The sequence below is a fragment of the Amphiprion ocellaris genome, chromosome 7, assembly GCF_022539595.1.
Source record: "Amphiprion ocellaris isolate individual 3 ecotype Okinawa chromosome 7, ASM2253959v1, whole genome shotgun sequence".
Taxonomy (NCBI): domain Eukaryota; kingdom Metazoa; phylum Chordata; class Actinopteri; family Pomacentridae; genus Amphiprion; species Amphiprion ocellaris.
The window spans coordinates 37,738,171-37,881,018 of record NC_072772.1 but is presented as its reverse complement, the minus strand read 5'-3'; the positions used below and the strand labels follow the sequence as shown (position 1 = coordinate 37,881,018).

General features: G+C 41.0%; 8 protein-coding genes and 3 non-coding genes across 21 annotated transcripts in view; 9 read left to right on the top strand and 2 right to left on the bottom strand.

Moving 5' to 3' along the window:
• Positions 1-28,583, top strand: part of nyap2a (neuronal tyrosine-phosphorylated phosphoinositide-3-kinase adaptor 2a) — a 28,782-nt gene extending 199 nt beyond the window's left edge. The window contains exons 1-7 of the mRNA XM_023270697.3: positions 1-261; positions 11,804-12,020; positions 14,828-15,141; positions 15,450-16,529; positions 21,827-21,943; positions 22,059-22,171; positions 25,543-28,583. The exon at positions 1-261 is cut by the window's left edge and continues 199 nt beyond it. Of these exons, the coding sequence (XP_023126465.1) occupies positions 11,818-12,020; positions 14,828-15,141; positions 15,450-16,529; positions 21,827-21,943; positions 22,059-22,171; positions 25,543-25,764 (2,049 nt within the window). The 5' untranslated portion in view covers positions 1-261; positions 11,804-11,817 and the 3' untranslated portion in view covers positions 25,765-28,583. The remainder of the gene's footprint in view (positions 262-11,803; positions 12,021-14,827; positions 15,142-15,449; positions 16,530-21,826; positions 21,944-22,058; positions 22,172-25,542) is intronic.
• A 1,333-nt stretch (positions 28,584-29,916) lies between these two features.
• On the top strand, positions 29,917-36,619 carry LOC111568842 (zinc finger protein 883-like). Of its 2 annotated transcripts, none has more exons than XM_023270682.3 (6): positions 29,917-30,299; positions 30,672-30,876; positions 31,968-32,242; positions 32,408-32,477; positions 33,059-33,821; positions 33,902-36,619. In XM_023270682.3, exons 1-6 carry the CDS (start codon positions 30,159-30,161, stop codon positions 34,689-34,691), a joined length of 2,244 nt encoding a protein of 747 aa, XP_023126450.1. In that variant the 5' UTR covers positions 29,917-30,158; the 3' UTR covers positions 34,692-36,619. The 2 variants fall into 2 exon arrangements, with proteins under 2 accessions (XP_023126450.1, XP_023126451.1); XM_023270683.3 differs by having other exon boundaries at positions 30,624-30,876.
• A 675-nt stretch (positions 36,620-37,294) lies between these two features.
• Positions 37,295-49,782, top strand: rnf168 (ring finger protein 168). Of its 4 annotated transcripts, none has more exons than XM_023270696.3 (8): positions 37,295-37,637; positions 42,703-42,802; positions 42,893-43,091; positions 44,761-44,831; positions 45,565-45,720; positions 46,707-46,789; positions 48,188-48,236; positions 48,306-49,782. In XM_023270696.3, exons 2-8 carry the CDS (start codon positions 42,707-42,709, stop codon positions 48,891-48,893), a joined length of 1,242 nt encoding a protein of 413 aa, XP_023126464.1. In that variant the 5' UTR covers positions 37,295-37,637; positions 42,703-42,706; the 3' UTR covers positions 48,894-49,782. The 4 variants fall into 4 exon arrangements, with proteins under 4 accessions (XP_023126464.1, XP_023126463.1, XP_023126462.1 ...); XM_023270695.3 differs by having other exon boundaries at positions 37,295-37,643; XM_023270694.3 differs by having other exon boundaries at positions 37,296-37,637; positions 42,706-42,802.
• Positions 49,783-59,471: 9,689 nt separating this feature from the next.
• On the top strand, positions 59,472-64,770 carry rps3 (ribosomal protein S3). The gene is made up of 7 exons (XM_023270681.3): positions 59,472-59,613; positions 61,143-61,273; positions 61,406-61,499; positions 62,396-62,490; positions 63,124-63,311; positions 63,401-63,603; positions 64,699-64,770. Exons 1-6 carry the CDS (start codon positions 59,584-59,586, stop codon positions 63,598-63,600), a joined length of 738 nt encoding a protein of 245 aa, XP_023126449.1. The 5' UTR covers positions 59,472-59,583; the 3' UTR covers positions 63,601-63,603; positions 64,699-64,770.
• On the top strand, positions 61,696-61,845 carry LOC111568851 (small nucleolar RNA SNORD15). Its single transcript, XR_002746151.1, has one exon. It is a non-coding gene; the product is annotated as a small nucleolar RNA SNORD15 (small nucleolar RNA).
• Positions 62,565-62,711, top strand: LOC111568850 (small nucleolar RNA SNORD15). The gene has a single exon (XR_002746150.1). It is a non-coding gene; the product is annotated as a small nucleolar RNA SNORD15 (small nucleolar RNA).
• Positions 64,288-64,433, top strand: LOC111568849 (small nucleolar RNA SNORD15). Its single transcript, XR_002746149.1, has one exon. It is a non-coding gene; the product is annotated as a small nucleolar RNA SNORD15 (small nucleolar RNA).
• A 1,627-nt stretch (positions 64,771-66,397) lies between the features above and the next one.
• On the top strand, positions 66,398-70,273 carry kctd14 (potassium channel tetramerization domain containing 14). The gene is made up of 4 exons (XM_023270692.3): positions 66,398-66,536; positions 67,548-67,772; positions 68,233-68,367; positions 69,165-70,273. The coding sequence occupies exons 1-4, from the start codon at positions 66,486-66,488 to the stop codon at positions 69,474-69,476; spliced, it is 723 nt and encodes a 240-aa protein (XP_023126460.1). The 5' UTR covers positions 66,398-66,485; the 3' UTR covers positions 69,477-70,273.
• Positions 70,274-79,495: 9,222 nt separating this feature from the next.
• ints4 (integrator complex subunit 4) lies at positions 79,496-99,417 on the top strand. Of its 4 annotated transcripts, none has more exons than XM_023270689.3 (24): positions 79,496-79,624; positions 80,687-80,881; positions 81,535-81,652; positions 82,028-82,134; positions 82,438-82,552; positions 82,747-82,829; positions 82,909-82,959; positions 83,600-83,688; positions 83,808-83,928; positions 84,151-84,222; positions 84,347-84,521; positions 85,570-85,775; positions 85,983-86,125; positions 88,342-88,457; positions 89,646-89,779; positions 90,036-90,202; positions 93,379-93,472; positions 94,810-94,890; positions 96,309-96,439; positions 97,009-97,068; positions 97,516-97,675; positions 97,764-97,907; positions 98,167-98,287; positions 99,098-99,417. In XM_023270689.3, exons 1-24 carry the CDS (start codon positions 79,571-79,573, stop codon positions 99,271-99,273), a joined length of 2,913 nt encoding a protein of 970 aa, XP_023126457.1. In that variant the 5' UTR covers positions 79,496-79,570; the 3' UTR covers positions 99,274-99,417. The 4 variants fall into 4 exon arrangements, with proteins under 4 accessions (XP_023126457.1, XP_054868153.1, XP_023126456.1 ...); XM_055012178.1 differs by having other exon boundaries at positions 85,528-85,775; XM_023270688.3 differs by having other exon boundaries at positions 82,744-82,829.
• Positions 99,414-125,958, bottom strand: aamdc (adipogenesis associated, Mth938 domain containing). Of its 3 annotated transcripts, XM_055012179.1 has the most exons (6): positions 124,769-125,294; positions 115,981-116,285; positions 111,339-111,410; positions 101,712-101,843; positions 101,350-101,445; positions 99,414-100,395 (listed from the first exon to the last, which is right to left on the bottom strand). In XM_055012179.1, exons 2-6 carry the CDS (start codon positions 115,981-115,983, stop codon positions 100,255-100,257), a joined length of 444 nt encoding a protein of 147 aa, XP_054868154.1. In that variant the 5' UTR covers positions 115,984-116,285; positions 124,769-125,294; the 3' UTR covers positions 99,414-100,254. The 3 variants fall into 3 exon arrangements, with proteins under 3 accessions (XP_054868154.1, XP_054868155.1, XP_023126458.1); XM_055012180.1 differs by lacking the exons at positions 115,981-116,285; positions 124,769-125,294 and adding an exon at positions 125,673-125,958; XM_023270690.3 differs by lacking the exons at positions 111,339-111,410; positions 115,981-116,285; positions 124,769-125,294 and adding an exon at positions 125,673-125,957.
• A 754-nt stretch (positions 125,959-126,712) lies between these two features.
• LOC111563038 (pannexin-1-like) lies at positions 126,713-142,564 on the bottom strand. 2 transcript variants are annotated; one of them, XM_023261923.3, is made up of 8 exons: positions 141,602-142,564; positions 137,530-137,718; positions 137,182-137,297; positions 131,861-132,036; positions 131,502-131,774; positions 131,114-131,336; positions 130,317-130,512; positions 126,713-127,621 (listed from the first exon to the last, which is right to left on the bottom strand). In XM_023261923.3, the coding sequence occupies exons 2-8, from the start codon at positions 137,708-137,710 to the stop codon at positions 127,545-127,547; spliced, it is 1,242 nt and encodes a 413-aa protein (XP_023117691.1). In that variant the 5' UTR covers positions 137,711-137,718; positions 141,602-142,564; the 3' UTR covers positions 126,713-127,544. The 2 variants fall into 2 exon arrangements, with proteins under 2 accessions (XP_023117691.1, XP_023117690.1); XM_023261922.3 differs by having other exon boundaries at positions 137,530-137,767; positions 141,602-142,559.
• Between the last annotated feature and the right edge of the window lie 284 nt (positions 142,565-142,848).

Sequence of the window (142,848 nt, the reverse complement as noted above, 5' to 3'; positions counted from 1 at the left end):
AAGGAGGCACTGGAGGGTGGATGTGGATTAACATCGCCAGAAACGAATATCTCAGAGATGTCGTTTCCTCTGAGCTGCAGAGATCTGTGAGGACGACCAGACGATTCATCGCTTCATCTCTGCAGAGGAAGGACTGAAATAGGGAGGCAAGGAAACACTGAAGGAGACACTGAAGAAAACACTGAAGGAGACACTGAAGGAAACACTGAAGGAGACACTGAAGGAGACATGGAGGGAGTTTGAGTCCTCACTGATCCTCAGGTAAGCCTCCTCTCATCCAGCTTCACACCGTTTCTTTCTGTTGGTCGTCGTGCTGTCACTGTGCTCGCTAACAGTGTCAATAAAGTTTGTTTAAATCAAATCCTGGTAGAATCCCTCAACATGGCTGCTGCCTGGGATCAGAGAACAAAGTTCTAGAGTCCAACAGAAGTTGTTTAGATCCATCCGGCTCTACTTTAAGGAGATGTCTGGTAGAAAGGTAAACACACCTGAAGTGTTTCCATCCAGGGAGGGGCTCCAGTGGCTCCTGTCCAACATGATCAAATATTTATTGATATTTTCCCACTTCCACTGAGTTACAGTCACAGAAACAACCTGATCTTTTCCTGTATATTTTAGATTCAGACAGAATGGTTTGATTCTCACTTTTAGATTTGGAGAGTTCGTTTTTATCTGAGCTGCAAAAAAATGTATCTGATACGGATTTATGAGAGGATTCCAGTTTTAGTCTCAGAAGAATCACAGAAACGCCATGTCACAGAGAAGAAAGGTGTCTTCATCTCCTTCTTTCCTTTACTTATTTAATCTCCTCATTTCCTCTCCTTGTTTCATCTCCTTGTTTTCTTCCCTTGTTTCCTCTCCTTGTTTCCTTTCCTTATTTAATCTCTTTATTTAATCTCCTTGTTCCTTCTCCTTATTTAATCTCCTTGTTTCCTTTCCTTATTTAATCTCCTTGTTTCCTCTCCTTATTTAATCTCCTTGTTTCCTCTCCTTATTTGATCTCCTTGTTCTTTTCCTTGTTTCCTCTCCTTGTTTCCTTTCCTTATTTAATCTCTTTATTTAATCTCCTTGTTTCCTTTCCTTATTTCATCTCCTTGTTTCCTTTCCTTATTTAATCTCCTCATTTAATCTCCTTGTTTCATCTCCTTGTTTCCTTTCCTTATTTAATCTCCTTGTTTAATCTCCTTGTTTTCTTATTTAATCTTGTTTTCTTTCCTTATTTAATCTCCTTGTTTCCTTTCTTTATTTAATCTACTTGTTTAATCTCCTTGTTTAATCTCCTTGTTTCCTTTTCTTAATCTCCATGTTTCCTTTCCTTATTTCATCTCCTTGTTTAATCTCTTTGTTTCATCATCTTGTTTCCTTATTTCATCTCCTTGTTTCTGTTCCTTATTTAATCCCCTTGTTTCCTTTCCTTATTTAATCTCCTTGTTCATCTCTTTGTTCCCTTTCCTTATTTAATCTCCTTGTTTAATCTCCTTGTTTCCTTTCCTTAATTCATCTCCTTGTTTAATCTCCTTGTTTCATCTCCTTGTTTCCTTTACTTGTTTAATCTCCTTGTTTCCTTTCCTTATTGAATCTTCTTGTTTAATCTCCTTGTTTAATCTCCTTGTTTCCTTTTCATATTTAATCTCCTTGTTTCCTTTCCTTATTTAATCTCCTTGTTTCATCATCTTGTTTCCTTTCCTTATTTCATCTCCTTGTTTCTGTTCCTTATTTAATCTCCTTGTTTCATCTCCTTGTTTCCTTTCCTTATTTAATCTGCTTGTTTCATCATCTTGTTTCCTTTCCTTATTTCATCTCCTTGTTTCTGTTCCTTATTTAATCTCCTTGTCTCATCTCCTTGTTTCCTTTCCTTATTTAATCTCCTTGTTTCCTTTACTTATTTAATCTCCTTGTTTAATCTCGTTGCTTCCTTTCCTTATTTAATGTCCTTATTTAATCTCCTTGTTTCCTTTCCTTATTTATTCTGCTTGTTTGCTTTGTGTCATACATGCTGCAGTGCTCAGGCTAGGGTTAGTTAGGGTTCGGGTTAGTTAGGTTTCAGGTTAGTTAGGGTTAGTTAGGGTTCAGGTTAGTTAGGGTTAGTTAGGGTTCAGGTTATATAGGTTTCAGGTTAGTTAAGGTTAGTTAGGGTTCAGGTTAGTTAGGGTTATCCAAAGTTGTTTAAATCAATCCAACTGGACTTTAAGAAAGTTCGTTGAAGACGTTTCACCTCTCATCCAAGAGGCTTCTTCAGTTCTGGTGGTGGTTGATGTTGCCTCAGCTTATAACCTCTGTGAGGTGTGGTCAGTGCTATTCACATTCTGACAACCATTGCCAAGGCCCATCTGGCTCCTCAACGATGGTCGTTTGGAGCCAGGGAGTGACAAAGGGGGGTCGTTGACATGCGAGTTTCACCGAGCCCTCGTATGCTAATGGTGGTCATTAGTATGAGCCACTTTACATGAGTCATTCTGCTGAGTAGTTCTTTTGGGGAGTTTCAAAAGGACCTGACTGTAAATCGGCGAAAGATGATGTCGCAGACCACCCCCCTTGTTCAGAGACTGTTTCTCCACTTTGACATGGATGGCTTCTTTCACACCTCTCTCAAACCATCTGTCCTCCCTGTCCAAAATCTGAACATTGGTGTCCTGAAATGAGTGTCCCTCTTCCTTGAGGTGAAGGAAGACCACCGAATCCTGTCCTGATGAACTGGCTCTTCTGTGTTGAGCCATACGCTTGTTAAGTGGCTATTTGGTTTCCCCTATGTAGAGATCTGAGCATTCCTCGCTGCATTTAACTGCATACACCAGGTTGCTCTTCTGACTGTGTGGTGTGGGGTCTTTTGGGTGGACCAGTCTTTGTCTGAGGGTGTTATTTGGCTTAAAAAAGACAGGGATCTGGTGTTTGTTGAAGATCCTCCTCAGTTTTTCAGACAGTCCAGACACATACGGGATCACTATGTTGTTTCGCCTGTTCTTTTCTTCAGTCCTCACTGGGTTGTTCTCCTTTCTGGATCTTGTGTGAGCCTTCACAAAGATCCAATCTGGATATCCACAAGTTTTCAGTGCCCCTTTCAGGTGTTTGTGTTCTTTTTCCTGGCCTTGGGTACTGGTGGGTAACTTGTCAGCCCTGTGTTTCAGGGTCCTGATGACCCCTAGCTTGTGCTCCAGTGGACGGTGAGAGTCAAAAAGCAGGTACTGGTCCGTGTGTGTTGGTTTCCTGTATACCCCAACACTCAGACTTCTGTCCTCTTCTATGTGGACCTCACAATCCAAAAAGGGCAAACTGTTGTCTTTTACATCCTCTCTGGTGAACTTGATGTTGCTGTCTACAGAGTTGATGTGTTCGGTGAAAGTTTGCACCTCATGTATTCTGATCTTGACCCATGTGTCGTCCACGTATCAGAACCAGTGGCTCGGTGTTGCTCCGTTAAACGAGGTCAGGGCCCTGTGTTCCACTTCTTCCATGTACAGATTGGCCACAATAGGAGATACTGGTCAGCCCATGGCACATCCATGTTTCTGCCTATAGAAGCTCCCTCTGTACTGGAAATAGGTGGTGTTCAAGCAGAAGTCCAAAAGTTGGCAAATCTGGTCTGGGTTGAGGTTTGTTCTGTCGCTGAGGGTGTTGCCTTCTAAAAGCAGCTGTCTCACTGTTTCCAGAGCCTCCATTGTAGGAACACATGTGAATAGGGAGGTGACATCATAGGATACCATGGTCTCATCTGTATCCGGTCTCAGTCCTCTCACCTTTTCCACAAAGTCCAAGGAGTTCTGCACATGGTGGGGATTCTTCCCCACCAGCGGGGCCAAGATGGTGGCTACATGTTTGGCGATGTTGTAGGTGACGGAGTTAATGCTGGTGACTATAGGTCTGAGGGGGGCTCCTTCTTTATGAATTTTGGGGAGGCCATATGTTCATTTATGTTCAGATTTTGGACAGGGAGAACAGATGGTTTGAGAGAGGTGTGAAAGAAGCCATCCATGTCAAAGTGGAGAAGCCATCTCTGAACGGGGGCGGGGGTGGTCTGCGACATCATCTTTCGCCAATTTACAATCAGGTCCTTTCAAAACTCCCCAAAAGAGCTACTCAGCAGAATGACTCATGTGAATTGGCTCATGCTAACGACCACCATTAGCATACGAGGGCTCGGTGAAACTTGCATTTCAACGACCTCCTTTGTCACTCCCTGGCTCCCAGCGACCATCGTTGAGGAGCCAGATGGGCCTTGCCAATGGTTGTCGGAATGTGAATAGCACTGACCACACCTCACAGAGGTTATAAGCTGAGGCAACATCAACCACCACCAGAACTGAAGAAGCCTCTTGGATGAGAGGTGAAATGTCTTCAAGGAATTTTCTTAAAGTCCAGTTGGATTGATTTAAACAACTTTGGATAACCATGACCTGGATGATTGAGAAAGTACACAGTTAGTTAGGGTTAGCTAGGGTTAGTTAGGGTTCAGGTTAGCTAGGGTTCAGGTTAGTTAGGGTTAGCTGGGGTTCAGGTTAGTTAGGGTTCAGGTTCGTTAGGGTTAGTTTGGATTAGAGTTGGTTAGGGTTAGGGTTAGTGAGAATTACATCAGGTTTGTAGGGTTAGGATTAGTTAGGGTTTCCTCAGGTTAAGTTAGGGTTAGATAAGGTAGGGTTGGTTAGCATTAGATCAGGTTCATTCAGGTTGGGGTTAGTTCAGGTTGAACTTTGTTCGGGTTAGTTAGGTTTACATTTTGTTTAGGTTAGGGATAGATTGAGTTAGCTTGGGTTAGTTTGTGCTAGGGTTGGATAGGGTTGGTTAGCATTAGATTGGGTTCGTTCGGGTTAGGGTTAGTTAGGGTTACTTAGGGCTAAGTTTCGTTTGGGTTAGAGTCAATTAGGATTACATAGGGTTCGTTCAGGTTAGGATTAGCGTCTATATCTCCAGTCCAACCACTGCTGCCCTCTGCACTGTCAAATCATCATTTGTGTAAAGACAGACTCCATATTGGATGTTTAACATGACACTTTTTAAATGTTTGGTTGTGGTAGACATGTTGGGAAACAACTACCTGTCAGCTGTTTTTCCAGCATGTGGAACTGTGGAGGTAAACTGAAGAGTTAAAAGCATTAAGTTTACATGAATTAAAACTATGAGTTAAAGTGATGCAGCTTAATAGGAGTTTTAATGATGGAGGCAAACAGGAGTTAAATGGATGGAGTGGTAACACACAGCTCAGTGGTAGGGGTTAGCTAACCATGAAGTTACATGGCATGTTCTCCACTATTCTGTTCATCATATGTTCAGTCTTCCTCTGTTCATTCTGACAAGATGTTAGAGAACGTGCTCCACAGTTCTGATAAGTTTGAAAGTGAATTTACAAGTCAACTTTTGGGCATCCAGATGGCTCAATAAATTGAGAGGATGACCCATGAACAGGGTTATAGTGGCGTAGAATCCAGCATCCTGTCTGCCTCTCTAGTAACCTGTTCAATAAAACCAACAAAGGGCCAACAATAACTTTAAAAAGAAATTCAGTTGTTGATGTAAACATCCCAAAATGAAACGTGTGCATCTCTACGGAGGATGGCTGACCTAACGATAACCCTAACAATAATCGTAACACTACTCTAAGGATAACCCTGCCCTAACCCTACTCCTAGATCCCAAAATGAAACACGTGAATCTCTACGGAGGATGGCTGACCTAACGATAACCCTAACAATAATCCTAACCCTACTCTAAGGATGACCCTACCCTAACCCTACTCCTAGATCCCAAAATGAAACATGTGAATCTCTATGGAGGATGGCTGACCTAACGATAACCTTAACGATAACCCTAACAATAATCCTAACCCTATCCTAAGGATAACCCTACCCTAACCCTACCCCTAGATCCCAAAATGAAACACGTGAATCTCTACGGGAGGTGGCAGACCTAACGATAACCTTAATGATAACCCTAACAATAATCCTACCCTACCCTAACGACCTAACGATAACCTCAATGATAACCCTAACCCTGGTCGACTCACCTTCTGAGTGCTACAACTTGGACAAGCTGGAACAGACTCAGTGTCAGAAACTAAAGGCTTCGGTAGCTGCAGAGAACATGAGGAACAGATGAAGATCAGACTGTAGATAATAAAGGACAGAACATGGGAGTAGTTTCTAACAGTCGGGTGTGAGGTGACAGGGAGGACATGATTCCTGACATCTGTTAGCAACATCAGCTTCAAAGATGCAGTTCTCTGTTCTTTAGAAGGAATGAAACACAAAAAGTCTGTCAAAATGAGTGATTACTTTAGTAACATTGACAAGTTTGTCCCATCTGTTGGTGCACTGAAGGTTGGTTTGGACCTGAGAGATGAGAGAAAACATTCCACTAAAGCACATAACAACACTCAGAAAAGGCAAAAGTGTTAGAAAAACCAGGTTGAAGTAATCATGGACCAAATGGTGCATTTCATTCTTTACTGCTCTTTGCTTCTTGTCAGTCTCTTTTCTCTGAGCTCCAAAAGCATCAAAGCAGGATCTCTGACTATTACTAGTGGGAGAAAATGGCTTAAAAGTGCTTTAATTTCTGAAATAGTTTCTCATAAAAAAGTGAGTGTTGTGTTCTTGCAAGAGATATATTGGAACTCAGCAGACGAGACAGATTGGGGTTTATAGTGGAAGGTTCCTACACCCTTAGTGCATGGTTCCTGTTCTCTTTAGAGGAACTTCGGATGATCTACTACTGGGTGGATTAAGGTTTGTAGTGGGAAGGTTCCTACACCCCTAATGCATGGTTCCTGTTCTCTGTAGAGGAACTTCAGATAATCTACTACTGGGTGGCTGAAGGTCAGCTGGTTGTCAGAAATTGAATATTTTGCTTTGCAAACATGTATGCAACAGGGAGTAGAAAGAGTTGGATTTTTCAGAAGCTGCAAAATGAACTGAACAAATATCATCAGAACCTTCTTATCCCTGGTGAGTAAATCTGCCCAAACAGATGAGGAGCCCTGCCCATTGAACAGCATCACCACACACCTGGATCTGCAAGACCAGAAGGGTCAAACACCCACAAACCAGACGCTGTACATGGGTGAGGGTCATTTATAACAGTGAGATTATCATCAGAATCCTGATCATCTGAAGTCCTAGCTGTGACCCTGTGAACAACAGCTTTCTGTTTGAGAAAGTAAATGACCTGCCTGAAGCTTCCAGGAGACTTAGTGATCACCAACCCAAGATAAGCAGCTGAGCAGTGGACTTCCATGCTCCTGGAGGGTCTCAGCCCAGAGAACAGTGACACCACATAGTGATATTCTCTCCACTGACTTTTAAATCAGTTCTAGACCATCAATGGTTCTGACCCACAGATTGCTGCTGAAGTGTCTCAAACCTATTCCCGTTTCCAGCTAATAGTTCTGTCTCTGCTTCCCAAGAAAAGAGACCTGACATGAAGAGTTGGAGATCAGAGGTCCTTCTATGTAAGATGACAACAAGGTGCTTCCTGTCAGGCATATGGGTTCTGTAAAGCGTCTTGAGACAATTTGACCTGTAATTGGCGCTATATAAATAAAATTGAATTGAATTGAATCATCCGACTGACTCAAAGACTTTCTGGAAATATTTATAAATATGGACCAGATGTGGGATGGAGAGACTGAGGACAGGTTCCCTCTGTCCATCACCCCCCTGTAGTAGAGTAACAAAGGTGTTGTGATCAGGCAGGTAAGGCACTGGAAGGACCAATCAGAGGCTAAGCTGCAGGACTGAGCTACTGGTTCTTCTTCTGCTCTTTACCCTAACGCTGTGAATGATATTACAGAAGTGGTTATGGGCTCCATAGCGAAGCTGGTAAATGATGTCGTTCCCATGGTAACGGTTCATATTTTTTCAAGCCAGAAGTCGTGGGTCGACAAATCTATCCTCACCGCTCTGAACACTCACACCACTGCTTAGAACTCGGGCCTTATCAGCGGCTGCATGGAGGAAGACAAGGCGGCGTCATACAGACTGAGGCGAGCATGAAGGACACTAGGTAGCGCTACAGGAACAAAGTGGAATCACAGTTTCAACAACGCGACCCCAGAAGCTGCAGACGATCACGGACTACTACTGTCATGGTGAGAGCAGATAGGCTGATGACCTGAAGCTAATGCTAGCACAGAGTCTAGCACTAATGCTGGCGCTATCATGCTAACCAATGTGGCTAACAGGTCATTAATGGCCAAAGTGAACACACAGTCACTGTTCCAGAGGGCGATGTGAGGAGAACACTGAAGAGAGTCAGCACCAGGAAGCCGGTCCAGATGGTATTCAGGAAGATGCTGAAGTCCTGACCTACCAGCTCCAGTGGTCACTCCTCTGTCCAACCTCTCCCTGATCACTGACTGGTCCCCACATGTCTGAAGAGAGCCGCTATTGGTTCCCTACCAACAAATGTCTCTCCAGCTTCAGTGATCACCGCCCAGCAGCTCTGAAGTCATCAAGTGTTCTGAGACTAATCAGGAAGCTGATCTGGTCTTTGCTCCCTGAGTCCCTGGATCCTTCAGTTTTCTTGCCGGCCAAACAGATCCACTGATGTTGATCTCTCAGGTTGTGGTCTCCACTCTCACCCACCTGGACAGGTAGAGGGGACAATGTGAGAATGCTGTTGGTTGATTTCAGTTCAGCTTTCAGGACAACTGCACCTCCAAACTCTACTCCAATCTGTCCAGTCTGGGTCTGAGCACCTCCCTGGGACTGGATACTGGATTTCCTGTCCACTAGAACCCGGGTGGTCCGATTGGGCGGACACATCTCCAGACCTGAACACCAGAGCCCCCAGAGGTGAGTCTTCAGCCCTCTGATCTTCTCCTTTCCATGACTGTGTGGCTACAAACAGCTCTAACATCACTGGAGATCTGCTGATGACAGTCGTGGTCTAATCAGAACCAATGATGATCAGACGAATGCAGAAGAGGTTGACGGTCCATCATGGTGGAGTCAGAAGAACAACCTGCTGCTGAACGTCAGCAAAACCAAGGAGCTGATGGAGGACTTTGGAAGAAACCAGCAGAGGAATTACACTGAGGATTAATGGGTCACTGTGGAGAGGATGAGCAGCTTCAGGACCTGGGAGTGAACATCTCTGAGAAACTGTCTGGTCCAAACACAGACCACCAGGCAGCACTTTCATTGCCTCAGAGTCTCTCTGAAGGTCCTGAGGACATTTTATAATGGAGTGGTGGAGACTCTGACTGGGAACAGCACTGACTGGACTAGTGATCCTGCAGAAGGTTCTGGGGTCAGCAGAGGGAACCATGGGTACAGCACTCCCCATCCTGGAGGACATCTACACCAGGAGGACCAGGATCGTGGAGGACCAACACAACCTAGCCATAGACTATCTGAGAAGCTATGTTCTGGCAGGAACCTGAGGAACATCAAGGAGAACACACACTCAGGAGGAGCTTCTTTTCTCAAGTAGTCAGACCTGAGCTCTGAGCTCAAAAGAAACACCTTCATCTGCATCACAGAACACTGGACTAAAGGAAATATGTAAATAATAACATGCAGTTTGTTCTTTAAAATGTCTCATTGTTTCTGCATTCAGAAACCATCACTGCATTTCACTGCAGACTGTCTGAGCATGTGGCAAATAAAAACTCTGGAATCTGGAATCTTTCCTTCAACTGGGCAAGTTTCACCCGAACAGTGGACAAAGTAGTCTAACCAGTCTGAAGGATCTAAACCCAAAGGAGTTGAGTTGGACTAAGTTCTGTGGTCCAGATGTTAGAACTTGCCCGTGGAGAGCTTATCTCTGTTTCATTAAAGGGACTTTTAAAACCAAACCTCTTCTTCCTCACCAATGATAGAATTACATCATGCTCCTCTGAGAGATGCTGCTGTTGCTAGGTTACCACCGGCTGACTCCCTGTTCCATTTTTAGAAGGATGCTGAGAGACGCAGAGGTGGGGGAAGGGATCGATAGAGACGAACCGAGAGATGAATTAAAAGCAATACTTGACTGAAAACTCAGCCATCAAACCGAGAAAACAAACCAGAAAGCTTTAATTTTCATCCTGACCATGGCGACTGCCTGAAAACATTCAGATTACTGTCAGTACTGAACAACAGACATGTTAGACTAAATACCACACATTACCCCGACACTCAACAGCTGTAGAGAATAAGAACTGCTTCGGCTCAGATTCTGCTCCATCTCTGCAGGGTGAGGTGAAATGCATGCTGGGATACCTGTCTGTCCTGATAAAACAGAGAAAGGTCCATCTTTATCAGCAGTGTTTGTAACGTTTCAGACAGCAGCATGTAGAGCTGCTTCCAGTATCTACAGTAGGATGTGTAGAGAATGAAATGAGTAAATGTTTTCATTTCTCTAAAATATAGTAAAAGGATGTTGATGTGAACAGAATGCTGACTCAGAGACACGACGACGACGATGATGATGATGATGATCTAGTTACCTGAACTATCATTGATGTGTTCACATGTTCTGTAACATGTTGTACAAACTATTATAAATAATATGAAGCGGTGTGGATACAGGACATTAGTGATTATGAGATATTACTGAGAACAGAGCAGGACCTACAGACACACACTTCCTCCATCATCATGAATCCATCCAGTGTTTTAGTTCGATTCTACACATCTGATCTGTTTACATGGTAAGTTCAGATGTCTCCAGATGTTTTGAATTGAGCAGGATATTATTCTATTCTTTAAGCATGATCCTCTATGTTGCATCTGTACTATCTGTGTGTATATATATATATATACACGCACACACACACACACACACACACACACACACACACACACACACACACACACACACACACATACAGACACACACACACACAGACACACACATGCTCCCCTCCAGAAGCATTGGAACAGTGAACAGTGAGGCCAGTTCCTTTATTTCTGCTATAGACTGAGTGTATTTGGGTTTGACATTAAAAGATGAACATGAGACCAGAGATCAACATTTCAGTTTTTATTTCCAGGTATTTATTTTAGGTGTCATTTGATCCTGCTGGGTTTCTGCTGGTCACTTGGTAAATCAACCCTGATGGTGGAATAAAGCTGCACAGTCTCAGTTGATCCCAACCCAAACACACTGAACTATCATTCAGTTCAACTGATCTGATCCTGATCTTAAAGTAGAGAAGCTGTCTGCTTCTAGAACCCAAACTGGGAGCTGATAACTGAAGGTTCTGCTTCTGGAACCTGTGGAACCAGCAGTAAAGCTGCAGTCTGAGAGGGACGGGTTCTGATCGGATCATCTGGAACAATCAGGTCTTTAAGACATGATGGAGCTGCTCATGAAGAGTTAGATGTTAGAAGAAGGATTTTAGATTCTATCCTGGATCTTACAGGGAGTCTTTATTTTCTAATTTCCTCTCTTTTCAGTTTTATTTTCATATTTTAGCACAAAGCCACAGTTTGTCCTCCTGAATTTATTGTATTATGTTATTATTAACTCCATAAACTCACTGAGCACAAACACCTCATGTACTAACAGGGCTTTTATTGTGAAATGCCACCATTATATTAGTTTGATCCTGAAAAACATGTCAGGAACCTTTAAGGGAACCATTCTGGTAGTAGATCGCAGTATTACTATTACTGTAGTACTATTCTATTCTATTATATTATATTCTACAGTATTCAACAGCGACCCTCAGCACCAGGAGTTTGTCCACACTTGTTTTAACCTCGCCTGATTTTAGGGCTTTATTTTGTTAATGGTTAAACATAAACTCTGAGAAGATTCTCAGACTGTAGCAGGTTCAGACTAACTCTGCGACCTTCTGTGATCTGGTCCACTCTGGTGCACCTCTCAGGTCTTTGGGGAGTCATGATGTCACAGGAGGAGGCGTCTTCCTTCAGGAGGTTTTTCCAGTATGTGGAGGACAGCGGCCTTCGAACATACGATGGTTTGGTGATCCAGAATGCTTCTGACATCGCCAGAGAGAGCGACCGCATTCGCAACCAGACCAACTGGACCTACCTGCAGGAAAAACACCAGAAGAAGAGACGGCAGGAGGAAGCCATCAAAAGGTAGGAAGCATTAAAGCCCTACAACATGCAATACATACCAATATTAAAGCCTTACAACATGTAATACATACCAACATTAAAGCCCTGCAACATGCAATATATACCAACATTAAAGCCTTACAACATGTAATATATACCAACATTAAAGCCCTACAACATGTAATATTTACCAACATTAAAGCCTTACAACATGTAATACATACCAACATTAAAGCCCTACAACATGTAATATATACCAACATTAAAGCCTTACAACATGTAATATATACCAACATTGAAGCCCTACAGCATGCTATATACCAACATTAAAGCCTTACATGTTATACATACCAACATTAAAGCCCGACAACATGTAATATATACCAACATTAAAGCCTTACAACATGTAATACATACCAACATTAAAGCCTTACAACATTTAATATATACCAACATTAAAGCCTTACAACATGCAATACATACCAACATTAAAGCCCTACAGCATGCAATATATACCAACATTAAAGCCTTACAACATGTAATATATACCAACATTAAAGCCTTACAACATGCAATACATACCAACATTAAAGCCCTACAGCATGCAATACATACCAACATTAAAGCCCTACAGCATGCAATATATACCAACATTAAAGCCTTACAACATGCAATACATACCAACATTAAAGCCCTACAACATGTAATATATACCAACATTAAAGCCTTACATGTTATACATACCAACATTAAAGCCTTACAACATGTAATATATACCAACATTAAAACCTTACAGCATGTAATACATACCAACATTAAAGCCCTACAACATGCAATACATACCAACATTAAAGCCCGACAACATGTAATATATACCAACATTAAAGCCCTACAGCATGCTATATACCAACATTAAAGCCTTACATGTTATACATACCAACATTAAAGCCCTACAACATGTAATATATACCAACATTAAAGCCTTACAACATGTAATACATACCAACATTAAAGCCTTACAACATTTAATATATACCAACATTAAAGCCTTACAACATGCAATACATACCAACATTAAAGCCCTACAGCATCCAATATATACCAACATTAAAGCCTTACAACATGTAATATATACCAACATTAAAGCCTTACAACATGCAATACATACCAACATTAAAGCCCTACAGCATGCAATACATACCAACATTAAAGCCCTACAGCATGCAATATATACCAACATTAAAGCCTTACAACATGCAATACATACCAACATTAAAGCCCTACAACATGTAATATATACCAACATTAAAGCCTTACATGTTATACATACCAACATTAAAGCCTTACAACATGTAATATATACCAACATTAAAACCTTACAGCATGTAATACATACCAACATTAAAGCCCTACAACATGCAATACATACCAACATTAAAGCCCGACAACATGTAATATATACCAACATTAAAGCCTTACAACATGTAATACATACCAACATTAAAGCCTTACAACATGTAATATATACCAACATTAAAGCCTTACAACATGCAATAAATGCCAACATTAAAGCCCTACAACATGTAATATATACCAACAGTAAAGCCCTACAACATGCAATACATACCAACATTAAAGCCCTACAACATGCAATACATACCAACATTAAAGCCCTACAACATGTAATATATACCAACATTAAAGCCTTACAACATGCAATAAATGCCAACATTAAAGCCCTACAACATGCAATATTTACCAACATTAAAGCCCTACAACATGTAACATATACCAACAGTAAAGCCCTACAACATGCAATAAATGCCAACATTAAAGCCCTACAACATGCAATATTTACCTACATTAAAGCCCTACAACATGTAATATATACCAACAGTAAAGCCCTACAACATGCAATATATACCAACATTAAAGCACTACAACATGCAATAAATACCAACATTAAAGCCTTACAACATGCAATATTTACCAACATTAAAGCCCTACAACATGTAATATATACCAACAGTAAAGCCCTACATGTCATAAATACCAACATTAAAACCCTACAACATGCAATATTTACCAACAGTAAAGCCCTAAAGCATGCAATATATACCAACATTAAAGCCTTACAACATGTAATATATACCAACATTAAAGCCTTACAACATGTAATACATACCAACATTAAAGCCTTACAATATGCAATATATACCGACATTAAAGCCCTACAACATGCTATAATTACCAACAGTAAAGCCCCACAAAATGCCATAACTACCAACAGTAAAGCCCTACAACATGCAATATATACCACCATTAAAGAATTACAGGTCCCGTAAACTGACAGAAGTGAGATCTGTAATTAAATATATCACTGCTTCATCTTTTTAAATTGTCATCCTACAGTATGTTCAGCAATGTTGTACTGCTGAAAATGGAATTTACCAGACGAACCTAAGATTTATCATATGCTTATACAGTATGTGCTGTGATTTAATTAAACATGTTAAACATGGCCTGCTCCAGAATCATACTCGGCATTTTTATATTTTTCCTTGTGAAGTTTGTGTATATTTTAGAATAGAATAATTTTATTTTCTTTGCACAGCTGCAAGACAAAAGGATTAAAAGACCTTATAACTCACGTAGAATATAAAAACTGGTAGCAGCAAAAATGAACAGAAATCACACAGTTCCATCAGGATAACATTCTCAAACTCAGCCGTGATTTTATGTAGTTTCTATAGGGGTTTATAAAGTGTTGCATTACAGGATGATCATACTGTAAGAGTTTTAACATGACTTTCTGTCGGTCTGTCCAGGATTGGTGAAGACGTTGCCATGGCAACAGATGGGGCATACTCTGGGAAACATTTCAGGATGGGTTTCATGACGATGCCGGCACCACAGGACCGCCTGCCCCCTCCTAACCAGGGCTTCACTGTCCGGTCCCAGTCCCTGCACTCTGTGGGTGGAGGAGACGATGACTCCAACCACAACCGCAAACAACCCCCACCCAAACCCAAACGAGACCCCAACACCAAACTCAGCAGCAGCTCTGAGACGGTGGACGGAAGCTCTGGACTCACCAAGAGAGACCACCAAGAGACCAAAGAGACACCTGAGCAGGCAGAAGGTGGGAGCAAGTCCACTTGTATTTAATAGAGAAATGTTGAAAGTCTGCCATGTTTCTTTATAAACAGCCGAGACTGCCAGGAATACACAGCCAAAGTCTTTTCTTTTTTTTTGAGAATAACTGGTGAACTGTGTAAAGTGGTGACACTGAGAATATTTAGACGTTTTCTATCTGCTGATTGATTATTATTATTTTGAACACGGGACCTGAAGCATGATTTTAATTTGGCCTGGAGGTTGTAGCAGAGAGTTATGGAGGTAGTAATACATCTGCTTCAGGTTCTAACATGACCATCTGTCTGTCTGCAGCTCAATGCCATTTCCACACCGAGGACTCCAAGAAGAGGCCGCCACCAAAACCCAAGAGGAACCCCAACACTCAGCTTAGCACCTCCTTTGACGAGTCTTACATCCGCAACCACAGCAACAAGAAGTCTTCCTTGCGATGGGACAAAACTTCATCCCAAAGTCAGAGTCCAGCATCTAGAGACACGGATGATGAGGAGCCAGTTTACATCGAAATGGTGGGAAACATTATGCGAGAGCTGAAAGGTCAGAAGGCTGGTGAGGACGAGCAGAGTGAATCAGTGTATGAGGAGATGAAGTATCCAATACTGGAGGACTTCCTACAGGACGCTCAGTCTGCCATCATGTATCCTGACGCATGGTCCTCCCGTGGCTCCCTCTGCGACATCCCTCCACCTTTCCCCAACCTCCTGACTCACCGTCCACCACTGCTCGTCTTCCCTGCCGCCCCCGCTCAGTGCTCCCCCAACTCAGACGAGTCCCCCCTCACCCCCTTAGACGTAACCCGCCTCCCCATGTTAGAAAATGTGTCCTACAGCAAGTCAGGTGGTGTCGAACACCCACAGACCTCCACTCATCACCGCAAAGAACGGGATCGAGATCAAGACCGGGACCGGAACCGTGATCGAGATCGAGACCGGGATCGGGATCCACCCTCCGCCCACACCATCACATCTTCTGGTCGCTCATCAGCACCACCTCTTCCTTCCAACATCTACAAGTCATCTAGCTCCACCCACAGCGGCCATGGTTACCCCCGCAGCCAATCAGCTTGTCCGTCTCCAGTCAGCATGGGTCGCTCCCTGACTCCTCTGAGCCTGAAGAGACCACCGCCCTACGATACTCTGGTAGCAGGAGGAAGCATGCCTCGCTCTTCATCGTCATCCTCATCATCCTCACATAGGGCTGGTGAGGGTGGAGCTAAGCTCAGTAACTCCTCCTCTACCCACGGCTCCATGCAGAACATGTCGATGAGGTCACAGACTCCAACGAGCCCATTGGAAGAACTCAACAACCTGTTTACATCAGGCAGACAGGTGATGAAGAGAGTGTCAGGAGGAAGGAAGAGCAAGGAGGGTGAAGGTATGTCACTACTAACCCTACTGAATCAGTATTACATGAAGGTATGATGTCACTACTAACCCTACTGCATCAGTATTACTCCAGAACTACACCACCGTTATATTAGCTTTATACTAGTGTTACATCAGACAGACAGGTGATGAAGAAAGGCTGAGGAGGCAGGAGGAGCAGATACCATCCAGTACTACACTAGCACTACAGCTGTGTCTATCAGTGCTGCACTGATGACACATTGTTCTGGTAACAACAATGGGATAGCTACAAACAGATGAAATGAATTTCTGCTTGACTTGTTATATGATGTCTCATGGCTTTCTTGGCTGCTGGGTAGGTTTTTATAATAGTTTGTCACATATCCTGCTGAATACTTGACAGCAGGAGCCTTGGTGTGATTTGATCCTGCTGGGTTTCTACTGGTCACTTGGTAAATCAACCCTGATGATGGAATAAAGCTGCACAGCCTCAGTTGATCCCAACCTGAACACACTGAACCATCATTCAGTTCATTTCAACTCATTAAGAGTTTAGATGTTACAAGAAGGATTTTAGATTCTATCCTGGATTTTACAGGGAGCCATGAAAAGAAGCTAACAGGAGAACTCTGATCTCTTTTCCTGGTTCCTGTCAGAACTCTGCTGCAGCATTTAGGATCAGCTGGAGGTTTTTAGGAGAATAACTGGGACATCCTGATCATCAGGAACTACAGTAGTCCAGCCTAGAAGTTCTACATGTATGGACTAGTTCTTCAGCATCACTCTGAGACCAGATGTTCCTCATGTGGTGAAATAAGGCTGTCCTACAGACCTGTTGTATGGAAGTTAAAGAACATACCTGGTTAACAATAACTCCAAGGTTCTTTATAGTAGAACATGAGGCTAAGGTAACACCATCCAGAGGAACTGTCTGGTTAGATGGTGCATTTCTGAGGTGGCTAGGGCCAAATACAATAAAATCAGTCTGGATTTAAAAGAAGAAAATTACAGGTCATCCAGGCTTTGGTGTCCTTAAGACATGCTTGGAGTTTGGGTATCTGATTAATTTCATCTGGCTTCATAGACAAATAGAATTTTGTGTCATCTGCGTAACATGGTAGTTCTGGTTCTGCTGCAGACATGAGAAGGAAGGAGGTCCGGTTCTGATTAAGTCATAGTTTCACATGTTAGCTGCTAAATGCTCCTGGAATGCTGAATTTCAGTTTGATGGCTTTTTATACAGTCAGTCTAAAACCATGAAAGATTATGCTGATTATGAAACTGATGATGATGTGCTGTCTTGCTTCTGTGGTGGACTTTTGGGGTCTTAGTCTAGAGCAGGACGATCGCGGTCTACTGGTGGACTGATCCCAAGTCGACCGCAAGAGTTTTGTAAAAACTTTTAAAAAAAATTTTTTTTATGTGTAACTGTATGTTTTCATGGCTTAAAGTATTCAGGCACCATGCCGGAATCCTGAGGTGTGGCGCTGGCATTTGGCTCAAAAAAAAAAAAAAAAAAAAAAGATAGGATTACATTGCCAATCGAGTTCATCTACCAATGGAATGAGGGGAACGCAGCTTTTGCTCTCAACCAAACTAATACCAGTCTCCAATGGGAGTGAAGTGGGAGCGGGTCTTAGAAAGACATTGAGATCCAGCAGCAGTTGAGTCCGTATGGCACTCAGAGAGCAGTACTCTTCCAAGGCTGCTCAGTCATTGGATAATTTCCTACTGATAAGTCCACAGCGGTGGATTTGTAGTAGGATCGCAATCATGTGATTGTCAGCAGTCAGCTGACGTAGTGTTCACTTGTTGTCATGGTTACAGTGACGCCATGCTATCTGGCAATGATACAGAAATCTGTAACCAATCCGTGGATCCAGACTATAAGCTGCATCACTGGCAAAATCTAACCACTTGGTCCTTGTGTCATTTCTGACCTTCCCTGAAAATTTCATCTAAATCCGTTGGTCTGTTTTTTTTTTGAGTAATTTTGTGCACAGACAAATAGATGGAAAGACGAACGTACATCGATTGTCACATAACTCTGCCGCGTTCCTTGGTGGGGTAAAAATAAATGGCAATTCAATTCAATTCTGGTTGGAAGAGTTAAACAGAGACTGCAGCCCTTTGGTTGCTGGAGCAGAAAAATGAAGGAACCGGATGCTTCTGGACCATCTGCTAATAAAAACTCCTGTAGCAACCAGCAGCAGAAAGGTTAGTCAGCCAGGAGTCAGACCCACAGAGCTGTTGACCTCTGAAACCTACAACTAATTTACCAGCAGCAACAGTCACCGCTGAGGTGCTGACATCAGACCGACCAGATTGGTGATTTAAAAGCATGCGTGTGCTCGTTCATTGCAGAATACAACTTGTTTACCAGATCTCAGCCACTAGTTAATCTGTTGGCTGAATATAAAAATGCTTTGTCAAAACTGTTCGTGTCAAATCAGCATGCTGGTTCCATAAATACATCTGGCATAGCACCAGCATTTAAGAAAAGAATTTCTCAAAAGCTAAAACAATGTGTTTTCATTGAATATGACGAAGCCACTAGCCAGAGCATGGACACAATTCTTAATGTGTTTGTTTGTTTTATTGATGATGATGCAGCCAGAGGAACTCACCAAACAACACTGTGTCTGTAAGAGAGGTAGGGTTTGTGTTGTGGTGTCTAGTGGTTGTGTGACAACTAGAAAAAGTGTTGTTAGGTTAGTTATTGCAGGCTGGAAACGATGTGTGGGTTTGCGATGTTGACACTGGACTGGTAGATGTCGGGAGGTTGGCTACTTGAAAAGTACATCTTGGGACAAAAAAGGTTGTTCACCCCTGGTCTAGAGAGAGGGACTGCATAGGCCCAGCTGTGGTCGGCTGGAGAGTCTGCTCCAGAATCCCATCTTCAGGTCATCTCAGCTGATTAGCCTGGAGCCGAAGTCCTCCTGACCATCTGACTGAGCCACCACCCACTTCCCTTCACCTTCATCCAACCAGCTGCAGCCACCATCGGTCCTGGAGAATAGAAATCCTCAACCAACCTCTCAGTCGGTGGCGGCTGGGATTTAATGTGACTGGTTCACCCTGGAGCCTCTTGTGTTTGTCTGTGTTGGTGTTTATTGTAATTTCAGCTAGCTGCTGTCAACATAGTGAAGAAACAACTCTTTAGTGTAATGTGTGGCTTCGGTAGACTTAGTGGAGATGGTACTAGTGTGGATGTAAGGGTTAGCTTCAGTTAGCAGCTGTTAGTGTGAAGGCTATCTGTATCTGAATGAAGATGCTAGCTTCAGTTAGCAGCTGTTTATCTTGGTGTAGGAGTTAATGTCTGTCCTATGTGTTTTGAGGCCCTTGATTGTTTCGTCTCTTTTCTTGGTTGTGGCTGTTGCTACGGTGTTTAAGGAGTTAGTTGTCTTGGTTTAGCTAGCTTTTATAATGCCATTCGCCTTCATCCGGTTTTATCTGGTTCTTTGGTTTAGCACCACTGACCAGCCTGTTTTCTGTGTTTTATCTTTGATGGTTTTGTACCTCTGCCTGTTTGGATTGGCTACTGGTTCTGACCTCCAGAACAGATTGTAGAATTCTCTGGTCATTACCTGAGCCCTGTTTCTGACTGTTTTTGGTTGGATTCTGGAAGTGGGTTTTACTAGAATTATTACCAAATGAATGTCTCCAGTAATGAGGGTGTAATTTGTTCAGTGTCCCCCTTTAATTATGCACCATAACGAACAGCTAAACCAAAGTGATGGTTTAAGAACATCTACAATAAATACAAGAGGAAGATGTATTTGTTGAAAGTTCAGATATAGAGAAAGCTGTTTTTCTTTTTTCTGCTGTGTTTTGTTGCATCAGGCTGTCTCCTGTTGTTTCTCTAAATTCTCTCGTTTCTGGTTTTTCTTGTCATTTATCTCCTTTTTTAAACGCTGTTTGGTTAAATGTCCTGATGAAGGGAGAGATGGAGGACTGCAGCTCTGTAAAGGAAGATTATCATCACTTCATGTTGTCTCCATGGAAACGGTGTTGCCATGGTGACGACTGTCAGTCAGCCATCCGACTGAACATTATTTATTGAAATAAGAGCTTTAAATGTTCTCACAGTGACAGCAGCTGGTTAAAACTCCACACATTTGTCTTTTAATGTCTTCACCAGTCATTTTGTTCTGTCTGATCGGAGATTTAAAAAAACTGAAGATGGAACAAAATGTGAGATTTTATGAAGGAATCTAGTTCAGAACAGTTGAGAGCTTTAACATTTCAGAATCAATTCTGTCCTCTGAGGAAGCTCAACTCACAGCCCTTCAGGGTTTTATCTAAACCTCTGAATGTGATGAAGGAGGTGAAGCTGTCTAGATCTGGTAGAACATCCACAGGAAGCTCAGACCATGAGAACGTGCATCACATGACCAGAGAACAGCTGGTGTTCCAGAGAACTCATCTGATCCAGTTAGAGCTTTGTCTGATTCGATTGTGACTTCCTCTAACTCTCTGCTGACAGCCTCAGGAGTGTTCAGACCCCAGTGCATGATGGGAAACACTCGGCCCTATCCTGATCTGAGAGCTGTTCAACTGTGAGTTTGATCTCTTTAAATGAAAGTTTCAGTCAGAGACACGGATGCATCCGGATTATATTACAGAGTGTTATTATGGACGGTCCCTCCTGAATGCAATCCATGGATATTATATACATAGATATATATGTCCATAGATTTTATATCCATAGATGTTATATCCATAGATTTTATATCCATAGGTTTTATATCCATAGATGTTATATCATACATTATATATATATATATATATGTATATATATATATATATGTATGTATATATATATATATATATATATATATATATATATATATATATATATATATCCATAGTTGTTATATCCATATACATTAAATCAGTACATATTATATACATAGATATATATGTCCATAGATGTTATATCAGATATTATATCCATAGATGTTATATCCATATACATTATATCAGTAGATATTATATACATAGATATTATGTCCATAGATATGATGTTGGTTTGATGCTTCAGATTGGGATCCGGTTTGACAGGAAGTGAGTGTTTCTTGCTGCAGACACCCTCAGATGCTTCAAAGATGGTTTCCAGTCATTCTAATCACTTTAGCTCTTTAAGTCTCTTCATGCTTCATCTTCTTGGACACATTCTTTATGAAGCTTCATGTTTGTCTCAATTCTGCAGGTTCTAGTCTTTCTCTAAAGTTCGCTCTCAGAGGTTAACGGTTCCTTGTCTTTTCCTGAGGACGTGATGCGTTGTCATGCTGTTGCTGTGTCTGTCTCATTGTGTCTCTGCAGGAGACTGCAAGTCTCTGCCCCGACACAGCAGCAAAGACAGAGATGGACAGTCCAGTCCGGTGTCCAGCAGGATGGGAAGGTCGTCCGTCAGTCCCACCATGATGCTGTCAGGAGGAGGTGAGTCCGCAGCAGCACTAAACACAGAGAAGCAGTGGAGGTCGTTAGAGGAGAATGTTCATCACCTCCAGTCTGACAGAATAAATGTACTGACGGAAAATGATTTTATCGGCAGAATCAAAGTCTGCGTGTAAACTTGGCCGTTCCGCGTCGACATCAGGAGTTCCTTCACCAGGTGGGACTCCACAACGTCACCTGCACGAGCCGCATTATCCGGTCCTCAGCCAGGTACAACACCTGTAGCGCACCTGTTGATCTGCATGTGTCCTCATCTGTCTCAAGTTCTTATGAAGATAATAACAGTTTTATTTAGATTCTTTCACACAGGACTGAATTCTCCTGAACAACAGAACATTAAACACATTCCAGAAGCTTCGTCAGCTGAAACTTTAAAGCTTTAAAGCTTCTCTACGCTTTTGTAAGTTTAGTTTGAAGTCAAATACTTGGTGTTAAATATTTTGTATTTTATTGCAGTATAAACTTCTATCACTGACATGAAGAGTCTGAATATGTGATGGTAAACAAATGGTGAAATGATAACGTCCTGTAGATTCACTACTGATAACATCTTCTAATGCTGCTGCTAATGTTACACTAACATTAGACAATCATTAAACTAACATTACATTATCATTAAACTAACATTACACTATCATTAAACTATCATTACACTATCATTAAACTAACATTACACTATCATTAAATTAACATTAAACTAACATTACACTATCATAAAACTAACATTACACTATCATTAAACTATCATTAAACTAACATTACACTATCATTAAACTTACATTACACTATCATTAAACTAACATTACACTATCATTAAACTAGCATTAAACTAACATTACACTATCATAAAACTAACATTAAACTAACATTACACTATCATTAAACTAACATTACACTATCATAAAACTATCATTAAACTAACATTACACTATCATTAAACTAACATTACTGTACTGTTCCCCCCTAACGCCTTGCCAAGGTAAACAGCAAGATAACTCCTCTTCAATAAACCACGCAGATGCTTGACTTGGTTCAACTCTTTATGGTCCAAAGAAGTAGGGTAAAACTGTAACATAAAATACAGCACATTCAGAATACAACATAAATGTATGCCAGAGATAGCTAGCCTAACTCAAATTAAACACAATATGGCTTATGACATTCATGTTAAAATTATGTAGTATTTATTAGTTCCAAAGTCCATATCTGTAACTTAAAACTCACCGACGATGCCTTCAAAGCTACCTTGAAACACTGGAAGGTATTTAACGTTTTTATATGTTCACTTATCAAGACTTAACAGAAGCTGAGCCTCATGCTCTGATTCACAGCAAAGCTTGTCGGAGAATGATGATGTCACTAACCAGAAACAGACAAAATGATTTGCAAACTTCTGCCACTAGATGGCGACAAATGACTATGAATAAACTTAAATGACTTCACAGCAGACAGTTCTAACAATTACAACATAAACAGAACAATTACACTATCATAAAACTGTCATTAAACTAACATTACACTATCATAAAACTAACATTACACTATCATTAAAGTAGCATTACACTATCGTGAAACTAACATTGAACAAACCTTTAACTAACATTACACTGTCATAAAACTAACATTACACTAACATTAAACTAACATTAAACTAATATTACACAATCATAAAACTAACATTACACTAACATTAAACTAACATTAAACAAACATTAAACTAGCACTACACTATCATGAAACTAACATTGAACAAACATTAAACTAGCATTACACTATCATGAAACTAACATTAAACAAGCATTAAACTAGCATTACACTATCATGAAACTAACATTACACTAAAATTAAAGTAACTTTACACTAACATTAAACTAACATTACACTATCATAAAACCAACATTAAACTAACATTGAACAAACATTAAACTAACATTAAACTAACCCTAACCCTAACCCTAGCTCTTCCCACTAACATGTAGCCCCTCCCTCTAACGTGTAGCTCCTCCCGCTAACATTGTAGCTCCTCCCACCAACATGTAGCCCTCCCATTAGCATGTAGCTCCTCACATTAACATGTAGCCCCTCCCACTACATGTAGCTCCTCCCACTAACATACAGGTCTTGTGTGATTCCACATGTCTACAACAAACTGACCTTCATTTCTTCATCACCTGTTTGTTGAACTTTATAAAAATCCCAGTCTGTGACTGATTGTTCACATTATTCTGTCTGAATGTGTCAGGAGACTTTCAGTGATGCAGTCATCATGCTTTAAATTTAAAAATAATAATAATAATAAATAAATAAACTTTCTGCTATCCTCCATCTGTCTGTCTGTCCGTCTGTCCATCTGTCTGTCTGTCTGTCCATCTGTCTGTCTGCTTGTCTGTCTGTCTGTCTGTCTGTCTGTCTGTCTGTCTTTCTGTCTGTCTCTTTATCTGTCTGTCTGTCTGTTTGTCCGTTTGTCCGTCTGTCTGTCTGTCCATCTGTCTGTCTGTCTGTTTGTTCGTCTGTCTCTTTATCCGTTTGTCTGTCTGTCCGTCTGTCTGTCTGCTTGTCTGTCTTTCCATCCATCCATCTGTCTGTCTGTCTGCTTGTCTGTCTGTCTGTCCATCTGTCTGTCTGCTTGTCTGTCTGTCCATCCGTCCGTCTGTCTGTCTGCTTGTCTGTCTGTCTGTCTGTCTGTCCGTCTGTCCGTCTGTCCGTCTGTCTGTCCGTCTGTCTGTCCATCTGTCTGTCTGTCTGTTTGTCCGTCTGTCTCTTTATCCATCTGTCTGTTTGTCCATCTGTCTGTCCAGCTGTCAGTCTGTCTGTCTGTCTGTTTGTACGTCTGTCTGTCCATCTGTCTGTTTGTCTGTCTGTCTGTCCATCTGTCTGACACATGACCAGTCTTCACCTGTACAGGTGAGAATACTTCTTGTCCTGACACCATGAGAAAGGTCCCTCCTACATCACAGTAACAACCAATCACATGCCAGACATGTCATTTACCACAAGATTGTTTTATTCTAAATTTTAAAGAAGTATTTTTATTTTATTTGACCTTTATTTTACCAGGCATAAATGTTTGAGAACAAGTTCTCATTTACAAACATGACCTGAACTACGTATAGACACAAAACCACCACAAAGAGACACAAGACCACCACAACAAGACACAGTAAGACCACAAAGAGACACAAAACGTCCACAAAACACAATAAGACCACAAAGAGACACTAAACCACCACAACAAGACACAATACGACCACAAAGCGACACAAAACCACCACAAGACACAATAAGACCACAAAGAGACACTAAACCACAAAGAGACACAAAACATCCACAAAACACAATAAGACCACAAAGAGACACTAAACCACCACAAGACACAATAAGACCACAAAGAGACACAAAACCTCCACCGAGACACCAAACGTCCACAGATCCCTGTGTGGAGACCAGGAAGCCACTCAGCTGCAGAAGCTTCCTGATGGTTAGCAGAGGAAAGCTTCAGGAGATGAGCTGGGATCAGTGATCATCTGAAATGCAGTAAGTGTCCGTTGAGTGAAAGGTGGGATGATGTTCTTCACCTCCAGATGCCGTGGCTCTGTGGAGATGCCACCATGATGGAGATGATCGAAAAGAAAAGAGTTTTATGTCGAGAGATCAAAGCTCGCCAGCGACCGGAGAAGAATCTGTGCAAACAGGACAGCATGCCCATCCTGCCCAGCTGGAAGAGGAGGCAGCCGCCGCCATATTCAGCACCGCCCACCGCCACCGGACACACCGCCACGGTCTTCTGGGACACCGCCATCTGAAGACGACAATAAGAGACACTACACACGCTGCAGGGCAATGAGACAGCCAATCAGATGCTTTACTGCTAACCAATTACAGCAGAAAATTCACTTTAAAGAGCAAATTTATGGTTCAGACCAGAGATTTTACTGCATTAAGCTCATCTGAAACGTTCTGACAGTCCGCTTTTAACAAACATTTGGATGAAAGCTATCAGAGAAAAACAGGGACGAGCTGAAACAAACAAACATTACGTCAAAGATACATAAAACATTAAACAAATTTTACAAACTAATGTCTTAGTGACTCATCAAGTCCGACTGATTAATAATCAGTTTGTTTGTAACTTTATTAAAATATTGAAAACTGCTTTTCTGAAACCTCCACCAACATGTCCGTCCTCTGATGGAGACAACCTTTCAGTAGGACAACACAAAAGTCTTCATCGTTCCTCACTAAGGTACCAACACAACCCACTCACAAGTGTTGTCCTGCTGTCCAATCAGAGGGCAGGAAGACGTGGTCGTCCAGGTGTAGCAAAGCTTGCCGTCGTCTTTCTACTCGTTATTTTTCTATCTGTAAAAGTTTCCGATGTTTTTTTAAAGTCTGACAGTCGTGTAGCAGAAAATGAATTTATAAACTTTCATCTGTGATAAAAATCACTCAACATGTTTTTATATTTTAAAAAAGAATCAGTGATGCTCATCTGTGTGTAAAAGAAGAGTGGAACGTGACGAGCTTTTATATTTAAAACACTTCTATCAAGATGAAAAGAACTATTTTAAAGGGAGAATATTTTGGCAGATTGCTTGTTGGTTTGGTCACACTGTCCCAAAAATACAGACTGGACTCCAGTTTGATCCAGTTTGACTCTGGTTTGATCCAGTTTGACGCCAGTTTGACTCTAGTTTGATCCAGTTTGACTCCGGTTTGATCCAGTTTGACTGGTTTGATCTAGTTGACTCTAGTTTGATCCAGTTTGACTCTGGTTTGATCCAGTTTGATCCAGTATGACTGTTTTGATCCAGTTTGATCCAGTTTGATTGATTTGATCCAGTTTGATCCAGTTTGACTGGTTTGACCCACTGTCCAGCCAGCTGCAGTGATGGTGGTGACAGCTGAGATCAGGTGTTTGAATCTGAATCCTGTTGATGTGAACGATGTGAACAGAGTGTTTGAAACGAGCTGATTGAAGCAGCTGATCAGTCGTCTCCTCTCATTGGCCGTCAGGCTCACCTGGAGGTCATGTGACAGTCTGTATTTCTGGGTCAGGAAATGAGTGATGCAATCTGCAGACAGTAGTACCTTGATGAATGCTGTGTATTGATTGTTGATTGTCATTATGTCAAATAAAAGGTAACTGAGACTGAAGCAAAGCATTCTGGGATTTCTGATGAATATGAATCAGCTTGAAGCCACAGAGAGATTTTATGTTTCAATATGCACACACACTTTGATGGAGTTTAGCACACTCTGTGATCAATACAGTCTGATCATGTGATCAATATATAGTCTGATCATGTGATCAATATGTAGTCTGATCATGTGATCAATATGTAGACTGATCATGTGATCAATATGTAGACTGATCATGTGATCAATACTGACTGTGTTCACTTTTTATTCTGTATAAAAGGATTCTCGTCATGAAACCAAGTGCACTTCTTCAGTTTGTAAAGCTTCACATAAACAGCTAATTATAATTCACGTTATTCAAAGTATTATTCTATATTATATCTTATTATTCTGATTGTTCAGATCAATCAAATGTTGTTTAAATCATCAGAAATGTCTTCACTGCCGTCCAGCATTAGATAACCTGTGTCCTTGGAACAGAATTCTGTTCTCCACAGACTGCTTCATCAGAAAGTTGCACCTCAAAGTCTGACTGTTTGCTCAGATATCTGTCTGTTGTGTGAAATCATCTGCAGCTCAAACACCACCATCATATACGGTCTGCCAGAAAAAGACGACACGAAGGATGTCAAAAGTCAGAATGACCGATAGTCCTCCATCCACTCCCAGACAGAGTCCATACGTCCAGACGTTGGGTTAGAAACAAGTGTTGGTCTTTACAGAAAGCATGATGTCTGGATGCAGGATCGTGGTACTTCTGACATTTGACCTCCAGCCTGTTGGAATGCAGCTGTTAGCCTCAGGCTCTGAACTGACCTTCAGTTAGCTTCAACTTTACCTGAGAAATCAGCAGCATCTCCAATGACCAGCCAATCACAGAGAGGGGAGGGACAGACACAAAATGACTAAAGTTATTATTAATATTACTTTTATTATTGTGGTCTATAGAAAAATAATAGTTGCAGGTGATTAAAAAAGCCTTAACCAGTCATATGACGTCTAATGGTCACATGACGTCTAATGGTCCCATGACATCTAATGATCTTGTGACATCTAATGGTCATGTGATGTATAACGGTCATGTGATGTCAACGGTCATGTGATATGTAACGGTCATGTGATGTCTAACAGTCATGTGATGTTTCGCTGCAACAGGAAATCAAAGTGGTTCCTTATGAATGAAGTGTGGTTTGATGCAGATGTTGTTGAAGAGTATCAGTCATGTGACAATCAGGTCATTGTTTATTCTGTCCATATGATGGCTCTGTGTCAAAAACCCCCACATCACTGTGTTCTGTTACGTTTACCTGTGCACAGGTGTGGTGTTCCTTCAGTATGTTGATGTGTTTGCACTGAGAATCAGGTGAATGAGTTCAGCTTGTTTATTTCTACTGACTGAGGAGAAGAGAATCAGTCTGATTATTGTGACTGTGTTTCATCTTTATGGGCCATGATGATGGAAATAAATCAGATTTTTAATAAACTGTCTTGTTTTTTATCAAAGCGTGAAGCTTTCACTGAACCATGTTGAGACAGCAACTATTTATTCTTTTTGAACGATGTCTTTCCTGATATTTGAATCATACCATCAACAACCCGAACGTGTTCAGAAGACACATTTTTGTTTTGACTGTACAGCAAATATAAAACAATCCTCACCCCTCAGGGTGTTTCACCTTCAGGTCTTCCACCAGAGGTCTGGGACTATGAGGATTCTGCAGTATCTTGGCTGGTTCTAGGACTGAACTCTTCTGGATAGAGACCTCAAATGTTCTCCAGTTTGTGGGTCACTGCTCCCAGTGCTCCCAGTGCTCCCATCACCACTGGCACCACTGCTGCCTTTATTCGTCACATCTTCTCCAGTTCCTCCTTCAGCTCTTGGTACTCCTCCAGCTTGTCATGTTTTTCTTTCTGATGTTACTGTCTCTCAGTAACACCACTTCTATCACCACCATCTTCTTCTGGTGACGTCTGGTTGGTTAGCCACCACCATGCTGTCAGTCTGGCTCTGGAAGCCCTACGGGTTCTTAGCTCAGTCGTTCTCCACCACATTGGGAGGTACCTTCCATTTGGACCTTTTTACTTCCAGCCTATATTCAGTTCAGATGTTCCTGATGTTCCTGTACACGATTCCTGCTACTCGGTTATGGAGCTCCATCTATCTATCTATCTATCTATCTATCTATCTATCTATCTATCTATCTATCTATCTATCTATCTATCTATCTATCTATCTATCTATCTATCTATCTATCTATCTATCTGTCTGTCTGTCTATCTATCTATCTATCTATCTATCTATCTATCTATCTATCTATAGTCTATCTATCTAGAGTCTATCTATAGTCTATCTATCTATCTATCTATCTTAGCCTATCTATCTTAGTCTCTCTATCTGTCTATCTATCTGTCTATCTATCTATCTATCTATCTATAGTCTATCAATCTATTGATCTTTAATCTATCTATCTATCTATCTATCTATCTATCTATCTATCTATCTATCTATCTATCTATCTATCTATCTATAGTCTATCAATCTATTGATCTTTAATCTATCTGTCTATCTATCTATCTATCTATCTATCTATCTATCTATCTATCTATCTATCTATCTATCTATCTATCTATCTATCTATCTATCTATCTATCATCTGCAGCAGCTCAGCATCGCCCCCTGTGGTCACACAGTGGAAATACAGCTTGTGTGCTGCAGTTCCACAAAGTGACCACAGGGGGCGATGCTGCCTCTGAAACCAACATTGAAATCTTTGAATTTACGGCTGTGATAAACGTTTCAAGCAGCGGTCCGCGGTCCCGCCGGTGTTACAGACCGGTACCGACTCTGGTTCGGGATCGGTGGATGAATCTAAAGAGCTTCAGTGTGACCGTCAGTCCGCGGCCGTGACCCGGAAGTAAACAGTCCGCCATGTTGATTTGATGACAGCGGAGAACCATCCGGAGGGACTCAGCGGCTCTCTGACGGTCTCTGCCCGGCTCTCTGATCGGCTCCGGATCTCGGTGCAGCCCGTATTCTGTGGTTCGGAGCCGCTGCTTCATGCAGCGGAACAAAGACGACATGAAGGCCATGAAAATTTTCTCCTCTCAGGCGGAGCTGATCATGGAGGCGGCGGTGGAGTCCGCCGTGTTTGTCCTACAGCGGCCCGGACAGCAGCGGCCCGACGGCGTGGACAGAACGGTGAGGACCAGGTCCGGGTGGAGGGGAGGACCGACCGAAACGTCTGGAGGAGAATCTGCCTTCACTTCCTTCTTCGCCGCAAAGTTTACCGGCAGTTTACTGACGGTTTACCTACAGGTTACCGACAGGTTACCTTTACCGACAGTTTACCGACAGTTTATCGGCAGTTTGCCTACAGTGTACCTGCAGTTTACCTACAGTTTACCGACAATTTACCTGTAGTTCAGTTTACCGACAGTTTACGTACAGGTTATCGGGTGTTTACCGACAGGTTACCGACAGTTTACCGGCAGTTTACCGACAGGTTATCCCTTGTCTCCTCAGGTTCACCTTTATGTGGCCACAGGTTAATCCCACCTGTTGTCTCCTCAGGATCAGCTGAATGCCGTGTTGGATGTGATGTCCAGAGAAGCTGTTCGGAAGATCTGCAGCGTCTTCAGAGAACTTTACATGACGGTGGTGACGGAGAACGAAGCTCTGAAGGACAAACTGAAACGGCTGGATTCTGAAAAACCAAAGATCCAGAAGAATATCAGGGCTCTGAACTCACCGACGGTCTATAAGATCCAACCTCCAGGTGAGCTTATTCTCAGTCTGACCAGAAACTGGAGACTTGGAGTCAGATTAATCCGACTCTTCAGGGGAAGGCTGTGGGTTTAAACCTGTCACTGACTCACGATCAGATCAGCAATTCGATCAATAATCTGGTCAATAATCAGATCAATAATCAAATAATCTGATCAATAATCAGATCCACAATCTGATCAATAATCTGATCAATAATCAGATCCATGATCAGATCAATAATCTGGTCAATAATCTCATCAATAATCAGATCCATGATCAGATCAATAATCTGGTCAATAATCAGATCAATAATCGGATCAATAATCTCATCAATAATCGGATCAATAATCTCATCAGTAATCAGATCCACGATCAGATCAATAATCTGGTCAATAATCTGGTCAATAGTCAGATCAATAATCGGATCAATAATCTCATCAATAATCGGATCAATAATCTCATCAATAATCAGATCCACGACCAGATCAATAATCTGATCAATAATCTGGGTCAATAATCTCATCAATAATCAGATCCACGATCAGATCAATAATCTGGGTCAATAATCAGATCAATAATCTCATCAATAATCTGATCGATAATCTCATCAATAATCTCATCAATAATCTCATCAATAATCAGATTCTTCTCGGGAAAAAACATGAAGCTCTAAGCTGCAGCCATCCATTACTTACACAGGGTAGGTAGCATCACATGTTCACCTGGACAGGAAACAGTCTATCACAGGTAGAATCCCTGATTAACCTCAGCATGTTGTTGGACTGTGGGAGGAACCTAGAGAACCTGGAGAACCCAGCAGGAGAACATGGAGACTCCATGCAGAAAGACCCCAGGAGGAACCAGGGATCTTCTAGCTGTGAGGCGACGGTTCTAGCCACTGAACCACTGGAACTGCAGCCAGTGAAAGTGTAGGATTGGAGGATCGATTCAGGTTCTCCAGAACGTACCTGCATTTGTTGTTGTCCCAAACCAGGAAGTTAAATTCATCCAGATCAATTTTTAAAGTGAATAAATAAAGTTCTCCGGTTGTTTCAGATTAAACCTGACGTTCACAAGAACTGCTCTGTGTTTGGACTGCAGGTGGACAGTCGTCTCCAGATGGACATCATCTCACCATGACCATCCTCAGCTCCAACGGTCCTCAGGTCCCCATGGTCATCATCAGCCCGCCGCTCCACGCACCAATCATAGCCCAGAACAGCCCGCACCCCCAGGACATCCAGACGGAGGTGTTTCTAGAAACAACAGATCCTGAACCGTCACCGGACACCGCCCTGCCCTCTGACATCACACCACCTCCTGTGGCTCGGCCAGTGGCTGAGCTTCCAGGTGCAGATACAGCTGAAGAAGCTGCAGTAAGTCTCTCAGCAGGTTTTCTTCCAGGAGCTTCATTCCTGCAGCTGGTTTCTGATCTGACCCAGTTCCTGCTCAGACCGGTTTTCTGTTGATGGGCATCATTGGCTCTTGATTGGTTATGATCAGTAGGGGGCGCTCTAACAGGGTCTCACTGTGTTTTCCAGGCAGCAGAAACCAAGATGGAAAATGTGAAAGAAAAACATGAAGATCAGAAGGTTACTGAGAGCCAAACAGGTGAGACAGGTGACGGTATTTCTGTTTGTGGGAGCTTTAGTCAGAGTCTCACCTGGTTCTGATGTTCTGATGCATTCAGGGAACATCAGTAAACTCCATGTCTGGAGTTCAGATGTTCTCCAGGGAGTTCTACTTCAGTCTAACTGATCTTCAGGAGATTCTCTGAATTCAGCTTAAGATTATTTTCCGTCTGATTTGAACTTTAGCAGGAATGAAGCTGAACTCTGGTTAAATCTGGAGATTTGGTTCCTAAAAGCAGAGAATAAAGGTGATGAATGATGAAGAATAAAACATTTTGATGGTTCAAAGATCTGGATGATGTTTCTGGTGTTTGGAGGAGTTCCACCTCATCAGGAAGCTTCAGACTGCTTCTTTCAGCTTTTTAAATTATAATTCTGCAGTGATTTATTCTTTATAAAGTTCTTCACCTCATCTGCTGGAAATACCAGCGTTTTTCAGTAAAGTAACAGCAGATCTGTCCGTTTTCTCCTGTCATCATGGCGCCCTTCATATTTAGATTCTGTGTCTTTCTGTTGTGTCGGTGGAGATGCTAACGCTAACCCTGCATGTTGAATGTGCAGCTCTGAGGGAGGAGCAGAAGGAGCAGGAGAGGAGGAGGAGGAGGGAGCTCTACAAAGACAAGAGGTTCTTCTGTGAGCTCTGCAGCAAAGGTTTCCACCAGAAGTACCAGCTGATGAAGCACGTTTCCTGCCACCTGAAGCCGTTCCCCTGCAACTCCTGTGATAAAGGCTTCTACCGGGCGCAGACACTGCACAAGCACCAGCTGAGCCACCAGCTGAGGGAGGCGCAGGAGAATGACCCCGACAACCTGCTGCGCTGCGACCAATGCGACAGGAAGTTCAGGTTGCTGCGGCAGCTGCGAGTCCACCAGGCGTCCCACCGGCTGGAGAAGTCGCCGCTGAAGTGTCACGCCTGCGAGCGCACCTTCACCTCCGCCAGCGCGCTCCGGTACCATGAGGTGTCGCACGCCAAAGTCAAGCCCTTCATGTGTGATGTCTGCGGGAAGAGCTTCACCAGGAAGAAGAGCCTCCGAGAGCACCAGACTGTCCACACCGGCGCCCGGCCGTACGCCTGCCAGACCTGCGGAAAGAACTTCTCCACCGCCAGCAACCTGCGCGTCCACAAGAGGTCGCACTCGGAGGAGCGGCCCTACAAGTGCAGCGAATGCAACAAGGCCTTCAAGTGCAAGATGGGGCTGCTGCAGCACCGGGTGGTCCACTCCGGAGAAAAGCCCTTCATGTGCCAGACCTGTGGACTGAGCTTCGGCCTGAAGTACAACTTCCAGAGACATGTGAGGCTCCACAACGGGGAGAAACCGTTCAGGTAACCAGCGATCAGTCAGATCAGTGAGTCAGATGCGGGTCTGTGCTTCTCTAACCCCCTGTCCACTCTGTGTTCCTCAGGTGTGCTAAATGTGGCGAGGGTTTCACCGGTACCTGGGCTCTGAAGACCCACATGTTGGTCCACGGCGTGGAAAAGCCGTTCATGTGCGACCTGTGTGGGAAGACCTTCTTCTACAACTGTCAGCTGCGGAAACACCTGCAGCTGGTTCATGGCGGTCCGGATCGAGGGAAGTCCGGCGAGACGGGCCGCCGCAGGTCGACGGGCGTCAAACCGTTCGGTTGTAAAACCTGCCTGAAGAGTTTCAGCAGCAGCACCACGCTGAGGACGCATGAGAAGAGCCATGCCCAGAACAAAGAGTTCAACTGCGACGCCTGCGGGAAGGCCTTCCACCTGCGACACCTGTACCTGTACCACCTGAGGCAGCACAGCGGCGACCGGCCGCACATCTGCAGCATCTGCCAGAAAGGCTTCCTGCTGGCATCACAGCTCAAGCAGCATGAGCTGCTGCACACCGGAGTCAAGCCTCACCGCTGCCAGCAGTGCGGCAAGCAGTTCAGGACGCCGCAGAACTACCACCGCCACCAGCTGGTGCACACCGGAGAGAAGCCCTACCAATGCGCAGTGTGCAGCCGCAACTTCAGGCAGTCCAACCAGCTCAAGTCCCACATGCAGATCCACACTGGCATCAAGCTGTACTCCTGCCAGCGCTGCCTGCATGGATTCTCCGACTCCCGGCAGCTCAAGAAGCACCGCTGTGGAGACGACGCTCACACCTTGCTGGAGTCCACCGGCAAATGCAAGAAACAGAGAGACGTGTTCCCCTGGACAGACGACTTCACCCAGCAGTAACACATGTAACACCTGGGATAGTCAGTAACACCTGGGATAGTCAATGACACTTGGGATAGGCACACCTGGGATAGAAACACCTGGGATAGCCAATAAAACCTGGGATAGTCAATAAAACCTGGGATAGTCAATAACACCTGGGATAGGAGCACCTGGGATGGGAACACCTGGGATAGTCAATAACACCTGAGATAGGAGCACCTGGGATGGGAACACCTGGGATAGTCAATAACGCCTTTATCACTGTCACTTTGGACCGGCAGGATAGCCGTTTCCCTTCTTTCCAGCCTTCATGCTAAGCTTAGAGATTATTCCAGATGTTGTTGATTATTCCAGATGTTATTGATTATTCCAGGTGTTATTGATTATTCCAGGTGTTATTGATTATTCCAGGTGTTTTTGATTATTCCAAGTGTTATTGATGATTTTATGTTGTTTATTATTTGTACACAAACATCAGTTTGTAGTTTTGGTGGAACTATTTCTTGACAGCGTATCCGTCCGCCCAGCTCTCATACAATACAATACAATACAATAACTTTATTAATCCCTGAAAGGAAATTTAATTGTCTGGTCTCATCTGTTTACTTTTTAAATAGTCTAATTGCTGCAGAACAGAAAAAATTTCTGAATCTTTCAGTCCTGCAGCAGGGATAGGAGCCGTCCACTGATGTTTTGTTGTTCATTGAGGCAGATGTGAAGTGGATGATCCAGGTTTGTCAGGATGGCCTCCATCTTTCTAAGTGCCTGTCTCTCCACCTCATCCTCCAATGAGTTCAGTCTGATTCCAACCACAGAGCCAGCTTTTTTAATCAGTCTGTTCAGACGCCTTGCATCTTTGTTTTTTATACTGCCTCCCCAGCAGACTGCAACATAAAACAACACTTGCTACCACAGACTGATAAAACATCTCATCTGCAGCATCTTACTGCAGATGTCTAATGATCGAAGTCTTCTGAGGATAAAAAGTCGGATCTGGCCCTTTTTATAGATGAAGTCTACGTTTTTAGACCAGTCCAACTTATCAAGGTAGACACCTAAATATTTATACGATGTCACCGCCTTGATGTCCACGCCATAAGTGTTCACTGGCTGAAAAGGGGGTTTGGATCTGCGGAAATCTATGATCATTTCCTTTGTCTTTGAGGCGTTGAGTAGCAGGCATTTTTGTGACTCCAGTCACTGAAGGCACTTATCAGATCCTGTATTCATCTTTGTCAGGGGAAACCAGCGATGATCACCCCGGACCTAGGATCAGAACCAACAGATGAGACCAGACACGGAAATATACTTGTACAAGGGCACCCTGCTCAGACAACTCTGCAGCAGCAGCGCGCCGAGGCAGTTCCTTGTCCCTTTATTTATAGTATACTCAAGTTACAGGGCGTTCGTATGTGTGTGTGCGTGTGTGAGTGTGTGAACATGGGATATGTGTGTGTGTGTGTGTGTGTGTGTGTGTGTGTGTGTGTGTGTGTGTGTGTGTGTGTGTGTGTGTGTGTGTGTGTGTGTGTGTGTGTGTGTGTGTGTGTGTGTGTGTGTGTGTGTGTGTGTGTGTGTGTGTGTGTGTGTAAAAGCATGGTCGTTCTTAGCTCAGTGGAAGAATACTGGCACATCTTGCACATTAAGATACAGATTAGGACATTAAGATAGAGTGTGACAGTACATGATATACAGTTTTCTTTTAACAAGCTTCATGTCCATTTCTGATACATGCCACAATAGCAGTGTCATCAGGGTATTTCTGAATGTGGCAGGACTCAGTGCTGTATTTGAAGTCTGATGTATACAGTGTGAACAGGAATAGAGCCAGGACTGTTTGTTGTGGAGCCCCAGTACTGCTCATTAATGTCCCAGAAACACAGTTCCCCAGCCTGACACACTGTGGCCTTCCTGTCAGGTAATCTATGATCCAAGAAACACAAGCAGGATCCACTCCCATCTCTGTGAGCTTGTCTTTGAGTATGGTGGGTTGGATGCAGTTGAATGTGTTTGAAAAATCAACACGATTCTCACATAAACTCCAGGTTCCTCCAGATGAGACAGGGCACGGTGAAGCATGAAGAGGATGAATGTTAGACAGAATATTTGTTTTTTTTATTTATTTGTTTTATTTTTATTTTTTATTTCTCCTTTAAAGCCAATTTAGGATTTTAACTGTGTAAACTGTTAGAAATGCAGAAGCCCGTCTCAGCTGTTTCTCTTCTGTTGGAATCCGAAGCTTTTTTTTTTGACGGTAAACTACTGAATGTTTTCAGATTAAACTCTTTTTCTGAGAACAAGCAGCTGGAATCCTGAAAAAACTGCCTCCTATGAGCAGCAATAAACACATTTCCTGGCCAGAGTTCAGAGAAAGCAGAATAAAGGCTGGTAGTTGGAGCTGCAGAACCTCCCAGCTGGACTTCAGATGAGTCCAAAGAAAGATGAAGTTGTAACCAGAACCAGGGTTAAAGTGCCTTTCAATCATCTGTTAAAGTCTGATTTTCTCTACCACTGCTGAGATAATGTAGTAATCGTCTCTTCGGCTCCTGTTAAAACTCAACAGCCTTTTTAATTGTCACTCCGGAGCACCAGGGGCGCTACGGAACCGGAACCGCTGCTGACAAACAAGATGAAGAGTTCGGCAACAGGCGCATGCGCATCGTACAAACAGCGCATTCAGGCGGGTGTTGGGTGCTAACAGTCTGTTAACCCGGTTAGTTTCTCCGGTAAAGTAGTGATTTTCCGGTGCTGACGCCGTGAACATAAGGCTCCGTTTGTCGGTGTGAAGTGACCGAATGTTCTTATCGGTAACGGTTAGCTGCCTTCTCTGTGTTTTCTACCCTTTAACTGTTCGCTGCTAGCAGTTAGCCGCTAAAAACACAGCTAACTGCTATGATTAGCTGTGAGGTTAGCCAGGAAGCTAACGTTTGCATCGACTGAAGCTACAAACGTCCTGGTGGAGCTCAGGTACCAGTAAGTACTAGTACACACAAATAGTACTAGTACACACACACACACAGTACTAGTACACACTGATAGTAGACACACAGTACTAGTACACAGTAATAGTACACGCTCACAGTACCAGTACACACTTAGGGTACTTCTTAGGGTTGCCACCTTTCAGAAATGAAAATAAAGGACGCCTACTACGGCTCTCGGGGCCACGGTTCAGTAAAGTTCTAAAGATATTCACAGATTCGGACTTCCGGCATCAATAACTCATTAAATATACTTTGTCAAAACATAAATGATACCTCTTTCTAATTGTTGTAAGGTGGACAATGTGCTACAAGCCCAGTTTAATCAAAAGTAGCTGTCTTTCAAGTTGCAGGAATAACATTGGTGTCAACAGGAGCCAGCTGAAGGCTGCAGTGATTTTGGTGACACTACAGTGTATCAGAGTGAAGTTATTGAATATTTGTGTCTCTCTTCGCTGTTGCAGCGGTTTTGCAATTTGCAGACGGTCCCTGTTCACAGCCGGCTGCACATAGACAACGTTATTTCTGCAGCTTGAAAGACAGCTACTTTTGATCAAACTGGGCTTGTAGCACATTGTCTACTGTACAACGATGGGAAAGAGGCACCGTTTATGTTTTGACAACCTATATCTAATGAGTTATTGATGCTGGAAGTCCGAATCTGTGAATATCTTTCCAACTTTACTGAACCCGGGGCTACTACCACCCAAGGAGTGATATGTTTAATTCTGAAAAAAGCACTGAGCCATACTTAATGCTTCAAGTGCTTTATTAACATGAAACTAAAAATTTTGTATTGTTTTATGATCACAGGTTCTGTCTGAAAAGAAGTGGCATCATTTTAAACGGTGAAACCAGACTAATGAAATGTAATGAGCAACCAGTGTGTAATACTGGATTCTGCAAAAACAAAAACAACTGAATGCAGAATACTGGACAAAGAAATTCTCTGCAGATTTTTTTAAAATCTAAATCTTATCTTAATACAGTTAATGTATTGACTTATTTATGTGTGTGTGCATGTATTTATTGATGTAGTTGTTTAGTACTGTTAGAGTTTTGAGCGAGTTTTTCTTTAGATAGGGAAAGGCCATTTATTGATTACATATAGGCTATTTAATAAATGTTTATTAAAAACTAAAAAGCGTTTGAAATAATAAACAACTTAGGCCACATCAGCATTATTTTAAGCATCCTCTGGAAAATTCACAACCATATACTAATCTATCTGATCACATCAGACTTCAGGAGATGTTTAGATGATGATAAACTGTGACCTGCTGGTTGGGTTCTCTCTGTTCTCATGTTTCTTACATGTTGGTCTCCTGGGGTCCGTTTCACGAAGCAGGTTTAGTGAAAACTCTGAGTCTGTTGACCCTGAAATGAGGGAAACTCTGAGTTTTTCGTTTCACAAAGGTAGGTAACTCAAACCAGAGACAGAGGGGTAACTCTAGCCTGTTTCACAAAGAGAGGTAACTTAAAGTCTCGGTCAGTTACCGTAGTAACAGACTCTATGAATCTAACCTGGTCGGGACCAGGTTTTTCTCAGTAAACCTCGAGTTTCTCTCTGTCTCCGCCCTCTTTCAACCACACACGCGATTTGATTTCCTCATTCATTCAGTCATCAGGCGAGTTTTGGCGAAGTCCAGTTCTGCTGTCTGTAAATGTCATGTCCTTTTATGAACGATCCAGTGGATGAAGGAGCAGAATTACTGTGTAGAGAATTAAATATTCGTCGGGAGACTGTTATCAGCGCATAGATGTTCTTGCATTTCCAGACAATTATCTTTTAGAGCAGTACCGTTTCACGTCAAAGTCCAAAATCTACATCCACAGCCTAATCCGTCCTTACATTTACAGCATGACCAACCACAGTCATGCTCTCACATCCCAGCAGATATTGTGTGTTGTGCTGTGGTTCTTTGCAAATGGAAGTTTTTTATATAACGTCGGAGATGCAGAACACTTCAGTAAGGCAACTGTATGCAGGACAGTCAGAAAAAGAGAAATAAATGCTTAAAAAATATCTATATATCTATATCTATATATCTATATCTATATCTATCTATCTATCTATCTATCTATCTATCTATCTATCTATATATATATATATATATATATATATATATATATATATATATATATATATATATAGTTGGCTGAGTAGAAGTCTGCCAGTTTAAATAGGCTTAATTATTTAACAGAACATGATATGGATGCAGACATTTAGGCTGTGTGTGGGATAAAACCACTGCACAGTCAAACAGCCACCTTATATTTAGGCTACTTTACAATGTAAAACATGATCAAAATGAGGTAGCTCCATGAGATTATGCCGACTTCTTACCTGTTTTAAAAATGTTTTTATATTTCATCTTCAGCTGCTGCCACATGCGCTTCTCCCCTGCAGGATTGCACCTACATGAAATAACTTAATAGGCTACTATTCAAACAGTTTTCCTGTAATATTATTGTGATTTAAACTTACGCATTGACCCGGGCAGCAATGTTCTCCCACGCCGTCTCCCTCTCTTTTGCAGCTGCAGGTGTTGCACTTCTTTCTAAAAACGTGCTCAAACTCGCTATATAAGCGCATTAAGATTTCCAATTCAAGCGGTGTAGTCCTCCGCTTCCCCGTTGCCATGGTGACTCGTCGAATCGGCGCTCCATTGATACTGGCTTTTCAGAGTTGTGGTGCACGCGCTTAACTCTGGGTGAAACTACTCCGAGTTGATTAAACCAACTCAAATCAGCCGTTGTGAGACCGAAAACTCAGAGTTTTCTATCTCAGAGTAGATCAACTCAGAGTTCAGGGTTAAACTCAGAGTTTGTTGAACCTGCTTCGTGAAACGGACCCCTGATGCTGCCTTACTTCAGCCAGTCCATTAGCAACAGAAAACACAGTTTGTACCCGCTGCCAGGGGTTCCAGTCTTCACACTCAAATCTGTACTTTTGCAAACGTTTTTGCTTTTTTGGACATGGTGGAGTTTCAGGTGTAGACATTTTTAAACGCGCGGGTGCAGCAGCGTCTGTAACCAGGCAACCAGAGACAGGACTGGACACGCAGAGAAGTCTATCCGCTGGACCTCGCATCGGGTCCTCGCTACATAGGTCTAAGGAAGATGAAATTGGCTGCCCTTAATATTTTCTGTTTTATTTTGTTCACTCTACGGTTTTGATGAGTGTGTGATAGACGTGTACGGGACATTTATGAAAATACGGAACAATTTGCGTCCCGTATTGATTCAATACGGGACACAACAATTAATTGTCAAATAATGGACGATTCCGTATTTTAAGGGACGGGTGGCAACCCTAGTACTACTACACACTGATATTACACACTCACAGTACTAGTGCACACTCATAGTACTAGTACACACTAGGGCTGGACCCGATTATTCGGTCCCGACGGTGGTATCTGGATATTAATTTTGAGATCCGAATATTCGTCGCCCCCTCCGTTGGACGTTACGGAGTGGACCGAATATTCGGATTTTCGGATATTCGTCATTAATAGGGCCCGAATATACGGAGCCCAGAAACTGCTATTCGGGCCAGCCCTAGTACACACTGACAATACATACAGTACATACTCATAGCATACACTCATAGTACCAGTACACACTGATAGTACCAGTACACACACACACAGTACTAGTACACACTGATAGTACCAGCACACGCTGATAGTACACATTCACAGTACTAGTACACACTGACAGTACAAGTACACACTGATAGTACATACTCACAGTACCAGTACATACTCACAGTATCAGTACACACTCACAGTACTAGTAAACACAGTACCAGTACACGCTCACAGTACCAGTACACCGTCACAGTACTAGTACGCACTACCAGTACACACTCACAGTACTAGTACACACTACCAGTACACACTTACAGTACTAGTACACACTCACAGTACTACTACACACTGATAGTACTACTACACACTGATAGTACTAGTACACACCAGTAGTACACACAAATAGTACCAGTACACACTCACAATACTAGTACACACTAATAGGACTAGTACACACTACCAGTACACACTCATAGTACACACTGATAGTACCAGTACACACTCGCACTACTAGTACACACTACCAGTACACAGTCATACTACTAGTACACACTCGCAGTACTAGTACACACTCATCGTACTAGTACACACTCACACTACACACTCATAGTACTAGTACACACTCAATACTAGTACACACTGATATTATTAGTACGCACACAAATTACTAGTACACACTGATAGCACTAGTACACACTAGTAGTACTAGTACACAATACCAGTACATAGTACACACTGATAGTACCAGTACACACTCACAGTACTAGTACACACTACCAGTACACACTCATAGTACTAGTACACACTCACAGTACTAGTACACACTCATCATACTAGTACACACACACACACTACACACTCATCGTACTAGTACACACTCACACTACACACTCAGTACTAGTACACACTCACAGTACTAGTACACACAGTACACACTCATAGTACTAGTACACACAGTACACACTCACAGTACTAGTACACACTCACGGTACTAGTACACATTGACAGTACTACTACACACTGATAGTACTAGTACACACAGTACACACTCATAGTACTAGTATACACTAATAGTACACATTCACAGTGCTAGTACACACTCATAGTACTAGTACACACTCACAGTACTAGTACACACTCACAGTACTAGTACATGCTCATAGTACTAGTACACACTAATAGTACTAGTACACATTCACAGTACTAGTACACACTCACAGTACTAGTACATGCTCATAGTACTAGTACACACTAATAGTACTAGTACACACTCACAGTACTAGTACATGCTCATAGTACTAGTACACACTAATAGTACTGGTACACATTCACAGTACTAGTACACACTCACAGTACCCGTATACGCTCACAGTACTAGTACACACATAGTACTAGTACACACTAATAGTACACACTCACAGTACCAGTACACAGATTCAGAGTATTTGTACTCAGCAGGATGGAAACTCTCAGTCAGGACGACTGTCTCTGTCCCGTCTGTCTGGAGATCTTCATGGAGCCGGTTACCCTGCCCTGTTCACACACCTTCTGCAAGGTAACACACCAGTCAGATGAAACAGGTCACACTCTTGTGTTGTGTGTTTGTGCTGTGTGTATTTATTGTGTTGTTATTGTGTGTCTGTAGGCCTGCTTCCTGGAGTCGGTGGATAAGGCCACGCTGTGCTGCCCTCTCTGCAGGAGGAGAGTTTCCACGTGGGCTCGTCTGAACAGCAGAACCAACTCTCTGGTGAACCAGCAGCTGTGGCAGCAGATCCAGGACCAGTTTCCTCTGCAGTGTCAGCGACGCCTCAGCGGGCAGGACGCTGTGGACGACGACCACCCAGGTACGCAGACATCCCATAATGCTCAGAGCGGCGTGGAGCTGATCACTTAGTCTGATGTGGATTCATGCTCTTCAGTATTTATGTTAGTGGGCTGCAAGGTTTCGCTCTGCAATTCCACCACTTTACCACTAGTTGGAGCTGCTGTTTCTACAGTTTCTCTAAATTACTGCACCACAAAACTGACCAGTTTGGAAATCCAGCAGGCTGTGTTTCTGGACAGATTCATGGCAGTTCAATTCAGTTTTATTTATGTGCCAGTTACAGTTCAGAATGTCTCAAGACGCTTTACAGACCCATATGAACCACCAGAGCAGCCCTAAGGCTTCCTCTGGGGGTCCATCTGGGTTGAACCCCCACTCTCCTCCTCTCCATATAAGAAGAGGAACATAGAACACACAGTTGGATACATGTATGATCAGACAGATGATACATACAAAGTAGAAGCAAACATGTTTACACTGATTCCTAGTTTCCTGTTCTGATGTACGGCTCTGGCATAAATATCCTACATATATAGCTGGTACTAACATTCAAACAGTAACTAGATGAGCAAATCAAGTATAGTGAGGGTGATGCAGAGTAGATTGATGGAAATGGGCAGCTGGAAGCAGTGGGCTGGAGGAAGGTCAGCAGCAGCATCCCACAGATGGAGATTAGACCAGTTGGTGGGAGAACCACCACAGATCTGAAGCATCCAGCTCTGGGACCAGGGACACTCGGAGAAAGGACACAGGGAGAAACAGAGTGAGTGTAATGCAATAATGGTATATATATATTAAATATAATGGTAGATAGAGAAGGGCTCAGTGCATCCAGAGAGGTCCTCCAGCAGCCTAGGCCTATAGCAGCAGAACTAGGGGCAGAACTAAGGGACGTCCAAGAGGAAGACTCCAGCTGACCCCCTCAGGATCCCCCAGTCAGTCCTAACTATAAGCTTTGTCAAAAAGGAAGGTTTTAAGCCTGGTCTTAAAAATAGAGAGGGTGTCCGCCTCCAGAACCCAAACTGGGAGCTGGTTCCACAGAAGAGGAGCTGATAACTGAAGGCTCTGCCTCACATTCTACTTTTAGAGAGAAGTTACAGATCACTTCTCCAAGTAAGCCTGCAGTCTGACAGCAAAGAGTTCTGCTAGGATAATATGGTACTATCAGGTCTTTAAGATATGATGGAGATTGGTTGTTAAGAGCTTTATATGTCAGAAGAAGGATTTTGAATTCTATTCTACATTTCACAGGAAGCCAATGAAGAGAAACCAGTATAGGAGAAATATGGTCTCTCTTGCTAACTCCCGTCCAACAACATTCCTGTAATGTTCCAACAATGTTCCTACAATGTTCCTGCAACATTCCTACAATGTTCCTGCAACATTCCCAGAACGTTCCTGCAACATTCCTGAAACATTCCTACAATGTTCCTGCAACATTCCTAGACCATTCATACAGCGTTTCTGCAACATTTCTGGAATGTACCTACAATGTTCCTGCAACATTGCTGGAACGTTCCTACAATGTTGCTGCAACATTCCTATAATGTAGCTGTAGCTACTAATACAACCAAGTTTTAGTCAGCAGAAGAAAAAATGTGTGTGTGTGTGTGTGTGTGTGCGCGCGTGCGTGCGTGCGTGCGTGCGTGCGTGTGTGCGTGTGTGTGTGTGTGTGCGCGCACGCGCAGTGTCGGTGTGTCTTCATAGACTCAGTGAACCTGGCGAGTTGCGGCAGGAATACGAGGACCAGATCACCAAAGTAAGTTTTCCCTCCAGATGGAGGTCGGGGATGGTGAGGTAAGATGGGTTATGCCGGGATAAGATGGTGTACGTTGGGGAAAGATGAGGTAAGACAGGGAACGTTGGGATGGGATGGTGTATGTTGGGGTAAGATGAGCTACGTTGGGGTAAGATGGGGGATGTTGGGATAGGATGGTGTACGTTGGGGTAAGATGGGGAATGTTGGGGTTGCTCTAGTAGCTATTGTTTTCAGACTGTTTAATCTGTGGCTGCCTCCTATTTAATTGCTAGCCGTTAGAGTAGCATTAGCGACTAGGAAAGCAGCTAATATCCTGACTCATGTTGATGTTTGTGCTTCTAGTTCAGTTTTTGCAGGTTGTCTCTGCAGAGATGAGGCTGTTAGATCAGAGAATTCAAGTTAATCTGAATTTAGAAACATGTTACGCTGCTACAGCTAGTGTTAGCCGTAGGCTAAGAGGCACAGCTAACCTCTTAGTGTTAGTATTAGCCTAGCACCTTTTAGTGGAATTAATCCCAGCTACACTGACACCAACAGCTGAATTATTTAGATGTTGAGGTTATTCGCCGTCTGATTCACCTTCAAACAGCTCTGCTAGCTGAAGCTGCAACCGGCTGCTAACAGGGTAATCGGTTAACTTTTTATTGGTTGTTGCAGTGTAATGTCGTACAGTCTAGTCCTGTTTAGACTGGTCCTGGTCCTGGTTCTCTTGAATAAAGGCCTGTTTTTCCAGCTCACAGAGGAGAAGCGAGTTCTGGAGGAGCAGCAGAGGAGAGCCAGCGAGGAGCTGATCCAGAAGCTGCTGGAGGAGGAGGAGGAGCTGCTGCAGGAGGAGGAGAGGAAGAGGCAGGAGGACGAGAGGCTGGCCAGGCTGCTCAGTACCCAGCTGGTTAGTTACCCTGCTGGTTAGTTACCCAGCTGGTTAGTTAGGTTAGCTGGTTAGTTACCCAGCTGGTTTGTTGCCCTGCTGTTAGTTACCCAGCTGGTTAGTTAGGTTAGCTGGTTAGTTACCCTGCTGGTTAGTTACCCAGCTGGTTAGTTAGGTTAGCTGGTTAGTTGCCCTGCTGTTATTTACCCTGCTGGTTAGCTAGGTTAGCTGGTACTGCAGCTGATAGAACACTGATTAGAACATTGATTATCTACAGGAAGTCTTGAGTTTATGGTGTTTCAATGTTACGTCAGAGCCGGCTAGGTGGAACTAGTTGTCGATCAGAGCAGATGAATACGTCGTCACGTGGCGCTATCAGACAGCTTTGTTTCCATTCTCCGGTTGTACGCCATCTTGGATTGTGCTACATTCTAACTTTTTGCCCTTCATTATGGCTCCCAGCATCAGTCAGACTCTTCCGATGGAGTTCCGACTTGTGAAAATCGACGTAGGTCGGTCTGCAGGAAGGGAACTCCGACGTAAGTCGAGGATCCCCTGTATTGACATTTATCGCAGAGAATATGTAAATGCTGAGCAACATGTTTAAATATATAAAGTTTAACAGCTCTGATGTGATGCACCTGTCAGTTATTAATAATAATCTGTATTAATCAGTAAATAGGTTAACGCACGATCAACAGTTTCCTACCGTCATAAATGTATATATTACAATAAAACTCCAACAGAGAATGATAATAACTCTCCTCTGATACCTGATATCTCTGACTGGAGTTCTAGGCTTGGTCTGTTGAATTGTTGAACCTGCTCTGCAGTTCAGACCTCAAGTTACTGTCAGACTAAAGGTGGTGGTTTTTGATGGTTAGGGTTACCAGACCAGGTGGTACAGGTGTGTCTTTCAGGTGGTACAGAGTGGACCATTTATTTCACTTCCTGTGTTTTGCCAGTGTAATTCTCCACTAACTCGTCTCCGGTTTGTCGTCCTGCAGAACTCTCCTCCTGTCTTTCAGCAGAACCTTCGTCCTGATGTGATTCCAGCTCAGAAGAAGAAGGAGGTCGGACAGATCGAGCGGTGAGCGGAGTGCAGCTGACGTGTTGCTGATACGTTTAATGAACGTTTGAATCACGTTCTTGCTGCTATCAGGACATTAATGTTGGCTCTGTTGCTGTCAGACTGCTGGTTGAAAAGTGAAATCTCTGTGTTTTTCTGCTGTTATGATTCTGTGTTCTTATTGTCAGATCCATAAATATCTGGATGTTAGCTCAGTTTTCATCATTTCAGCTCTATACCACCACAGTGGATTTAAATGAAACAATCCAGATGGTCTGTAAGTTCAGACTTTCAGATCTAGTTGGAGTATTTACATCCTCACCAGGTGACCAGTGGAGGAGCTGCAACACATTGCAGAAAAACCCTCCACCTCTACAAGGGACCAAAAATAACTGGACAAACTAACATAGTCATAAATGAAATTGTCACTTTTAACGTTTGGTTTCCTGAAGTGTAGAACCTGAGGATATCTCTAGGGTTTGGTTCCTGGTGATGTTCCACCAGACCTCTACCACTGCTGTCTGCACTTCCTGCTGCTTCTTGAGGTATTTTCCCCTCAGGTTTGTCTTCTAGTGAAATGCAGCTGAACGGGATTCAGGTCAGGTGACTGACTCAGTCATTGCAGAACATTCTACTTCTCTGGTTTCTTTGACACTTTGCTTCAGGTCATCGTCCATCTACACCATGAAGCTCCATCCGATGAAAGCTCCATCCAATGAGTTCTGAAACATCTGGCCGAATATGAGCAGATAATATTTATGAAACATTTCAGAGTTCATCCTGCTGCTTCAGTCAGCATCAACATCATCAATAAATGTCAGAGAACCAGTTCCTCTGGCAGCTATACACGACCACACCATGATACTACCATCACCATGCTTCACTGATGAGGATTCCATGATACTACCATCACCATGCTTCACTGATGAGGTAACCATGATACTACCTCTACCATGCTTCACTGATGAGGAGGTCATGATACTACCTCTACCATGCTTCACTGATGAGGAGGTCATGATACTACCTCTACCATGCGTCACTGATGAGGAGGTCATGATACTACCTCTACCATGCGTCACTGATGAGGAGGTCATGATACTACCACCACCATGCTTCACTGATGAGGAGGTCATGATACTACCACCACCATGCTCCACTCATCAGCTGAGCAGCCAACTGTCCAGTTACTTTGGGTTCCTTATGAAGGTGGAGGGTTTGTCTGAAATATGTTTTAGTTCCTCCATGATCACCTGGTTTGATGTAAATACTCAGATTAAAGCTGAAAATCTCAACTTAAAGACCTTCTGGATTCTTAAATTTAACTTCATGGTGGTGGAGTTCAAAGCCCAGATGATGAAAACTGAGTCAACGTCCAGATATTAATAATCCTGACTGTATTTACCTGTTTGTCTGTCTCAGGTTCCTGTGTCCTCGGGCTCCGCCCACCTGCAGCCTTCAGTCCAATAAGGTCAGTCTGAACTTCTGGTAGACTCAGCAGAAACCTGAGCATGACCTCACGTTTCACTTCCTGTTTCAGGAGAACATTCTGGTCTCTGAGGGTGCACAGCAGCCAGAGCTTCCACTGCCTCACCTGGACTATTATGGACCTCAGGCGGAGCTCTGCCCTCTACAGGAGGAGGATCACCTGACCGCACCAGGAGAACCCTCATCGGCCAAGAGAAAGAATTCTGAGCTGGACACTACAGCAGAAGAGGAGAATGACGTCGCCAAGCGGAGGTGCCACCCATCCTCTCTGGAGGCGGGGCTGGTCCTGCAGGGCGCTGCCCAGGGGGAGGCGGAGCTTCAGGGCCGATGGCAACAGGAGGAGGAGGACCGGAGACTGGCTCTGCTGCTGCAGAAGGAGCTGGACAAGGAGGAGAGACAGAAGGCCATCGACAGACGCAAAGGGTCTGCCAACGCCCACCTGCTCCGACAGCGCCGACAGACGAGGAACGAGGCGGCTGGCAGCTCTGGTACCACGAGTCTGAACACTGGCAGCGCCGGTGCCAAGAGACTGAACAGAGTCGAGGCCACCGGCAGCTCTAGCGTTTCTCCAAAGACCTCATCCTTCAGACGCCGGAAACAGAAGACCCTGACAGAGATGTTCTCCAGCCTGAGCAGCTGAGCCTTTCTCCTCCATCAGAGCTGTTTCTACTTCCTGTTTCTGCTGTGAATAAAAACTGTCGACACACGGACACTAATTTGCTTTCACTTTCAATTTTTTGTGGCCAAAAGTATGCAGACACCGTGTCCATCTGTGTGCGACTGCAGCTGTCTGAATACTTTGAGCAACATTAAAGCAGAGACGGTGGCTGCTGTAGCACTGTGTGCCCAGCAGGGGGCACTTCATGTTGGAGTCATGGAGCACTTTAACTCACATGTAGATTGTAAAGCTGGAAGTCTTCTCAGATGTTGCAGTGAAAGGTTGGATGGTTTATTACGGTTATTGGGTAACATGTGAACATGTATGTTCGTCTCCACATGCAGCAGAGTGTAAGATGTACTGACGCACTAAGAAACTCTTCAAGGTTCCAGATGTTTTCAGGTGTTTTTTCTGAAGAACATGAAGGTGTAAAGCTAACCTGTAGGCTATCTCACAGCTAACTAACCAATAGGGTTCCAGCTCTGTATAGCCCTGCCCCCTCACTGCTTCCAGGTCAACCAGTCAGAACGAGCATCCAGCAGGTTTATTTACTTTCCGCAGCTGCTTCTGCTTAACTCAGAAATGTCTGAACAACAGCAGCCTGTTGGTCAGGGAGGGTTTTCTTCCTGAAGGTGGGCTGGAGAGAACAGTTTGAGTCTGATTGGTTCACGTGTTCGCTGATGTTTCCACCTGGAGATGTCTCAGACTCCTCCCCTTTCTCCTTACCCGTCTCCTCCTCTTCCACCTGGTTGCCTTTGTTTTAGTTTTGATATTTTCATATTTAAAAATAATAAAAGTTCTCAAAGGAAGAATAAACCTGTAAAGTGTTCCAGATTTACAAATCATAAAACTTTAGTTTGACCAAAGTGAAGATGTTTTGTGTTTTCTTTGTGTTTTTATCTAAAAGACCATCGACGTCACTTGACTGAAAACATCTCGTTTGTATTAATGTTGACTTTCCCTTGATGCTTCAGCTGCTCCACAACCTTCAACACTTACACACGTGGACAAAATTGTTGGTCCCCCTCGATTAATGAAAGAAAAACCCACAATGGTCACAGAAATAATTTGAATCTGACAACAGTTATAATAAAAAAATCTGAAAATTAACCAATGAAAATCAGACATTGCTTTTGAACCGTGGTTCAACAGAATTATTTAAAAAAAATAAACTCATGAAACAGGCCTGGACAAAAATGATGGTACCCTTAACTTAATATTTTGTTGCACAACCTTTTGAGGCAATCACTGCAATCAAACCATTTGTGTAACTGTCAGTGAGACTTCTGCACCTCTCAGCAGGTATTCTGGTCCACTCCTCATCAGCAGACTGCTCCAGTTGTCTCAGGTTTGAAGGTTCCTTCTCCAGACAGCATGTTTCAGCTACTTCCACAGATGTTCAATAGGATTTAGATCAGGGCTCATAGAGGCCACTTCAGAATAGTCCAATGTTTTCCTCTTAGCCATTCTTGGATGATTTTAGCTGTGTGTTTTGGCTCATTATCCTGTTGCAAGACCCATGACCTGCGACTGAGACCAAGCTTTCTGACACTGGGCAGCACATTTCTCTCTAGAATACCTTGATAGTCATGAGATTTCATTGTACCCTGCACAGATTCCAGACACCCTGTACCAGATGCAGCAAAGCAGCCCCAGAACATAACAGAACCTCCTCCATGTTCCACAGTAGGGACAGTGTTCTTTTCTTCATATGCTTCATTTCTGCGTCTGTGAACATAGAGCTGATGTGCCAAAAAGTTCCAGTTTTGTCTCGTCTGTCCATAGGACATTCTCCCAGAAGCTTTGTGGTTTGTCAATATGCAGTTTGGCAAATACCAGTCTGGCTTTTTTATGATTTGTTTTCAACAATGGTATCCTCCTTGGTCGTCTCCCATGAAGTCCACTTTGGCTCAAACAACGACGGATGGTGCGATCTGACATTGATGTACCTTGACCTTGGAGTTCACCTTTAATGTCTTTAGAGGTTGTTCTGGGCTCTTTTGTTACCATTCCTATTATCCGTCTCTTCCATTTGTCATCAGTTTTCCTCCTGTGGCCACATCCATGGAGATTGTCTATAGTCCCATGGATCTTAAATTTCTGAATAATATGTGCAACTGTAGTCACAGGAACATCAAGCTGCTTGGAGATGGTCTTCTAGCCTTTTAACATGCTGGTCTATAATTTTCTTTCTAATCTCCTGAGACAACTCTCTCCTTGTCTTCCTCTGGTCCATGTTTAGTGTGGTTTACACCATGTCACCAAACAGCACAGTGACTACTGTAACCCTATAAATAGGCCGACTGACTGATTACAAGTTTGTAGACACCTGTGATGCTAATTAGAGGACACACCTTGATTGAACATGTCCCTATGGTCACATTATTTTCAGTCTTTTCTAGGGGTACCATCATTTTTGTCCAGGCCTGTTTCATGAGTTTATTTTTTAAAATAATTCTGTTGAACTACAGTTCAAAAGCAATGTCTGATTTTCATTGGTTAATTTTCATAGAATTTTTATTTATTATTACTTTTGTCAGATTCAAATTATTTCTGAGACCATTGTGGGGTTTTCTGTCATTAACCGAGCGGTACCAACAATTTTGTCCATGTGTGTAAATCATGTTCTAGAAGTTCAGCAGAACAGAGAACCAGAAGAGCAGGACAAACCTGCACAGCAGTTAACATTAATCTATCTAGATTAACACTATCTAGATCAACATGTCTATTAAAGCAACAAATCATTCTGGACCACAGATGTGATTTCCTAAGAAGGTCCAGTCTGCTGAATCACCACGTCTCGTTCTAAATGTCAGGAACCTCAGTGTTCATGTTCTGTTTCTGTTATCAAACAACTACAGCAGGACTTGTTCTCAGGAGGTTCTGGACCAACCCGAACCCTTCAGCATGAACTCTGGTTCCAGTCCTCAGACAGACAGACGTAGTTGAGATGGTTTCAGATCGGTACCATGGAAACGCTGGTGCAGACTCAACAGGGAGTTCTGTCCACGGTCCACTTCAACCCTGCTGGGACCAGACCAACCACTGAACCATCCACTGAACCAACTGGACCAACCACCAGGCTAACCAGACCAACCAAGCCAGTCAGCGAATCAACCGGTCCGACCACTGAAGCAGCTGGACCAACCATCAACCACCATGAGGTCGTTTCTGAGCTGTTTTTTCTGCTCTTCTGACCTTCTGTGGAGTTTATATCAGTGACCTCCAGCAAACTCAACCATCCCAGCACCAGAGATGCCGCCAGCACCATTCCTGAGGAGATCCTTCAGGGAGAAAGAGGACCTAAACATCTCATGGTGTGTCTCCATGGAAACATGGATGCTCTAATCCTCCAGAGAACCGTCATCATAGAAACCCCAGACTCCCAAACTGTCCTGGAGGACTTCAGCCATGAATCAGCGTCTGCTCTCTGGAGAAACGTTCTGCACTGACCACCACCATTAATATGTGTTATTTTATGGATCATTTTATAGGTTTAAATCTGGAGATGATTCAGAGGAACTCCAGCAGGATCTGAACCTCCATCTGAGCTGCTGTAGGACCAAACTTCATCTGTTATTTGAGTGAAGTTAATTTTAGTGTTTATTGGAGGATGTGTTTACCTGAAACAGAGTCCTGGGGTCCGTTTCACGAAGCAGGTTTAGTGAAAAGTCTGAGTTTGTTAACCCTGAAATGAGGGAAACTCTGGGTTTTCCGTTTCACAAAGGGAGGTAACAAACCAGAGACAGAGGGGTAACTCTAGCCTGTTTCACAAAGAGGGGTAACTTAAACTCTCGGTCAGTTACCGTAGTAACAGACTCTATAGCCACGATTCCACAAGCATCTACTCGGCACGGTACGGTTCGCCACTATTGTATCTGACTCGGCTCGTCTCGGTTTAGTTGTTTATCCATATAGCCTCATCGTGGGTGGAGTCGTCATAGCGCAGCGAGCCGAAAGTCCCTTAACGTCATTTGCGTGCGACACAAACGCAACATAACGGAGACGATGGTTCACCTGCTGCTCAGTCTGTGGCTTTCTGTCAGATTCAAAGTAATAGAAGAGTTGGAGAAAGCTGAGAGCGGCGAGTCGAAACACTCAGGAGACACACAGGAGAGTTTGGGAGGCGATGCAGCAGTATCAAGCCGAAGACGAGAGGATATGAACGAGACAACATATGAGGGTAATCTAATGCTAGTTCGCTAGCTATCGTGTATCAGTCCTGTGAACGACCCTGTAACGGCTGCAGTTTGTCGCTATTAGGTATTAAAATATGTATGCTGTGTATGTGTTTCAGATGCTCTCTGATGAGACTTCATGGGATTTACCTGAAGCAGCAGCACATGAGCCTGCAGTGGCACAAGGTGTAGAGGAGGAGGACAGAGATGTACAGGATGCACTGATGCACTACGTGTCATGCAAAAGTTAAAAGTTATTCTTCTCGCTATACTTCTGTTTTTCAGTCCCCAGACTGCTATTCCATCCATCCATTATCTATACACCGCTTAATCCTCACTAGGGTCATGGGGGGGCTGGAGTCTATCCCAGCTGACTCAGGTGAAGGCAGGGGACACCCTAGACAGGTCACCAGTCTGTCACAGGGCTACATACAAAGACAAACAAGCACTCTCACATTCACACCTACGGGCAATTTAGAATGATCAATTAACCTCAGCATATTTTTGGACTGTGGGAGGAAGCCGGAGTACCCGGAGAAAACCCATGCATGCACAGGGAGAACATGCAAACTCCATGCAGAAAGATCCCGGGAAAGCTGGGACGTGAACCAGGGACCTTCTCGCTGCAAGGCGAAAGTGCTAACCACTACACCACTGTGCAGCCCCAGACTGCTATTGTTTTCTTTAATGCAATTCTGACAATAAACTTTTGTACCTTTTGCAGATGTGTCTATGCTATTGTTTTATTTGTGAAGGTTAGCAAGATTACATGACAAACACCAAGACATTAAAACAGCTGTTTTAAGAATATTCCAGTTTGATAAATCAGTATTGCTTTGGTGTAATTCAGTCAACGGAATTATGAACCATAAAGGAGTTTGTGTTAAAACATGTTAAATCCCATTAAACATAAATGCATTATTAGGGAATACAGAATTGTTTGGTTCAGACTGTTGACTCTTTTCCTACCAGTGTCTTAACAGACAAAATGAAAAGTTATGATGCAATCACATAAGTCACAAAATAGTTTATTAGTCAGCAGCAAAATCAAAACCATTTACAATGTGCAAAGTACAAACTGTGGTGGGCCTCTCCTACAGTGGAGGGCTAAAAGTAAAACTATATACAACTAAATCTCAAGTCTCTGGGAGGTGGACTCGCTGGCTGCCCACTGCCTGCACCAGCTGCCCCAGCACACCCAGGAATGGCTGGTTGAAGGCAGCATTCTGGACCATCTCCTCCCGCTGCAAGGCCCCTTCATTCTCTCTTGCCTCGCTGAGGAGCAACCAGATGTTCTCATCATGCTGGGTGCCGGTTCCACTCCTTCTCAGCCTGCATCTCCACAAGTACGCTTGGAAGGTCCAATTTTCTGTTGCACCTTTTCCTCTTGCCTAGACCAAAGACAGAAAAGTGATCAGAATCAGCTTTAGTAAGTACGCAATATACAAGGAATTTGGTTTCGGCTGTTGGTGTCACACTAGGAATATGGAAGAGAATAATAAAAAATAAAGAAACTATAGAAAGAGGAACAGGAAGAAAAATGAAATAGCAAAATTAAATAAAACAATATATACAGAAATTTACAGCTAGACTGGAATAAACACATTAGCAAAATGATAATTGCTATAAACAGTAGTGCAAAAGCAGAGAATGCTGTTCATGGTGAAAAAAAATGCTGTACATATCCATTGGAATACTGACTATTGTACAGGTGTTTAGGAATGGCTCAGCTGTTTATTACAGTGATGGCAGTGGGGAAGAAACTGTTTTGTGTCTGGAGGTTTCTGTGTACAGGGATCTGTAGCGCCTGCCAGAGGGGAGGGGGGAGACAGTTTATGTCCAGGGTGAGTGGGGTCTCTGATGATGTTTTCTGCAGTCCATACTATAGGCTGTAGTCTGTTTCTGTCCTGCTGTGTGGTTGATCCAGAGGTGCACAGGACAGATTGGATGACTGCAGTGTGGAACTGGATCAGCAGCTCCTGCAGCAGGCCATGTCTCCTCAGCTGTTGTAGGAAATACATCCTCTGCTGAGCCTTTTTCAGGATGGAGTGGATGTTCGTCTCCCACTGCAGGTCCTGAGAGATTGTAGTCCCTAGGAGCTAGAAGGACTCCACAGCTATGATGTGATGTGTTTAGCCACCCGTCCATTGATTTTCAATCATGATCATGTCTTTGATTGTTTTACTTTAATAAATTTTTGGCACTCTTTACTTTAACTGAAGCACAAATAGTATCTCCTCCATCACAACTAAAAACAACATGGTGTGAACTTCATTTCATCTTGTGCACATTTTGGAGTTCCTAAGAACAGCTGTGTTTTCTTATTTCTATGTATATTTTCATTCAGTTTCACAGTTACCTAGTGACTATAAGAAGAATGGTTGCAATACTACATTGCACGAGAAAGTAAATTAGAGTGACTTGCTTGTTAAGTCAATAGGAAAAAAATGGAGCTGCATGTGTTCTGTTTATGTGTCACTGTAGCTACATGTAGCTTTCATCAGGTGTTCCTGAGCTGGCATGCTGTACAGTTTGCATTTACACCTGCCTGAATTCTTGGTCATTGGTCTCGCTGTTCTGATCATGCTTGCAGGCATTTACACCTGCAATAATAATAATAATAATAATAATGCGAAAATCAACCATGCTCTCTGTTTACCGTGTCTTACCGGTAATAAGACGTTGCTGTTACGTTGATGTTGACAGGGTCGGTGTCCGAGCTGGTACTGGTGCTGAAGCTGGTGCTGGAGAGGAGGCAGGGAGCTGGGGGCTCCGCGACGGAGGTGGAGTAGGCTTCGCATGTGGAAAGGGATTCTTGAACAGAAATAAACACTCACCCTAAGTACACGAAAAATACGACATTGTAATTTGTGAAAAAAATAAACCTGTACGACCACTAGCTTAGTTCGTCATGCAGACTGATGTATTAGCTTCTGAGAGCTAAACGTTAGAAACAGCAGCACGAAATACAAGCAGAGCACGGAGTTAGCGCTGATGGCTAACTAGCTAGCGCCGATGGCTAACTAGCTAGCGCTGATGGCTAACTAGCTAGCTTATTGTCTGCTACAGGAGACAACAACGTTACTTTCTAAATATACTTGTTTGCTTAAAAGAAGCTTGTCACCAATGGGATAAATGATGTAAAAGTTTCTTGAAGTCACAAAACACTCACCATTCTTGAACGTCTCCAATAATGCAGCAGCTGAGTCTCCCTCCTGTTGCTCGTCGGTGCGGTGCCAGTAAATAGCTTCCATTAAACCTCTTCCAACTCCTCCTGGTTGACCCACGCCGGCTGCTGTGGTCCTTGGTGGACCAATAGTCATTTTTGAGCTTTTTCAGCTTCTCCCTACACTGCTTCATTGTCCTCTTTATATACAGTCTACTGTATATGTGAGCGGCCATCCGCTCAGAGACCTCCTGATAAACTTTCTCCGTCCAGCTCCCTCTGTATTCTTTGGTCCACCACCATAGACAGAAAAGTCTCGACCTCTTCATTCACCCACGGTACAGGTCTGGCTGTCATATTAAAATTATGAAGACAGAGAGGTCTGCGAAGACCAATGCACACCGTCGCTGTTTAGTTTTTTTTAAATGCCGGTTTTGTTTTCGTGCTCTCGTGTGTCGTCACTCCCTGTCCAATCAGTGGCCTGCACTCCTGTCCAATCAGTGGCCTGCACTATGTAGACGTCACATCTCGTCTCACTTCATCTCGGTTGGAACCTCAACCGAGGAGGTACGGAAAATCGTGCCTGATACCGTGCACTAATCCATATGGAAACGCTCGCAAACAAAGACGAGCCGAGCAGCACCGCGCCGAGTAGGTGCTTGTGGAATCGCGGCTTATGAATCTAACCTGGTCGGGACCAGGTTTTTCTCAGTAAGCCTCGAGTTTCTCTCAGTCTCCGCCCTCTTTCAGTCACACACGCCATTTGATTTCCTCATTCATTCAGTCATCAGGCGAGTTTTGGCGAAGTCTAGTTCTGCTGTCTGTAAATGTGATGTCCTTTTATGAACGATCCAGTAGATGAAGGAGCAGAATTACTGCACAGAGAATTAAATATTTGTTGGGAGGTTGTTTTCAGACCGCGCATAGATGTTTTGGCATTTCCGGACAATTATCTTTTTGAACGGTACCGTTTCACGTCGCAGTCCATAATCTACATCCACAACCTCATCCGTCCTTCCATTTACAACATTACCAACCACAGTCATGCTCTCACATCCCAGCAGATATTGTGTGATGCGCTGCGGTTCTTTGCAAATGGAAGTTTTTTATATAATGTAGGAGATGCAGAGCACTTCAGTAAGACAACTGTATGCAGGACGGTCAGAAATGTGTGTCTGGATCTGAAACGACTTTTACCATCTTTGTGGTTTTCCCTGGACATAAACCTGTCAGAGCCATCAAGGCTGTGTGTCTGTGTGTGTGTGTGTGTATGTGTATATATGTATATGTATGTATATATATATATATATATATATATATATATATATAGTTGGCTGAGTAGAAGTCTGCCAGTTTAAATAGGCTTAATTATTTAACAGAACATGATATGGATGCAGACATTTAGGCTATGTGTGGGATAAAACCACTGTACAGTCAAACAGCCACCTAATATTTAGGCTACTTTACAATGTAAAACATGATCAAAATGAGGTAGCTCCATGAGATTATGCCGACTTCTTACCTGTTTTAAAAATGTTTTTATATTTCATCTTAAGCTGCCGCCACGTGCGTTTCTCCCCTGCGGGATTGCACCTAAATGAAATAACTTAATAGGCTACTATTCAAACAGTTTTCCTGTAATATTATTGTGATTTAAACTTACGCATTGACCCAGGCAGCAATGTTCTCCCACACCGTCTCCCTCTCTTTTGCAGCTGCAGGTGTTGCACTTCTTTCTAAAAACATGCTCAAACTCGCTATATAAGCGCATTAAGATTTCCAATTCAAGCGGTGTAGTCCTCCGCTTCCCCGTTGCCATGGTGACTCGTCGAATCGGCGCTCCATTGATACTGGCTTTTCAGAGTTGTGGTGCACGCGCTTAACTCTGGGTGAAACTACTCCGAGTTGATTAAACCAACTCAAATCAGCCGTTGTGAGACCGAAAACTCAGAGTTTTCTATCTCAGAGTAGATCAACTCAGAGTTCAGGGTTAAACTCAGAGTTTGTTGAACCTGCTTCGTGAAACGGACTCCAGATGATTGAGGCTGTTTATTGGATCTACAGAAATATAGAGAAAAAATATTAAAATATAGCTTATGTTCTTCTGGTTTATGAGTTTATATATTTATTTAAATCTGATATGAGGCATGAGAGCACAACTTTATTTATGTAATATTTATGTCGTATTTATTTAGTATTTATGTGGTATTTATGTATTATTTATGTGGTATTTATGTCGTATTTATTTAGTATTTATGTGGTATTTATGTAGTATTTATGTGGTATTTATTTAGTATTTATTTAGTATTTATGTGGTGTTTGTGTAGTATTTATGTGGTATTTATTTAGTATTTATGTGGTATTTGTGTAGTATTTATGTGGTATTTATGTGGTATTTATGTAGTATATATGTGGTATTTATGTAATATTTATGTAGTATTTATTTAGTATTTATGTTGTATTTATGTAGTATTTATGTGTTATTTATTTGGTATTTATGTAGTATTTATGTGGTATTTATGTGGTATTTATGTAGTATTTATGTGTTATTTATTTGGTATTTATGTAGCATTTATGTGGTATTTATGTAGTATTTCTGTGGTATTAATTTAGTATTTATGTGGTATTTGTGTAGTATTTTTGTGGTATTTATGTAGCATTTATGTGGTATTTATGTAGTATATATGTGGTATTTATTTTTTATTTACGTGTTATTTATGTATTATTAATGTAGTATTTAGGTAGTGTTTATGAGGTATTTATGTAGTATTTATGTGGTATTCATGTAGTATTTATGTGGTATTCCTGTGGTATTTATGTTGTATTTATGTGGTATTTATGTAGTATTTATGTGGTATTTATGTATTATTTATGTAATATTTATGTGGTATTTATGTAGTATTTATGTAGTGTTTATGTGGTATTCATGTAGTATTTATGTGGTATTTATGTATTATTTATGTGGTATTTATGTACTATTTATGTAGTAATTATGTATTATTTATGTGGTATTTATGTGGTATTTATGTAGTATTTACGTTGTATTATGTGTGGTATCTATGTGCTCCTAGTAAATGAAATGGTTTTTTTTGTGTGTGGTTGATTGTCAAAATTTTGCTGTTCTCAAAAAGTAAAATGAAACATATTTGTGTGTTATTCAAGAATTCAAACTAATCCATTAAAGACAACAAGCGTGTGGCCTCTGTATCAACAAAAAACTACAATTCCCACAGACAGCCTGGACATGATGTCGGCGGAAGTCCATGCTTTAGTATAAAAGCATTTCCGCATCCTGAGCGCATCCTTTCCTGTCTCCGGCTGTTGGAAGATGGCGGTGCAGATCTCCAAGAAGAGGAAGGTTAGCGGCTTTTATCTCCTTTTACTCACACGGGCGGCGGGTTTCTCTGAAAATGGGCTCCCGGTGGTTCGGACAGAAGCATGTCGATGTCGTCTCGGTCTGGTCTGGGGTCTTCCGACTCCGGTCCGGGCAGGATTGATGCAGATTGTGGTCCTGATTGGGCCGTAACATGGCTGTTAGCTGTTAGCCGTTAGCACCTAGAGGTTCGGCTTCATTTAGCTCCTTTATTTATTAAAACTGTGAACCAGGGTGGTTACTGGAGTTTATATCTGACTTAAAACTGGAGAAATGTTTGAGGGTTTTCTCTGAGACTGGTTTAGTGTTTAGCTAGCAGGTTAGCTTCATGGATAAATCAACAGAAAACTACAGAAACCAGCTAAAAGACAGATTCACGTGTTTATTTATAAAAGCTCACATTAAAAGACATACTCGTGTCTTTATAATTTATTCAAGTAGATACGTGTAAGAAAACTCAGCAGACTGAATAAGTCACGGTTTTCTGTTGGTAGCTTCATTCTGTTGCAGTTTAAATTCAGTCTTAAACATGATTTAACCTGAAAAACTTGCTGACTGGAATAAACAGATGGGACTGAAACCCGGCACGTTTTAAACCAGGATAGAAAATAAACCCAGCATGTTTTAATACGTGAGCTAAGTTTAAAAAAAAAAAAAAAAAAAACCCGATAATAATCCAGCATGTTTTAATAAATAATCCAAGATAAAAAAAAAATAAACCCAGAATGTTTTAAACCGGGATTAAAAATCAAGCCAGCATGTTTTATTATAAACCAGGATAAAAAAATAAACCCAGCATGTTTTAAACCAGGATAAAAAATAAACCCAGTATGTTTTAAACCAGGATAAAAAATAAACCCAGCATGTATTAAACCATAATAATAATAACACAGCATGTTTTAATAAATAAACTAGGATAAAAAATAAACCGAGCATGTTTTAAACCAGAATAATAATCCAGCATGTTTTACTATAAACCAGGACAGTAAACACATTATTTATCTGTTCCTGCTGTCTGAAGAGCTTCAGACTTTCCATCCATGGCTAGTTAATATCCAGGATTTAAAACTAAATAAGGGGTCATATTTAAAGCTGATGCTTCTTATTTTAACATTTCTAAATTCTGTGCAGATACAATGAAATAATTTCTTTGCTGTGCCAACCTTTATCTAGCCTTCAGGTTCAGAGTTGATGTAAAGCCGGTAGTTTCCTGTTGGTCTTTATTTCCTGTGTGGAGCTGAAGCTTACGTCTCTGATCATTTATAGAGCTTCAGGAGGACAGGAGATGTTTAATGTGTTTTAAGTCATTTCATTTTCTGATTCACGTGGAGCAAATAATTTTAACGTGATGTATTTCTGACGTGATGTTTCTACAGTCTAGTTTCAGTTCAAATCTTACTGAGTTTAAAGCTTAATCAGAGATTCTTCACCAGGTGTTTTGGTGATTTTCTGACTAACCTGTTCGGTCGGTTCCGTTAGCTTCTCTGACGCCGTTCTGTCATTTCCCTCCACAGTTCGTCGCAGACGGCATCTTCAAGGCCGAGCTGAACGAGTTCCTGACTCGTGAGCTGGCTGAGGATGGATACTCTGGTGTGGAGGTCCGAGTGACTCCCACCAGAACCGAGATAATCATCCTGGCCACAAGGTGAGCCCAAACATTAAACACAGCCCGCCTAAATGTGTTTCTGTTCCTACACACAATATTAAATACAGTCCGTCTTCTGCTGGATGGATTCAGCTCAGGGGATGTTTCTTGACCTCAGCTGAACTTTTTCAGGACCCAGAATGTTCTGGGAGAAAAAGGCCGTCGCATCAGAGAGCTGACTGCCGTGGTCCAGAAGAGGTTCGGCTTCCCTGAGGGCAGTGTAGAGGTAAGTAACCGTAAATAAAGCCGTTATTTAAAACCTTTTCTGCTTTAATGTCGGTAAAGTCCAGTCTGGTGCTAAAGCTGGTTCCAGAAGGTCCAGTCTGGTGTTCTTTAGAAGAGACAGATGTTCTCCTGAGGTCTGAGTCTAGTGCCGTCTGCTGCATCTCCTTCTAGAACCAGAGGAGGTCCTGTCTGGTTCCCTTCAGTGATGATCCGATGACGAGACAGAGCAGTACCTGGTCTGGTTCTGCAGGGTACCGGTTCAGGTCCACGTTCTGTGGTTCTGCTCCAGTTCCTCAGATCAGCAGGTTCTCTCCACATGAAGGCACAGAGGCATTTGTCTGAGAAGGGTCCAGACATCAGCAGAGGTTCCTCAGTGGAGCAAATTAAAGCTGCAAGCAGCGTTGAATGGGTCCTCGCATCCTTGCTGCTCGGGGAATCCAAGCACTTTTGTGGAACATTTTGAAGACTTTTGATCTCCGATGCTGCTGTCGGGTTGCCCTGTTTGAGTTTATAGCTTTAGAAAATATGCAAAAAATGGCCCAAAATATGACAAATAATTCAAAATAGCCGACTTCCTGTTGTGTTTTGGGCATGGGTGTCGATTACATTTTTGTAATCGGACAGACAGAAAGAACCAACCAGCCGTCCTCCAACAACTCATCTGACGTGCTGCTGATCAGGAAACCTTAAAATGACCACATTTCATCAACTTCTTTGTTCTTTTTGTCTCCTAGTTTGTTCTTTACAGTTTTGCTGTTTGTAAAAGTAGTTTCCGTCTCTACGGCGACCGTCTAGAACCCAGTAGAACGTCTGATATGTGGAACCTAGAACCCAGTAGAACGTCTGATGTGTGGAATCTGAACAGGTGTAGTGCTGACTAACGTTTCCTGTTTCCAGCTCTATGCTGAGAAGGTGGCCACCAGGGGGCTCTGTGCCATCGCCCAGGCTGAGTCTCTGCGCTACAAACTGCTGGGAGGTCTGGCTGTCCGCAGGTGAACATTATTATTATTATTTATTAGTAGAGCAGATGTCTGTTATATTAATGTAGGGAACGGTTGCTTCAGTTCTTCAGTGATGATACGATGACGAGTCGGAATGATTCTGTCTGGTTCTGCTGCTCTCCGGTTCAGATCCACGTTCTGTGGTTCTGCGCTGGTTCTTCAGATCAGCAGAACTTTTCAGTTGAAGACACTGAGGCATTTGTCTGAGAAGGACTGGATCAGAACAAGCAGAACGTGACCCGTTGGAACCTAAGATTCTGCTTTTAACTCAACTTTAATATGTAGAAATAGAACACAGACTGAAGCCTGGACTGTAGAGGAAGGTAGTCCACCTTTAATACTTACAACCAAATCAGTCTGATTAATGAGCTCGTTAGCAGCCCAGAACCTCGTCATGAAGCCCATTAGAACTGGTCCGTTGTCGCTAAACTTAGAAATGCTTCCATCGGCTCTATCGTTGGGTCAGATGAAGATGCTTTATTTAAGATTTATTTTTACATTGAAACGTTTCTTTTGACTTTCCCTCTGGATTAATAAACCTGTTGGTACCCAGAGTGCTGCTGCTTTACCAGGACTCCACATGTTCTAGATGTAAACCTGAGTATTTATTCTGTGGTTCTCCAGGGCCTGCTATGGAGTGCTGAGGTTCATCATGGAGAGCGGGGCTAAGGGCTGTGAGGTGGTGGTTTCTGGGAAGCTCAGAGGTCAGAGAGCCAAATCCATGAAGTTCGTGGACGGTTTGATGATCCACAGTGGAGATCCGGTCAACTACTACGTGGACACGGCGGTCCGCCACGTTCTGCTGAGGCAGGGTGAGTCCAGCTCTCTGATTGGCTACCTGTCACAGTAACAGCCAGTCACTGCCGCCTGCTCTCTGACCTCCACTAATGGTTGTTCTCAGGTGTTCTGGGCATCAAGGTGAAGATCATGCTGCCGTGGGACCCCAGTGGGAAGATCGGCCCCAAGAAGCCCCTCCCAGACCACGTCAGCATCGTGGAACCCAAAGAGGAGACCCTCCCTACCACACCCATGTCTGAACAGAAGGGGGCCAAGCCTGAGGTTCCTGTCATGCCCCAGGGAACACCTGTACCCACCGCCTAACAGGTAGGGTTCTAGATACACCTGTACCTACGGTCTAACAGGTAGGGTTCTAGATACACCTGTACCCACTGCCTAACAGGTAGGGTTCTAGATACACCTGTACCCACCGCCTAACATGTAGGGTTCTGGATACACCTGTACCTACGGCCTAACAGGTAGGGTTCTACATACACCTGTACCCACCGCCTAACAGGTAGGGTTCTAGACACACCTGTACCTACGGCGTAACAGGTAGGGTTCTAGATACACCTGTACCCAGAGGTTGTTTCCTGTAGGGTTCTAGAGCGGTACCAGGTGGACGGTGAAGAGGAGAACCTTTTAATGTGTTCAGATGAAGGATTAGAAAGCTGGAGGAGGTGTTCTTGAACTCTGCAGATGTAGAATCTGATTTTAGCCAACATTTAGAATGGGATGGGTTCTATCAACGTTCCTTCCTGTTAAAGGACTTCTGTCTCTTGGAGTTCCGGCCTTATGGGTTCTTAAAGCGTCTGGAGATGATCTGAACTCTGACTGGTTCTCTATGAATCAAACTGAAGTGGGAACCTGGAAGTAGACCAGGTAGTAGTAGTTCCACCATCTGGACCTGAAGGGTCTCCAGGGTCGGTACCTCCAGAAGATACCAACCTGCTGCTGGTTCCACCAGAGGCTCAGAGAACAGGTCAATGTTGAGAAACCTCAGCTTCAGTCCTTCAGTGATGATACGATGACGAGTCGGACTGGTTCTGTCTGGTTCTGCTGCTCTCTGGTTCAGATCCACGTTCTGTGGTTCTGCTCCGGTTCTTCAGATCAGAGGAACTTTCAGTTGAAGACATTGAGGCATTTGTCTGAGAAGGACTGGATCTGGAGACAGACAGTTAGACTGAAGTAGCTCTGAGGAGAACCTGGTTCCAGCAGTAGAACCAAACTGGTTTTCTTGTTTTTAACTTGTTCATTGGAAGCTTTTCCAGAAGCTGCTTCAGTCTGAACGTTCTCTGATCCAGACTAGAATGAAGAGTTGAAGGTTCCTGAGGAGAACCAAGCAGTAACTGAACTATCTGAGACGAACCTGTGGGATTTAATGTGCTCTCTGGTTCTAACTCTGTTCTTTGTGTTTTCCAGGTTCTACCGTTTCACCAGATGGAAGCAAAACTGATTTTTGTGTACAAAACCAATAAAATCTGGAAAATCCTGTCCTGTTGTCATGAATCCTGTTTTCACTCTAAGATCAGAACAAACGCTGCTACAAAAATACTTTAACTATTTAAAATCAGATGGAGTTTTTATATTTTCAGTTTTTAGGGTTTTTAAATGTGATGAAATTTTGATTTTTGACATTCTTGAATATTTTTGATGCTTGTTAAATGTTTTTTTAATGTATATTTTATTAGCTTGTGTTTTGGGACATTTTGAGTATTTTATGTATATTCTAGTGTAGGGTTACAGTGTATATATATATGTGTGTGTGTGTATATATAGTTTTTATCTGTTTAAAACCCACTTGCAAAAACACATCAGCTAATTTTCTATTTATATAATTTTTTTATTTCTAGTTTAGTTTGTTTCTATATTTGGGTTTTTTTATATATATATGTGTGTATGTATATATATATATATATATATATATATATATATATATATATATATATAAAATAAAATTTTTGCTCATTGTCTATTTTTTCATACGTAGTTTTTTTTAAAAATTCATTTTTTTCTATATTTGGGTCTTACAGAGTTACGTTGTCAGATATTTTATTTTTATCCTTATTTTTTAGTCTTTATGAAGAGCTGGAAGCAGCAAAAATAGAATTTAATTTCTCTGACACTTTAATGAATGTGTTGGAAACCTTGAAGAGTGACTCAGGCCAGAATAACGTCATCAGAGAGTCACATGACGGCTACCTGACAGGTGAGGACAGAGGTCTCACTCTGCTTCGTTTCTGGTTCCAGAGATTCAGCTAATATTTAATGAAGTACTAAAACTCAGTAGTACTGAGTATTTCTGTTCATGTAGTTTTAATCAGCTGGTTTGTTTCTGGAATAAAATGTTAGAAGCACTAAAATGCATCATAATGATATAAAAATAAAACCATGACTTACAGCTCAATAAATAGAATATGAAGGTTAAAACCCTAAAATATTAAATACCTGCAAGATTCTATAAAACATCCATCTGACTAAGAGTATAATCATTTTAATTTTACTATTAAGATGTTCTTATTTTACATAATTATTTAAATACAAACACCAGAATATTATATATTCTATAAATCAATCCGACCATTTTAAATATTAATGTTCAGACCAGCAGTAAAATATAAATTTATTTCTGACATTTATGTGAACACACTAATGTTTAATAATAAAATAATTCAGCTTTTAGGATTTAAATGTTGAAGAAAAGGGGCTGCACAGTGGGGTAGTGGTTAGCACTTTCGCCTTGCAGCAAGAAGGTCCCTGGTTCGCGTCCCGGCTTTCCCGGGATCTTTCTGCATGGAGTTTGCATGTTCTCCCTGTGCATGCGTGGGTTTTCTCCGGGTACTCCGGCTTCCTCCCACAGTCCAAAAATATGCTGAGGTTAATTGATCATTCTAAATTGCCCGTAGGTGTGAATGTGAGAGTGATTGTTTGTCTCTGCATGTAGCCCTGTGACAGACTGGTGACCTGTCTAGGGTGTCCCCTGCCTTCACCTGAGTCAGCTGGGATAGACTCCAGCCCCCCCCCCCGCGACCCTAGTGAGGATTAAGTGGTGTATAGATAATGGATGGATGGATGGATGTTGAAGAAAAGCTTCAGGATCTGCAGCAGAGTGACACCTCTGCAGGTAAGAGGCAGCAGGTCTGGGTTAGGCCACACCCCCTGTGTCCTACCTGTCCAGCTGCTCTCACCTGTCGACTCACCTGTCCACCATGAGCTTTCCAGAACAAACACCTGAGAAGCTGATTTCTTCTGCAGCTCCGGTAAGAACTGTTTTTACCGACAGCCTGGATGTTTGTTGAAGCACAGAGCTGAGACTCACCTGAAACTCACCTGTGGAGAGGCGGCAGCAGACACACCTTCATTCTGCTTCAGCAACTTTTCACTGCAGATATTTTCTGGAAGTTTGAAGATTAAAACCTGCTGAAAGTAACTGAAATACTCGAGTACTAAGTACTCTGATGCAGTTTAAAGTGCTTGTACTGGAGTACTTCATCTCAGAGATAAGTTCTCCAGGTTTTATGTGCAGGTGAACTTGGTTCATTTCCACATTCATGTTTAAACAGAGCTGGAAAATACCTCAAATACTCGAGTACTGAAGTACTACACTGAATTACTAGTACTGCAGTATTTTATACTTTTTACCACATCAGAGGGGAATATTTTACTTATTTACTGCAGTTATCTTCCAGTAGATGATTAAAAAAAAACTTTTACATCATAGTTACATCATCATCTAATAAATAATCTTTTTATATATTTGTTTTCATTTTAATGTTTATATTATTTTAAATAAAATGTGTATATTTTTAGACATGTTTTTGATATTTTTTCAAATATTTTGACTTCACTATGTCACTATTTTTAAATATATTTTGATATTTTTTTGAGATTTAAAAAAATTTAATTCTTGATATGAAGTATTTTGTTAATATTTTAACATAAAGATTTTCTGCTTTTTATGTTGTTTGACATGTTTTTCTGAAATGTTTGTTTTTATATTGTTTTGATATTTTATTCTGTTTTAAAATGTATTTTAGATTTTTTAAAAATCTATTTTTTTTGGCCTTTTTGCCTTCATTCTCCAGTAGAGGACAGAGCAGAGACAGGAACCAGATAGTAGGATGGACCAGAACCCTGCATTAGGACTACAGAACTGTTTATGGGATGTTTCTGATTAATTTATAGTTTTTAGACTTTTTTAAATAGAAAAGTGAGAAACACCAGCAGGAGGGTTGAGAAGGTCTTTAACATGCTCTACTTCCTGCTTTCAGTTCTCTCCTGTGGTCCACCTGAATGTCGGAGGTCACCTGTTCAGCTCCACAATGAGCACGCTCAGAAGACACCCCGACTCCAAGCTGGCCGAGATGTTTAATGGACAGATCAAACCGAGAACCGATGCTCAGGGACGCTTCTTCATTGACCGCGACGGATCACACTTTGGAGCTCTGCTGGAGTTCATGAGATCAGAGACACTTCCAACGGAGAACATCGAGGAGGTCTGACTCAGCTGTCAGGTGTAGATTAGAGAACATTAGGAGGTCCACATGAAGCAGCCTGGAGCTCTGAACACTTACCACCAACATCTAGACCTCTAAGAACATCTAGACCTCTATGAACACCTAGACCTCTATGAACATCTAGACCTCTATGAACATCTAGACCTCTATGAACATCTAGACCTATATGAAACATCTAGACCTCTATGAACTCCAGGTTCTGGTTCCTACCAATGGTTCAAACATCTAAAAACTTTCCTCCATCAGGTTCTACTGATGTTAGAGCCTCTAAAGTTGGAGAAATGTGGACTAAAGGCTGTATTTTAGTAGAAACCGGGATCCATCCAGATATAAACACTGACAGGAACTTTATGGGTCCAAAGCTCTAAATAATGAAACTTTGTGAAGTCCTTGGCTGTGATTGGTCCAGAACCTCATGTATCAGGTGTGTTTCCTGCAGGTCCACCGGGAGGCGCTCTTCTACAACATCACGGCTCTCATCAAACGTCTGGAGGAAACTCCTCAGCTGTTTGGAGAGCTGGTCGGTCGGCAGCAGTTCCTGTCCAGAGTCCCACATTACCAGGAGAACATCGAGGTGAGCTGCTGCCACTGCAGAACCTCCACTGGTTCCACTGCAGAGCCTCCACTGGTTCCACTGTGGTTCCACTTGTTCCACTGTGGTTCCACTGGTTCCATTGTGGTTCCACTGTGGTTCTACTGGTTCCACTGGTTCCACTGTGGTTCCACTGTGGTTCCACTATTTCCATTGTGGTTCCACTGGTTCCACTGTGGTGCATGTTTTAATCTAAAATCCTGCAGTTCTGTGGAACCAGAACATCATGAAGGAAAGAGAACCCGGAGATGTTCTTCTGTCAATTAGAACGATGGAAACCAGAAGAACTCAACCTTCCTTTGATTATTTCTTTGGTCCAAACCTGGACCATCATGTCCAACGTGTCTGCAGACATCCATAGATGTCTTCAGCATGGAGACGTTCTGGAGATGTTGAACTGTTTGCGGTTCTAGTTTAGTTCAGATTTGTGTTTCTGTCATTCTCTGATCACTTCTTAGTCGCACCAAAATTCAGAATGTTTAGTTTTTACAGAATCTGGCTTGAGTGAAAGTTTAAACGAAACATGTAGACGACTTTTTTAGATAAAAGATCCTGATTTTAATCCCAGGTTTCGATCATTTTCTCTACAGAACACGTTCTATATTAATGAAGAATCATTCTTAGTGATTTTCTAGTTTCTGGCTGATAAATCGTCTTTTTGGTGATTTATTGTTGAGAAGATCTGCATTCAAACCCTCCGGCAGGTTCTGGATCTGAGTGTTCAAATCAGAATGATCCTCCAGTTCTAAAGATGTGTAACCATGTCCCCTGTTCTCCAGGTTCTGATCCGGATCGCCCGAGCTGAGGCCGTCGCCGCCCGTCGCTCCACTATCATGATCTGCGTTCTGCCGTCCAAGGACGATGTGGGTTTCTATGAAGATGCCATCAGCTGCCTGGAGGCGGACAAGGAGTCAGTGGTGACGTTTGGTCCGTGGACGGCGTCTCCGTCGGCCCGGGACCTGCTGGACTGTGTGAAGATGGACATCGAGAGTCAAGGCTACCGGGTGGAGATCCAGCCTCACGTCATGGAGAGGAGCTTCATGTCCCGGAGCTACGACTACTTCTACAGGCTCACCTTCACCTGGTGGTAGCATCTCCACCTTCATCTGGTGGTTCCATCTCCACTTTCACCTGGTGGTTCCATCTCCACCTTCACCTGGTGGTTCTATCTCCACCTTCACCTGGTGGTTCCATTTCCAGCTTCACCTGGTGGTTCCATTTCCACTTTCACCTGGTGGTTCCATCTCCACCTTCACCTGGTGGTTCCATCTCCACCTTCACCTGGTGGTAGCAGCTCCACCTTCACCTGGTGGTTCCATTTCCACCTTCACCTGGTGGTAGCATCTCCACCTTCACCTGCTGGTTCCATCTCCACCTTCACCTGGTGGTTCCATTTCCACCTTCACCTGGTGGTAGCATCTCCACTTTCACCTGGTGGTGACGCTAACATTTATAAACTCACTTGGTGGTGACGCCTCCACAGATGATAAAAACATGTCCTGAGTGACTCAACTATTCTCCAACGTGACTTATTTAGTCCAAAATGACGAAAAATCGTGAAAATCTGTTTAAGTCGCTCAGAACTGTCCAAAATGACACATTCCTACAATTCCTGAGATGTTTTTTCTTACGAATGACTCAAGCCGTCATCAAGTCCTGGTGTCAGTCAGAACCATGTGGGTCCATGACGAAGTATCTAGAAAAGTTCTTTAAAGAACCAGTTTTTCTGTTCTGAAGGAACCATTTTCTAATTTATTTTGGTTTGGATCCGTTTTGGCCACCAGAGGTCAGTAGAGCCTCTGTTTGTGATTCTGTGGTTTAAAAACAGTTTTTATTTTTATCTCTTTACTTCTTTAAAACAAATAAAAAATACATTTTATCAACCTGAGTTCTGTTTCTTTTCCAGGTTTATGTTTGACTTTAATCAACTCTTTTTCACAAATCTTAGTCAAACTTTTTTGAAGAGAAACCTTTTTCTACCTGAACCCAATTTTACCGAAGTTCTTCTGAGAACCCTTTATGATGCCCCTATCAGGCACTTTGGGGTTCTTTAAAGAACTTTTTACAAAATGGTTCCTTAAAGACACTATGTTTGCTTCTTTGGAGAACCTTTAATGGATCATCAAGGCATGTTTGGAGGTTCTTAGCAGAACTGAGCTAAAGGTGGATCTTCTACGGTGTCACTGTAAGGAACCATTATTGGTTCTAGTTGGCGCCTTTATTGTTCTGACGTTTACTAGTTTGTATAAAACGTCACCACGTTCTGCAGCCTCAAATCTTCATGACGTCTGTTCCACAAACATGGACCATGAGAACAGCACTGTGAGGTTCTTGTTCTGGCTTTAATTAAAAGACCAGCAGACCTGAGGGTTCTAGCAGTTTCAGGAGGGTTTTTATTGGTTCACAGGTTTCAGTCAGTTCTGAAGTTTCATGTGAAGTTTCTCTCTGAGTTCCACCACGGATAACTAAGACTTCAGGTTGGTCCTGAAGGTTCTCCTGTAAAATACAAGTCAAGGCATGGACTGGTCATCAGAACACTGATGTACAGCTGAGTGTCGTCAGCGTAACTGAGGATGGCAGCATGTGGAGGTAAAAACACGGAGGACCTAAAACTGAACCCTGAGGAACACCAGAGTTTGTTTTAGTTTAATCAGTGCTTAGAAAATATTCACCGTCTGGACGATAAATTTCAACCAGTAATAAAGTTAAACTGAAAAAAAAACAGCTGAATGCAGCTTGTTTGTTGTTCATCTCCTGAGCGGTGAAGGTGTTCTTCATGTTGTCCTGGTGAAAAACTCTCCGTCAGCGACTAATGAACCACAAGACGCATGAAGATGAGTCATAAAGGTCAGAAAACAGAAGAGTTGAACCAGCAGAGTTCACCGCAGAACTGGCAGTTTCCACACTTATGCAATTTATAGACTTTAACAGAGCTTTAACTGAGTTCATAGAGTTCATAGACTTTAACAGAGTTTTGCAGATTTTTAATAGAGTTTTTATAGAGGTTACTGACTTTTAACAGACTTTTAATAGCATTCTAACAGAGTTTATAGGGTTTTAATAGAGTTTTACTGAGTGTTTTCTGGGTATTCATGGTGTTTACAGCTTCGTGTCTTCATGTCTGACCACTTCCTGTCTGATTGCAGCATAAACAGGTTTTCAGGGCATCGACGCCTACAGCTCAGTTAATCGTCCTGCTGCTGTGTTCAAGACGAGAAGTAAAAACAAGTTGATGAAACCTGTGAAAAGTCTCTTCTATGATAAAATGACAGTTTGAAGACTTCAGATCAATGAAACTGTCGACTTCTGTTGAAGCTTCACACATTCACAGCTACAGTTTAATTACAGAGAAATGGGAATGTTTGGACTTTACACTGTAAAAACACGTTTTAAATATCCTTAAAAACTGTTAAAACCTGGCAGAAAATGTGCCAAAAAATATACGTTAAACAGTGTAATACAACGGGTACCAGGAGGCCAAAAGGGCTGCAGTTGTGGAAGCTAAAAGTCAGGCGGGGGAGGGGTAATAATAATTCATAATTTCCCAAAAATACATTATAGCACTGTGAAATGTTGCTTTTTGCCTATCCCAATCAGGATCAGCCATAGTACAGTGACCGTTGGACGTCTCAGAAAGGGGAGGCAAGGCTTTAGCCAGGCTGCGTACAGTCTGGTGGAGAACTGTTGACCTGTACTGGAGACATTGTCGGGCAGTGGAAAGAGCATTTTGAGGAACTCCGGAACCCGGTAAACACGCCCTCTGTGGAGGCGGCAGAACCCGAAGACTCGGGGGAACCTTCATCCATATACATGGTAGAGGTCACTGAGGTAGTTAAGAAGCTCCTCAGTGGTGCCAGGTGTGGACGAGATCCTCCCTGAGATGCTGAAGGCTCTGGACATTGTTGGACTGTCTTGGCTGATATGTCTCTTTAATGTCTCATGGACATCAGGTACAGTGCTGTGGAGTGGCAGACCGGGGTGGTGGTTCCCATTTTTAAAAAGGGGGACCAAAGAGTGTGTTCCAACTACCGGGGTATCACACTTCTCAGCCTCCCCGGGAAAGTTTACCCTAGGGTGCTGGAAGGGAGGCTCTGACTGATTGTAAAACCTCAGATTCAGGAGGAGCAATGCGGATTCCGTCCTGGTCGTGGAACAGTGAATCAGCTGCTGAGAGGGTCATGGGAGTTCCACCAGCCACTCTACATGTGTTTTGTGGATCTGGAGAAGGCCTACGACCGTGTCCCCCGAGGGGTTCTGTGGGGGATACTAAGGGAGTATGGGGTACTGAGGGAGTATGGGGTACTGAGGGAGTATGGGGTACTGAGGGAGTATGGGGTACTGAGGGAGTATGGGGTACCAGGCTGTCTGATACGAGTCATTGGATCCCTGTAGAACCAATGTGAGAGCTGTGTCCACATACTCAGCACAAAGTCAGACTAGTTTCCAGTGGGTGTTGGACTCCTCCAGGGCTGCCCCTTGTCTCTGATCCTGTTTGTGGTCTTCATGGATCTCAAGCTACAGCTGGGGTGAGGAGGGTGTCTGGTTTGGGGACCTCAGGATCTCTGCTTTTTGCAGATGATGTGGTTCTGTTGGTTCCTCAGACCTTCAGCAGCACTGGAGCAGTGTGCAGCCGAGTGTGAAGCGGTGGGGATGTGGATCAGAACCTCCAAGTCTGAGGACATGGTTCTCTGATGGAAACCGGTGGATTGCTCCCTCTGGGTTGGGGGGGGAGTTGCTTCCCCAAGAGAAGGAGTTCAAGTATCTCAGGATCTTGTTCATGAGTGATGGGAAAATGGAGCTAGAGATGGACAGGAGGATTGGTGCAGCGTCAGCAGTAATGAAGGAGTTGTACCGAACCGTCGTGGTGAAGAGGGAGCTGAACCTCAAGGAGAAGCTCTCAGTTTACCATCCATCTACGTTCCAACCCTCACCTATGGTCATGAGCTCTGGGTAGTAACCCAAAGAATGAGATCGTGGATACAAGCGTCTGAAATGAGCTTTCTCCGTAGGGTGTCTGGGCTCAGCCTTAGAGATCGGGGGAGAAGCTCAGACATCCAGAGGGAGCTCGGAGTAGAGCTGCTGATCCTTCACCTCTTTTTTTTTTTTTTTTTTTGATCCTTCACCTCTAAAGGAACCAGCTGAGGTGGTTTGGACATCTGATTCAGATCCTCCAGGGAGACTTCCTTTGGAGGTTTTCTGAACACGTCCTCCTGGGAGGAGACCCCGGGGCAGACCCAGAACCCTCTGGAGGGATTATATATCTCATCTGGCCTGGGAACGCCTCGGGATCCATTAGGAAGAACTGGAAAGTGTTGCTGGGAGGAGGAACGTCTGGAATGACCTGCTTCATCTGCTGCCTCCACGACCCCAGATAAGAGGAAGAAGATGGATGGATGGATGGATGGATGCAGGGTTTCCTCTACATTCATTCTGATCCAAGCCACCGCTCCTTTAAATTTCTTTTTTTCTTTTAATCATCGCAAATACACTTCTGCCGCATGTCTCCACCTTCAAAGCAGTCTTGCACTGTGTCAGGTACTCGCGAGTACTACAGATAACTATCTTGCTGGGGTTCTCGCCTCCCCGGAGAGCCTGCCGCCGCTGCTGACAAAAATCCTAGAGGAAACACTGGAGGGATGGATGGATGGATAGATGGATGATGGATGGACTGCAAAAACACATTTCAAAAATCCTGAAAAAACTGTTCAAACCTGGCAGAAAGTGTACCAAAAACTACATCCAACAATTTAATACAGTAATGATCAAAAACTGTAAAAATGTTGAAAATAGTTGATGTAGATCCAGTAAACCTGTGTAACATTTACAGTTGCACACTGTAAAAGAACAACTTAGTTATTTACTGAGACAATTAGCCTCATGGGTAGCATGAGCGTTAGCGTGGTAGTTAGCCTGACAGTTAGCCTGATCGTTAGCCTGACAGTTAGCCTGACCGTTAGCCTGATCCTGACCAGGTTACTTTCCCAGTACAGGTTTCCACACAAACTATGCTTGAACTATGTTGAATTATTTTTTTTATCAAACCAGCATAACCTGATATTTAATCAGACTGACCTAAACTATCCTGGATTATTCAGTAATTAGTTAAATAATTAGTTTAACTTTATTAATAATATCTTTAATAAGCACCACTGGGTCACATTTTGGTTCCAACCAACTATCTGCTAAACTAAAGACATTTCACTGATCTGTTCTTTAGCCAACAGATGGTAGCAAGCTAATCACTGATGGAGAACATTAGCATCAAGCATTAGCATGTTAGCATGCTAACATTAGCATTTATCTGTGCTCAGCCTCACAGAGCCTCTAGCTTGATTCTAACCTCTGGTTTTAACTGTTCTGTGGATAATCAGTGAAATGTTCTTCTGAGTTTTGTTTTCTGCAACATGAACTTTTTCCACCACAGACAGATGTCCTGTTGAAGCTCAGAGGAGGAATGCTGCGGCGTTTCACACCTTTAACGGAAAACTGTGGTCAGAGTTTTCAGTGTTTTAAAGATCATTTGTCCTGAAAATAAAGTTTTCTAAGACTCTATTTCCTGAAACAAGAAACAAAATCAAACAATAAAAGTGGATTCTTGAACAATCTCTAAAGTGATTTATGATGGAAACTGGTGGATTAATGTGAGGAGAAACAATAAAATATTTTATTAGTAAAACAGTGAATAAACATCAGTTAAACGTTCTTTTTATTTTCCTGAATTAAAACGACTTTAAACAGCAGATTTATGCTGTTTCTAAACATTCAGCGCTGAAATAATTTTAACGCTGCTTTAACCTCTGAATCTTCATGAAGTCGAGTTTCTCCCAACGTTCTCAGAACGTCTCAGCAGGGAGTGAAGCAGCAGAGAGATAATCTGAAGTCACAACGATGTGGAGAACCAAGAGGAGAGTTCTGCTGCTCACCTGTCTGCTGCTCACAGGTAAATAACAGACTATACTGCAGTATCACTGCAGTTACTGAGGTACTGGTACAGGTAAAAGTCTTGCATTCAGAGTTTAAAGAGCGTTTTATTCTTCTTCAGGGTTTAGTTTCTCCCTCCAGCTCTCAGCTTCTCTTCACTTTATTTCTGACTAAAACTAGAAAATATTTCAGTGAATTTAAAACTTTACCAGAAATTAAATCTAATAATAACAGTCACAGTTTATTTTTCACTCCTTGATGTGGCTAATATTTATCTTTTTTTTAGTCAATTCTTTATTTCATAAAGTTTCTCCTTTTTCTGTTATCATGGTTACTGGAATCAGGCAACTATTATAGTCTGGGCTTCAGGAGGTAGAAGTCTGCTGCTAGTTTACTTTAGTTAGTCTAGTTACTTTATTTGGTTTAGTTATTTTAGTTAGTCTAGTTACTTTATTTGGTTTAGTTATTTTAGTTAGTCTAGTTACTTTATTTGGTTTAGTTACTTTAGTTAGTCTGGTTACTTTAGTCTAGTTAGTTTATGGTTCGAGTGTTTTTATCAAAATGATTCATTTAAATGATTAAAAAATGATTTGAACTTTGTGTGTGTGTGTGTGTGTGTGTGTGTGTGTGTGTGTGTGTGTGTGTGTGTGTGTGTCTGTAGGTGTGCGTTGTGTGAAGGATGCAGTGTTTGTGTACAGTTGTCTGGGAGGTGAAGTCATCCTTCCCTGCAACAGAGTGAACCAGGACCAGAACCAGAACCAGAGCTGCTCCTTGGTGTCCTGGACCTTCTACAGAGGAGGCCAGGTGAGCTTCGTCCAGGAGGTGAGGGGTGGACAGGTGTGGGCAGAGTCAGAGCGTTGCGGCCGGCTGTCCGTCGGGTTTGACTGCTCCCTGAGGCTGCAACGGCTGCAGGTCTACGACGCCGGCTCATACATGTGTCTGCAGCACGACCAGGTGACGTCTGACATCTACCTGTCACTGCTCAGCCTAAGCGCCGCCTCCAGCATCATCGAGCTGCAGCCAGGAGAACACCTGAGACTCACCTGTGTCCTCCACACCTACTACGATGCAGGAAGCTGCAGGTACAGCAGCATGTTCAGCCTCAGCTGGATGGAGGAGGATGGAGGAGAACATCTACTGGATGATGACAGGTTAGTTTATTATTATTATTATTATTATTATTATTATTATTATTATTATTATTATTATTAATAATAATAATAATAATAATAATAATAATAATAATAATAATAATAATAAGAATAGTAATAATAATAATAACAAAAATAGTAATGATAAATTAATAATATAATAAATAGTAATAATAATAATAATAGGAGGAGAATGGAGGAGATGTGAATTAGGATGACAGGTTAGTTTATTATTATTATTATTATTATTATTATTATTATTATTATTATTATTATTATTATTATTATTATTATTATTATTATTATTATTATTATTATTATTATTATTATTCGTAGTGGTTAGCACTTTTGCCTTGCAGCAAGAAGATCCCTGGTTCGCGTCCCGGCTTTCCCGGGATCTTTCTGCATGGAGTTTGCATGTTCTCCCTGTGCATGCGTGGGTTTTCTCCGGGTACTCCGGCTTCCTCCCACAGTCCAAAAATATGCTGAGGTTAATTGATTATTCTAAATTGCCCGTAGGTGTGAATGTGAGAGTGATTGTTTGTCTCTGTATGTAGCCCTGTGACAGACTGGCGACCTGTCCAGGGTGTCCCCTGCCTTCGCCCGAGTCAGCTGGGATAGGCTCCAGCCCCCCCCGCGACCCTAATGAGGATTAAGCGGTGTATAGATAATGGATGGATGGATGGATGGATTATTATTATTATTATTATTATTATTATTATTATTATTATTATTATTATTATTATTATTATTATTATTATTATTATTATTATTATTATTATTATTATTCGGTACTATTATCAGTAATAATATTGATCAGATCTGTGTGCTGCAGTTCAGAATTCATAATAAATGTGAGGTTCTGAGGCTCTGGATCCACTGCAGATCTTCAGGTAAACCCGTTCACTGACTTTGTGTTTGTCTAGTTCTGGTTCTGGTTCTTCAGGTTCCATGTGACCCAGAACTCTCGCTGCAACATCTCCCTGCTGCTTCAGCTGCAGCCAGAAGATGACGGCCACAGGTTCAATTGTCAGGTGGACCCGACCAGAACCAGCCGACCCGCCTTCGTCCGCTTCACATCCTCCTTCCTGTTCCAGAACCCTCCAGCGGTCCAGAACCAGAACCCGGTGGCTGAGGACTGTCCGGTCCCCCTGCCCGTCAGCCGCCTCCTGCTTTGCCTGGTTCTGCCGGTTCTGGTGGTCTCAGTGGGTCTGTTCACCTGGAGGTTGGACCACAAGAAGGTCCAGAAGTCAGAAGCTGCCATGGAGCTGCAGGTCCTGAGCTAACCTGGTTCTGGTTCCAGAGGTCCAGTTAATAGACCGGTTCTACAGTTTCACATTCAGTCTAGACCAACAGAACCAACTCATGGATTCATTATAAACAACAAGCTTTTTATGAACATGTTTTAAACCGAGTCCCTCCAGCCTCTCAGTTTCTGTTCAGTTCTACTAATCTGGGACGAGAACTAGGAATTCCTTCAGATGCATTTAGAGAATTTCGTGTTTTTAGACCTGGAATTTTCCTGTTTTCTCCCTCAAAGCAACCTGAGAATCTGCTTTAAAGGTTCAGTCTCTAAATAAAACTCCACATATGAAACATGGTGAGAACAGAGAGAATGATGGGATGGAACCACTTTAATTATTGACCTGAAGATGGAAGAGAGTCTAAACCCTCAAATCCAGGCTGGTCTAGGGTCTCCAGAAAGTTCCTGTCAGTTTTTCTATCTGGATGGATCCATATTTCTACTAAAATACAGTCTTTGGTCCACATTTCTTCAATTTTAGAGGCTCTAACATCAGTAGAACCTGATGGAGGAAAGTTTTTAGATGTTTAGACTAAATGTTGATGTGGAACCATTGGTAGGAACCAGAACCTGGAGTTCATAGAGGTCTAGATGTTCATAGAGGTCTAGATGTTCATGGAGGTCTAGATGTTCATAGAGGTCTAGATGTTGAAAGAGGTCTAGATGTTCATGGCGGTCTAGATGTTCATAGAGGTCTAGATGTTCATAGAGGTCTAGATGTTCATGGAGGTCTAGATGTTCATGGAGGTCTTGATGTTCATGGAGGTCTAGATGTTCATGGAGGTCTTGATGTTCATAGAGGTCTAGATGTTCATGGAAGTCTAGATGTTCATGGAGGTCTAGATGTTCACGGAGGTCTTGATGTTCATAGAGGTCTAGATGTTGGTAGAGGTCTAGATGTTCATGGAGGTCTAGATGTTCATAGAGGTCTAGATGTTCATAGAGGTCTAGATGTTCATAGAGGTCTAGATGTTCACGGAAGTCTAGATGTTCATAGAGGTCTAGATGTTCATAGAGGTCTAGATGTTGATAGAGGTCTAGATGTTGATAGAGGTCTAGGTGTTCATAAAGGTCTAGATGTTCACGGAGGTCTAGATGTTCATAGAGGTCTAGATGTTCATGGAGGTCTAGATGTTCATGGAGGTCTTGATGTTCATAGAGGTCCTGATGTTCATGGAGGTCTAGATATTCACAGAGGTCTAGATGTTCATCGAGGTCTAGATGTTCATGGAGGTCTAGATGTTTACTGAATGTTCTCACACAGATTCTGAACTAAACTGTTAATAATTCAACACATCAAAATAAATCTTGAATCGAGCTGAAGCTGGATGGAGACGGAACATCAGCTGTTGACGTTCTAGAAGAAAGCAGCTGCTGTGTTTTATGGATTTAATGAGGTTTCATCTCCAGAAGCTGTGATGTTCAAACATTCTCTGAACAGAACCTGAGACGGAGCAGAACCTCCTTCATTTGGTATTTTATTCATATCTGCTGCATCGGCCCGTTTTAGTGCTCCACGTATGAAGATCTGACAGTTTTATAATTAATAAAGCTCAACGTGCAGACAAACACCAGGAAGGAATACAGGTAGCAACATGTTTGTTTGTGCAAAAGTTCAAATAATGATAATAATTCTAATTAAACTGAGCCCGAGGTTTTCATGATGCTGATCCAAACTCCACCTGCTCGGGGCGCTGATGGTGCTCAACTAAACCACGAAGAAGAAGAAGTAGGACAGGAACAGCGAAGGGACAAGTTAGTGTCACTGCGGCTGAATGGGAGCCAAGCTAAGCTAACCGTTTCCTTTAAAATGGCAGCACATCTGAAAAAACGGGTTTATGAGGAGTTTTCTAAAGTTGTCCAGGTGAGAAGATAAAAGCGTTTAAGTTCCAGAATCAGATTAAATCAGATTAAAGGTCAAAGTTCCGCTCCGGTAGCTCGTTAGCAGAAGCTAAGCGGCTAGGCTAACACGGCTAGCTGATGCCAAGCGGCTAAGCTAACACGGCTAGCGGCTCAAAACAAAACTTCTAGTTTTGTTTATGTTCTGATTAAAAGCTTCTGTTTGACGGTTGGAGTCTGAATGAAGCTTCTGGTTGTTGTTGAACCAGATTAACTCCAGCTGGGTCACTAGTTAGAGTTAAATCAGTGAGTAGAAGAAGATAAAGATAGGTTCTTTTATTCTGTTAATGCTAATCCGAGGTTTAGCTGCATGAAGACACTAATAGGACAATAAAAATAAAACCTGGTTCAACTTTAACTTTCTATCCAACTGCTTCTGTCAGTTTTCATCCTGAACTAAAGTCCTGCAGAATAACTGACAGCATTTTATCAGCAGATGATGTTACAGTGCATTTTACATTATTATTATTATCAATATCATTATTATCATTATTATTATTATTATCATCATTATTATTATTATTTTTATTACTATTATTGTTATCATCATCATTATTAGTATTATTATCGTCATCGTCATCATAATTATTATTATCATTATTATCATCGTCATTATTATTATCATCGTCATCATCATCATAATTATTATCATTATTATTATTCTGTTTAGATGCTGAATGATGGTTCTAGTTTTAGATTGTTATTCAGCTGGACTTTAAATCTGCAGATATAAGTTTAATAATAATAAATACACGACATGTAAAAGGACAAGAAATCAAAATCAAACATTAAATAAGATGAAATCAGAAAAGACTGTAAAAGATAATTAAACATCAAAAACAAAATGTGTCAACAAAATGTTCCTCCTTTGTTTAAACATCAGCTGATCTGCAGAATAAAGGCTTAAAAGTTCAGAGACGTAGAGAAGAACAGAACGTGGAGATCTAAATGGAACCAACATCTGAAACACCATCAATGTTCTGTCTGGACAGGAATCAGCGGTTCTCTGTGTTCTCTGTTCTCTCAGGTTACTCATGAAGAAGCTCCGGCTAAGAAGCTGCGCTTGTCCAAACCCAGTAAATCTGCAGCGCTCCACGTGGACCTCTGCAAGGCCTCCAGCTCCACCGATGCCCTGCAGTACCTGCTGACGTTCTCCAGGAAACCCGTGGAAGCCGAGAGTGTGGAGGGCGTGGTCCGCATCCTGCTGGAGCACTACTACAAGGTGAGAACCCTCAGAGAACCCACGTTCCACTACTACAAGGTAAGGAACCCTCGGAGATCCCATGTTCCACTACTACAAGGTAAGGAACCCACACTTAGAACCCGTGTTCCACTACTACAAGGTGAGGAACCCTCGGAAAACCCACGTTCCACTCCTATGAGGTAGAGAACCTGGAACATTGTGGGTCCTTCTCAGGTCTTTAAAGTCTTTTATCAGATGTTCCGTGTTTTTCTCCATGTTCTCAGACTTAGACAGACTTTATTAGTGATGATTATTACATTCTCTGTGAATCTTGACATTCTCCATCCAGTAAATGTTTGTGTGATTTTTTTATTAATTATAATTCAGTCGAGTTGTTCCACTTCCTGTTTATCGAACCTTTGGTACTTCATGTCTTCTTAAATCTTCTGAAACTCATCAGCGTTTTCTGTTACCCAATCAGATTCATCGTCTGTGAAAATTACTTGATGATGATGATGGGGATGATAGTGATGATGATGATAGTAATGATGGTGATGATGGTGATGATAGTGATGAAGATGATGAAGATGGTGATGATAGTGATGATGATGATGATGGTGGTGATGATGATAGGGATGATGATGATGAGGATGATGATGATGATGGTGATGATGATGATGGTGCTCTCCTAGGAGACGGATAGCTCTGTGCGGCTGAAGATTGCCTCTCTGCTCGGCCTGCTGTCTAAAACTCCAGGATTCAGTCCCGACTGCATCGTCGATGACGCCATCAACACACTCAGCAGCGAGAGTAAGAAACATCTGGATTCATTCACATCTGGAGTCTAAAACATCTGGAGTCTATAACACCTGAACACATTCACATTAGAGTCTATAACATCTGGATTCATTAACATTAGAGTCTATAACATCTGGATTCATTAACATTAGAGTCTATAACATCTGGATTCATTAACATTAGTGTCTACAACATCTGGATTCATTTTACTGCATTTAGGACAATAGTCCAGACTGATGCTACAAAAACACTGAAACTAAAAAATAAGCTGATTGTTGTCTGTTTAGTTGTGTTGTTGTGTGTTTAGTTGTGTTATTGTGTGTCTAATTGTGTTGTGTGTTTAATTGTGTAGTTGTTGTGTGTCTAATTGTGTTGTTGTGTCTCCAGAGTCTCACCAGGTTCTGGCCCAGCTGCTCGATTCTCTCCTGGTCATTGGATCTCAGCTTCCTGAGAGTCCAGCGGTCAGACTGAGACTCATAGAGGTGGCTTATAAGGTAACGCGCACACACACACACACACACACACACACACACACACACACACACACACACACACACACACACACACACACACACACACACACACACACACTGTTATTGTGTATTTCTATTGAATATACTATATATTGTCGACTCCTTCATGTGATCTTCTTCTGACTGATGGTGACCTTCAGTCTGATCTTCTGACTGATGGTAACCTTCAGTCTGATCTTCCGACTAATGGTGACCTTCATGTGATCTTCTCCTGACTGATGGTGACCTTCAGTTTGATTTTCTCCTGACTGTTTCCTCCTCCAGAACCTCTCCGACTCGTCCTTCGGGGTGAGGACCAAGTGTCTCCAGCTGCTGGGCTGTCTGGGTCTGTTGGAGGCTCCTCTGGGTAAAGACAGTGATGGACCTGGACCTTCTCTGGGTTTGTAGCTTCCCTCTCTTTAAAATGAAGCAATAATTATATGTGATGAATTTTGAGATAAATATATATCTATAAAATAACCAACATGACAGAACCTGCAGAAACAGAGCCCTTCTCCTGGTCTCTGAAGGTCAGAGGATGAAGTGACCTTCTAAACCTCAGTGCTGTTTTGATCTGTTCTGTTGCTCCAGCAGCTATGAGGGACGTTCAGAGCATCATCAGTGATTACTTTGGAGATCAGGACCCCAGAGTTCGAACTGCTGCCCTCAAAGCCATGGTAGGACTGACCAGAACCCGACCAGAACCACAGTCAGAAGATGATCACTGGTTTATGAATTCTGTCTGTTTGTCTTCAGCTGCAGCTGCATGAGAGAGGAATGAAGATCCACCAGATCATCTATGATCAGGTACAAACTGTTAATACAGATAGATGGAGTGGTGACAGGAACTCTGCTGAGATCTTTCAGGAACCCAGTCCTGTTGAAGCAGCTTTAAACCTGAAACCAACCTCACCTCAGATACCAGGAGCTCTCACTGCATTTAGACCTCCAAGAACATCTAGACCTCTATGAACATCTAGACCTCTATGAACTCTAGGTTCTGGTTCCTACCAATGGTTCCACATCAACATTTAGTCTAAACATCTAAAAACTTTCCTCCATCAGGTTCTACTGATGTTAGAACCTCTAAAGTTGGAGAAATGTGAATCAAAAACTGTATTTTAGTAGAAACATGGATCCATCCAGATAGAAACACTGACAGGACCTTTCTGGAGACACTAGACCAGCCTGGATTGGAGGTTTTAGACTCTCTTCCATATTCAGGTCCAATAATAAAGGTGATCCTCTGTTGGATCCATCCCATGATTCTGATCTGATCAAACTGTTCTGTCTGGAGTTTTATTTAGATACTGACCTCAAAGTTCAGAGATGTTTCATGGCTGTAGGTCTTAACAACAGATGAACAAACCATGAAGAGAATCTGAGATGGAGGAACATCTCTGCTGTCTGAGAAGAACCCGACTGATTCTGGTTCTTCTGTTTTCAGGCCTGCAGGCTGCTGTCAGATGACTATGAGCAGGTCCGATCTGCAGCGGTTCAGATGGTCTGGGTTCTCAGTCAGCTTTACCCTGAAAGGTGAGAAGATCCAGATGTTCAGACTGATGTTCTGATGAACTGGATCTGTTAAGAAACATAACAAACTCAGTTAGTTAGTGTCAGCCTGACCTGTAGTTTGTTGTTTCCTTTCCAATCAGCATCGTGCCCATTCCGTCGTCCAATGAGGAGATCCGACTGGTGGATGATGCATTCGGTAAGATCAGCCACATGGTCAGTGATGGTTCCTGGATGGTCCGAGTCCAGGCGGCCAAAACCCTGGTGAGAAACAGAACTGGTTATGGTCCACATTAAAACAGGTTCCTTAAACTAGAGCTGGTCTGACAACACCAGAACTTCATGATTCAACGTGGAATGAAGTCAGTTTGTTCACAGGGTTCCTCAGATTTATTGGTTTATTTTTATAACTTTAGTAATAAGAGACGTTCATGTTTGAAGCTGTTCATCAGAGAAGAACTAAAATGAGAACCTTCCTGGTTTCAGGGTTCCATGCTGCAGGTCAGTCCTCACTTTCTGGAGCAAACGCTGGATAAGAAGCTGATGTCTGATCTCAGAGTGAGTAACAAAATTTCTTACAGAACTTTATCAGACAGTGATCTAAAGCTGGAGGAACATCTCCTCATGTCTGTCTGGTCCATCACGTCTATGTTCTGACATTAAATGTTTCTGCTGCATCCAGAGGAAGAGAACCGCTCATGAAAGGGCCAAAGAGCTCTTTGCTTCTGGGGAGTTTTCCTCTGGCAGGAAGTGGGCTGACGACGCTCCCAAGGAGAAGCTGGACACCAACACTGTCAACCTGATCGCCTCTGGAGCCTGTGGAGCCTTCGTCCACGGCCTGGAGGACGAGATGTTCGGTACTGGAGACCCATGATCAGAACTCACAATAGGAGGAGGAGGCTGATAATGATCTGGTTCATTTAAAGTTGGAGGATCATTACATGAAACATCAACCAGAACCTCCACAAAACATCTGGTTCTTAATCAATGATCAGAATTCTACCTTCAGACTGGGAATATTTCCAGAGTTCCAGGTCCTTGAAGTCCATAGAGGAGGGTCCAGATTTCATGATGCATCCCATAATACCGATGCTCAGAGTTGGTTACAGAGAAAACGACCCTGGATGGATGTAAAACTGATCTGGTGTCAGTTTTACATCCATCCAGGTGAGAACTACAGTGAGATTAAAATCGTCCAAAATGACACAAAGAATCATCCAGAATGACATGAAATTTGTCCTAAGTGACTCAAAAATTATCCCAGAGACACAAAAATGATCCAGAATCATGAGAAAAGATCCAATCAGACATAAAACCTGTTAAAAATGACCAGAAAATCTTCCAAAATGAGTCAGAATTCACCCAAAATGACTCAAAATTTATCCAAAATTACATCAAATTTGCTGAAAATGAAATGAAACTTGTCCTAAATTGCTTGAAAAGGATCCAATTTCTGAGTCAGCTGTTGAATAAAATGATAGAATAAAAAGGTTCTGATCATAAACCAGATTCAGTGTTCAGACTGTGACACCTGGATGGATGTAAAGCTGATCTAGTGTCAGTTTTTGCCAGAACTCAGATGTGTTTTTCCTCCTAAATGTCCTGGTTCTATCTGCTGGACTGATGAAGTTCTGAAACAGTCCATTAAAAAGTGATAAATCTGGACCCTCCTCTATGGACTTCAAGGACCTGGACCTCTGGAGATGTTTGGTTGATTTTCCATGAAAGGATCTAGGAAGCAGAAGATAATTTGTTAGTTTTTGTGTGTTTCTACCAGGTTAGAGATGTTCCAGAATCAGCTGACATCATTCTACATTAATATATGATGTCATTGTTTGGATCTTCTACCCCTGGTTGCTCCAGGTTCTCTTCAGGGTGACCTTATTCCATGTTCTCCTCCCTCAGAGGTCCGTAACGCGGCTGTGGAGGCTCTCTGCCAGCTGGCTCGGTCTTCTCCCAGTTTTGCAGAGAAATGTCTGGACTTCCTGGTGGACATGTTCAATGATGAGATCGAGGAGGTCCGGCTGCAGTCCATCCACGTCCTCAGACAGATCTCCACCCACATCACCCTGAGGGAGGACCAGCTGGACACGGTTCTGGCTGTTCTGGAGGTAAAACCCAGCAGAGACCCGGTAGACCAGTAGACCATTAGACCAGTAAAACCAGTAGACCAGTAAAACTAGTGGACCAGTGACCCAGTAGACCAATAGACCAGTAAAACCAGTAGACCAGTTAGACCAGTAAAACTAGTAGACCAGTGAACCAGTGAACCAGTAGACCAGTAAAACCAGTAGACTGATGGACCTTCTGTCCTGCAGGATTCTTCACGGGACATCAGAGAAGCTCTCCATGAGCTGCTGTGTTTCACCAACGTCTCCACCAAAGAGTGCATCCAGCTGGCCCTGCTGGAGCTCCTGAAGAACCTGAACAAGTACCCCACGGACCGGAGCTCCGTCTGGAAGTAATGATATTATTATTATTATTATTATTATTATTATTATTATTATTATTATTATTATTAATAATAATAATAATAATAATAATAATAATAATAATAATAATAATAATAATAATAATAATAATAATAATAATAAAAGAACCTGAACAAGTACCCCACGGACCGGAGCTCCGTCTGGAAGTAATGATAATATTATTATTATTATTATTATTATTATTATTATTATTATTATTATTATTATTATTATTAATAATAATAATAATAATAATAGCAATAATAATAATAATAATAATAATAATAATAATAATAATAATAAAAGAACCTGAACAAGTACCCCACGGACCAGAGCTCTGTCTGGAAGTTATATATATAACTTATAAGTTATATAAGTGATAACTAATATAACTTATAATCCATGAGCCAAGTAGGTAAAATTGGGGTCATCGGTACCACTTTGGGGGGGCAAATTCTCATATGCATTTTTGTTAAGGACAATATCCCTAGTAACTTTTCCTGTATGATAGACATGCACAGGTGGCAGCTTTATGTGAGATATCCATGGGTTTTTAATAGATACGTCAATACAATTTTCTAGCCTCTGATACGGTAAATGCAAGCATATACATTGATAACTACACTCATAAAAGACATTCAAAGGCATTGGAAACTATAATGAGTTTATTACTGATATGTTGTGATACAAAGAACTTAAAATAATGTTTTTATCCACATATTTTAGCTTAGAAATTGAAATTAGAGCAGAGCGTTTTTTAATTTTGCAGCTGTGGGCCTTAGGGTTAAAAGAATTGTGCAAAACCACGGTTATGGCAAATGTGACTGTTTCACAAATAAGTGATAAAGCTGCCAGTGTGGAAAAGCTCTCACATCCTGATGTACTTATATTAACCCAATGTACATTTTAGTACCACTTAGGTTTGGTCGCCTGAGATGGTTCCAGTATCTGTCTGGCTTATGGACTATTCGTAATGTTAACACCTAGGACAGCTCACAGCTGCCCACAGTCATAGCAACAGTGTATACTCAGCCAGTTCATGCGTTAGGGAAAACAGCTTATTACAGGCATATGAAAACAATAAAAATATTATCATTTATGTAAATTTATTCATTTAGATTACATCAAGTTCTGTTTTGAACACAAAGGGCCATTCCAAAATGTACTCTGGAACATTTCTGGAAATGTTCCAGACATTCTTCCCAAACTAAAGCAAGGGATAGGCTGGTAAATGGCTAGCCCTTTTGCTCTACTGGGACACAGTCTGTGAAAACTTGCAACTTGCATAAAATACATTAAGCTGCCACTTTGAGAGGTCTATCATACCAAATTGATATATGCATGGGCAGCACAATAAAATGGTATAGGTGGCAATTTGCCCCCCTGAGTGGTACCAACCAACCTATCTGGCTCATGGACTATTATATAACTATATAACTTTTATAACTAATTTAACTATATAACTAATTTAACTATATAACTGATATAGTTATATAACTAATATAACTTATATAACTAATATAACTATATAATATATATAATTAATATAGTTATATAACTTATATAACTAATACAACTATATAACTAATATAACTATATAGTATAACTTATATAACTAATATAACGAATATAACTATATAACTATATATAAGTAATATAACTATATAACTAATATAACTGTATAACTAATATAACTAATATAACTATATAACTAATATAACTAATATAGCTATATAACTATATAGCTATTATAACTAGTATAACTATATAACTAATATAACTATATAGCTATATAGCTAATATAACTATCTAACTATATAACTAATATAACTATATAACTATACAACTAATTTAACTATATAACTAATGTAGTTGTATAACTAATATAACTTATATAACTAATATAACTATGTAACTAATATAACTAATATAACTATATAACTATACAACTAATTTAACTATATAACTAATGTAGTTGTATAACATAACTGTATAACTAATATAACTAATATAACTATATAACTAATATAACTATATAATATAACTATATAACTAATATAGCTATATAACTAATATAACTAATACAACTATGTAACTAATATAACTATGTAACTATATAACAAAACTATATAACTAAATAACTAATATAACTGATATAACTATATAGTAATATAACTATATAACTGTTTTGTGTGTTTCCTGTCAGGTGTCTGAAATTTCTGGGTTCTCGACACCCGACTCTGGTTCTACCTCTGGTTCCGGAGCTGCTCAGTACACATCCATACTTCGATACTCCAGAACCAGACATGGATGACCCGGCCTGTATCCTCTAAATACTACACAAATACTACATAAATACCACACAAATACTACACAAATACTGCACAGATATTACACAAATACTACATAAATACTACACAAATACTACATAAATACTACACAAATACTACACAAGTACTACACAAATATTACAAATACTACACAAATACTATCTAAATACTACACAAATAATACACAAATACTACACAAATATTACACAAATACTACATAAATACTACACAAGTACTACACAAATACTACAGATACTACACAAATATTACACAAATACTGTCTAAATACTGTCTAAATACTACACAAATACTACACAAATAATACACAAATACTATCTAAATACTACACAAATACTACATAAATACTACACAAATACCACACAAATATTACACAAATACTACATAAATACTACACAAATACTGCACAAGTACGACATAAATACTACATCAATACCACATAAATACTACATAAGTACTGCACAAGTACTACATAAATACTGCTTAGTACACATCCGTACTTCGATACTCCAGAACCAGACATGGACGACCTGGCCTGTATCCTCCACAGTATAGTACACATAAATACTATATAAATACTGCACAAGTACTGCACTAATACCTCGTTACTACTACACAAATACTACACAAGTACCTCATAACTGTTACACAAATACTACACAAATACCTCATAACTGCTACACAAATACAACATAAATACTGCTCAAACACCTCTTAGAAATACTACACAACTATCTTAATAATATTACACAAATACCACATAAGTAATTCAGTGGTTCGGCTGTAGTTTAATATTTTCTGCTGTAGTTTAATATGTTTCTGCTGTAGTTTAATATTTTCTGTAGTTTAATGTGTTTCTGCTGTAGTTTAATTATTTGTGCTGTAGTTTAATATGTTTTAGCTGTAATTTAATATGTTTCTGCTGTAGTTTAATGGGTTTCTGTTGTAGTTTAATATTTCCTGCTGGAGTTTAATATGTTTTAGCTGTAATTTAATATGTTTCTGCTGTAGTTTAATATGCTTCTGCTGTAGTTTAATATTTCCTGCTGTAGTTTAATATTTCCTGCTGTCGTTTAATATGTTTCTGCTGTAGTTTAATATGTTTCTGCGCTAGTTTCATATTTCCTGCTGTAGTTTAATTGTTCCTTGACCCAATTGCCAGACATTGCGGTTCTGGTTCTGGTCTTTAACGCGGCCACTTCCTGTCCCACGATGCCGGCGCTGTTCTCTGACCACACCTTCAGACATTACGCCTACCTGAGGGACAGCCTGTCTCACCTGGTGCCGCCGCTCAGGGTGAGGACTGATGCTTCACTACACCTGGAACTGTAAATAGTAACTGTAAATAGTAACTGTAACTATAACTGTAACTAGTAACTGTAACTAGTAACTGTAGCTGTAACTGTAAATAGTAACTGTAAATAGTAACTGTAACTATAACTGTAACTAGTAACTGTAGCTGTAACTGTAAATAGTAACTGTAACTAGTAGCTGTAACTGTAACTATAACTGTAACTATACTGTACTTCTAACTGTAACTTGTACCTTCTAGCTGCCCGGCAGGAAGCAGGTCTATGGTCTGGACTCTGTGGATTGTGGTTCTGGTTCTGGTTCTGTGGAATCAGCTCAGCTTTTCCTCCAGCAGAGTCTGAACAGAGTCAGTACCATCCAGAACCTGGAGGCAGCGGGAGCCCCGGAGCTGCTGGACCTGACCATCAGGTAAGAACACCTGTATTAAGCTGCTAATATAGCTAATATATTTAATAGAGCTAATAGAGCTAATAGAGCTGACGATCAGGTAAGAACACCTGTATTATACAGCTAATAGAGGTAATATATTTAACAGAGCTAATAGAGCTAATATAGCTAATAGAGCTAATAGAGCTGACAATCAAGTAAGAACGCCTGTATTATACAGCTAATAGAGCTAATAGAGCTAATCCAGCTAATAGAGCTAATCCAGCTAATAGAGCTAATAGAGCTGACGATCAGGTAAGAACACTTGTATCATACAGCTAATATAGCTAATAGAGCTAATCCAGCGAATAGAGTTAATTATTATTAATAGAGCTAATAGAGTAAATGGAGTTAATACAGCTAATAGAGCTAATCCAGCTTATAGAGCTAATAGAGTTAATAGAGCTAATAGAGTAAATGGAGTTAATACAGCTAATAGCGCTAATCCAGCTAATAGAGCTAATCCAGCTAATAGAGCTAATAGAGTTAATAGAGCTAATCCAGCTAATAGAGCTAATCCAGCTAATAGAGCGAATAGAGCTAATACAGCTAATAGTGTTAATCCAGCTAATAGAGCTAATACAGCTAATAGAGTTAATAGAGCTAATAAAGTTTGTGCAGCTAATAGAGTTAATAGAGCTAATAGAGCTAATAGAGTTAATAGAGCTAATCCAGCTAATACAGCTAATAGAGCTGATCCAGCTAATAGAGCTAATCCAGTTTATAGAGCTAATTCATTTTTCAATTCAATTTTATTTATATAGCGCCAATTACAGTCAAATTGTCTCGAGACGCTTTACAGAACCCATATGCCTGAACCCCCAGAGCAGCCCTAAGGAGACACTGGCAGGAAAACACCCTTTTAACAGGGAAAAAAACCTTGAGCAGAACCTGGATCTAATGTGGGGGAACCCATCTGCTGCTGGCTGAGTGGGTTGAGAGGGACAGAAGAGGTAGAGATGTAGAGATAGAGATAGAGGGATAGAGGTAGAGGTAGAGGGCTACAGGTAGAGGGTTAGAGGTGGAGGGGTAGAGGGATAGAGATAGAGGATTACAGGTAGAGGGTTAGAGGAGAAGGGATAGAGGTAGAGGGATAGAGACAGAGAGGTGGGGGGGAACACAAGGACCATAAAACACACAGTTTAATACATACATGATAAGACAGATGATACATGCAAAGTACAACTAACACGGAAAGTAATTATAGTTTACTGCTATGGTGTATGGCTCTGGCATTAAATATACTCCATATATAGGTGGTGGTAAATTCAAAAATATGTAGATGAGCAAATCAAGTATAGTGAGGGCAATGCAGAATAGACTGGTGGAAATGGGCAGCTGGAAGCAGTGGGCTGGAGGAAGGTCAGCAGCAGCAGCATCCCACAGATGGAGATTAGGCCAGTTGGTGGGAGAACCACCACAGATCTGAAGCATCCAGCTCTGGGATCAGGGACACTCGGAGAAAGGACACAGGGAGAAACAGAGTGAGTGTAATGCAATAATGGTATATATATTAAATATAATGGTAGATAGAGAAGGGCTCAGTGCATCCAGAGAGGTCCCCCAGCAGCCTAGGCCTATAGCAGCAGAACTAGGGGCAGACTAAGTATAAGCTAATAGAGGTAATAGAGCTGATGCAGCTTATAGAGCTAATAGAGCCAATCCAGCTAATAGAGTTCATAGAGCTAATACAGCTAATAGAGCTAATAGAGTTAATTTGCTAATGCAGCTTATAGAGTTAATAGAGCTAATCCAGCTAATAGAGCTAATCCAGCTAATAGAGCTAATCCAGCTAATAGAGCTAATCCAGCTAATAGAGCTAATCCAGCTAATAGAGCTAATAGATTTAATAGAGCTAATAGAGTTAATAGAGCTAATACAGTTGTGTTAACTCTGTATTAGTTGTGATGGTGTTGTTGTTGTGATGTTGTTTTGTGTTGTTTTTGTGTATCAGGGACCTCCAGAGGCTGGGTGAACTTGTGTTATTATTGTGTTATTGTTGTGGTGTTGTGTTATTATTGTGTATCAGGGACCTCCAGAGGTTTGGTTAATTTGTTGTGTAATTGTTGTGTTATTGTTGTGTTTTTGTTGCGTTGTTATTTTATTGTTGTGTTGTTGTTAAGATATTGTTGTTGTTTTATTGTTGTGTTATAGTTGTGTTGTTGTTGTGTATCAGGGACCTCCAGAGGCTGGGTGAACTTGTTGTCTTATAGTTGTGTTGTTGTTGTTGTGTTGTTGTCGTGTATCAGGGACCTCCAGAGGCTGGGTGAACTTGTTGTGTTATTGTTGTGTTATTATTGTGTTATAGTTGTGTTATTGCAGTGTTGTTGTTATGTTATTGTTGTGTTATTATTGTGTTATTGTTGTGTTGTTGTTGTGTATCAAGGACCTCCAGAGGCTGTTTGAACTTGTGTTATTGTTGTGTTATCGTTGTGTTGTTGTTGTGTTATTTTTGTATTATAGTTGTGTTATTGTTGTGTTATTGTTGTGTATCAGGGACCTCCAGAGGCTGGGTAAACTTGTGTTATTGTTGTGTTATCATTGTGTTGTTGTTGTGTTATTGTTGTGTTATTATTGTGTTATTGTGTGTCTGTGTGTACCAGGGACCTCCAGAGGCTGGGTGAACTTGTTGTGTTATTGTTGTGTTACTGCATTGTTCTTGTGTGTCTGTGTGTAACATTGTGTGTCTGTGTGTACCAGGGACCTCCAGAGGCTGGGTGAACTTGTTGTGTTATTGTTGTGTTGTTGTGTGTCTGTGTGTACCAGGGACCTCTAGAGGCTTAGTGAACTTGTTGTGTTATTGTATTGTTGTGTGTTTGTGTGTAACATTGTGTGTCTGTGTGTACCAGGGACCTCCAGAGGCTGGGTGAACTTGTTGTGTTATTGTTGTGTGTCTGTGTGTACCAGGGACCTCCAGAGGCTTAGTGAACTTGTTGTGTTATTGTATTGTGTGTTTGTGTGTAACATTGTGTGTCTGTGTGTACCAGGGACCTCCAGAGGCTGGGTGAACTTGTTTTGTTATTGTTGTGTTATTGTATTGTTGTTGTGTGTCTGTGTGTACCAGGGACCTCCAGAGGCTGGGTGAACTTGTGTTATTGTTGTGTTATTGTATTGTTGTTGTGTGTTTGTGTGTAACGTTGTGTGTCTGTGTGCACCAGGGACCTCCAGAGGCTGGGTGAACTTCAGACTGAACTTGCCGGAGCTGCAGATTTCTGTGCTACATTTCTACGCTGCCAGCTGCTGCTGATGAAGGTAGTATTGATTATATATTATAGATCTACAGTATTGATTATAGATTATAGATTTACAGTATTGATCATAGATTTACAGTATTGATTATAGATTATAGATCTGCAATATTGATTATAGATTTACAGTATTGATTATAGATTATAGATCTACAGTATCGATTATAGATTATAGATTTACAGTATTGATTATAGATTATAGATTTACAGTATTGAACATTGTTATAGATTATAGATCTACAGTATTTATTATAGATTATAGATTTACAGTGTTCATTATAGATTAAAGATTTACAGTATTGATCTCTGTTATAGATTATAGATCTACAGTACTGATTATGGATTACTGATTATAGATTTACAGTGTTGATTACTGTTATAGTTATAGATTTACAGTATTGAATATAGATTATAGATTTACAGTATTGATTATAGATTATAGATCAACAGTATTGCTTACTGTTATAGATTATAGATTTACAGTATTGATTATAGATTATAGATTTACAGTATTGATTACTGTTATAGATTATAGATTTACAGTATTGATTTTAGATTATAGATTTACAGAATTGATTATAGATTATAGATTTACAGTACTGATTACTGTTATAGATTATAGATTCATGATATTGATTACTGTTATACAGTTATAGATTATAGATTTACCGTATTGATTATAGATTAAGTTTATAGATTTACAGTATTGATTATAGATTATAGATCAACGGTATTGATCACTGTTATAGAATTATATAATTATAGATTTTAGATCTACAGTATTGATTATAGATTAACAGTATTGATAACTGTTATAGATTATAGATTTATAGTATTGATTATGGTCTGTTATAAAGTTATAGATGATTGATTTACAGTATTAATCACTGTTATAGATTATAGATTTACAGTATTGATTATGGTCTGTTATAAAGTTATAGATTATAGATTTACAGTATTGATCACTGTTATAGATTGTAGATTTACAGTATTGATTACGGTCTGTTATAGTTATAGATTATAAATTTACAGTATTGATCACTTATAGATTATAGATTTACAGTATTGATTACTGCCTTTTAACAATTTATAGATTATAGATTTACAGTATCGATTACTGTCTGTTATAACTCTTACATTTTAAATTGTGATCAGCCTGATTATTGATTAGGGTAAATTTCTGACATTTTAAAAATATCTCAGAACATTAATATTTGAGGAACATTTAAAGATAAAATCTGAGATTTTTTCTGTTTGTCGTCGTTTCGTTGAATCAATAATCAATCAGTCGATCAATAACGTGATCAGAGTTAAACATTAAAACTCCTGTTGGTTTTTCAGGCGCTGCAGGAGAAACTCTGGAACATCTCAGTTCCCCTGATTCTGAAACAGAACATCACGGTAACGGCAGCCGCACAGCAGGTAACACAACACGCACACAAGAAGTAACACAACAGACTCACAACAGGTAACACAACAGATTCACAACAGGTAACACAGCAGACACACAGCAGGTAACACAACTGTGTTCTCTGTGTGGTTCTCTGTGATTCTCTCTGTGGTTCATTGTGTGGTGGTTCTCTGTGGTTCCCTGTGTGGTTCATTGTGTGGTTCTCTGTGGTTCTCTGTGGTTCATTTTGTGGTTCTCTGTGGTTCATTGTGGTTCATTGTGTGGTTCTCTGTGGTTCATTGTGTGGTTCTCTGTGGTTCTCTGTGGTTCATTGTGTGGTTCTGTGTGTTTCTCTGTGTGATTCTCTGTGGTTCTCTGTGTGGTTCTCTGTGGTTCATTGTGTGGTTCTCTGTGGTTCTCTGTGGTTCATTGTGTGGTTCTCTGTGGTTCTCTGTGTGGTTCATTGTGTGGTTCTCTGTGGTTCTCTGTGGTTCATTGTGTGGTTCTCTGTGGTTCATTGTGTGGTTCTCTGTGGTTCATTGTGTGGTTCTCTGTGGTTCTCTGTGGTTCATTGTGTGGTTCTCTGTGGTTCATTGTGTGGTTCTCTGTGGTTCATTGTGTGGTTCTCTGTGGTTCTCTGTGGTTCCCTGTGTGGTTCTGTGTGGTTCTCTGTGGTTCATTGTGTGGTTCCCTGTTAGGGGCTTTCGACCGGGGTGGAGCCCGTTCGGAGTCGGAGCCGGTGCCCGACTTGGCGCCGGTTTTTTGTCTTTCCACCACCGGAGCTGCGGCTCCGGGCTCCAAAAACTGGGGCTGTTTCGGGCACCAACTCGTTGCTGGGCCACACTTGGCCAGAGTTGAGAGCCGAGCATGTCACGGGCAGGGGGCGGGGTGACATCTAAAAACATCTAAAAAGATAAACATAGATATGATCATCAACTTATTGCGCGTTTAACCACTAATCAATGCAAGCGTAGTCAAAGCTAAGTAGCTAAGCTAACGCTAGCACGTTTACTGTTAAGTATCCAAACGTCTTTGATAATTACCTTTCTTCTCAAACGTGATCGCCGGGCATTGGAACGGCGACACCGATGGGTAACCCCTAACAGAAGGTTTTGCTGTTCAGCGATGGCGAGACACACTAGCAAAGCCATGAACACCACTCCAATGAAGTCCTCCATTGTTGTTGTGTGGGTTTCCATACGGCGCGAATGCTGTTGAACGGCTACGTACACAGTGACGTACACACGTTTTGTGGTGGTGCAATGACGCAGCTCCAACTTTGCTCCTTCTGAATGGAAACACAAACCGGTTCTGGGGCGGCACGAGATTTGAACCAAAAAAGCACTGGCTCTCAACTTTGAACCAACCTAGCACCTGGTGCTCTTTGGTCGAAAGCCCCTATGAGTGGCTCTCTGTGTGGTTCATTGTGTGGTTCTCTGTGGTTCTCTAGGTCCTGGATGAATCCTATAAACTGGAGTTCCTCTACAGCGGTCTGGAGAACCGTCAGGTGGCGACCATTCATCACGTCAGACTGCAGGCCAAAGCTCTGCAGCTGATCCTGGCGGCCAGAACCAGACACGGGTCGGTTCCTCTACAACATCTGGACACATCTGGAGACATAACACACATCTGGAGACACACAACACACATCTGGAGACACACAACACACATCTGGAGACACAACAGGGTTAAACATGAAGCTTGTTGCTGCTCTGACTCAGATTCTGTTCAGTATATTTGTTGTTTGGGAACCAAAAGCTAACATTTTTAGATGTTGGTGCTCATAGAGGTTGAGATGTTCCTGGAGGTCCAGGTGTTCCTGGAGGTCTAGATTTTCATATAGGTCTAGATGTTCATAGAGGTCCAGATGTTCATGGAGGTCCAGATGTTCATGGAGGTCCAAATGTTCATAGAGGTCCAGATGTTCATGGAGGTCCAGATGTTCCTGGAGGTCTAGATGTTCTTGGAGGTCTAGATTTTCATAGAGGTCCAGATGTTCATGGAGGTCCAGATGTTCATAGAGGTCCAGATGTTGGTGATAGATGTTCAGAGCTAGAAGCTGCTTCATGTTTAACCTTTAATGATTCAGATTTTCTGAATGTTTCAAACAGAAACTCTTTGTTCTGATGGTTCTTCTTGTTTCTCTTCAGGTTGGACTCTCTGATCAGCAGCTGTGAGAAGTTTCTGCAGGACGTTGAATCTTTTCAGAGGTAATATTTTATGTCTTTGTTTTCCTATCTTTCAAACCACTTGAAAGGACAAACCTAGAACCTAGAACTTGTCCAAATTGTCAGAAGTGACTAAAAAGCTTTAGTTTGAGTGAAAGCTGCTCCAGGTGGAACATCTTGATCATGAACATCTTTAGTTTGTAGCTGTAGAGACACAAACAGGTGACATACGGTGGAATATTATCACATTTAAATTCAATAAAACTCTTTATTTTAGGTCTTGATTTGAGCAGAATTTTAGTTTTCTGTGAGCTTCTTCCAGATGTGTGTTTACAGGTCTTCTGTCTGTACCTGGTTTAAAGATTTAAAGACCAGTTCTGATGTTTAGAGACCAGTTCTGATGGTTTTTAGTCCGGTGTTGATGGTTTTTAGACCGTTTCTGATGGTTTTTAGACCAGTTTTCAGTTTATGGACTCATTCTGTTTCCAGGCTCTTCCTGACTGAGCTGCCTCACCTCCAGGACAGTTTTGTGGAGAAGCTTCTGGAGCTGCTGCCTCGGCTGTCGTCCTGTAAGCCAGTGGAGCAGGTGAAGATTCTGCAGACGACGCTCCGACAGAGTGGACTGCTGCAGCTCCGACTGCCTGAACAAGTAGGAAGAGTAGAAGAAGGAACTGAAGATGAACTCGGTGTTTCTACTCTGAACAGATGGATAAACTGGGTTCTTCATGTTCCAACAGATCCATCGGGCCACAGCCACCATCATAGAACCCACCGGGGAGTCTGACAACCCTCTGAGGTTCACGTCCGGCCTGGTGGTGGCATTAGACATCGACGCCACACTGGAGCACGTCCAGGACCCTCAGAACTCTGTTAAAGTTCAGGTGAGTTTAAAGATGAACAGTTCAGGTTTGCTGCTGGTGTGAACCAACATCTAGACCCACCAACATCTCGACCCCTATGAACATCTAGACCTCTATGAACATCTGGACCTCTATGAACTCCAACATACAGCAACAAGTTTCCTGAATTCTGAAGAACTAAATGTTTTCAGTGTTTAACGCCGACTTTAAGGATTTTACGGAGGTCTTGTGTTGAAGCTGATGAGACCAACAGCTGATCTCTCTGAACCAATCACTGCAGGTTCTGTATCCAGATGGTCAGAGTCATGTGATCCATCCTAAACCTGCAGACTTCAGGAAGCCTGGACCGAACCGACACCGACTCATCACACAGGTGTACCTGTCGCACACAGCATGGACAGGTGAGGCGTGTTTCCATTTGCAGCTGTTTCCAAAATGTCTGAAGCTTCTGAATGTTTTTGTGGTCATTTTGCATCATTTTGTTGTATATTTACCTTTTTTTGGTGATTATTGGTCTTCTTGTGCTGATTTTGTATTTTGTTGTGGTAATTTTAGCTCTGTTTCTGGTCATTTAGGGGTCATTTTGTGATAGTTTTGGCCCTTTTTTGGTGGTTTGGTCTCTTTTTGTGGTAGTTTTCCAGCTTTTTTAGTTATTCTAGATGCAGTTTTTACCAGAACTCAGATGTGTTCTTCCTCCTCAATGTCATGGTTTTATCTGCTGCACTGATGAAGTTCTGAAAAAGTCCATTAAAAAGAGATAAATCTGGACCCTCCTCTATGGACTTCAAGGACCTGGAATGTTCTAAGTGAGACTAAACTTAAAGACTGGAAGCAGGAAAGGAGAACGTCCCCTGGAGAAAGTTCTAGAGTAAACCTACCGACAACTGGAGAAAGTTCTAGAGTAGACCTACCGACAACTGGAGAAAGTTCTAGAGTAGACCTACCGACAACTGGACGGTTGTCGGTAGGTCTACTCTAGAACTTTCTCCAGGAAACGTTCTCCTCTATTGAACTCTGGAGTTATTCCCAGTATGAAGGTAGAACTCTGATCATTAATAAAGTTACTGGAGATGAAGAACCAGATGTTCTGAGGAGGTTCTGGTTGGAGGACTGATGGAATGACTAAATACTAGTTAAGTCAGATCTGCGCTGAACCCTTAGAGGACGTATTTCCATCGGCTCTGTAAATGTTCGGTGTGTTGCTCTTTCAGAACCGTCTCAGATTGAAGTGCGCCTCCTGCTGGCCTACAGCTCCTCCTGCTCCTCCAGGCTGGGATGGACCGATGCCATGGACAGCCTCCACCCTGCAGAGGGCACCGTCGAAGGAACTATCCCCTTCAGCAAACATGTCAAAGTGTTCATCATGCCCAAACCTGCCCGACGTTAACGGAACACCTGAGAGAACCTGGGATGGTTCTGGTTCTGGACTGAAGGAAGACATTGGTGAAACTCATCAGCTTGTGTCGATAACAAGAATTTGTGTTCAGTTGTGTTTAATCCTTTACTGCTGGAATAAAGAAACAAAGATTCATTTTCTACTTTTATTTAGTGCAACAAACAACAAGCTTCACATCTTCTCTCTTCGTTTTAAAGTCCAGAAAATTAAATCACATCTGATTATTACACTTCTGGAACATTTTAAATCCAGATTCCATCCTCAGTAAAACACACAAAGGCTTCATGAAGCTCTGATCTCAACATGTTTCAAGAACTTTAACTTTACAGAAACCAACGTTCAGAAAGTTTCTGAGCTCCAACATCAAACAGGAGTGTTGGTTTGTTTACAGTGAAGACGTACAAATTATTTTAGGACAGAAAGCAGCAGGATTAATAAATGAAGTAGAATCTGAATGTTTGCAGCTTCTAGCAGGTAGACCTTTAGTTTATTAAAACACTCCTGGTTCTCAGAGCTAACATCTAGCGCACACTTTAAAATCTTGTCTGCTGCAGTTCTTAAATATTCTGATAATATACCCTCTAAACTCTGAGGGAACATCCACCAACATTCTGAATAATTTATCTGCTGCTGTCTGAAAACCTCAGAGTTTCTCTGAAGGTCATTTTCTGTGAATCTGGACAGAAATCATGATTTCATTAGAAAATATTTTCTAGCAGCAAAACATGTTCAAGTCTTTAAAATGCAGAAGATTCTACCTGAAGGATGGAAGTTAGAGAGCAGAGAGGCTTTTACTGTGATAAAACTCAGGAAGTGGAACCAAGACTTCCTGTCTAGTCAACTTCCTGATAGCTTGAACCCAACATTTAACATTCAGACTTCAGTCCTACCACGAGTCTCTGGTTTCTACTGAGAAGCTCTGAACTATGCAGCTACACAGAAACAGACTCCGCCCCTGAGCGGGTGATGTCATCAGCAGGTAGAGTGGAAGACTCCGCCCACCTTGGCGCCCTGAACGGCCAGTTTGTTGTATTCAGCCACGGCTTTCTCCGTCTGCAGAACCCGAACCTCCACTCCTTTCTGCTGCACGAAGTCCAGCGTGGCGGAAGGAACCTGAGAATGAGAAAGTTCAGGCATGTTGGAGGCGTGTAGTAGCTGTGTTGGAGGCGTGTAGTAGCTGTGTTGGAGGCGTGTTGGAGGCGTGTAGTAGCTGTGTTGGAGGCGTGTAGTAGCTGTGTTGGAGGCATGTTGGAGGCGTGTAGTAGCTGTGTTGGAGGCGTGTTGGAGGCGTGTAGTAACTGTGTTGGAGGCGTGTAGTAGCTGTGTTGGAGGCATGTTGGAGGCGTGTTGGAGGTGTGTACTAGTTGTGTTGGAGGCGTGTTGGAGGCGTGTAGTAGCTGTGTTGGAGGTGTGTAGTAGCTGTGTTGAGGCGTGTTGGAGGCATGTAGTAGCTGTGTTGGAGGCATGTTGGAGGCGTGTAGTAGCTGTGTTGGAGGCATGTAGTAGCTGTGTTGGAGGCGTGTTGGCCGTGTGTAGTAGCTGTGTTAGAGGCGTGTTGGAGGTGTGTACTAGTTGTGTTGGAGGCGCGTGTTGGAGGCGTGTTGGAGGCATGTAGTAGCTGTGTTGGAGGCGTGTTGGCCGTGTGTAGTAGCTGTGTTGGAGGCGTGTTGGAGGCATGTAGTAGCTGTGTTGGAGGCATGTTGGAGGCATGTAGTAGCTGTGTTGGAGGCATGTTGGAGGCGTGTTGGAGGCGTGTTGGAGGCGTGTTGGAGGCATGTAGTAGCTGTGTTGGAGGCGTGTTGGCCGTGTGTATTAGCTGTGTTGGAGGCATGTTGGAGGCGTGTTGGAGGTGTGTACTAGTTGTGTTGGAGGCGTGTTGGAGGCGTGTTGGAGGCGTGTAGTAGCTGTGTTGAGGCGTGTTGGAGGCATGTAGTAGCTGTGTTGGAGGCATGTTGGAGGCGTGTAGTAGCTGTGTTGGAGGCATGTTGGAGGCATGTAGTAGCTGTGTTGGAGGCGTGTTGGCCGTGTGTAGTAGCTGTGTTGGAGGCGTGTGGTAGGCGTGTTTACCTGCAGAGCTTCACTCATTCCTCGACCAATCACCAGCAGGTCCACTCCTTTCTTCAGAACCTCCTCCAGATCTGCAGGCTGAACTCCTGGACGGTGCTGAAACAACAAAAAACATCATGTTCTAAGGAGGTTCTATTACTGGTGGAACCTCCTTAGAACCCTCCTGATGTTAGATAAACATCAGGTTCTAAGGAGGTTCCATCACTGGTGGAACGTTTTTATTTTTAACTTGTTTAACATGTGGACAGAACCTCTGAAATAAGAGAACAAAAGGTTCTGGTCAGCTGAACCCTGGATCCAGTCTGGAGTATTACCAGTAGTCAGATTACATGCTGGTAATCAGATTACATGTCTGGACTCACGTCGGTTCCGGTCTCCCTCCAATCCCAGCCCCGGCTGCCTCCAGGCCACACCTTACAGTCCTTATAGGGGGCGGAGCTTCCTTCCACCGTCATCAGACCCCAGGACAGAGAACGGATCTGTGGGGAGGACATCTGAGGAGGACAGATCAAAGTTCAGACAGAAGATCTGGGTTCTAACTAACTGTCTACACGATGGAGGAACATCTAACAAATGGGTTCTCTACTGATGAAGACTTTACGTCCATCTAGTCTCTGATGGAACCTTCAGTTCCTTCAGACCTGGAACCATATTAACATCTCCTCCATAAACACACAGACAGGTCCATTTTAGAACCAGATCCTCAGAGAACCAGAGGCAGAGAACCTCTAAAACCCAAAACCTCTAAACCCTGTACTCTCTAAAACCTAAAACCTCTAAACCCTGTACCCTCTAAAACCTAAAACCTCTAAACCCTGTACCCTCTAAACCCTGTACCCTCTAAACCCTCTACCCTCTAAAACCTACAACCTCTAAACCCTGTACCCTCTAAAACCTGTACCCTCTAAACCCTATACCCTCTAAACCCTATACCCTCTAAAACCTACAACCTCTAAACCCTGTACCCTATAAACCCTGTACCCTCTAAACCCTAAAACCTCTCAACCATGTACCCTATAAACCCTGTACCCTCTAAAACCTCTAAACCCTGTACCCTCTAAAACCTCTAAACCCTATACCCTAAAAACCCTGTACCCTATAAAACCTGGACCCTATAAATCCTGTATCCTAAAAACCCTTTACCCTATAAAACCTGTACCCTATAAACCCTGTATTCTGTAACATATATCTGTTTAGATGTTATTTAATAGATTAGAAATCTGTATATTTTACATTTAACAGAATTGAATAAATCAGTTTAAATCTGAAGTGTCAGTGGATCAGATTAATATAAATATTGATCAGAATGGAATGTTCTCCTACTGAGGTTCTGTTCTCCACAATCAGATCTGCTCCAGTGTTTCCTCTAGGATTTTTTACTGCAGCAGCGGCAGGCTCCCCGCTCCACTCCGGAGTAAAATTGAAATACAAGGCGTTTTTCCTTTTCATGATCAAAAAGGGATGTACGAAATTTTAAAAATGCTTTGATTTTCATTTCATATTAAGAATAACAAAAAAATAAAATCAGTAAGAGACAGAAACTAAAAAAGGTCCTTTTTTCATTTTCTGAGACCAGAAGTGGTCATCAGCAAGTGTGGAGCCAAACGACAACAAGATTCTCAGAGGGCGGAGCCAGAGAGCAGTGATTGGTCAGACCATAGATATATATAGAAGACAGCGCTCGACCATATCTAGTCTTCTATTTGTATCTATGGTCGGCATGTCTGGTAGCATCTCTGGCTACTGTTGACCTTGTTGTGGAGTAAAACACGGTAAGAAGATAAATACTTCTAACCTGTAGCGTTGCTTTGTTGTACGTTAAGTCAGCGACTTGTGAAGAGTTGTGTTTTGTCGTGTTTGAGCAGTTGGTCCGGACGCGTTAGCTAGCTAAGCGGCTAAGTTAGCTAGCTTAGCGGCTAAGTTAGCTAGCGGGCTAATTAGCACAGGTGGCTAACTTACCGCTGAACACCTGTGTTAGTTGCTGCAGCAGCTGTCCTCATTATTAGAAGGAACTTCTCAACCTGTATTTCTCTGCTGTGTATTTTAGCTTTTAAAAAAGTTATTTTACTTTAAGGTTAACTGAAACCCGTTCAGCTGCACGGAAGTTTAACATTCAGCTGCTTTGAATTAAAGCGCTTAACTTAACACTGAACATTACCTCTCTGAATCTCCATAGTTTCATTAAATTTCTTCTCTCTTCCACTGCTCAAGTTCAATCCAGTATATAAAGTGACATTAATAGTGAATAAACTAACAACCAGCCATTGTATTTATTTATTATTGCATGTATTTGTAGTAAAACATGAGATGAAACATCCTACTTTTGGATCTAGAACTGCACAAGCCGTTCATTTTCAGTCACCTGACGAGTTAAACTCCCCTTTTTATGTGAGGTTGAAGCAGAAAGTCTGAGTTAATAAAGAAAGTTGTTTATAATCTGTGATACCTGTTATCTCTGACTGAGGCTTTAGTTTTTGTTGAGCTGATTTACTCATAGAAACTTTGTTCAGGAAGATTTCTCAGTAGCTCAGAGGACAGGCTGCTTTTTACACAACCTTGTAAGAGAATGTCTGTCAATGCTTTCAGCAGAATTTAGAAACACAACACTTCCTAAACAGATATTTTGAGGCTGTGAGGTTGAACGTTTGAGAGTCTATCAGTGTGTTTGTTTGTGGTCTTTCTGTTTCTAGGTGGAAGCTGAATTAGTGAGGATGACTCCTGCTCCTGTCATCTCTAAGCTCCTCCCACATCTTTACCTGCACATGAGGAAAATCACTCCTGTAGAATGCAGGTATGTTTGTCATTATTATAAAAAGATGTTGCCTGGTGACCTGTCAGAAACCCATCATACAGAGTCAGCCAAAATAATGTTTACACACATCAGGAAAAGAAAAACTTGCATAAATATTTCAATACCAAATTTATTCAGACATCAGGAGATTAATAAAAGTTATCTTTGGCCTCTACAATTACAAGAGGTGCTCAAAGTGGTGGCCACTGGCTTCCAGACATTTCTGTTGTGTTGTAGACGTCACTTGTTGATGCTCCATTCATGAGGGTAGCGCCATCTGTTGGGAAAACATCGTACAACAGGACACAGAGTTATCGTGATTTGATCAAACTTAGAAAGAGGAATCTATAGGTATAGAAGTACTTATACAAATGAAATATCTATAAAAGGTTTTCTTTTCCTGATGCATGTCTACATTATTTTGGCTGATTCTGACTCTGTGAACTTAATGAGAACAAAACTGTCATTTAATTGTTGCTCTGAAAGCTTCTTTAGTGAAAACCACCTGGTGTTCTGCTTTGAAACAAACTGCTGTTGAGGTCTGTGTTTAGGTTTAACCCCACAGTTTCTGAATGAACTGATTGTTTTTTTCCTGATCAATGTGGACGTTATAATTGATGGTAACATTTACTGATCATATAATCAGCATGACAATATAACAGTAGAACATTCTGACCACCTGACTAATACTGTGTTGGTCCCTTTATGCTGCTAAAACTCCTCTGACCCAGTGGTTCATCAGAACCTCTGGGGATCCTGTGGATTCTGTGGATCCTGTGGGTTGCAGGGTGGGTCCTACCTAGACCAGGCTGATCCTGGACCATCCCACAGATGCTCCATCAGATCTGGATGTGGGGAGTGTGGAATCCAGGTGAACAGCTTAGCTCTGTCATGTTCCTCAGACCACTCCTGAGCAGTTTCAGTTTGTCCTGCTGAGGGAGGCAGCTGGCATCAAGGACTGCTGTTGCCATGGAGACGAGGGGGTTGTTTGTTCTGCAGTGTTTAGGTGGTGGTACATGTCAAACATCCACATGAATGTCAAGGTTTCCCAGCAGAACGTTGCATTAGAACAAGATGATGGATGTTGTTCTCTTCAGCTGTCAGTGGTCAGAATGTTGTGGCTGATTGGTGGATCTGTCTGCCTTTACTCTGACATCCAGAGTTATACAAAAGTGTAGAATGTGTGCAGTGCAGAAGAGATTTACTTTATTGGATGCAGTTTTAGTGGTTCCATCAGAGAAAATCATATCCATATACAGATTTTTATTAATTCCAGGGCTGGTTCAGTAAAGATTATAATAATAACTACATCAGATAATTCTTGGTCGCAGTTGGAATTTTGCAGACTGAGAGATGGTTGAGAAGGTTTCAGTTCTTGTTTCAGCAAAATATGTTATAATAGAAGATCTTTATTGTCATTGTACATGAAATTATCTGCAAACCAGCAAAGTGCATCAGTCTGAGGTATCTAAAAGTAAATAAGTAAAGAAAAATGCTTCTAAAGCCAATAATAAACAGAATATTTTGAGGGAATATTCTAAAAAGGAAAGAAAAGCTCCATTCTCACTCCTCTCAGGATAAACTGTCATTAAAATTGACTTTAAATTTAGCTTCAACATGAGATAAAAACATTTACTTTCATTACTGATATTGTCAAGTTTTAATAAAGTTCATGCTACTTTTATAAAATGATGAAAGTGAATAAATTGTATTTCTGTGATCTGTGTTTGATTTCTGTCTTTTCTCCTGTCATCCAGATGTTCAGAGGGAGATGATGCCACATCTGGTCCAGCTGATGGAAGGTCTTGAAGTTCTCTGACTGGCCTGGACTGAAGATGGTCGTCTCACTGGATTTAAGGTTCAGATGCTCAGTAACAAACTCCACCAATGAGCCAACAGGGAAGCTTTAGGTTTATTAAATGTTGCTATGAAGGCTTCGCTGTTTTTCTTTGTGGATGCAATGAGCTCCAACTGAAACTTGAATTAGAACTTAGAAGTAAATCCTTCCCCCAGATGAATCACCACCTTATCGCGGTGGAGGGGTTTGAGTGTCCCTGTGATCCTGGGAGCTCTGTTGTCCGGGGCAATAGCCCCTGCTAGGGTCTTCCAAGGCAAATTGGTCCTGGGGGAGAGACCAGGCAAAGAGCGATTCAGAGGAACCCGAGCTGGTGCGGGAGGTGGAGCGATACCGACTAATATAGTTGGACTCACCTCCATGCACAGCAAGGGTTTTTGAACCAGAATCCTGGAGAGGGGTTGGGCTCTCTCCTTTTCTGGAGTTGCCCAGGGTGAGAGGCGCCAGGCAGGTGTGGGGATCCTCTGGAGCCCCCGGCTGAGTGCCGCTTTGTTGGAGTTCTCCCCGGAGAATGAGAGGGTCGCCTCTCTGCGACTTCGTGTTGCAGAGGGGAAAACTCTGACTGTTGTTTGTGTTTAAGCACTGAACAGCAGCTCGGAGTATTCAGCCTTCTTGGAGTCTCTGAGTGGTTCCTGGAAGGGGTACTGCCTGGGGACTCCATAGTTCTCCTGGAGGACTTCAGCGCTCACGTGAGCAACGATGGAGAAACCTGGAGGAGATGATTGGGTGGAACGACCCTATCTGAACCCGAGTGGTGTTCTGTTATTGGACTTCTGTTCTAGTCATAGACTGGTCATAACAAACACCATGTTGGAGCATAAGGTTGCTCATAAGTGTACCTGGTACCAGAGCACCTTAGGCCAAAGGTCCATCATGGACGTCATAGTTGTATCATCAGACCTGCAGCCGTATGTCTCGGATACTCAGGTGAAGAGAGGAGCAAAGCTGTCAACTGATCGCCACCTGGTGGTGAGTTGGATCCAATGGAAGGCTGCCGGACAGACCTGGTAAACCCAAACGTGTAGTGAGGGTGAACTGGGAATGTCTGGCGGAGAACCCTGTCTGTGGGGTTTTCAGCTCCCACCTCCAGAAGAGTTTCTCCTGCATCCCGGGGAGGTTGGGGACATGGAATCTGAGTGGTCCATGTTCAAAGCCTCCATTGCAGAAGCAGCTGTTAGGAGCTGTGGCCTGAAGGTCACTGGTGCCTGTCATGGTGGCAACCCAAGAACCCGCTGGTGGACACCAGTGGTGAGGGAAGCCGTCAGGCTGAAGAAGGAGGCCTTTCGGGCTTGGCAGAGCCTGAAGACTTGGGGGAATCTTCGTCCATATCCGTAGCAGAGGTCGCCGAGGTAGTTAAGAAGTTAAGAATACAAAAAGATTAATGTTAGAAATATTCCAGTTAAGACTCTAGAATATCAGGATTTATGTAAATTTACCTCAATAATATGAATGTTCAGGTTAAGATTGTGCAGTGATATTTATTATGTAAGTTTAGCTGATTAAAGTTTATGACTCTGCCCTACAATATTATTTATTTAAATTTACATCATTATTATAATATTTAGGGTCAGACCCTACAGTATTGAGATTAAGAAATCAAATATTCTATAAAATGTAAATACACGGAACTCATTTGGAGATATTTAAGTGAGACTCTACAATATCATTTGACACAAATCTATCTAAATTAAAATTTAAATCATTTTTACTCCAAACATTTACTGGACTGATTTAAATATTAAAATCACTCCTTTCTAATCCTCTGCTGTACGTTCAAACCTGAGGCCTTAAATAGAAACACACAAGTATCTGATTGAAGGAACTTCTGCAGAGTCCTGGTTCCAGAACATGATGATAGAATTATAGACAAACTTTAACAAAAGCTGCCTGAGAGTTTACAGCTTTTTATGTTAGATTTCTTCAGTAATTTAATGAGAGTTATCAGCAAAAATCAAGTGTTCATTTGATGAACTTCATTTCCTAAAACATCCAGAATTGGAGCTCATATCTTTGGCAGCTGTAAAGTTTCTGCTCCTTCAAAGTTCACAACACAATGAATGAATTCCTAAAACACTCTCAATGCTGGAGAGCGTTTTGATGCTGAAGCAGTGACAGTTTTTCTGTTTCTTCTCTGGAGATGCACAATGAGGGACGTCTGCAGAGACTGAGAAAGAGTCTCACCACATCCTGACATGAGGAAAAAGACTTTATTGAAGACTACAATGAGAAAAACTATCAGACAGCAGACGGCTGCATTCAAGGTGAGCTCTGAACATTTGATCTGGAACAGGAATTCAATAACGGCAGCATGAGCTTCATTTCAGTCTGTAGCTGCTGAATTCATGGATGAATCATCTGGCACTAGAGAGGAAGACCATCAAACATCCACGTCAGCTGATGGAGGTCCAAGAGTCTCACCAACAAACAACCTACAGAGTGAAGACCTCAATCTGATTGGACGGCCTCCTATTCAGCCACATGTGTGAACAAATGCCTCTAAGCTGATTTGTTTTCTAAAATAAATCTAGTTTGAGTCCTAATCTATGCCTGTGTGTTTGCTTCTTTACACCGCTGTTAACAGTTTAGGCTGTTAGATTGTTCCAGATAAGACAAGTACAAGATTCTTCAGAGCCGTTCTACCACGAGCCTGACAGGAAGAACTCCAACAGCTACTGAATGTTCCTGTGGTCCCCTCAAGGCTACAGGAGGAGCCCTACGAGGACGAGCCGGTCCACCTGATGGTGGCCAGTCGCTGCGGTTCAAAGCCAACACCGACTACGTGGACTTCTACTGGACCACACGGAGGCCTTCAAACCGGACCAACAAGTTCAGCGACTCCCCGACTCGTGGGTCTGAGGACGCCGCCGAGCCTCGGTCCAGCCGGCCTCCTGTCTGTGGGTGTTTGAGTGCTGAGAGGTTTGTGGATGCATGTGAACGTTCTGTGTTGAAACAGCAGCTTTGGACTCAGTAACGCCGGGAAAAACCAAGAGCTCCTTTATTTGTGACTTCCACTAAAAAACTGATGAAAATAAGTTTGCCAGGGTTCTGACTGATAACAGATTATTAAATAATGAAAATAATCCTTTAAATATTCCTTTGAACAATCCTTTTAGGTCTACATTTCCTTTACGCTGACTTCTTGGTATATGTACAAGTATTTTGAGTGGAATATACCAATAAGCCCGATGTTCAAGGGTTCTTCTGGGAATATACCATTAAACCAACCTTTTAGGTAAATGTTCCAGGATGTTGGGTAGAATATACCATCAGTCAACCTTTTAGGTCTACATTGGAAGATTTTAGAGTAGAATATTACTCCAAACCATCCTTTAGGTCTACATTAAAGTGGAATACTCCTTTACACCAAGATTTTTTTAGTCTACATTGAAGGATTTTAGGTGGAATATTCCGTTGAACGAACTTTTTAAGTTTATGTTCAAGGATGTTGGGTGGAATATACCATCAGACCAACCTCCAAGGTCTACAGTAGTGAATTTTAGGTGGAATATGCCATTAAACTCCCATTTTAGGTCTACATTGGAGGATTTTAGTTGAAATTTTCTTCCAAACTGTCTTTTAGTCTACATTTAAGGATGTTTAGGATAGTATATTCTTCCAAACCAACTTCTCAGGTCTACATTTCAGGTGGAATATTCCTCCATACTAACTTTTTTGGTCTACATTGAAGGATTTCTTCTAAACCACCCTTTGGGGTCTATATTTGAGGTTTTAGGTGGAATATTCCTTTTAACCAGCCCCTCAGGTCTCTTTGAGGATTTTGGATGGAATACTCAGTTAAAGCAACATTTTAGGTGCATGTCCAAGGATTTTTGGTGGAATGTTCCTTTAAGGTGGATGTGTGAGACCTTGTAGGTGGAATACTTGCTGAAACCAACCTTTTAGGTCAACATTCAAAGATTTAAGGTGGAATATTCCTTTAAACCAACCTAAATTTCATGTTTTGATCATTATCAAGTGAGAAACCTCAATCCAGATTCCTCATAATGATGTTTGAGATTTGTGCTGCTGTTATTTGTTTAGTCCAGACTAAATGACAGAAATCCACAACTGTAATTTTATTTCAGGACTCGGTTATTAAATGTCAAAACAATCCATGTGACTCTAAAAACTCAACAGCTTTACAAACTCTAAGATTAAACTCTCCACAAGGATCCAAAATAAGTTGGACTTCTACATGAGAGCTTTGATTATTCTTCATCTAATTCCTGAAAAGTTTGGTCAATAAAAAAGACAAAAACTAATATTTTCAGCTGAACTAAAGACAGACTTTGTGATTTTTCTGCTCACATGTTGTGTTGTTGTAAACTTCCTCTTTCAAATAAATATCCTCCTAACCCCCTAGAAACCAGCATTTGTCCTGTTTTTGTGTTGCTCCTCAGCGACTCTAGACAGCCGGGTCCTAATGTTTTTTGAGCAACACACCATAATATGACATTTTTACAATGATGGTTCTACTATGGAACCAGTTTGACATGTTCAGGTGTTCTTTGTGTAAAAACTCTGAGATTTCAGGTATCAGAAGGTGGTTTTCAACTTTTTTTGTTAACTTTCTGCTTCAACTTTAAACTAAATTTCCTTGACTAACCCAGCCCTCTGGACTTCCAGGAAGCTGTGTTCCTATTGGCTGTCCAGGTGGCTGCTTGGTGTTATCAGGAACACCTGAGCAGTTCAGTGTCTTCCTGCTTTATTTAGCTGCAGACAAACATTTCCTCTGCTTCTTTCCACCACTGAACCGGGTTTGGTTCCGTTGCTTTAGTTTGTTCTTTAGGTGTTTGCTTGCAGCTTCCAGCAGTAAAATCGTCTTTAATGTGTTTCTTGGTGTGTTTTAGGCCTTTGTACTGGATAGTTGTCTTGGTAAATGTGGTTCTTTAGCCACAGTTAGCACATGGTGCTAATGTGTGCAGTGATTAGTGGATTTGGTGCAGCTGAGTTGTGTCTTTATCTTGGCTGTAGTGAGTCTTTAGAGGTTTCTGGTCAGACACATTCTGTATTCTTGTTTGTGAACCAACGTTGGTTGTCCAGAAGGTAAGAGTTCCTGTCCTGATTCTCTGTTCTCAGAGGTTCTCTGGTAGGCTGCAGGAGACTTTAGTGTTTGGGTTGTACTAGTTTGGTTTTTGTATGGTTTCATTTGGACGACTATCTTGAGGCCCCTCCATGTGGTTTAGTGAGGTTTTCTGGAACAGTTCTACATAGCAACCTGCAGCAGAAGAGACTTTGAGAGTTTTTAGGAAGTTCTGGAGAGCAGACTTTAGAGCAGCAGAAACATTTGTCAGCAGTTTGAGCAGGAGAAGGTGAGCTTCAGAGTAGAAATGAGACAGAAACCTTCTTGACCCGTGTGGTGAGGTCCTGTACCAAGAGTTTGAGCAGGTTGTGAAGAGTCTGTAGTTCTTTGGTCTGAAAGCACAAGAAGAGTCGACTCATTAAAGGAGAAAACAGGAGATATTGTTGGTTCTTCTGTCGCTCTGCAGTTTCCTTAGACTGAATATCAAGTTTATATTTTAAATGATTTCCCATGTGAGCCCAAGAAGACTTCAATAAACTCCCTCCATCCCCTGGACACAACACATTTTATTATGATGTTAAATCTTTTTTTTTATAAATATGTTTCTGAGTTTTAATCATAGTTTTAGCAGTTTTTTTCTCTTTGCTTGTTTAGTTTTGTCATCTGTGTGAAAGGTGCTAAACAAATAAAGCTGAATTGATAAACTGAATAATTGACTAACTCATGATTGTGACAACAGAAGTATTTTCATTGTGATTTAAGGGTTTGTTTCATTTTAAAGGTTGGGGTTAAAATCTTGACAGAAAAAAAGAATAAAGAAATAAATTACATTAAAAAAAAAGCAATTAAGTCAAAGGAAAAAAGCATTTAATACAACAAAACTTTTAAAAAGAAAATTAAACATTAAATACAATTAAATTATATTAAACAGACAAAATATTTAATTAGATAATTAAACAGAAGATACAAAACATGTAATTATGAAATTAAGCAACATTTTTAAAACAAAAATATTAAACATTAAAGATGAAATTTTATTTTAATTTTAGATAATTAAACATTTAAAAAATACAATTAAACAAGAAGAATATTAAACATTTAAAAAATACAAAACATTTAATTAGATTATTAAACCTTTAAAAAGACAAAAGATTTAATTAAAAAATTTAATGTTTAATTAGTAAATGAAATATTTAAGACAAAACTTTAAATAGGAATTAAACAGAAAATACAATGAAGCATTTAAAAAGAAAATTAAACATTTAAAGGTGGTAAAGCATTTAAAAAGAAAAACCTTAAAGATTTAATCAAAAAATTAAACATTGGGAAAGAAAAGGAAATTTTTCAAACAAGCAGATAAAACATTTGAAAAAACAACAAACATTAAAAAGACAAAATATTTGGAAATCAAATCAGACATTAGAAAAGAATAAAAGGTGAGAAAAGAGCAAAACTAAACATTTAAGAAGAATCAAACTAAAGACAAAACATTTGAAAAGACACCAGTTAAACTTTAGAAGATCAAATTAAACAGAAGAGACAATAAAACGATGAAAAAGAGCAAAAACAGATTAAGGTTTTAAAGTGTTTTCTAGTCTGAAAGAAAACATCAAGTTGTTTCTTCAAACATTTCCTCTTTCTATGTTCTTGGTTTGATTGTGGACAGATTTACTAAGAATTCATTTCAGAAAACTGCTTTCCAGATAAAGTCTAATAGTAGTTGAAGGCATTGATCAAACTAATGTTACCTTCTGATCTCCACAAACTTTACTGTTCAGTGAAGAGAATCAAAGTTTGTTGAGGATTTCTAAAAAACCCACAGATGAATGTCTGAGAAGAACTCAGATGGATGATCTAAATGTGAAATCAAGCCTCATGGTCACAAGTTTTAAGGCTTCTGTTAACCAGAAAGTTCAAACTAACAGAGAAGTACTGAGAAACTTTTAAGATTTCAGTCCTCAGAGTGTCTGAAGGTTCAAACTAACAGAGAACTACTCAAGAACTTAGAAGATATCAGTCCTCAGACTGTCTGAAGGTTCAAACTAACAGAGAACTACTGTGGGACTTAGAAAATTTCAGTCCTCAGACTGTCTGAAGGTTCAAACTAGCAGAGAAATACTCAGGAACTTAGAAGATATCAGTCCTCAGACTGTCTGAAGGTTCAAACTAACAGAGAACTACTCAGGAACTTAGAAGATATCAGTCCTTGGACTGTCTGAAAGTTCAATCCAACAGAGAACTACTGTGGAACTTAGAAAATTTCAGCCCTCAGACTGTGTGAAAGCTCAGGTCCTGAGGACTCGGGAGGTCTGGAGGCTTGGAAAGTCTTGGAACTGAGGGTTCCACCCTCCAGCACAAAGGCTGAAGTCCAGCCTCCTGAGAAAAACGGTCGAGTTGAGACAGGAGTTAAAAAAAAAAATTCGAAACTGACAAAAAATAGATGATAAATGCGCAAAAAAAAGAAGAATTGGTATCTGAGCAAATAGCTCAGGGGAAAGAAGACAGACTACCAAGTGGAAGGTCGCAGGTTCAAGACCCGCCACTGGCTCTTTTCTTTCTTTGTCTTTGTCAGGATTTTGAGAAAATTTAAGAAGTGTCTGGTCTTGAACCAGCGACCTGCAGCTCCATAGGCAAATCCTTAACTCACTGAGCTACAGATCAGATGAAAAGAAATAAATTCGTCGTCCCTTTGGCATCGCAGTTTCCAAGTGACCTCACGGGCGGAGCCAAGGCGGAGTCTGGGTGGAGTCAGGGCGGAGAGTAGGCGGGGAGGTGGGTGGTGGCCTCCCCCCTCTACTCCCCCACCTCCCCCCACCACCCACCACACCTTCCCCCGCCCCACGAGTTCTTCGAGTCTCCACAGGTTTTCCCGAGTTTCTGGAGTTTCCACCAGGTCTGAGGCAGAACAAGTTGTCATGAAGAGGTGTTGAAGTCGGCCAGGATGGACTGACTTTTTACAGCGACGAGAAGGAAGACGACTAGAAGAGCAGGTCTTTAACCACCATCCATAAAATCCATGGAGTCGCTCCAGAGAAATGAAGGAAGATCAACTTTTATCAACCTCCATCCAGATGTTCAACTTGATATCTTTGACATTTTTAGCACCACAAACCTTTAGTATCACACTTTATTATCATTTATTAGGACTTTAATGGAATCCACCAGCAGATTTAGTTTTTGTTGACAAACTTTATTCTTGTCGTCGTGGGACTGCAGTATTTAAAACTCTTCCTTCTATTTGACCTCATGTTTATTAGTTTTATTGGAGAAAGTTTGAATTGTCGATTAGTCTCTTAAAAACTAAATAATAAATTGGATTAGTCAAGAGCTTTAAATTTCTTACTTTGTCATATTTTAAATATGACAATATAAAAATAAAGTGTCGAGACAATTTGACCTGTAACTGGCGTTATATAAATAAAATTGAATTCAAATTGTATGTATCTTGTAATGTTGGAGTAATTCAGCCATATATGTTGGAAAACACATTTTATTTGTCCATTAATCTGTTGATTGTTTTCTCCACTAATTCATTTCTTGTTATGGTTTATAAAATGTCAAACCCAAATATATTCAGTTTACTGTCTCAAAAACCAAAAAGATTTACATTCATGATGCAGGAATCAGGCAGTTTTTCACTTTTTATCTTAGTTTAGTCAGAAAGATAGTTGATAATGTGTGACTTGTTGCAGCTTGTGAGCCGTAAAAGGTTTTAATCTTTGGGGCTGAGTGTCAGAAAACATTTAGAAACCAACATCAACAAAACACTCAACAAAGATTTGAACATCATTAAAGGGAAATCCAACTTTTGCATGACAATGTCTAATTAAAGGACATTTATTTCCAACATAAATGTGTGATATTCATCCTCTGGAGCTTTCTCTTCACATCGTCTTCCACCTGGACTGGTTTGGTCGGGATCAAGTGCAACAAACATTTGAAAAACTGCACTTTAACATCAATGAATGACACTGAAGTTTAATCTCTACATAAATGAGACTGAGTCTGGATGTGCTGCTCTGTCATTAACTCCTAAGTTTAGGGAAAGTTCAAACAAAAGAGGACAGTTTAGATAACACTTGAGAATGAGCTTATTTTGAAGAAACATCTCAGACTTTCTGAGCTTCAGCACCTCTAGCAAGATATTTTAACAACAAGCAACTCAAGAGATCCAGAAGTTGGAGAGAGTTAGCTTTAGCTGAGCCAAAGAACATGTGGGACGCTAACCTAGCAAACATTTCAGACTTTTCTCTGTGAATTCTGAGAAATAATTTCCTATTTAATGACAGAGCTACACATCTTAACTCAGTCTCATTAAAACAGACTCTAATTCAGTGTCATCCATCCATATTAAAGTGCAGTTACCCAAAATGTTTGTTGCATGAGCTCCAACAAAACCTGTCCAGGTAGAAGGACACTTTGACAAACAGGAAGTGGAAGATTCCAAGCAGATTTATAGAAGGGGGAACCGGACTGTACTAAGTGTGGTTGAGTATAGAGGGGTGTTTTGTGGGTTTTTAAGGCTGATAATGATTATTAGTGAAACATTTGGAGTAGATATTCATTTGCAGTAAATGAAAGTATTTAAAATCTTGGAGTTAAACTTAGAAGAACACAAACTCTAACAGAAAACTTTGTTGATACGTTTTTGTTTTGTTTACAGATGTTAAGTTAAAGGAGTTTTATTCGTGATGTATAACCAATCAAATCACTCCAGAAGACAGAGCGACCGCAGGTAGATAAAGGTTCAGAGCCAAAGTAGCACCATTTTTAAATGTATTTATTACTGTAAATCAGTAAAAAATTAAATACTGATAATCAGTAAATCAGTCAGCCCACAATTACTACAATTCTACAATGTATGTCTCTTTCCTTTGACTTGTTATTTGTACAATCTACGATGTATATGATGGCGTTTTTTCATCCCAAAGGCTCTACTATGATGTTTTCTAAGAGACATACCATGCTACTCTGGTTGTTCTGGCTCTGGGCCGCTGCACTCCTCCTCTGTTGTTTTCTGGATTGTACTCAGCTGCATGCCTTCGTCCATCCGGCCTCCGTTGACTCGTCCCGCCTGCCGTCTCTGGAGCTGAAGCTGGATTGGAACAGACCAAAGTACAGTCCAATCACGATGCCAGCTGCCTCTCAAAAGGCTCCTTCATCTGGCAGGTGGCAGCACTTCTTCTGAGGGGAAGCTGAGCTGGTCCAGCAGAACTTTGGAGATGTGTTCCAGTGGTTGGTGGATGTGTGGGAAGATAGAGAGGGACCTTTGAATTGTTCACAAAGGAAAACAGGGAACCCATTGGTAGCTTTAGTTTAGGGTGCTACTGCGGTGAGTTTTTGGGTTTTAAGAGGTGAACAGGAAGAGTTTTTTTTTCATATTGATTATCTTTTACTTTGTTCCTGGTTGGAATGCCCATCAATGTCAACGTGAAGTTCACTTTTAGTTCTGTTTATTTTTATTTAACTAACACCCATTTGTTTTTAACCCCCTCACATGTTGTGTTGTTGTAAACTTTTTCAAATAAATACTCGTCTAACCCTCTGGAAACCAGCGTTTGGACTGTTTTTGTGTTGCTCCTCACCTACTTCAGACAGCGGGGACAAAACAACGTTGTGTGGACCAACGGCTAAACTATGACGTTATTTCCACATTTTGGACGACATAGTAAACTATGACCTTTTTTTACACATTTTGGACGACATACTAAACTATGATGTTTTAGTGACATTTTGGACGAGACACTAAACTATGAAGTTTTTTCCATATTTTGGACGACATACTAAACTATGAGGTTTTAATAATATTTGCAATGACAAAGAATATTTTTTTTGCTCTTTTTGTTCCCAAAGCTGGAATCGAACCTGCATCTCCAATGTAGTTCTGTTTAGGAGTCACCCTCTTAACCAGTTGAGCTACCTGGACAGCTTTTTTTCAGCTCTTGGACGACATAATAAACTATGACTTTTGTAAAAATATTTTGGACAACATACTCTGACGAAAAAAAAAAGCGATTTTTCAACATGTTGTAAAAACGTGCCATATGATGAAATAATGTAAAGGAGGCCGTGAAAAACACTCCAGACAGGTTTTCTTTGAAAAAAAAAATCATGAATTTTGGCGCCAAAAAATGCCTTACTATACTATGTCAAAAAAAAATGCGATTTTTCAAACATGTCTTAAAAACGTGCCATATGAAGAAATAATATAAAGGAGGCCGTGAAAAACACTCCAGAAATGTTTTCTTTGAAAAAAAAATCATCATGAATTTTGTCGCAAAAAAACGCCTTACTATAGTATGTCGAAAAGAAAATGCGATTTTTTTAAATATGTTGTAAAAACGTGCCATATGAAGAAATAATATAAAGGAGGCCGTGAAAAACACTCCAGAAAGGTTTTCTTTGAATAAAAAATCATCATGAATTTTGGCGCAAAAAACGCCTTACTATAGTATGTCAAAAAAAAATGCGATTTTTCAAACATGTCTTAAAAACGTGCCATATGATGAAATAATGTAAAGGAGGCCGTGAAAAACCCTCCAGAAAGGTTTTCTTTGAAAAAAAAATCATCATGAATTTTGGCGCCAAAAAACGTCTTACTATACTATGTCGAAAAAAACCGCAATTTTCAAACATGTTGTAAAAACGTGCCACATGATGAAATGATGTAAAGGAGGGCGTGAAAAACACTCCAGAAAGGTTTTCTTTGGAAAAAAAAAATCATAATATATTTTGGCGCAAAAAAACGCCTTACTATACTGTGTCGAAAAAACCCGCAATTTTCAAACATGTTGTAAAAATGTGCCATATGATGAAATAATGTAAAGGAGGCTGTGAAAAACACTCCAGAAAGGTTTTCTTTGGAAAAAAAAATCATGAATTTTGGCGCAAAAAAATGCCTTACTATACTATGTCAAAAAAAAAATAAAATTTTTCAAGGTTGTAAAGACGTGCCATATGATGAAATAATGTAAAGGAGGCCGTGAAAAACACTCCAGAAAAGTTTTCTTTGGAAAAAAAATCATCATGAATTTTGGCGCAAAAGAACGCCTTCCTATACGATGTCGAAAAAAATGCGATTTTTCAAACATGTAAAAACGTGCCATATGATGAAATAATGTAAAGGAGGCTGTGAAAAACACTCCAAAAATGTTTTCTTTGAAAAAAAAAAATCAGCATGAATTTTGGTGGTAGGTCTCATATGTCGAAAAAAAAAATGTGATTTTTCAACATGTTTAAAAATGTGCCATATGATGAAATAATGTAAAGGAGGCCGTGAAAAACTCCAGAAAGGTTTTCTTTGGAAAAAACACCATGAATTTTGGCGCAAAAGAACGCCTTACTATACTATGTCGAAAAAAACGCAATTTTTCAAACATGTTGTAAAGACGTGCCATATGATGAAATAATGTAAAGGAGGCTGTGAAAAACACTCCAGAAAGGTTTTCTTTGGAAAAAAAATCATCATGAATTTTGGCGCCAAAAAACGTCTTACCATAGTATGTCGAAAAAAATATGCGATTTTTCAACATGTTTAAAAATGTGCCATATGATGAAATAATGTAAAGGAGGCCGTGAAAAACTCCAGAAGGTTTTCTTTGAAAAAAAAAACAGGATGAATTTTGGCGCAAAAGAACGCCTTACTATACTATGTCGAAAAAAAATGTGATTTTTCAAACATGTTTTAAAAACATGCCATATGACAAAATAATGTAAAGGAGGCCGTGACAAACACTCCAGAAAGGTTTTCTTTGAAAAAAAAATCATTATGAATTTTGGCGCAAAAAAACATCTTACTACACTATGTCGAAAAAAAATGCAGTTTTAAAACATGTTGTAAAAACGTGCCATATGATGAAATAATGTAAAGGAGGCCATGAAAAACACTCCAGAAAGGTTTTCTTTGAAAAAAAAATCATCATGAATTTTGGCACCAAAAAATGCCTTACTATACTATGTCAAAAAAAATGCGATTTTTCAAACGTCTTAAAAACGTGCCATATGATGAAATAATGTACAGGAGGCCGTGAAAAACACTCCAGAAAGGTTTTCTTTGAAAAAAAAATCATCATGAATTTTGGCACAAAATAACGCCTTATTATATTATGTCGAAAAAAAATGCGATTTTTATAACATGTTGTAAAAATGTGCCATATGATGAAATAATGTAAAGGAGGCCGTGAAAAACACTCCAGAAAGGTTTTCTTTGAAAAAAAAAATTCATGAATTTTGGCGCAAAAAAAATGCCTTACTGTACTATGTCAAAAAAAAAACAATTTTTCAGCGTTGTAAAGACGTGCCATATGATGAAATAATGTAAAGGAGGCCGTGAAAAACACTCCAGAAAGGTTTTCTTTGAAAAAAAAATCATGAATTTTGGCGCCAAAAAATGTCTTACTATACTATGTCGAAAAAAAATGCGATTTTTCAAACATGTCTTAAAAACTTGCCATATGATGAAATAATGTACAGGAGGCCGTGAAAAACCCTCCAGAAAGGTTTTCTTTGGAAAAAAAATCATCATGAATTTTGGCGCAAAAAAACGCCTTACCATAGTATGTCGAAAAAAATATGCGATTTTTCAACATGTTTAAAAATGTGCCATATGATGAAATAATGTAAAGGAGGCCGTGAAAAACTCCAGAAGGTTTTCTTTGAAAAAAAAAACAGGATGAATTTTGGCGCAAAAGAACGCCTTACTATACTATGTCGAAAAAAAATGTGATTTTTCAAACATGTTTTAAAAACATGCCATATGACAAAATAATGTAAAGGAGGCCGTGACAAACACTCCAGAAAGGTTTTCTTTGAAAAAAAAATCATTATGAATTTTGGCGCAAAAAAACATCTTACTACACTATGTCGAAAAAAAATGCAGTTTTAAAACATGTTGTAAAAACGTGCCATATGATGAAATAATGTAAAGGAGGCCATGAAAAACACTCCAGAAAGGTTTTCTTTGAAAAAAAAATCATCATGAATTTTGGCACCAAAAAATGCCTTACTATACTATGTCAAAAAAAATGCGATTTTTCAAACGTCTTAAAAACGTGCCATATGATGAAATAATGTACAGGAGGCCGTGAAAAACACTCCAGAAAGGTTTTCTTTGAAAAAAAAATCATCATGAATTTTGGCACAAAATAACGCCTTATTATATTATGTCGAAAAAAAATGCGATTTTTATAACATGTTGTAAAAATGTGCCATATGATGAAATAATGTAAAGGAGGCCGTGAAAAACACTCCAGAAAGGTTTTCTTTGAAAAAAAAATCATCATGAATTTTGGCGCCAAAAAACGCCTTACTATACTATGTCGTTTTTTGGACAACATGCTATACTATGACGTTTTTAGAGTGACATGCTATACTATGACGTTTTTTGCACGACATGCTATAGTATGACGTTTTTAGAGAGACATGCTATAATATGACATTTTTTGCATGACATGCTATACTATGACGTTTTTTGGATGACATGCTATACTATGACATTTTTAGAGCGACATACTATACAATGACGTTTATTGAGCGACATGCTATACTATGACATTTTCAGAGCGACATGCTGCTCACAGGCTGCTGCTCCTCACATTCTTCACATTTATAGTCCATATTTAAAAGTTCAGCAGACAGGTGCTCTGCTTTGGCGTGTGACGATGTCGTCGGTGATGTGGAGAGTGAAGTTTCCGTTTCAACCACAGCGTGCTTTAGGGCAGCCGGGTCGGACTTGATGTTTGAAATACTGACCGACAGCTCAGATTTAACTGTCTGTAGTTCCGTTTTGATGGATGTTAAACTTTCACTCAAAGCCGCCAGGAGCTGGGTCTTTAAAATAACTGCCGTCTCGTTACAGAGTGAAAGTAGCAGTTCCTCCTTAAGGTCAGAGATTGCAGCATCTGAGGGCCTCTTCAAAAGAAGACGTAGTTGATGAAGGTGTTCTGGAGCAGGACCAGAAAGACCATGACCAAGCAGCCTTGAGATCTTAGGAAGCGTCTCCCTCAGGTGGGTGTCAACGGTGTTCACGGTCAGGTCTGTGGTAATCCCGTCAAAAAACAAAACAGAAAAAAATGATGTATAACATGTCGTGCAAAAAAGGTCATAGTAGAGCACGTCGCTCTAAAAACTTCAAAATATAGTATGTCGCTCAAAAAACATCATCGTATAGCATGTCGCCCAAAAAACATCATAGTATAGCATGTCACTCAAAAAAGGTCATAGTATAGCATGTCGCCCAAAAAACGTCATAGTATAGCAAGTCGCTCTAAAAATGTCATAGTATAGTTTGTCGCTCTAAAAACGTCATAGTATAGCATGTCGCTCTAAAAACGTCATAGTATAGCATGTCGTCCAAAAAACGTCATAGTATAGCATGTCGTGCAAAAAATGTCATAGTATAGCATGTCTCTCTAAAAACGTCATAGTTTAGTATGTCGCTCTAAAAACTTCATAGTTTAGCATGTCGCTCTAAAAACGTCATAGTATAGCATGTCGTCCAAAAAATGTCATAGTATAGCATGTTGTCCAAAAAACACCATAGTATAGCATGTCGCTCTAAAAACTTCATAGTTTAGCATGTCGCTCTAAAAACGTCATAGTATAGCATGTCGTCCAAAAAATGTCATAGTATAGCATGTTGCTCAAAAATCGTCATACTATACCATGTCATCCAAAAAAGGTCATACTATAGCATGTCGTCCAAAAAAGTCATAGTATAGCATGTCGCTCTGAAAACGTCATAGTATAGCATGTCGCTCTGAAAACGTCATAGTATAGCATGTCGCTCAATAAACGTCATTGTATAGTATGTCACTCTAAAAATGTCATAGTATAGCATGTCACTCTAAAAACGTCATAGTATAGCATGTCGTCCAAAAAATGCCATAGTATAGCATGTCATGCAAAAAATGTCATAGTATAGCATGTCTCTCTAAAAACGTCATACTATAGCATGTCGTCCAAAAAACGTCATAGTATAGCATGTCGCTCAATAAACGTCATAGTATAGTATGTAGCTCTAAAAATGTCACAGTATAGCATGTCGCTCTAAAAATGTCACAGTATAGCATGTCGCTCTAAAAACGTCATAGTATAGCATGTCATCCAAAAAAACGTCATAGTATAGTATGTAGCTCTAAAAATGTCATAGTATAGCATGTCGTCCAAAAAACGTCATAGTATAGCATGTTGCTTTAAAAACGTCACAGTATAGCATGTCATTTCCTGAAAAGTCTATGAAGGAAAAGCAGCTTTTTATCCTGAAAGATCAGAATCAGCTCCAACATCTGCATCTGACAGCATCAAGTCAACCAGAAAGAAAAGAAAAAAGAAAATGGCTTCTTTCTGATCACATCTGTTCCGCTGCTCACAGTCTGCTGCTGCTCACATTCTTCACATTTATAGTCCATTTTTAAAAGTTCAGCAGACAGGTGCTCTGCTTTGGAGTGTGACGATGTCGTCGGTGATGTGGAGAGTGAAGTTTCCGTTTCACCCACAGCGTGCTTTAGGGCAGCCGGGTCGGACTTGATGTTTGAAATTATTTTCTCAGGTTTTCTCTGCTATTTATATTTTATGATCTGTGATTATTTCATTATTTCATTATTGTAAAATAAAGTTTGAGGCATAAAGACTCATTTAGTTATTTTACTCCTGAAATCTTTGACGTAGCAGAACTAAACTTCCATTTTCCTTCTTGTACTTCTGATACTAGAACTAAACGTATCTTCAACATGGATCATGTGGTTTTAATGAATCAGCAGCAATACCACAACAACAAACAACAACATGAAACATGAAACTAATGTGGGGGCTGCACAGTGGCGTAGTGGTTAGCACTTTCGCCTTGCAGCGAGAAGATCCCTGGTTCGCGTCCCGGCTTTCCCGGGATCTTTCTGCATGGAGTTTGCATGTTCTCCCTGTGCATGCGTGGGTTTTCTCCGGGTACTCCGGCTTCCTCCCACAGTCCAAAAATATGCTGAGGTTAATTGATTATTCTAAATTGCCCGTAGGTGTGAATGTGAGACTGCTTGTTTGTCTGTATATGTAGCCCTGCGACAGACTGGCGACCTGTCTAGGGTGTCCCCTGCCTTCGCCCGAGTCAGCTGGGATAGACTCCAGCCCCCCCCCGCGACCCTAATGAGGATTAAGCGGTGTATAGATAATGGATGGATGGATGAAACTAATGTCATGTAAAACTATCAGAGTCTGTTTCAGTGTCAAATTAAGGCTGATTACTGACAACCAGAAAATTAACGTTACTGTTTTAATCACATTTAAGTTTCCTGAAGTTACATTAACGTCAACCAGCCACAGTTTTATGAACTTAATGAACCACATTACAGGAACACAACACACTTCAGCTGCTGACAGGAAACAACACAAACATTGTTAACTTGATGCTACATTTAGCTGCTAATCAGGACTGGTCAGCTAGCTCAGTTAGCATCGCTAATTCACATTAAAGCTAATATTCACTGGATGCTAACTCTCTTCTCTGATCAACACACACAAATAAACTCCACCAACTCCTGGAGTTCACTGCTCACATTATATCTGACTCTGAAGTTGAACATAAAGTTCATTAAAACCAGCACCGATCAGTAAATTATTATTTATTACCGACCAGCTGTCGGAGTCCTTCAGTGACTGTTGGTCCAATCAGCCGAAGGACTGAATTACTGAACTGAAAACTGATTAAAACAAGACAATGGACAGTAAAACTGTCTGTGGAAAATGTGCTGCTGCTCCACGATAAATACCAACAAACTAAAACAAACTTGGTGGAAGTGTTGCTTTTAGAGATTTTTTAATAAACAGCAAATATGAGGCTTTTATTTTTCTGGAAGTAAAAGGAAACGCTGCTTAGCCGTAGTTTCGCTAACGTAACTTTAGTTGCACTTTCACCATGTTCTAACTGATAGATCATTTTTTAAATATTAAAATAGCTGCACTTCCTTTGTATATTTGGTCGTTTCTTATGCTGCTGCTGTTTCATTGCAATTATATTTTAATAATATCACTTTAAATACAGATAACAGATAAAAAAACTGGCTCTGAAATACTCAATGAACTCATACGTCATCTAGTGTTAAACTGAATAAGAATTCTTAATAATATAAAATGTAACTGACTGAGCTGTATTAATTAAATCGAGATATTTCAAATTGAAAGAAACACAACATTGACTGAAAGATTTCAGTCAATTAAACTTAAACTCATTTACCTTAGAAAACCATCCTTTAATTTCTTAGCTTAAAATGCCCTACATTTTTAAAAAAATATAGCTGCAAAGTAAAAGTTTCACACTAAAGATGAATCACTGATGAACATTTAATTGCTCAGCAGATATTTAGGACTACTGACAACACTGAACCTTAACCTTACTGTTTTAATCACATTTAGGTTTACTAAACATTACATTAATGTGAACCAGCATCTCCATGAACAGTTTTATTAACTAAATGCACCGCATTACAGTAACACAACACACTTCAGCTGTTTACATGAAACTCAACACATTAGCTTGATGCTACGTTAGCTTTAATCAGGCTAGGACTGAACAGCTAGCTCGGTTAGCATCGCTAACATTAAAACTAATATTTACCGGATGCTAACTTTCTTCTCTGGTCAACATACACAGAAATAAACTCCACCAACATCTGGACTGCATGGCACACATTATATCTGACACCACAGCTGCATATAAAGTGCATTAAAAGCGGCACCGACACGAAAATAAACATTTACTTACCGAACTATCAGAGTCCTTTCAGTGTCTGCTGGTAGAATCAGCCGAAGGCAGAAAACTGGTTAAAAAAGCCAACGGGCAGGAAAACTGTCTGTGGAAAATGTTCTGCTGCTGCACCGATAAATAAACCAACAGTTATTATATCAGAATTAATCCAAAGGAGGAGAACAGAGTCTCTGCTGCCTCCTCCATAGGACCTGTCAATCATTCCAGACCAGGCTGTCAATCAAGTAGTCCCGCCTCCTGGCTTCGCAAAACTTTAACGTTCTATAAAAAAAATCAACATTGATTTATTTTAAGATCGGCCACCTGATCTCTCATTTTGACCACGAAAACTAACGAAAAAAAATGTATGTACAGTTTATGCAACGTACTCTGTTTGGCCCCACACTTGCTGATGACCCCTTCCGGTCTCAGAAAATGAAAAAACTGACCTTTTTTCGTTTCTGTCTCTTACTGATTTTACTTTTTTGTTATTCTAAATATAAAATGAAAATCAAAGCATTTTTAAAATTTCATATATCCCTTTTTGACCATGAAAAGGAAAAACACCTTGTATTTCAATTTTAGTATTTTAAAACAAAAATCAAATAGCCACTCGTTTTTTGTTTTTCAATACCCGTTTCAGAACGGAAAATCCAATTGCCAAAATATACACGGACCCTCCTGACGCTCCTCACATAACTCCATATAAACTAATCCAGATATAGACAGGACTCCTCACACAACTCCAATTGTGTTTATTAAACCTTATGATATAAGAACATAAAGAAGAAGAAACTTCTGGATGTTTAAATGATGTGAATAATAAAGCTCTCTGGGTGTTTACCTATAAACTGGTCTAAATGTGTTTATTATTATTAATAATAACAACAATAATAATAATAATAATAATAAAGTTGTTTACCTGTAAACTGGTCACAGCTCCGTTGTTCGGCTCGGCGGGACTGGTTCCGGTTCCGGTTGGTTCCGGTTCCGGTTGACTAATGCTAGTTAGCTTTCGCTAACCAGCTAAAGTTTGAAAGCAGCTAAAGTTTTCTTCCCTCTATGGTCTGAACAGGATCTAACTAACTATCTGTGACGGTGTGATACTAGTTAGACGGTTTAACTCGTTAGTTTAACCCGTTAATTAGTTTAACTCGTTATTTATTAATTTTATTTCGCTGCTTGAAGCTAACAGGATGGAACCTTCTTCTTCTGCTTCTTCAATCCAACGGTCAGAACTCCACCGCAGCTGCGCCTCCTGCTGGCGGTATATTGATGCTACAGGCAGTTTAGTTTAATGAATTTAATTTATAAATGTCTGATTAGAAGAAAAGAAGAAATTAAAGAGGCGAGAGTTTTTTGCAAGTTAAGAAAATTAATAGGATGATTAAAAACCATTTAAATTGTGTGGATTAAACCCACAGAATCACATAGAACTCCATTTTACCTGCAGAACACCTGACTGGTCCCCAGGTAGAACCACAGATCAACGGTAAATCACAGGTTCACCTGGACAGGTAACGGTAAATCACAGGTTCACCTGGACAGGTAACGGTAAATCACAGGTTCACCTGGACAGGTAACGGTAAATCACAGGTTCACCTGGACAGGTAACGGTAAATCACAGGTTCACCTGGACAGGTAACGGTCCATCACAGGGCTACACACAGAGAGACAAACTTTCACAAAAGTAATTTATAATCACCAGTTAACCTCAGCATGTTGTTGGACTGAGGGGGGAACCTGGAGAACCCAGCAGGGAGAACATGGAGACTCCATGCAGAAAGATCCCAGAAGGCCGGGACAGGAACCGGGGATCTTCTAGCTGCGAGTCGACAGTGCTAACCCCTGATCCACCGTGCAGCCCATTAATTTCCATAGTAACACTGAAGAAACCAAACTGACCAATCAGAATGCAGGTTTGCAGTTAAAGAACGGTTCCAGTCAATAATCAGTCAGAAGAACTCCAAGTACATTTATTTAAAGCTACAACAGAAATAATGAACAAACAAATCCAGCAACACAACAAAGTTCATCTCAAACACTCAGAGAAAAACACTGACATTTGTAAAAACACGAATATAAAGAGAAGATGTGAAAAGTTTCATCCCTGAGATTTAAAATAAACCTTTTAGATGGTCTGGTTCCACTCTGTAACGTTTAATAAACACAGATGAACAGATCTGAACAGGGTTCTAAAGGTCCAGAAGATGAGAAACATCCAGCTCCATGTTGTAGCTTCTCTTCCTGAAATCCAATAATCTCATTAAACTCCACAGAATCAGTGCAAATGGACACAGACCAACAGAACGTGGATTTAAAGGAACTCTGGTTCCAAAATAAAGATCCCAAAGGTTCAGGCAGCACCAAACTTAATATTCTACGCTAATAATCAGGCCTCAATCCACAAAAAGACACAAAAACAAACGGGTCATTTTATGTAAAAATCAACCAGATGTGGAGAAAAGTTCCTCAGAAGCAGCAGACTGAGGAGAACTGATGGAGGTTTGATGAAAACTCCTCGTCTGTTCTACGGTTCTATTCATCAGAATGTTTAGTTTGACTACAGTCAGAAGAAACCGATAAACGATCAATAACTCTGATTGATCAACATCTCTGTAAACAAATACTCGCTTTTAAAACTGCAGCGTTTTAACGTCTTAAAAAGGATCGGAAACTTTCAGTCGACTCGTCGGCATTCAGGAAAATGTTCCTCAGGAAGACCTCAGCCAATCACATCACTCCAAGACCTCGGCCAATCACATTGCTCAAAGACCTCAGCCAATCACATCGCTCACTGCCGGGTGGCTCCCCCCTCACTGGCTCCGCCTCCAGTGACATCACTACTTCCTGTCAGCAGTGGAGTGAACTCTGGAAATAAAAAACTCTGTTATTATCATTAGCATCAGTGGCTAACAGTAGCTTAGCATAGTTTAGCTTAGCATGAAAACAGCTAGCATGGCTGTTTGTCAGTAAATCCACAGATAATTCACAGATTTTTCTGCTAAATTCCAGATAATATTTAATAAAAACCCCAGAAACTAGACGTTAATGTAATGTTTTCTGTAAATAAACTGATCTGTGACATTCTGGAGTTAAACCAGCTGATTGGTTTATGTAGCTAGGAAAAATAGTCTCGTAATTTATAAAAAAAAAGCTCTTGGTAATGCCAGGACAACATATTATTCATCTTTAATAGAGGAAAACAAGAAAAACACCAGGTTTCTCTTCAGCACTGTAGTCAGGCTGACAAAGAGTCAGAGCTCTGTTCAACCTTGTATCCTAACCTTTAGCTTTGAGCAGTAATGACTTCATGAGCTTCTTTACAAATAAAATTATTATGATTAGAGAAAAAATTAATCTGGCCCTTCCTACAAATGTCACAGATGTATCATCGAGTACAGATGCTTTAGAATTGGCTGTAAGACCAGATGGATATTTAGAATTTTTCACTCCCATACATCTCTCTGAACTAATTTCAATAGTTTCTACATCCAAACCATCGACATGTCTTTTAGATCCTATCCCAACTAGACTGTTCAAGGAGGCTTTACCTTTAATTAATTCCTCAATGTTAGATCTGATTAATCTCTCTCTAGTAACAGGTTATGTACCACAGGCTTTTAAGGTTGCTGGAATCAAACCTTTACTTAAAAAGCCCACTCTAGATCCACATGTTTTAGCCAACTATAGACCAATTTCTAACCTCCCATTTCTCTCTAAAATTCGGGACAGAACAGTTGCAAATCAATTATGTGAACATTTACAAAGGAATAGCTTGTTTAAAGAGTTTCAGTCAGGCTTCAGAGTGCATCATAGCACAGAAACAGCTCTGGTGAAAGTTACTAATGACCTTCTCATAGCGTCAGATAACAGACTGGTCTCTATACTTATTTTGTTGGACCTTAGTGTGGCATTCGATACAGTCGACCACAAACTTTTGTTACAGCGACTAGAACATTCTATTGGCATTAAAGGGACAGCACTGGATTGGTTTAAATCCTACTTATCAGACAGGTTCCAGTTTGTGCATGTCAACAATGACTCTTCTGAGCATACTAGGGTTAATCATGGAGTTCCTCAGGGTTCTGTCTTAGGACCGATACTGTTCACATTATACATGCTTCCTTCAGGCAATATTATTAGGAAGCACTGTATTAATTTCCATTGTTACGCTGACGACACTCAATTGTATTTATCTATGAAGCCAAATGAAACTAATCAGCTAGCCAGACTGCAAGATTGTCTTAAGGACATAAAGACCTGGATGACCTATAATTTCTTACTACTAAATTCAGACAAGACTGAAGTCATTGTATTTGGCCTCAAACATCTCAGAAACTTGCTTTCAAAGCATATAGTTACTCTGGATGGCATTACATTGGCCTCCAGTATTACTGTGAGGAACCTTGGCGTTATCTTTGACCAGGACATGTCCTTTAACTCATACATAAAACAAATCTGTAGGACTTCCTTTTTCCACCTGAGAAATATTGTAAAAATCAGGAACATCCTGTCTCAGAGTGATGCAGAAAAACTAGTCCATGCATTTGTTACTTCTAGGCTTGACTATTGTAATTCCTTATTATCAGGTTGTCCCAATAGCTCTCTGAAACATCTACAGCTGATCCAAAACGCTGCAGCCAGAGTACTGACGGGAGTTAGCAAGAGAGATCATATTTCTCTTCATTGGCTTCCTGTTAAATCTAGAATAGAATTCAAAATCCTTCTTCTGACATATAAAGCTTTTAACAACCAATCTCCATCATATCTAAAGACCTGATAGTACCATATTATCCTAGCAGAACTCTTCGCTCTCAGACTGCAGGCTTACTTGTTGTTCCTAGAATCTCTAAAAGTAGAATGTGAGGCAGAGCCTTCAGTTATCAGCTCCTCTCCTGTGGAACCAGCTCCCAGTTTGGGTTCTGGAGGCGGACACCCTCTCTAATTTTAAGACCAGGCTTAAAACCTTCCTTTTTGACAAATCTTATAGTTAGGACTGACTGGGGGATCCTGAGGGGGTCAGCTGGAGTCTTCCTCTTGGACGTCCCTTAGTTCTGCCCCTAGTTCTGCTGCTATAGGCCTAGGCTGCTGGAGGACCTCTCTGGATGCACTGAGCCCTTCTCTATCTAGCATTATATTTAATATATATATACCATTATTGCATTACACTCACTCTGTTTCTCCCTGTGTCCTTTCTCCAAGTATCCCTGATCCCAGAGCTGGATGCTTCAGATCTGTGGTGGTTCTCCCACCAAATGGCCTAATCTCCATCTGTGGGATGCTGCTGCTGACCTTCCTCCAGCCCACTGCTTCCAGCTGCCCATTTCCATCAGTCTACTCTGCATCACCCTCACTATACTTGATATGTTCATCTGCTTACTGTTTGAATTTTACCACCAGCTATATATGTAGTATATTTAATGCCAGAGCCGTATATCATAGCAGTAAACTATAATCAGTTTCCATGTTAGTTGTACTTTGCATGTATCATCTGTCTTATCATGCATGTATCAAATTGTGTGTTTTATGGTCCTTTCATCTCGGTTCTAGAAACTAATCTAACCTTTCATCTCGGTTCCTGTCCTGCTGTCCGTCCCTCGGCTGCTGTTTCCTGCATGGGCAGCTGGATCTGGTTTCCCTCCAGATGTTTTCTTCCCATCTACTCCGTCCAGCTTCACCGTGTAGAGAGTCTGCAGGAGACCCATGGAGTCAAAGTTCTCCTCAGAACATCCACCTTTCCTCCTCAGCAGCTCCAGAACCTGCAGCAGAACCAACGACAACATCAGGAATACACAAATATACAACAGAGTACTGCACAGAATACTGCACAGTACACACAGTACACATACATCACAGTACAGCTACATAAATATAAATAAATATACATACAATCAGGATAAATATACACAACTTTTAATGACTTTTACTGAAACTCGAGACTAAAACTAAAAAAAAGTTTTTATAAAAAACAAAAACAAAATACCTCAAAAACACACTAAATAACTAGTCTATAGTACTACTAACAGGTTAGGCTGTAGTATTACTAACAGGTTAGTCTGTAGTACACTAACAGGGTAGTCTGTAGTACTAGTAACAGGTCAGTGTGTAGTACTACTAACAGGTCAGTCTGTAGTATTACTAACAGGTTAGTCAGTACTATTACTAACAGGTTAGTCTGTAGTACTACTGACAGGGTAGTCTGTAGTACCACTGACAGGTAGTCTGTAGTACTCCTGACAGGGTAGTCTGTAGTACTACTGCAGGTAGAACTGGGAGCTCTGAGGACCATCTACAACATCTGTGGAGAACCTGAGGATTGTTCTGGTTTGTTCTTTGGTGTTGTCATGGTAACAGACTCACCTTGATGTATTTGTAGGACTTGAGCTCGCTGATGTTCTCCTCCAGGAACAGCAGGTACAGAGAGAGGTCGTCCCATTGGCTGCCAGGCATCGGCAGCACGCTGACGGTGGGCAGTGATTGGTAGGTTTCCAGGAAGCGAGCGTAACCGTGGCAGAGGAGAGGACGGAGGGCGGCGAAGATCACGACCGGAACCAACGAGATGAACACAACCAGGTTCACCAGGCTGCACCACAACAGTTAACACAACAGACACGCAAAGATTACACAAAGATTATGCCCATATAAGGTCAGTGAATGATGCCCATATAAGGTCAGTGAATGACGTCCATATAAGGTCACTGAACCATGCCCATATAAGGTCAGTGAATGAGGACACCTGAGCAGCTACCTGAGCAGAGAGAACACTCCCACGGCGATCAGCTTGCACTGCACCTGTTCAGGTACTCCGGGGTCGGCCGTCAGAAGTCCGACTCTCAGTGAGCACTGGAACGCATCATTGGAAGCCAGGCGCAGGTAGAAACTCAGGTAGGTGCAGGTGAGGACCAGAGTGACCAGAGTCAGACCGCGACACAGCAGGTAGAAGAGCAGCAGAGAACGGGAGCAGCGCTTCGTCGTCAGGAACTTCTCCACCAGGGGGTAGTTGAAGCCCTCCGTAGGGTCACTGAGGAGGGGAGAGGTGTCATTGGATCTGGTTCTGTTGGTTCTGTTTGTGGACTTACAGAACCTGCAGTGATCTCAGGTGTTCACCTGTCGGGGCTCAGGGCCAGGCGTTTAGCCAGCGTCACGGCTCGGTTGTAGCTTCGGTCTAACTCCTCCATGATGAAGCCCAGATCAGACTGAAGAAGAGGAGCAGCAGAGAACCTCCAGAACAGAGCTGGAGCGTACATGAGAACCGACACCAGCAGCAGCATGTAGGGGAAGAACTGGATAACAGATCAATAATCAATAACTGATCATCATCATGCAGGGGAAGAACTGGATAACAGATCAATAATCAATAACCGATCATCACCATGTAGGGGAAGAACTGGATAACAGATCAATAATCAATAACTGATCATCATCATGTCGGGGAAGAACTGGATAACAGATCAATAATCAATAACTGATCATCAGCATGTAGGGGAAGAACTGGATAACAGATCAATAATCAATAATTGATCATCAGCATGTAGGGGAAGAATTGGATAACAGATCAATAATCAATAACTGATCATCAGCATGTAGGGGAAGAATTGGATAACAGATCAATAATCAATAACTGATCATCAGCATGTAGGGGAAGAACTGGATAACAGATCAATAATAATTGATCATCAGCATGTAGGGGAATTGGATAACAGATCAATAATCAATAATTGATCATCAGCATGTAGGGGAAGAATTGGATAACATCAATAATCAATAACTGATCATCAGCATGTGGGCATTAACTGGATAACAGATTAATAATCAGTAACTGATCTCACAGCAGTTGTTGATTAGCTCCAATAAACACATGGAGATAAATATCTCAGATCATCAGAAATGAAACTGAAATGAAAGCTTAGTTTGATCAATAAACGATTTATTGATCAATAAATCGTTTATTGATCAATAAATCATTTATTGATCAGAGTCTGCTCCAGGTCATAAACCAATCAGTTTTCCTGAGGATCAATAAAGTCCTCCTGTCTGATACTACACCAGTTTATTATGAATGAACAACTCAAACTGAAAATGAAACTGAACGGTGTCCACGAGCGTGCACGTCCTTATCTCCAGACACGACCTTTAAACACTGAAGGATCAATAAATATCAGAGGAAGGATCATAAAAAGATCAATAAATATTACAGGAAGGATCAACAAATATTAGAGAAAGGATCAATAAAAAGATCAATATAAAGATCAATAAATATTAGAGGAAGGATCAATAAATATTACAGGAAGGATCAATAAAAAGATCAATAAATATTACATGAAGGATTAATAAATAGGGCTGCACAGTGGCGTAGTGGTTAGCACTTTCGCCTTGCAGCGAGAAGATCCCTGGTTCGCGTCCCGGCTTTCCCGGGATCTTTCTGCATGGAGTTTGCATGTTCTCCCTGTGCATGCGTGGGTTCTCTCCGGGTACTCCGGCTTCCTCCCACAGTCCAAAAATATGCTGAGGTTAATTGATTACTCTAAATTGCCCGTAGGTGTGAATGTGAGAGTGATTGTTTGTCTATATATGTAGCCCTGCGACAGACTGGCGACCTGTCCAGGGTGTCCCCTGCCTTCGCCCGAGTCAGCTGGGATAGGCTCCAGCACCCCCCGCGACCCTAGTGAGGAATAAGCGGTGTATAGATAATGGATGAATGGATGGATTAATAAATATTACAGGAAGGATCAATAAAAAAGATCAATAAATATTACAGGAAGGATCAATAAAAAGATCAATAAATATGACAGGAAGGATCAATAAAAAGATCAATAAAAAGATCAATAAATATTACAGGAAGGATCAATTAAAAGATCAATAAATATTACAGGAAAGATCAATAAAAATCAATAAATATGACAGGAATGATCAATAAAAAGATCAACAAATATTAAAGGAACGCTCAATAAAAAGATCAACAAATATTAAAGGAAGGATCAATTAAAAGATCAATAAATATGACAGGAAGGCTCAATAAAAAGATCAATAAATATGACAGGAAGGATCAATAAAAAGATCAATAAAGCTGCAGCAGGAACCGTTAAAAATGATTTCCTCCTCTAAGACTCATTACTGTAATAAACAGGATCATTCATTCATTCAATCATCAATTTATTCATCCATTCATCCATCCATTCAGTCATCAATTTATTCATCCATCCATTCATCAATTTATTCATCCATTCATTCATCCATTCATTCACGTATCCATTTCTACCATTATTCATTCATCCATCCATCATCCATAAATTTATTCATCCATCAATTTATTCATCCATCCATCCATCCATTCATTCATTAATTTAGTCACCCATTCATTCATCAATTCATTCATCCATTTATTCATCCATCTATTCATCCATTTATTCATCCGTTCATTCATCCGTTCATTCATCAGTTTATTCATCCATTCATTCATCCATTCATTCACGTGTCCATTTCTACAATTATTCATTCATCCATCCATCATCCATAAATTTATTCATCCATCAATTTATTCATCCATCCATCCATTCATTCATTTATTCACCCATTCATTCATCAATTCATTCATCCATTTATTCATCCATTTATTCATCCATTCATTCATTCATCCATCCATCAATTTATTCATCCATTCATTCTAACAGACTGGTAAAGATGAACTAGTGACTGGATTAACTAATGAACTGATGAACTAATTAACTAACGAACAGATGAACTAATTAACTAATGAACTAATTAACTGATGAACTAATTAACTGATGAACTAATGCACTAATTAACTGATGAACCGATGAACTAATGAACTAATTAACTGATGAACTAATGAATGAATGAACTGATGAACTAATGAACTAATGAATTGATGAACTAATGAACTGATGAACTAATGAGCCAATTAACTGATGAACTGTGAACTAATGAACTAATGAACTAATGAACTAATGAACTAATTAACTGATGAATTAATGAACTAATGAACTAATTAACTGATGAACTAATGAACTGATGAACTAATTAACTAACGAACGGATGAACTAATTAACTAATGAACTAATTAACTGATGAACTAATTAACTGATGAACTAATGCACTAATTAACTGATGAACCGATGAACTAATTAACTGATGAACTAATGAACGAATGAACTGATGAACTAATGAACTGATGAACTAATGAATTGATGAACTAATGAACTAATGAACTGATGAACTAATGAGCCAATTAACTGATGAACTGTGAACTAATGAACTAATTAACTGATGAACTAATGAACTAATTAACTGATGAACTGGTGAACTAATTAACTAATGAACTAATGAACTAATGAACTGATTAACTGATGAATTAATGAACTAATTCACTAATGAACTGGTGAACTAATGAACTGATGAACTAATGAACTAATCAACTGATGAACGAATGAACTAATTAACTAATGAACTAATTACCTAATGAACTAATAAACTGATGAACTAATGAACAAATGAACCAATTAACTAATGAACTCATGAACTGGTGAACTAATTAACCAATTAACTTATGAACTGATGAACTAATTAACTGATGAATTAATGAACTATTAACGAATTAACTGGTTAACTAATGAACTGGTTAACTAATGAACTGATGAACTAATGAACTAATTAACTAATGAACTAATGAATGAATGAATTGATGAACTAATTAACTGAAGGTTTGACCTCAGAAACAGATTTAATATTTTTAAACTGCAGCTTTGTTCATGAACAGAAACAAACATCCTGAAGAATCTGGTTTAGATCAGATCTACCTGAGAACACCTGTCCACAGGTGAGTCAGTCTGCAGGGAGGAACAGGACAGGTAGGAACAGGTATCTGAGCAGACTAGTTCCAGTAATTAACCTCTCCTTCCTTTGTAGTAGTAGTGTGTAGTAGTGTGTAGTAGTAGTAGTGTGTAGTAGTAGTGTGTATTAGTGTGTAGTGGTAGTGTGTAGTAGTGTGTAGTAGTAGTGTATAGTAGAAGTGTGTAATAGTAGTGTGTAGCAGAAGTGTATAGTAGTGTGTAGTAGTAGTGTGTAGTGGTGTGTAGTAGTGTGTAGTAGCAGTGTGTAATAGTAGTGTGTATTAGAAGTGTATAGTAGTGTGTAGTAGCAGTGTGTAATAGTAGTGTGTAGTAGTAGTAGGGTGTAGTAGTCATGTGTAGTAGTAGTGTGTAGTAAAGTGTAGTAGTAGTGTGTACTAGTAGTGTGTAGTAAAGTGTAGTAGTAGTGTGTAGTAGTGTGTAGTAGTAGTGTGTAGTAGCAGTGTGTAATAGTAATGTATAGTAGTGTGTAGTAGTAGTGGTGTAGTAGTGTGTAGTAGTGTGTATTAGTGTGGTGTAGTAGTGTGTAGTATTAGTGTGTAGTAGTAGTGTGTAGTACTAGTGTGCAGCAGTGTGTAGTAGTGTGTAGGTGCAGTGTGTAGTAGTAGTGTGTAGTAGTGGTGTGTAGTAGTGTGTAGTAGTGTGTAGTAGTAGTGTGGAGTAGCAATGTGTAATAGTAGTGTATAGTAGTGTATAGTAGTGTGTAGTAGTCGTGTGTAGTAGTGTGTAGTAAAGTGTAGTAGTAATGTGTAGTAGTTGTATGCAGTAGTGTGTAGTAGTGTGTAGTAGTAGTGTCTAGTAGTAGTGTGTAGTAGTGTGTAGTGTGTAGTAGTAGTGTGTAGTAGTCGTGTATAGTAGTGTGTAGTAGTGTGTAGTAGTAGTGTGTAGTAGTAGTGTCTAGTAGTAGTGTCTATTAGTAGTGTCTAGTAGTAGTGTCTAGTAGTGTGTAGTAGTAGTGTGTAGTAGTAGTGTGTAGTAGTGTGTAGTGTGTAGTAGTAGTGTGTAGTAGTCGTGTATAGTAGTGTGTAGTAGTGTGTAGTAGTAGTGTGTAGTAGTAGTGTCTAGTAGTAGTGTCTATTAGTAGTGTCTAGTAGTAGTGTCTAGTAGTGTGTAGTAGTAGTGTGTAGTAGTAGTGTGTAGTAGTAGTGTGTATAGTAGTGTCTAGCAGTTTGTAGTAGTCGTGTGTAGTAGTAGTGTCTAGTAGTGTGTAGTAGTAGAATATAGTAGTAGTGTGTAGTAGTGTGTAGTAGTAGTGTATAGTAGCGTGTAGTAGTGTGTAGTAGTAGTGTGTAGTAGTGTGTAGTAGTGTCTAGTAGTTGGTAGTAGTAGTGTGTAGTAGTGTGTAGTAGTAGTATGTAGTAGTTTGTAGTAGTGTGTAGTAGTAGTGTATAGTAGTGTGTAGTAGTAATGTATAGTAGTGTGTAGTAGTAGTGTATAGTAGTAGTGTCTTGTAGTGTGTAGTAATAGTGTACAGTAGTGTGTCGTAGTGTGTAGTAGTGTGTAGTATTAGTGTGTAGTAGTGTGTAGTATTAGTGTGTAGTGTGTAGTAGTAGTGTGTACCTTGTGCAGCCACAGAGGCAGCTCGTTGGTGTGGACATCAGCCCAGCAGAATGAATCCACGTAGGCCGCCTGTCTCCAAGAGAAGTTAGTTGGAGCAAAGCAGCTGATCTGAGTTCCTGGAACAGAACGTCAACAGAACCCATTTAGACGGAAAACAGAATCCATTCGACGGAACACAGAACCCATTAGACGGAACATAGAACCCATTTAGGCGGAACACAGAACCCATTAGACAGATCATAGAACCCATTAGACCATCTCGGGAGCTAGGGTTAGCTTCTTCTGGTTTAACGTCATGATGCTGCCTCCACCGTGCTTCACATCATGACGCTGCCACCACACACTCACCCACTGAGACCTCCTGGGCGAAGGCCAGGGAGATGAGCAGCAGCGGCAGCCCGACGGCCACGCAGGTCACCATCTTGTCGACAGCGAGCTCGGTCCGGACGCTGCGGTACCGGACCTGGTTGGGCTCCTTCAGCAGGAAGTCGCTGAACACATACTCGGTTGCCACGTGGGCGATGGCCATGATCTCACCTGTAGACACACCTGCTGCAAGTAAGGACCTCCTCTGAAGAACCTGAAACTGTTCAATAGATGAGATGAATGAATGGAGCTGCTGAACGTCTGAGTCTGGATCTAAACCAGAGTTCTAATTCAACAATAAATAAATGAAGGAAACACTGATTTAAGTCTGGTCTCATTTCCAATCCGACTAGACCCTCCAGACATGTTTAGATCTTCAGAACTAGAACCTCCAGACATGCTTAGATCTTTAGAACTAGAACCTCCAGACATGTTTAGATCTATAGAACTAGAACCTCCAGACATGTTTAGATCTTTAGAACTAGAACATCCAGACATGTTTAGATCTATAGAACTAGAACCTCCAGACATGTTTAGATCTTTAGAACTAGAACATCCAGACATGTTTAAATCTTTAGAACTGGAACCTCCAGACATGTTTAGATCTTTAGAACTAGAACCTCCAGACATAATAAATCTACAATATGAAAAAAATACCTAAAAATTATTAAGTACGTTTTTTGATAAAACTGCAGTTCCCATATTGTCAGCTAGGGGCGCTCTGTTTTATTCAGAGTAGACAACATGACACAACACTGTGACTCAGAACTTTTTTTTTTTTTGACTCAGAACTTACAGCAGATGGCAGCAATACGGAATCCGGGTCTGTAAGCAGCATTTTGTCTATTGGAATTTTACCTGCTTTTCTGCTGGGCCTGACACAGTCATCAGCAAGATGTCTTTGTCAAAAAGGAGAAAAGTGGACATCGAGTGTAGGATTTTCCAAGAAAAATGGACCAACTCCTATTTGTTCACTGAGGTGAATGAGAAACCTGTGTGCCTGGTGTGTATGCAGCAAGTTTCGGTGCTCAAGGAATTTAATCTTCGGCGCCACTATGAGACTCGGCATGGCGAAAATTACAACTTGCAAGGAGAACTGAGAAGGCAGAAGATAAATGAATTGTTGGCAGGTTTGAGAAAACAGCAGTCTGTTTTCACCCGGAGCCGTGAGGTCAGTGATGCTGCAGTGAAAGCCAGCTACCTAATTGCTAGCAAAATAGCATTAGCATCAAAGCTGTACTCTGACGGGGAGCTTTTGCCAACATTAGCCTGACGAGGAATACCGTGGCAGACAGGACTTCAGAACTATCGACGGATTTGGACAACCAATTAAAACGCAAAATGGAGTCATTTGTGACATTTTCTGTTGCAATTGATGAGAGCACCGATATTACGGATGTCGCTCAACTGGCCATATTTATTCGTGGAGTTGATGAGACTTTGACTGTCACAGAGGAGTTTCTTGAGTTGGTGCCTGTTAGACACCACAACAGCCGAGGACATTTTCCGCGCTCTCGTTGGTGAGCTGGACAGGGTTGGAGTGGACTGGTCCCGTGCTGTCAGTCTGGCTACAGATGGTGCGCCATCAATGATCGGGAAAAAGGCGGGTGTTGTGGCAAAGTTTAAAGACAAAGTACAAGCCGCAAATGGAGGGAGTTGTTTTTGGACATTCCACTGTATTTTGCATCAGGAGGCCTTGTGCTGTAAGTCGTTAAAAATGGATCATGTCATGGAGGTGGTTGTCCGAACTGTTAATTTCATCCGAGCCAGACGTGTGAATCATCGTCAGTTTGACTGCTTTCTCAGTGACAGTAACATTACCCATGGCCTGCCATACCACACTGAAGTAAGATGGCTAAGCCGAGGTGCTGTGCTAAAGCGCTTCTTCCATCTTCGTGAGGAAATCGGACAGTTCATGGAGAAAAAAGGTAAACCTGTTGTGGAATTACAAAGCCCACAATGGCTGCAGGACCTTGCATTTATGGTTATTATTACAGAGCACTTGAATAATCTGAATTGTCACCCAGTATTATGACAGCATACGAGCATTCAAGTAGAAGCTCACATTGTGGGAGATGCAGCTTGCCAGTGGTGACACTGATCATTTCCTCTGTCTAAGAGATGTATGTGCAGCCAGCATCAATGCTGACATGAGACAGTACAAAGACAAGATTACGGGATTGCTGTGGGAGTTTGAGAAACGATTTCAGGTCTTTAGTGAACTCGAGACAGAATTCACAGTTTTTCGCTCACCATTCACAGTAAAAGCTTCTGAAGTGCCCTCCGACATGCAACTTGAAATAATTGATTTGCAGTGTGATGTAGAATTGAAGGACAAATTTGCCTCTTTGGGCTTGGAAACATTTTATCAGCATCTCCTTCCAGGCTACCCTAAATTAACAGCACTGGCTGCAAAAGTGTTGTGCATGTTTGGGACAACCTATCTTTGCGAGCAAGTTTTCTCAGTAATGAACATTAATAAAACAAAGCTCACACATAAGCACTTAACTGACATTCTGAAATTGGCTGCTACTCAGGACATGATGCCTGATATTGATGCACTTGTGCAGGCTAAAATATGTCAAGTTTCAGGAGCAAATACAAAGCAGGAGTAAATCCTGTAAAATGCTGCTTTAAACATTGTTTGCACGATGAAAAAAAATGTTACTAAATGAAAACTTGCTCTAGTAAATACTGTGAAATTCAGTGTTAGTCAACAGATTCACTACAAAAGTGTTTGGTTTCCTGGAATATTATTTCTAACGCATGCCATCCATATTGTGTATATAGTTTTTTAATGTATACATTTTATACATAAACAAAGCAGGTGACAACTATACTTTCTTAATTGTCTGTATAAAATAGCTGCTACTTAAGATTTAAAGGTGTGCAGAGTTAATTTAGGTGTTCAGAATTACTTTCCAGATGTGGAAAATGGACTTCAAAAAATGTCTATATTTTGATGAGTTTGATTTTTTTTAAATTCCAGGACTATGTTTTTAAGTTCCACATACTTGTGACTAAATATGTTGTGCCATTGTACAATCACTGTGATCAGTTGTAATGCACAACGCACACAAATAAATGTTAAACTGAGGCATAGTGTTGTTGAAATTGCACTTACTTTAATCTCAGGTTGTTCATAATATATTTTTTAAAAGGACAGTTCATTACATGTACAGATTTTTATAATATACTTGTTCTTCTTTGCACTAAAACATCTTACTTAAAACTTAGACTTATTGTTAGTTCTCGGTAACTACGCTATAAGTTTACTGGTCCGGCCCCCTTGAGATCAAACTAGGCCGTATGCGGCCCTCGGACCAAAATGAGTTTGACACCCCTGAACTAAAACCTCCAGACATGTTTAGATCTTTAGAACTAGAACCTCCAGACATGTTTAGATCTTTAGAATTAGAACCTCCAGACATGTTTAGATCTTTAGAACTAGAACCTCCAGACATGTTTAGATCTTTAGAATTAGAACCTCCAGACATGTTTAGATCTTTAGAACTAGAACTTCCAGACATGTTTAGATCTTTAGAACTAGAACCTCCAGACATGTTTAAATCTTTAGAACTAGAACCTCCAGACATGTTTAGATCTTTAGAACTAGAACCTCCAGACATGTTTAGATCTTTAGAACTAGAACCTCCAGACATGTTTAAATCTTTAGAACTAGAACCTCCAGACATGTTTAGATGTATGTTCTACATTCTTCTTCAGCAGCTGCTCCTCAAACATCAGATTTAAAAATAAACTCAGACTGAAAACAACTCGTGACGACTTCAGCTGTTGTTAGTCCACAACAAGAAACACACAACATCTACACACACACAATAACACACCAGATCTACACAGACACACAATAACACACATCTGCACTAAAACTGTAATACTTTAAATCTTCTGTGTGTTTTACTACATGTATTGTGTGCATTGTGTGTATTGTGTGTATTTTATTGTGTATTTATCGTGTTTTATTACATGTATTGTGTGTATTTTACGTATTTATTGTGTATTTATTGTGTTGTATTCAAGGAACCGAACCGACCTGCCGGTAGATCCTCCGTTAAACCGTCATGTCTCCTGCTAGACGGCAGGAAGCGGCTGCAGGTGTGTCCAGGTGTTCTTCCAGGTGTTTCCGGGTTCTTCCAGGTGAGCCCAGGTAAATCAGTGGAGACTAAAAAAGTGACCAGATCAATAACAACAACCTGAAGCTCGTGAATCTTCTTCCTGAAAACTGTTCCCGCCTTCTGACGCCTTCACGGACACACCAGCGGCTCGGATCTTACAGCTTCAGTGCTGCCTTCATGTCCACTGGGAGAGGAGAACATTAAAACAACAGGTTCTAAATAAACTGATTTCATTCCGTTGGTTCTAAAAGTTAAACTAGAATTAAACCCTGAAGCGTTCAGTGATAAAAAGTGAAACTAAAGAGACACAAATGAAAACATTAAAGAGTCAAAATAAGACGGAGAACCCCTGAAGTGTTCTATTAGACTAAAGCAGAACCACAGCTTTAGTCTAATAGAACCCTAGAACCTGATAAATGTGTAAAAATCTGCATGTTTTTACGGTATAACCGGTCCAGAAAAGATATTTCCTGCAGTCCCTAAAGGCATCAGCGGCATTAATTAACCAGTTCATCACCGTAACACAAACTGGTTCCACTGGGAGCTGTGGGGACTGGTGGGGATGGGCTGCGGTGCATTGTGGGGATTCTGGTTCTCTAGTTCTGAACTCTACCAGCTGCATCACGGTAACGTCACACCGGAAGAGACTGATTTATTTCAAAATAAAACCTGTGAACAAAATAAACCTGAACATTTTACTGTTGAAAGCAGATTTCTGATCGCTGCTGTTCAGTCACTTATTCATATTTATTAATATTCATCTTTATTTATATTTAGACTTATTCATCTTAATTCATCATTATATTTATAATTATTTTTTAATCTTTATGTTTATTAATATTATTTGTTAATATTTGTATTTGCATTTATCTGTATTTATATTTAATATTTACATGTATTCATCTTTATATTTATTAACCTTTATATTTATCGATATTTATATTTGTTAATATTTACATTTATGTTTATTTTATTGCAGATATTAACTTTTAAACAGGCTAAAATTGTAAATAAGGTCCACGTCAGAAATCTATATTTTTAAAAATATAAATTTATTATTTTACTGCATTTGACCATAAAATTCTTATTTTTAAACTGCATTCTAATCAGCATAAACATCATTACTTAAAGTATATTTGCTGTTGTTTGAAAGATGATTGTGAAA

Coding starts and splice junctions, on each gene's coding strand:
- LOC111568842 (XM_023270682.3), top strand. CDS start 30,159: ATGCAGCGGAACAAAGACGACATGAAGGCCATGAAAATTTTCTCCTCT. Junction 30,877..31,967: donor CTATAAGATCCAACCTCCAG/GTGAGCTTATTC, acceptor TTTGGACTGCAG/GTGGACAGTCGTCTCCAGAT. Junction 32,243..32,407: donor ATACAGCTGAAGAAGCTGCA/GTAAGTCTCTCA, acceptor TGTGTTTTCCAG/GCAGCAGAAACCAAGATGGA.
- rnf168 (XM_023270696.3), top strand. CDS start 42,707: ATGGAAACTCTCAGTCAGGACGACTGTCTCTGTCCCGTCTGTCTGGAG. Junction 43,092..44,760: donor TGTGGACGACGACCACCCAG/GTACGCAGACAT, acceptor GCGCACGCGCAG/TGTCGGTGTGTCTTCATAGA. Junction 44,832..45,564: donor ACGAGGACCAGATCACCAAA/GTAAGTTTTCCC, acceptor CTGTTTTTCCAG/CTCACAGAGGAGAAGCGAGT.
- rps3 (XM_023270681.3), top strand. CDS start 59,584: ATGGCGGTGCAGATCTCCAAGAAGAGGAAG. Junction 61,274..61,405: donor ATAATCATCCTGGCCACAAG/GTGAGCCCAAAC, acceptor GAACTTTTTCAG/GACCCAGAATGTTCTGGGAG. Junction 61,500..62,395: donor TCCCTGAGGGCAGTGTAGAG/GTAAGTAACCGT, acceptor TCCTGTTTCCAG/CTCTATGCTGAGAAGGTGGC.
- kctd14 (XM_023270692.3), top strand. CDS start 66,486: ATGAGCTTTCCAGAACAAACACCTGAGAAGCTGATTTCTTCTGCAGCT. Junction 67,773..68,232: donor CAACGGAGAACATCGAGGAG/GTCTGACTCAGC, acceptor TGTTTCCTGCAG/GTCCACCGGGAGGCGCTCTT. Junction 68,368..69,164: donor ATTACCAGGAGAACATCGAG/GTGAGCTGCTGC, acceptor CCTGTTCTCCAG/GTTCTGATCCGGATCGCCCG.
- ints4 (XM_055012177.1), top strand. CDS start 79,571: ATGGCAGCACATCTGAAAAAACGGGTTTATGAGGAGTTTTCTAAAGTT. Junction 82,960..83,599: donor ACCAGATCATCTATGATCAG/GTACAAACTGTT, acceptor TTCTGTTTTCAG/GCCTGCAGGCTGCTGTCAGA. Junction 96,440..97,008: donor GCGGCCAGAACCAGACACGG/GTCGGTTCCTCT, acceptor GTTTCTCTTCAG/GTTGGACTCTCTGATCAGCA.
- aamdc (XM_055012179.1), bottom strand. Junction 101,844..111,338: donor TCACCACACGGGTCAAGAAG/GTTTCTGTCTCA, acceptor TGTCCTCCTCAG/ATGTCCTCCCCACAGATCCG. Junction 101,446..101,711: donor GGAGGGAGACCGGAACCGAC/GTGAGTCCAGAC, acceptor TTGTTGTTTCAG/CACCGTCCAGGAGTTCAGCC.
- LOC111563038 (XM_023261923.3), bottom strand. CDS start 137,710: ATGGCCATCGCCCACGTGGCAACCGAGTATGTGTTCAGCGACTTCCTG. Junction 132,037..137,181: donor TGCCTCTGTGGCTGCACAAG/GTACACACTACT, acceptor TCTGTTATCCAG/TTCTTCCCCTACATGCTGCT. Junction 131,775..131,860: donor CTGGCCCTGAGCCCCGACAG/GTGAACACCTGA, acceptor TCCCCTCCTCAG/TGACCCTACGGAGGGCTTCA.